We start from the raw sequence: 144,179 nt of genomic DNA on the forward strand, positions 1-144,179 counted from the left end.
AGCAGTTCTATTTGTTTTAATTGGTGTGCTGCTGAGTGAGGATTGCAGCCAGCTTTGTGTAGTAGCTATTGCTGCTTTCTTTCAGGGCAAGGATATCCAATTGTTTAGATTCCACTGCGTACAAGTATTCTCCACCTTGCACCACATGAGTCCAGACATATCCTGTCAGTGACAAAAGTCTTCCATTCATAATAAATCTGAAAAACTTCCTATTGTTTAAGACCTCCTCTTGTTGGCTACTCTTGTGTGCCCTGTCAGCTCTTGTCTCCTACTTCTCCTATAGTGGCAGAAGATTTTAAGATGATTGACTGATAATTTGGTACAGAAGCCGTGAGGAAATTGTGATGGTACTTTCCGTCCTTTGTTGTGGGCCATTTTCCCTTTAAGAAGTATAGAGAGTGAAGGCATTCTTCGTACTATTGTTTGTAATATAACACAGGCCCCAGAAGGCATTGTTTAATGGGGGTGAGAAGAGGTGTTGACAATGAAATGCCAATGATGTGAGTCTTTCACTGCTCCTTGTATGTATAGCAGTGAATAAAGAACACTTACAAAGGTCATACAGTCCTAACAGCAAAGAAGGAGGCAATTCAGCCCATCAAGTCCATGCCAGCTCTCACTAGAGGAATCCAATCAGTCCCATTCCCCTGCTCTATCCCGATAGCCCTTCAAGTTTATTTCCCTCAAGTGCCCATCTGCTTTCCTTTTCAAACCATTCATCGTCTCTGCTTCCACCGCCTTTGTAGGCAGCAAGTTCCAGGTCATCACCACTCACTGTATAAAAAAGTTCTTCCTCACATCCCTCCTGCAAAATCTTAAATTTGTGTCCCCTAGTCCCTGTACCATCAGCTTATGAGAACAGCATTTCTTTGTCTACCTTATCTAAACCTGTCATTATTGTGTACACCTCTATTAAATCTCCCCTCAATGTCCTTTGCTCCGAGGAGAATAAGCCCAGCTTCTCCAGCCTAACTCTGTGGCCAAAATCACTCATCTCTGGATCCATTCTGGCAAATCTCCTCTGCACCCTCTCAAGGACCCTCACATCCTTTCTAAAGTGTGGTGACAAGTACTGATGATAATACTCTAGTTGTGACCTAACCAGAGATTTATAAATGTTCAGCATAATTTCGCTGTTTTTGTACTCAATACCTCTATTTATGAAGCCCAAGATAACATATGTTTTGCTAATTACTCACTCAATAATGCAAAGCATTAAGGTAGATAAGTCCCCAGGGCCTGATGGGATCTACCCCAGAATACTGAGGGAAGCAAGGGAATAAATTGCTGGGGCCTTGACAGAAATCTTTGCATCCTCATTGGCTACAAGTGAGGTCCCAGAGGACTGGAGAATAGCCAATGTTGTTCCTTTGTTTAAGAAGGGTAGCAAGGATAATCCAGGAAATTATAGGCCGGTGAGCCTTACGTCAGTGGTAGGGAAATTATTAGAGAGGATTCTTCGGGACAGGATGTACTCCCATTTGGAAACAAATGGACTTATTAGCAAGAGGCAGCATGGTTTTGTGAAGGGGAGGTCATGTCTCACTAATTTGATTGTTTTTTGAGGAAGTGACGAAGATGATTGATGAAGGAAGGGCAGTGGATGTTATCTATATGGACTTCAGTAAAGCCTTTGACAAGGTCCCTCATGGCAGACTGGTGCAAAAGGTGAAGTCACATGGGATCAGAGGGGAGCTGGCAAGATGGATACAGAACTGGCTCGGTCATAGAAGACAGAGGGTAGCAGTGGAAGCGTGCTTTTCTGCATGGAGGGATGTGACTAGTGGTGTTCCGCAGGGATCAGTGCTGGGACATTTGCTCTTTGTAGTATAAATAAATGATTTGGAGGAAAATGTAGCTGGTCTGATTAGTAAGTTTGCGGATGACACAAAGGTTGGTGGAGTTGCGGACAGTGATGAGGATTGTCAGAGGATACAGCAGGATATAGATCGGTTGGAGACTTGAGCGGAGAAATGGCAGATGGAGTTTAATCCGGACAAATGTGAGGTAATGCATTTTGGAAGGTCTAATGCAGGTGGGAGGTATACAGTAAATGGCAGAACCCTTAGGAGTATTGACAGGCAGAGAGATCTGGGCGTACAGGTCCACAGGTCACTGAAAGTGGCAACGCAGGTGGATAAGGTAGTCAAGAAGGCATACGGCATGCTTGCCTTCATCAGTCGGGGCATAAAGTATAAAAATTGGCAAGTCATGCTGCAGCTGTACAGAACTTTAGTTAGGCCACACTTAGAATATTGTGTGCAATTCTGGTCGCCACACTACCAGAATGACGTGGAGGCTTTGGAGAGGGTACAGAAGAGGTTTACCAGGATGTTGCCTGGTCTGGAGGGCATTAGCTATGAGGAGAGGTTGGATAGACTTGGATTGTTTTCACTGGAACGATGGAGGTGGAGGGGCGACATGATAGAGGTTTACAAAGTTATAAGCGGCATGGACAGAGTGGATAGTCAGAAGCTTTTTCCCAGGGTGGAAGAATCAGTTACTAGGGGACATAGGTTTAAGGTGAGAGGGGCAAAGTTTAGAGGGGATGTGTGAGGCAAGTTCTTTACACAGAGGGTGGTGAGTGCCTGGAACTTGTTGCCGGGGGAGGTGGTGGAAGCAGGTACCATGGAGACGTTTAAGAGGCATCTTGACAAATACATGAATAGGATGAGAATAGAGGAATACAGACCCCGGAAGTGCAGAAGGTTTTAGTTTAGGCAGGCGTCAAGATCGGCGCAGGCTTGGAGGGCCGAATGGCCTGTTCTTGTGCTGTACTGTTCTTTGTTCTTTATATGTCCTACCACCTTCAAAGATCTATGCATGCAAACCCCTCTGTCCCTCTGTCCCTGCATACTCTTTTAAACTGTGCCATGAAGTTTATATTGCCTCACCCTATCCCTTCTGTCAAAATACATTACCTCATATTTTTCGCGTAAAGTTCCATCTGCTATTTGCTGGCTTATTTATGTCCTGTTGCAGTCAATTGGTATCATCCTCACTGTCTGCCATATCTCCAAGTTTGGTATAATTGGCAAATTTTGAAATTTTACTCTATATTCCAATATCTTAAATATATATTAAAAAAGCAGTGGTCCTAGCACTGAATCTTGGGGAACACCACTGTTACCACCCTTAAGTCTGAAAAACAACCATTTACCTTGACTCCGCGATACCCAGGTCCACTCCTCCATCACCCACAACACCTCGTCCCCTTCCCACGGCACCTTCCTATGCAATTGCAGGAGGTGTAATACCTGCCCTTTTACCTCCTCTCTCCTCACCATCCAAGGCCCCAAACATTCCTTCCAGGTGAATCAGCGATTTACTTCTACTTCTTTCAATTTAGTATACTGTATTCACTGCTTACAATGCGGTCTCCTCTACACCAGGGAGACCCAACGTAGATTGGGTGACCACTTTGTGGAACACCTCCGCTCAGTCCGAAAGCATGACCCCGAGCTTCAGGTCACTTGCCATTTCAACACTCCCCCCTGCTCTCATGCCAACATTTCTGTCTTTGGCCTGCTCCAGTGTTCCAATGAACATCAATGCAAGCTCAAGGAGCAGCACCTGATCTTTTCATTAGGCACTCTACAGCCTTGCGGATTGAACATTGAGTTCAATAACGTCAGAACACGACTGGCCTTTTTTTTATATTTTATTTTATTTTTTAACCATGTTCCTGTTGTTCATGTAGTCAGAGCTGCTCATTATTCTGCTAATAACACTGTCCCTGGGCTAATGCTTTGTCTTTTACCACAAGCATTTTCACATGCTTTGCCTTTGTCCCAGGATAGCTTTGTTATTTAATCTCTCCTGCCCTCTGCCCTATCAAACACCTCCCCTTTGTTCTCTTCCCCACCAACCACCACCCACCACCCCCCCCACCCTTCACTTGCTTAAAACCTAATTATTTTCTAACGTTTGCCAGTTCTGATGAAAGGTCACAGACTTGAAACGTTAACTCTGTTTCTCTCTCCACAAATGCTGCCTGACCTGCTGAGTATTTCCAGCACTTTCTGTTTTTATTTACTATGACTCGTTGTTTTCTGTCCTTAAGCCAATGTTTTATCCAAGCTGACACTGACCCTCCTATTGCATGAGCCTCAATTTTGTTAACTTGCCTTTTATGTGGTACTTAGTCAAATGTTTTCTTAAAGTCCCATATCAACAACATAAATTGCTTTCCCTTCATCAACCTTCTTCTGTTACTTCATCAAAAAAATCCATTAGATTAGTCAAGCACAATTTGCCTTTCACAAATATGTGCTGACTGTCCTGACTTAACTCAAACCTCTCCAAGTGCCTGTTGGTTTTTTCTCTGATTATTGTTTCTAAAACCTTACCCACCAATAATATTAAACTGACCAGTCTGTACTTACTAAGAATGTCTTACACCCTTTCTTGAATGAGGGTGTCACATTTGAAATCCTCTGGCACCTCCCCCGTATCTAGGGAAGATTTGAAGATTATGGCAAACCCTTCTGCTATCTCCACCCCCACTTCCTTTAGCAACCTTGGATGCAAACCCAGACCAGGTGACTTATCCACTCTAAGTATATCCTGCCTTTCCAGTACATCCTTCCGATCAGTTTTCACCCCATCCATTACCTGTAACATCTCCGCTTAAACGAATACTTTGTCAGTATCCTCTTCCTTAGTAGATACAAAGTACTCATTGGCCGGAATTTCATGAAGATGCAGTGGCCCCGCCCACTGGCTGGAAAGCCAGGGGCAAGCCCACCTCTATCAGCACTGGATGCCATGATTGCGTTTTGCGCGGCTCAGGCTTCCATCCTCATGAGGCAGGATGTCCTGCCTCCGAGCTGCCAGCCAACCAGAGGGCCAGCAGCTCTTCAGTCCCAGCAGCGCGACCGAGAGCAGTGGCCACTGCTGGGACTGCAGCAGGCCCTGGACCCAGCCAGCGTGGAGCCAGAGAAAAAGGTCATTGTAGTCGGGGCTCACTGGGGCCAATCAGCCAGGCCCCAGCTAGGGGTGTGGTGGGTCGGTTGAGAGGCGCCACTATCGGAGACCTTCCGTGGGGCACAGGGTGCCCAATCAGGAGGGCTACCCCCCCACCTCTCCCCCGCCCCCCAGCCTCAAGGAAGCTATCTAGTATTACTGGGTGGCTTCCCCGAGTGGTGACATGCCCATCTGTCACTGGTAAAATACCAGCAGCAGCGGAAAGAGGCCCTTAAGTGACCACTTAAGGGTCTCAATTGGCCTAAGGACGGGTGGGCCGCCTGCCACCTCCCCTGCCACTGGTAAGATACCAGCGAGGGTGCGGGGTCGATGGGCAAAGCAATCCCCCCGCCCACCGCCCACCTCCCCCCCCCACCATCCCAACCGATTTTACGCAACCCCCACCCCCCACCCCCACCACCCTCAACCCCAACCTCCCAGCCCACTCCCGGCCATTAAGTATTCTATCCTTGTCCTGCACTTCTAAGCCTATATCATCCTCTTTGTCCCTAATAGGACCCACCCTGGCTTTGACTGCCCACTTACTATTTACATGACAGTAGAAGATTTTTGGATTCCTTTTATGTTAACTGCCATTACATTCTCATATTCTGTCATTGCCAGTCTTATTTTCCTCTTACCTTCCTCTTTCAATTTATTGTAATTTCCCTCCTGAAAGATTTGACTCTAATTGTTAGGCTATGCGCCTTACTCCTGAACCCCTCCAATGAACAGAAATAATTTTTCCCAGTCTACCCTGTCTGTTCCCCTTAGCATCTTGAAAACTTCAATCAGACCAGCCCTTAACCTTCTAACTTCAAGGGAATACAACCCTAGTTTGTGTAATCTCACTGAATCACAGAATAATACAGTGCAGAAGAGGCCCTTCGGCCCATTGAGCCTGCACCGATGCATTAAAACACCTGACCTGTCTACCTAATCCCATTTGCCAGCACTTGGCCCATAGCCTTGAATGTTATGACGTGCCAAGTGCTCATCCAGGTACTTTTTAAAGGATGTGAGGCAACCTACCTCTACCATCCTCCCAGGCAGGGCATTCCAGACCGTCTTCTCTTCTCATAATTTAACCTTCTGGTAAATCTACACTGCACTCCCTCCAAGGCCAATATATCCTAAGGTGTGATGCCCAGAACTGCTCACAATACGCCAGCTATGATCTAACCAGGGCTTTGTATAGCAGTAGCATATCTACCACCCCCTTGGATTCTCGTCCTCCAGATGTAAAGGCCAGCATCCCATGAGCCTTTTCTGAATATTTCCTCTACCTGTTCATGGCATTTTAATGATCTATGTACCTGGACCCCCAAGTCTCTTTGGACCAGCAATGTTTCTAGCTTTTCATCTTTTAGAAAATGCCCTGTTCTATCCCTTTTAGGTTCAAAGTGGATGACCTCACATTTTCCTACAGTGAAATCCATTTACCATAGTGTTGCTCATTTACTTAATCTATCAATATCACTTTGTAAACAGGACAATCAGGCAACCAATACCATTAACTGTTAACGCCAGACAAAGGGAGTGAAAGGCCACGCCAATGTGTGTAAACAGTTGAGCATCACAGGTAGAAGGCACAAATGGATTCTTCATCCAAATACAGTGCTACTGACAGCATTTCTACAGTTAGTGGACTGGCTCCTTGTTTTTCATGGAAATGACATTTTGACGGTTTCTAAAATGGACGGCCAGTCCGCAACACTGGTTAAATGTCTGGCAGCCAGTTGAAAATCCACCCATATAAAGATGATGGCTGTCAGTAAAAGAAGGCTTTCGATTATTTCAGCGTCGCTGGCTTCCCAAAAGTGAAAGGCCTCAACAATGGAGCCCATGAGGCTGGACTGCCTCCTTGTACTAATGGCATTTATGGGCATGAAAGGGTTCCATCCCATTAATGTGCAGGTTGCAAGTGACTTCAGATGCTCTGGAAGCTACCATTTTAGTCTACACTGGGGCTGTTTTAGTCTGAGATCTGAGCAAGGGAGTAATGTGCGTCCCCATCAGGCCAAAGGAGTCAGGAGGTCCCTTGTGGGTCTGAAGAAGCCCAGGCATTTACGTTTCTTCATTGTTGTTTCAGGTTTCCTTGTGGGTCAGGAGTAGCAAGAGAGCTCCTCCTGGCCTCACAAGGAAGCCTTCGACCTCCCTTGCCCCATGCTCCCTTCCCCCACACTGGCTGCTCGATTGGGGACCGATCCCACAGGTTTCCAGCTGCAGCCCCTTGTGTATGACCCTCTGTTTCCACCTGTTAACCAGGTAGGTGGGTCTGACCAGGTTTGGGCAGGACTCCAATGAAATGTATGGTAATGAGGTTTGGCCGATATCATCAGCTGCTCTTCCACGTCACTGGAGCACCCAGTGGGGAGCTCCCTTCCAAGCTCATACCAACTGTACTCGCAAACACCCACCCCCACCCCCCACCACACACACTTTAAAATCAAGGCCAAGGATTCAATCTATGATTGTGAAATTGGCCATCTTTCAAAAACAAGAGCTTGAATAAAAGAAGCATTGGCAGAATCTAAATTGCCAAAAAAGCTGCGCATGCTGGAAATAGATTGCAGTTTACTTAAACAGCTCAATGAGTGTCCTCAGGAGGTTAATATGTGCAGCCTGGGTAAAGAGACGCTGGAGCACAAGCAGTTTATAACTGGGAACATTCAGAGACTGATCAATAAGCAATCTTTTGTCACAATCAGTCTGAATGATAACAGACACCATCTGATTGATAACGAATCTATTTATTTTGGTGATCTCAGGTTGTCATGTATTTTTACTAAAGCACGTTCATGTTTGTTTCTTTACGACTATTGCAAAAACACTCCTGGAATAGATACCGAACATAATGTTCTTGTTTTGAACTTGTTTTTTGGAGTGTTCTTTATAATGTAAATTTGATGGAAGGGAATAATTTTATTCAAGTGTTAGAGCAACTGCATGTGCAAAGGAAAGTCAACTGGTGGGGTTGAGGATGTTACACAGAAAGAAAATCAGGTGTTTTTTTTTACCAACATGCTTTCCTCCTTGCCAGATTTTTCTTTCTGCCCAGGTGATATTTAACAATAAAGGTGGAAGTCTACCCAACAGCTCCTTGAAGAAATGTCCCTGGCTTAATTCTCAAACTAGGCCTTCTGTGCCTATCAGAATTGCTGCTCTGCTTCTGTTTTAAAGCAACAGAATCTAAAAAACTTAACAATTTTTTTTTTTACTCATTCATAGGATGTGGGTGTCACTGGCCAGGCCAGCGTTTATTGCCCATCCCTGATTGCCGTTGAGAAGGTGGTGGTGAGCTGCCTTCTTGAACCGCTGCCATTTGGGGTAGGTACACCCACAATGCTGTTAGGAAGGGAGTTCCAGGATTTTGGGCCAGCGACAGTTAAGGAACGGCAATACAGTTCCAAGTCAGGATGGTGTGTGACTTGGAGGGGAACTTACAGGTGGTGGTGTTCCCATGCATTTGCTTCCCTTGACTTCTAGTTGGTAGAGGTCACGGGTTTGGAAGGTGCTGTCTAAGGAGACTTGGTGCATTGCTGCAGTGCATCTTGTAGATGGTACACACTGCTGCCACTGTGCGTCGGTGATGGAGGGAGTGAATGTCTGTAGGTGGGGTTCCAATCAAGCGGGCTGCTTTGTTCTGGATGGTGTCGAGCTTCTTGAGTGTTGTTGGAGCTGCACCCATCCAGGCAAGTGGAGAGTATTTCATCGAACTCCTGACTTGTGCCTTGTAGATGGTGGACAGGCTTTGGGGAGTCAGGAGGTGGGTTACTCGCTGCAGGATTCCTAGCCTCTGACCTGCTCTTGTAGCCACGGTATTTATATGGCTACTCCAGTTCAGTTTCTGGTCAATGTTGATAGTGGGGGTTTCAGCGATGGTAATGCCATTGAATGTCAAGGGGAGATGGTTAGATTCTCTCGTTGGAGATGGTCATTGCCTGGCACATGTGTGGCGCGAATGTTACTTGCCACCTGTCAGCCCAAGCCTGGATGTTGTCCAGGTCTTGCTGCATTTCTACACGGACTGCTTCAGTATCTGAGGAGTCATGAATGGTGCTGAACATTGTGCAATCATCAGCGAACATCCCCACTTCTGACCATATGATTGAAGGAAGGTCATTGATGAAGCAGCTGAAGATGCTTGGGCCTAGGACACTACCCTGAGGAACTCCTGCAGTGATGTCCTGGAACTCAGATGATTGACCCCCAACAACCACAGCCATCTTCCTTTGCGCTAGTTATGACTCCAGCCAGCAGAGGGTTTTCCCCCGATTCCTATCGACCTCATTTTTGCTCGGGTTCTGTGATGCCATACTCGGTCAAATGCTGCCTTGATGTCAAGGGCAGTCACTCTCACCTCACCTCTTGAGTTCAGCTCTTTTGTCCATGTTTGAACCAAGGCTGTAATGAGGTCAGGAGCTGAGTGGCCCTGGCGGAACCCAAACTGAGCGTCACTGAGCAGGTTATTGCTAAGCAAGTGCTGCTTGATGGCACTGTTGATGACACATTCCATCACTTTACTGATGATTGAGAGTAGGCTGATGGAGTGGCAATTGGCCGGGTTGGACTTGTCCCGCTTTTTGTGTACAGGACATACCTGGCCAATTTTCCACATTGCCGGGTAGATGCCAGTGTTGTAGCTGTACTGGAACAGCTTGGCTAGGGGCGCGGCAAGTTCTGGAGCACAGGTCTTCAGTACTATTGCCGGAATATTGTCAGGGTCCATAGCCTTTGCAGTATCCAATGCCTTCAGTCGCTTCTTGATATCACGCGGAGTGAATCTAATTGGCTGAAGTCTGGCATCTGTGATATATTCTGACCTCTGAAACAAAAAGTTATTTGTTGGGGTGTGAGGGAAAAGGGCATGCACAATCTTAGCAATCAGTAGTCTATTTTCTATGTTCAAAATTATGAAGCATTTTTACAGAGTATATAGGGAGAAACTGTTTCCATGGCAGGATGATCGATAACCAGAGAACAAAGATGGGGCGTATTTTACAGACCCCCTGACATTGGGGGTCATGGGGGTGGGGGGGGATGGAAAATGCCTCCAGGAGAGACCCGCCACGGGCCTCGACGCCAGGAAATCCCGGCCCGATATTGCCAGTGGCGGTGAGGCCTCGTGGCGGTCCCCCCCACACCCCTGCTGCTTGGAGACGGGAGCCCCATTTCAATATTTAAATTCATTTAAATAAACAAATTAATTAATTACCCACTCCTGCCGATATTGCTGCCGGTGGTCGGCACTCCTGCGCCTACGGATCCCCGTCCAGGGATTCAAGGCAGAACACTGGTGGGGAGAGGGGATCAGGTAGGTTTCTCTGCGCGGGGTGGGGGAGGTGGTGGTGGGAGTTAAACTAATCTGATTGGTGTAGGGGATGGTGGCAAGGGGTAAAGTTTAAAGTTTATGTACTTGGGGGTGGCGGGGGTTGGGGGGGTGGTCAGGAGGGCAGGGGAAGTGTTTTGGGGAGAAAGGTCCAGTAATTCATTTTATGGTTATTGGGGGGTGGGGGGACGGAGAGGGGCAATTTAAATGGACCTAAATTTTTTATTGCATTTACCTTTAAAAATTTAAATTAAATGAAAGGGCTCGAAGCCCTTTAAAAATGGCATCAGCGCCTGCGTGAAGGCTGGGGATGGACTGCCTGCCCCCACCACGTCATCAGGGGGGTGCTCCACCCCGGCCATTTAAATGAACCAGCGCATTTAATATCGTGGAGGCTCCGCCACATGCGATCCGTGCAGGAGGACCACCATAGTTTACATCCGTCACCGAAATCGGCATGTAAAATGCAGTCCAGTGAGTGAAAGAACCAGAGGGGAATCTTTTTTGATGCAACAATTTTTGATACGATCTGGTATTCACTGCCTGAAAGGGTGGTGGAAGCAGATTCAATAATATCTTTCAGAAAGGGATTCGGAACGATACTTGAAGAGGAAAGGTTTGCAGGGCTCTGGGGAAAGAGCAATGGTGTGAGACTAAATAGGTAGTTCTTTTAAAGAGCTGGCACAGGTACAATGGGTCAAATGGCCTCCTTCCATGATGTACAGTTCTATGATATTCTATGAAACATGGGGACACTCCTCTCCTCAGGGTGAAGTGCTGAATGAATGGAACTTCTACCACCTTTCCGCCCCAACCCCAACCCCAACACAACCTACTTCCCTCTGTCAAGGATCATCGCATAGGCACAGCAAGGAATCTGACCAAGTAGAGAGAGACCATCAATACCAGCTGGGCAAGTCCAGGGCTGTGGCTGCAGGACTGCCACCACAGCACAAGATGAGGCAGTGAAGCATTTAATTGGGGCAGCAACGCACCAAGGCCTTCAGCAAGGAAGTGTCTGAGGCTGACTGAAGGAAGAGGAGATCATTATAATGTCATCTCTCTCCACTGGGAGAGCCCTGCGGCTTTATTGCTGATTCCTGTAACAAATCTCCACATTCTGCAGTACTGTAACAGGAAGCGGTGGTAAGAGGAAGGGAAGGAATTCTGTCAGGGATTCAGGACCCACCTCCCTCTCCTAATTTGCATGCAGTGGATGGAGCAGCCATCCCAGTGGGAATGAGGAAGGGAAATACTGGCCAAGGCCATTAGTCCACCACCCAAACTTTCCAATATTCACTGCTGCAATCCTGCTTGAACTTGGGCAGGCTAGGGGTGGAGAATTCCCTTCCGTATGTAGTAACAGAACTCTATGAATATTCACTGCGTATTATTCAACATTCCTTCCACCATAAACAAACACTTGCATTTACTATTTTTCCATTTGCCTTGATTCCTCATCATGATAGAACATAATACTTATACCTTTTGATAACAATATTGAACTGTGTTTGCGATGCACCCAGCGACGAGCAGCACAAACAGGGAGTACTGGTCAGGAAATCACAAGTCTGCATCTCCTGGTTTTTGTTCAGCAGCATCAGCAAATTAAAATGGAGGGAAAAATCACCTGAAAATTGGTGGATCAATCTTCTTATTTCCTCTTTTAACATTCTTCCATCAGTTGCTTAGTACCTCAGCACCCTGGACTCGCAATTAAAAAGGCAGTAATCAGAAGTGGCGCATGCCTAGATTAAGGCTGATGAAATGGCATTGAAGGCATTATTGTATCACTTCTTCATCATTATCATATACTTTTCATGCTCTAGCTTGGATCTCCCTGTGCCAGCCCATTTTCCTGCTGGACATTAGCCTTCTTTGAGATTTTAATGACTACCTCATTAGTTCTTTGGCAAACTGACCTACTGTTGTTCACTTCAAGGCTTCTCATTGTCCAGCTGTCTGCCATACCATCTTTCCTAGGCCGAGAGTCTTGTGTAAGAATTGAAATCTCTGATTAACATTTGATATTGCTTATCCATTTTTGGAATCTTGATTTCTGAACAGTAAAAATAGTAATAATAACTAGAGCAACTTGCATGGTTATACCATCCATCAGAAGGGCGTTCTAAGCTCCCACATGCAGGCATAAGTCAAAATCGATGCCAAACAGAAGGAAACAGTCGAAGGATGAATCAAAAGCTTGGTCAGAGAGATGGGTTTTATCTTAAGGAAAAACCGGAATGTGAAGAAGGAAAGGGATGTAGGGAGCAAATTCCAGAGCAAGTGGTCTAGGCAGCTACTGGAATGAGACGATAAAGGTGGGATGTACAGGGGTCTCGAATCAATGTATTGGGAATTTTGAGGGGAAGATTTGTAGAGCGAGATTACAGGTGGGCAGGAGAAGGGGAGACCACAAGAATGGGAATTTTAAATTTGAAGTGTACAACAGCTCTAGTGGCTGTCTATGGTTTCCAATTGCAAACTGTTCTCTACACTCTGATTTCATCTGGACATCTGGTTGTATTACCGAAGGTCCATTCAGCCAACTCTCTCTCTTACAGTAGACACAAGAAATGACTTCCAAAATCACTGCAGTGTGACATGGTAATTTGCAACCTAAACCGGATCACAAATCAACTGAGCAATATTTCATCAACTCAGCAGAATTTTTAAACAATTGTTCACAAGGTGATATGGAGCCAGCACCTTTTTCACATTAAAGTGGGAGACTGATGGGACGTTGTCTTGCAGAAGTGACATCTCATAATAATCAAACCCATTCCACTAAATTCCTAAGAATAGCTTAATCACATCAATCAGTATGTCCTAGACCTGTAACAATGGAGCAACTCTGCCTACGTGGTGGGGTATAACATACACAGAGGCTCTTGGAACTCCAGCTGCCAAGGAGGGCGTCTCACTTAGTGGGGTTCCCTGTGGAAGTTGGCTGGCTGTGCTGAAAAACTAGGGTCTCCCTAATAGGGGCCTCGACATTAACTCTGTTTCTCTCTCCACAGATGCTGCCAGACCTGCTGAGTATTTCCAGCATTTTCTGTTTTTATTTCAGATTTCCAGCATCTGCTGTATTTTGCTTTTGTGTTAGTATTTAATTCACTGCCATTTCTCTTCCAAGGATGCCAACTTTGAAGAAGTTCTGCTCTTCTCTCTGACAGGATTTCTGTTTGTCTCTTTTACCCTGTTAACCTCCATTGTTTTCTATTTCCTTTTTCATGTTTGATCAGGTATCCACTAAAACTCACTTTCACAGCTGCATCTCCTACCAACTGTCTCCAGCTCCACGTGGATTCCAACTAAAATTCCATCTTTCATGTTTCAGATCCACCCAAGATTACAAATATCTCCAAAACATTCAATGTTCCTTGAACTGCTGTTCTCACTATCCTGAGATCCACACTCAGTGCCATGCGCCGCCACATGCTCACTCTCGATCTCTGTCTTCAATGGCACCAACTCAATCTCAAAGCTGTCCTGCTCCATGGTTTCATTTCATCTTTCCTCTCATCCGATGCCTTAACAAAAAACTTTTTCTCTTCTTTTCAGGTGTTAAGGATCACAAGCTCCAACAAATCATGGGTACGAAAGCCCCTCCAGATCTTTCTTCCCTTTTACCTTTCTCTGACCCCATACCTTCTTCTAATCTCACTTCTTGCCGAGTAGTCACAATACCCTCTGACCTTCCCCTATCTGACTCTGTACAATCTGTCCTTAGCAAAGCTTTACTACTTACACCCCACCGCAATGAATTTTGAGCTCGGCATGACATTGAGCTCTTCTTCCGTCGCCTTTGCCTCCGTGCCCACTAAAACGAAGAGTCATCAACCTGCGACGTTAACTCTGTTTCTTTCTCCTTAGATGCTGCTGGGCCTGCTGAGTATTTCCAGCATTTTCTGTTTTTATCTCCCTAATAGGGTACAGATAATTTTGAACTGTATGTTGCTGAGTTGCAGTGCAACCTAAGGTTTGAGCTCAATTATTTGACAAGAGACAGGCTGCAGATTTCACTCCACAATTTGGAGAATCTATTATTCACTGAAGGAAGACAACATGCAGGCAAAAGCTACAATAAATCTAAATGGAAATGATTATTTTCGTGTTGGAGACACAGTAGTGTCTGTGCAATGGACAATTAATTAACAAGTGAAGGCATGACAAACAAAGAGAGCTCTGACTCCAAGTAAAGAATGCTGCAAAAAATTAGGATTAATTTTTTATGAAGTTCCTTGCTGTTTAAAAGGTAAACAGACAATGCAAATCGCAGGTGTCAGTTCAGTGTGAGATTAGGGCTCAAATGATCTCAAACAAGTTCTTGTGGCTGAACATCTCAAACAAATCGTGCCGATTAATTACCATGTAAACAATCTGCTGGCTTTATTGTGGGATCCCGCCTGGTATTATAAGCATTTTGGGAAATAAAGTGTCTGGATTGACAGGGACGAAAACAGCCGCACTGGGACCAAACACATCATACATTATTCAAAAGACCTTCAGAAAGCATCTTCCAACAACCCCACACAACTTCAGAATAATGAGGAAACATGACAGGGCTAAGGAAAAGTTTCTAGAATAAGATTAGAAGCTCTCTGCCTGTCTCCTCTAGGAATGGGTATGAGGGAGAGTGACTGGACAGTAACAATGTGGGAAGTTGCTAAGCAGTAATGATAAGGAAGGGCAGGCACTAACCATGCAGAGGCACTGAGGCGATGGAGAAAGACCAGGCTGCAATGATTGAGAGAGGCCATTATTATGATGAGTGGAGCAAGTAGAAACAATTTAAGGAAGAAATGGAGAGGAACCGGGCTGCAACAGTGACAAGGAGGTGGGCATGAACAATAAAGGAAGCCAAGCAGTAACAACGGAGAGAGGTTGCACAGTTACAATGGAGAAATACCATTGCTATCATAGAGAGGGGCAGGCAGCAACAATGGAGAAAAGTAAGGTAATGGGGACAGGCAGCAATCCTACGAGAGGTTCAAAGTGATGAGGATAGCTGGATAGTAACAATGGATATTGGTCAGGCAGTAACAATGGAGAATGCCCAGGTAGTGAGGAAGGAGAGTAACCAGCCAGTAACAATACAGTGTGCTTGGGCAGTAATGATTGAGAGCAGCTGGGCAATGGCAATGGATATGAAGTGGGCAGTATCAATGGAGAGAGGCCACCAATAACAGTGAAGAGAGGAAGGGCATTAAGTATGTCAACTGGCTACCCTCATCACTTTGAGCCTCCCGTAGTATTGCTGCTTGTCCCTATCAACTTTATTTTCTCCATTGTTGCTGCCTGCCCCTCTCCATGATAGCAATGGTATGAGAAAATGCAATTATGGTATATAGACACAATTGGCTTTGTTGTATGTGCACATTAGTAGAGCCAGCACTTTCCTTGGCCAACACCATACCCTGTTATTACCAGAATGATAAGCAGATCCTGGACACAAAATAAACCATTGCCTATGTTCTCAAAAGCACTTTAAAATAATGCACCTTATCAGCAATTCATTTTTTCCATATTGCATTTGCCTCTCTCATTCTATAAAGTGGAAAAAGGCAGAAAAGTCAAAACGGAAGATATGTGTTGTGGTGGACTCAGCAGGTTACAGATTGGAGCTGGTCCTGAGACAAATGAAGCAAATTCTCTGGGGTAAACAGATGCCAGTAAATGTGAATCAGAATTGCAGCCAATTAAAATAACACTAGATGTTGGCAAGATGTCTGAGGAAGCCTTTGTGATTTTAGAAGTAATGGTGCTTTAAAGATGATGGTGCCCTAAAATCAATATCTGTAGGAAGAGAGCTCTAAAGCTTCCAGTAAATGTTATATTCAATAGCTGAACTCTTATCCCAAACAATCCATGATGCAGAATCATAGAGAGTGAGGATGCAGCTTGATCTCTCACTCTGGGAGTCATAGAAAGTCCACCAGGTACAGGGAAAGGAAAATCAAACGGAGATTGAATCGTCTGGCGTTTCTCCTGGCAGCCAGCCAAAAAGGGCAATGGCAAACAGAAACAGACACCAGGCCACCATCTTAAGAACAGATGAAGGATCCGCAGGTATCTAGAAATTAAGCAAAGAAAACCCAGGTTGCATGTCCTCCAGAAAGTCTCTTTCTGTAAGAGTCAGTAATTAGTTCTGTTACCACTCTGATTCATGTAGTGAAGTAGCAGGAAGCTCAGGTGTGTCTGGCTGGAAGTTTTAGATTAGCGCTGGCACCCAGGCTCTGTCAAAGTTTGAAAATGCTAGACCTGGTTGGAAGGCTTGCTTGTGAGAGAATTTTATAATTCTTCTTGAAGTAAATGCTACATTTTGAACAAAATGTATTTATTTTAAATTTTCATTGGTTACTAGATCAACCTATCCTGTGTTCTTCAAAAACTTACTCCTCTCTTTGAAAAATGTATTCTAATGTTAGATGGATTTTACCTATCAAGTGAATCTATTGAACAATAGATGAACAACCAAACCATAGGATTATTACTATATATATATAAAAATATATCTACAGTAAGAAAAATACATTCTCCTTGAATGAAAAATATTAAATGTTCACAATCTCTGTGTTAACCTATGATTCTGTAGCTAACTTTTTGTACACAGTTTCTTTGTACGGAAAAATACTGATTCAGTTTGGATATTTCATAGAATAAAGTTCAGACCAATAATTTGAACTGTCATTGCTTTTGGGTACTATACTAGAAGCCAAGAATTTGCACAAAGGTCCAAAAAGAATTGCCAGTCACAAGCATGACAGCCTTGTTAATGTTTGAATTAGGTTTTTCTCTAAAGCCTGTAGCTTTGGAGTCAACCACATTAACCGTAGCAACATAGGGTATATATGTAACATACACATACATTGATTTAGGCTGGAAATGTACTGTTTGAATGCATCTTTTTTATATATATAATGGTTAGGCAAGATTTTCTTGCTGCTTATCACTGCCTCCGAGGCATTAATGCAGCAAGTATGACAGGAAATTGGATGAGGATACTTAATACCAAATGCCACCCATTTGACAGTCCAAGGAATTTTTCAGTGCCTGTGATGCCAGTCCAGCTTGGCTCCTTCCAAATACAGAGAACTGAAATGGTAATGATATGGTCTTGTCATATGCCATACTTTCCATAATTATTGTTTGATTTATGACTATCATAATGAATGTCTGTACCAGCAGGTGTCCAGCATTGCCAATATTGTGAAAGCCAAAGTGAATGTAGAGCTGGGTCTCTACACTTCAGAGAAGAGTAGACTTACAGGTGAATTGACTGAAGTTCCCCAGAATAAAAAAACAAAATTCCAGCAACTGTACACTCCCATTGTTGCTGCAACAATCCTATTATTTGAACTCAGCAGTGGTCATTGCCAAGTTAGGCTGATGAACTCTGCTCTTGGGCGAATAATCAGTTTTAACTAAAAGTTGACGATGAAAGTCAGGCTTTTAAAAATGAAAAAGGGCAGACATTTCTTAAGGGAAAAGTTGTGAGAGCCTTTAGTGAGGTGAAGAGCATAGAAAATGTTGGAGGAATAGTTATAGGTTCGACAGTCAAGCAAGGCAACCAGATGATGTGTTGTATTGTAGCATGTATATTGTTTCAGATTGTTTTATGGAAATATGTTACATGAATTAAACCAAGTGAATCATCATAACAAAGGCTCTGTTCATTGAATTTATTGTGGAATAAAGCAATTTACAATTCAAACCAAACATCACCTCTAGTGTTAACTTGGTCTACCTTCGACAGATTGAAGCAACAGATGTGCAGAAGGTACTGATACCTGATTCAGATATGTCCTTGACGTGCGGTAACCTACAGGGCTACAGACTAAGAACTGGAAAGTGAAATTAGGCTGGATAGTAACAATGAAGGAACAGCAATATATTTCCAAGTCAGGATGGTGTGTGACTTGGAGGAGAACTTGAAAATGGTGGTGTTCCCATTCACCTGCTCCTTTTTCCTTTTAGGTGTAGAAGTCGCAGGTTTAGGAGGTGCTGTTCAAGGAGGCTTGGCGAGTTGTAGATTGTACACACTGCAGCCACATTGCATCAGTAGTGGAGGGAGTGACTGTTTGTGGTTGGGACGCTAATCAGGTGGGCTGCTTTGTCCTGGATGGTGTTGAGCTTCTTGTGTGTTGTTGGAGCTGCACCCATCCAGTCAAGCGGAGAGTATTCCATCGCACTCCTGACTTGCACCTTGTTGGTGGTGGACAGGCTTTGGGGAGTCAGGAGTCACTTGCCACAGAATTTCCTGCAACTTACACTCTGTCTCTCTGTCTCTCCAGGGTCTTATTTTGAACGTTCAAGATCTTGTTTCCTACTGGCAATTTCCCATGGCATTTGAGCAATGTTAGATTGCTCTGTCGGTTGATATGAGACAAAACAATCTTGCATTTAAATCCCCGCTGAATCAGCCTTTCATTCTTCTGAGGTGGATGAAATGACAATCATTGGGAATAAAGATAGAGCCAGATTTATCAAGTGCCTTTCGCAACCGCAGGGCATTGCAAATGTTTCACAGCCAATAAAGTACTTTGAAGTGTAATCACCATTGCAATGTAGGGAAATATGATAATTTAAGTGCAGCAAGGTCCCACAGATGACAGTGAGACAAATGGCCAGATAATATGTTTTAATTATGTTGGTTATGACATAAGTATTGACCAGGACACCAGGAGAGCTTACCTGCTCATCTTAGAATAGTGCCATGTGATATTGTATGTCCACCTGAAAGGCCGGACAGGACCCCAGTTTAATTTGAAAGACAGCAACTCCAACAATCTTGCACTCCCTCAGAACTCCAAGGGAAATGAGCCCTGTTTCTTTATCCTTTCCTCATACTTTAAGTTCCTAATACACAGATTTGTCCTGGTTGCTTGCCTCTTTACCTTCTATTCTTGTTCTGCTGTGCTGTGACTATAATGCTTAAAGATTATGAATATCTGTGGTATGGTGGACAGTGCTGGCATTCTTAAAAAGGAACATATGGTCGCCTGCAGGAGCTGGGCTGCACTTCAAACACATCTTTACCAGGATCTTGGAAGCCACCAGCACAAGTGAAAGGGCAGGCTGTTGTGAGAATGACTTACTCATGCTCTGAATGTTGGCCTTTATCTCAAGTGCGTTGGAATACAAAAGTGAGGAAGTAATGTAGAGAGTTATACAGAGCCTTAGTCAGACTGTATCTGGAGTGTTAGGTTCAGTTTTGGGCACTGCACCTCAGCAAAGATAATATTGGTCTTGGATCGGGTACAACAAAGATTCACCACAATGGTATCAGGTACAGGGGCTTAAAGTGTTAAATTATGAGGTTTGTATTCCCTTGAGTACAGAAGATTGAAGGCTGATCTAATCGAGGTGTTTGAAATTAATTTAGTCGGATAGATACAAAGAAATTGAATAGGTTAGACACAAAGAAACTATTTCATTCCTAGGGTGAATCCAAAACAAGGGAGCATAATCTTAAAATTGGAACTTGGACAGTTAGGAGTGAAATCAGGAAGCATTTTTCACAAAAAGGGTAGCAAAAATCTGGAACTCTTTCCCAAAAAGGCTATGAAGGCTGAGTCAATTGAAATTTTCAAACCTGGGATTGCAAGAGTTTTCTTAGGTACGGTTATCAAGTTATATTGGGAAAAGGCAGTGGAGTTGAGGTGCAGATCAGCCATGATCTAACAGAATGTTAGGGAATAGGCTCAAGGGACTGAATGGCTTTCTATGTTCCTATCTCACATTACTTACATATGACTATGAGAAGACCGAGTTGCATTGTGTTCTTTTTGCCCCAATGTAGCGAGTGGCCTGCCAGGCACATATAGAAGCTGGAATTTGTGTATCTGTGCTTTACCACAGGAAGGGAGGAAAGGAGGAATAGGAAAGAAAAATCACAGGACAAATCACATGAAGTTTTCTTTTATTCTTTCAAGGGATGTGGCCGTCACTGGTAGGACAGCATTTGTTGCCCATCCCTAATTGCCCTTGAACTGAGTGGCTTGCTAGGCCATTTCAGAGGACAGTCAAGAGTTAACCACGTTGCTTTGCATCTAAAGTCACATGTAGAGCAGAGCAGGTAAGGTCAGCAGCTTTCCTTCCCCAAAGGACATTAATGAACCAGATGGGATTTTACAACAATCGATGGAAGTTTCATGGCACCTTTTGGTGTCCAATCATGAAGTGACGTACAGAGGTCTAGAATTCAATCATGTTCCTGTTTTCTCAGTTGAAGAATGTGGAATATGACCAACAGGAGCAATAGTTATATATATATTAGCACTACCACTGCACTTCTCCAACTTTATTTACAGCATGTGGCTCAGTCGTCAGGAATTTCCTCAGAGCTGTTCCTGTTCTGCCCCAAAAACCCTATCTATGTATACAAATAGGATTCCACCGAACTTATTTGATCATAAGCAGGTCCTTTATGCTTGCATTTACAATTTAAATATAATAGCAAAGAGTATCATGCCACAGGTGGCTCAATTTGTAGCATCTTTGAGTCGAAATGTGTGTTCAATCCCTGGGACAGTTTATCTAGGATGACTCTTCAATGCAGCAGTGGGGACCTACAGTATTGGTCGGGGTGCTATCTTCAGATGAGATGTTAAACTGAGGCCTCATCTACCTGCTCAGGTCAACATAATAGATACAGAGACACTATTTGAAGAATGAAAGACTTGGACTTATGCAGTGCCTTTCACGATCTCAGGACATCTCAAAGCACTTTACAGCCAATGAAGTACTTTTTTAGTGTAGTCACTGTTGTAATGTAGGAAACACGGCAGCTAATTTGTGCACTGCAAGATCCAACAAACAACAATGTGTTAACGATCAGATAAACTTTCTTTTTTAGTGATGTCGATTGAGGAATAAATCTTGGCCAGGACACCAGGGATAACTCCCATGCTCTTCTTCAGTATAGTGCCATGGGATTTTTTACACCCACCTGAGAGGGCAGATAGGGACTTGCTTTAACCTCTCGTCTGAATGGCAGCATCACCAACAGTGCGGCACTCCTTCAGCACTGAACTGGAGTCTCAGTCTAGATTTTTGGAACATGACTGAATTCCAGAACTCCTGTGAAGGTCACTCCATGGGCTAGATTTTCCCTATGGGGGCAGGAAACAGATATTGGGACTGTTTCTGGGTCCCAAACCTGCTCCCAGGGGGTAACAGTCACTCATTGAGATTTTCATGGAGGCACCCCTTTAATTAGCATGGAGACAGGGTCCCTGTCCAACTAAGGGTGGCAGGCAGGCTCTAGACACTAGAGGGCCAACCTGAGGCCTTCCAGCTTGAGAACAGCAGCACGCTGTGCTGGCAGGTAAGTTACAGAGAGGGTGCTTCAACATGGAGGCACCCTCTCACCAACTGTTTTAAAACTTTAATTAAAAAATGGTTCTTGCAACAAGGTCACCACTATGGGAGGCCCCTCTATAGGGTGGCATGTGGCTGCTCTCACACCCGGACAGGTAGGGAGGGTCTCTTGGCCTGTCTTCAGTGCTGCACCCCCCCACCCTCAGCTACCATGCCAAAGACTTGCAGGTTGATAGGTTAATTGGCCATTATAAATTGCCCCTAGTATAGGTAGGTGGTAGGGAAATATAGGGACGGGTGGGGATGTGGTAGGAATATGGGATTAGTGTAGGATTGGCACAGACTCGGTGGACCGAAGGGCCTGTTTCAGTGCTGTATCTCTAAACTAAACTAAACTAAACTAAACTACCACCAGCCCCTATTTTCTGGAGTGTGACTTGAACCTACAACTTTCTGTCTCAGCTACCAACTGAGCCACAGCTGACACCTAACAGTATGGAGTTCTCCCAGCGTCCTAGCCAACATTCCTCCCTCAACTCATACTATTGGCTGCCACATTTGCCTAGATAACAGTGGCTACATTTCAAAAGTAATCCATTGGTTGTAAAACACTTTGACAAATCATGCGAATGTGATAAGCTGCTATTTAAATGCAAGTTTTTCTTTCCTTTTATTTCCATAGTGTTGTCACATTCAGGCTTTTATCTGCAAATTGCAAATTCAGTGAATTGAATAGAACTGTTTGAGATTGAACCAGAAAGAAGCTTCTCTTTTATATAAAAAGCAGCAACTTTCACTGGAAATACATGTAATTGGAAAATGTAGAAATAAAATTGTGGCTTTATTATAACTATACAGAATGGTTGGAATGCTTCTTGTGCTGGAGCCCCTATTCAGCATACAGCAGGCCCTTATCGGCATTAAATTAACTGATCCCTACAGGTACATGTCACATGCTTCAGTAAAAAACACAGATTCTTACTACACTGCAACTGGTGTGAAAAGATCTTTGGTTTCACATTGAGTTCATTAGTCACCAGCAGATGCATTATTGAACCTGAGACATGACTGGTAACCGAGTCATCCTTATGTACAGGACAATTATAGATGCTCCCGCACTTAATAATTGTTCCCTGCCTAACTTCGAGCAGAGGTTTTAATTGAAGAAAGATTGTAACCCTTGGTAATTGATTTCCTCTTCATACACTGACTATGTGTTAAACTGGATGGGTTTTTTTAGTGAACTTGCTGGAGTCCCACAAATTTAATCAGAGAATTTGCTCGGAGCTGGGATGTGTTAAAATTTAAACCGTCTGAGCAGCTACTCAGATAAACCTGCAACAGTGGTGCTGAATGATATTAACTTGCCCCCTCTTTAATAGCATATAAGTGTTGTAAAGGTAAATGCTGCAATCCTGTTGTGGAGGTACACAAATTGGAGGGCTAATAGGAACATAAGACCATTGGAACAGTATTGGGCCATTCACTGAGATGGTGGTTGATCTTAACTCCACCCACCTAGCTTGGCTCCATGTCTCTTAATACTGTTAGCTAGCAAAAATCCATCAAACTCAGATTTTAAATTATTAATTGAACTAGCATATACTGATTTTTGTGGAAGAGACATCACACTTCTTCCACCTTTTATGTGAAGGAGTGTTTCTAAATTGTCTCCTGAATTGCCTGGCTCTGTTTTTAAGGTTATGTCCCCCTGCCTTAAACTCCCCCATCAATGGAAAACCTTTTTCTCTATCTACCCTATCAATTCCTTTCAAAACCCTAAAAATCTCAATCAAGTCATTCCTTACTTAACCTTTTATATTGTAGGGAATTCAAGTCCAATTTATGTAATTTCTCCTCATAATCTAACACTTGGAACCCTGGTAATATTCTGGTGAATCTGCACTGCTCTCCTTCCAAAACCAATATATCCTTTCTAAAGTGCCCAGAAAAGAATTGCTGGCCCTGATGGCTACAAACTACTGATGACTTACACACTTAAGTAGTTTTAGAATGAAAGAACTTCCCACCTGATGATGAACCTTTCATTTTAATGTCACATCTGTTGCACCCTTGAGATGATCTCATGTCCCACCACACTTTTTGATTAATCTGGTATGGCAGTGGCTGCTCTCAGCTTTTATTGTAATCACTTGAAGGCTGCTCCCCATCCACCAGGGTGACAAGCAGACAGGTGGCTAATTTGTGGCAGAGTGAGTCTCAATTATTTGCAGTCCTTGACTGGAGCAGGGTGAGACATGAGAAACTTAACTCCTCTGGTAACTGACTTGAGTCTGTGTCAAATGGCTGCCAAGGCGATGACAGGCTGACTTGTTTGTAGTTAGCTGATGGATGTGTCAGTCTGTTGCTTCTGGGCTGATCTGACATTAGTATTCATGCTTGTTAGTTTCAGATACTGATCGAGTCTCTCGGGGAAAATCAATTACATGACACAGGTCCGGTGCTTTACTCTCAGCTAACGACCAGAACATTTCCCAAATCACTTGGACAATAATACTCATAGATAGCGATTAATTTCCTTTCATTTTTCACTAATTATTTAGCAACCTACTTAATGCAAAGTACGCATTTGCGGTCTGCTATATTGTGTGTGGCTCCATGGCACAATGTGCAATGGCTTAAATGGAAGCCTTGTGTTTTGTGTTATGCGTTTATTTCTAGCGGGATAGAATTGAAAAGTAAAGAAGTTATGCTAAACTTGTATCGAAGCTTGGTGAGACTACACCTGGACTACTGCTTACAATTCAGGTCACCATATTATAAAAAAGGTAGAGAGGCACTGGCAAAGGGGCAAAACAGATTTACAAGGATGATACGAGAAATGCAGAGGAATACCTAACAGGAGAGGATGAACAGACTGGGTCTCTTTTCTCTTGAAAAGAGAAGACTGAGTAGAGGTCTTTAAAATTATACAAGGTTTTGATACAGTAGACACAAACAGTGTTTCCAGTTTCCATAGGGCTTTAAACTAAATAGTGGGGGGGAGGGTTCAGTTGCATGGAAAATTAGGAAGTTAAAGGAGAAGGTAGGAGTGCAGGTTAGTGATGAGGCTGGTTGTTACCGAAAATAAAAGTTGGGACAGAACATGTGAATGTCATATTGCACCAAGGAATCGTACAAGAGTAGGGAAATTTGATAATAGAACAAACTTAAAGGCTTTGAATCTGAATGCACGAAGCATTCGGAATAAAATTAATTGGTTAACGGTGCAAATAGAGACGAATGGGTATGATTTAGTGGTGGTTACTGAGACATGGTTGCAGGGAAACCAGGTTTGGGAATTGAATATCCAAGGGTACTCAGTATTTCGGAAGGATAGGCAGGAAGGAAAAGGAGGTGGTGTAGCCTTGTTAGTAAAGGAAGAGATCAGTGCTGTAGTGAGAAATGATATAGGTGATGAAGATCAAGACGTAGAATCAGTCTGGGTAGAAATAAGAAATAACAAGGGAAAGAAGTCCCCGGTGGGAGCAATCTATAGGTCCCCAAACAGTAGTTCCGCAGTGGGGCACAGTATAAACCAGAAAATACTGGGGACTTGTAAGAAAGGTACAGCAATAATCATGGGTGATTTTAATATGCAAATAGACTGGATTAATCAAATTAGCATGGGTAGCCCTGAGGGAGAGTTCAATGAATGTATTAGAGATTATTTTTTGGAGTAATATGTTGTGGAACCAACCAGGGAGCAGGTTATTCTAGCTTTGGTATTATGTAATGAGGTGGGATTAATTAATGATCTCATAGTTAAGAATCCTCTTGGGAAGAGTGATCATAGCATGCTAGAATTTCAAATTCAGTTTGAGGGCATGAAACTGGAGACCCACAGTAGCTTTCTGGAGTTAAACAAAGGTAATTACATAGGCATGAGGACAGATTTGGCCCTAGTGGACTGGGCAGAAAGACTAAAAGGTAGGACAGTTGATGAGCAGTGGCAGATGTTTAAGTAGATATTCAATTCCTCCCAACTAAAATATATTCCAGAGAGGAAGAAAGATTGTAAGGGGGGAAAAAACATACATGGCTAAGCAAGAAAGTTAAGGATAACATAAAGACAAAAACTAAGGCACACCATATTGCAAAGGCCAGTGGCAGGCTGGAAGATTGGGAAACTTTTAAAGATTAACAAAGGGTTACTAAAAAAAAGTAATAAAAAGATCAAAGATAAATTATGAAAGAAAACTAGCGCAAAATATAAAAACGGATAGCAAAAGCTTCTATAAGTAAATAAAAGGGAAGAGAGTAGCTTAAGTGAATGTTGGTCCCTTGGAGGATGTGACTGGGGAGTTAATAGTGGGGAACACAGAAATGGCAGAGACTCTAAATCAGTATTTTGCCTCAGTTTTCACCGTGGAGGACACTAGTACCATCCCAATGGTAACAGGTAATGCAGAGGTTATAGAAAGGGAGGAACTTAGAACAATCATCATCACTAGGGAAAAAGTACTGAGCAAACTATTGGGATTGAAGGCAGGCAAGTCCCCAGGGCCTAAAGGCCTACATCCTAGGGTCTTAAAGGAAGTGGCAGCGGAGATAGTGGATCCATTGGTTATAATATTCCAAAATTCCCTGGATGCGGGGAAGGCTCCAGTGGATTGGAAAATGCTAATATAATGCCCTTATTCAAACAGGGAAGGAGGCAGAAAGTAGGAAACTATAGACCAGTTAGTTTAACATCTGTCATTGGGAAATGGTTGGAATCCATTATTAAGGAAGTAATAACAGGACATTTAGAAAGTCAAAACGCAATCCATCAGAGTCAGCATGGTTTTATGAAGGGTAAATCGTGTTTGACTAATTTGCGAGAGTTCTTTGAAGATGTAACAAGTAAAGTGGATAATGGGGATCCTGTAGATGTAGTATATCTGGACTTCCAGAAGGCATTTCATAAGGTGCTGCACAAAAGGTTAATACGCAAGGTAAGATCACATGGGGTGAGGGGCAATTTATTAGCTTGGATAGAGGATTGGCTAACCAACAGAAAACAGAGAGTTGGGATAAATGGGTCTTTTTCTGGTTAGCAAGATGCAACTAGTGGGGTGCCACAGGGTTCGATCCTCGGGCACCAACTATTTACAATCTATATTAATGACTGGGATGCAGGGATAGAAGGTACTATAGCTAAATTTGCAGATGACACTAAAATACGTGGGATAGTAAGTTGCAATAAAGAAATAAGAAATTTACAAATGGATATGGATAGGTTAGGTGAATGGGCCAAAATTTGGCAAATGGAGTTTAACGTGGATAGGTGTGAGGTTATCCATTTTGGTCAGAAGAATAAAAAGGCAAATTATTATCTAAATGGAGAGAAACTTCAGTGTGCTTCGGTGCAGAGGGATCTGGGTGTCCTCGTGCATGAATCACAGAAAACTAGTATGCAGGTGCAGCAGGTCATAAGGAAGGCAAATGGAATTTTGGCATGTGTTGCTAAAGGAATAGAGTATAAAAGTAGGGAAGTGTTTCTGCAACTATACAAAGCATTAGTGAGACCGCACCTGGAGTATTGAGTACAGTTTTGGTCCCCTTACTTGAGGAGGGATGTAGTTGCATTGGAGGCAGTTCAGAGGAGGTTCAGTAGATTGATTCCAGAGATCAGGGGTTTGTCTTATGAAGAGAGATTGAGCAGTTTAGGCCTTTACTCTCTAGAGTTTAGAAGAATGAGAAGAGATCTAATTGAGGTATATAAGATGATTAAGGGGATTGACAAAGTGGACGTAGAAAGGATGTTTCCTTTGATGGGGCAATCTAGAACGAGAGGTCATAGTTTTAGGATAAGGGGTAGCAGATTTAAAACACAGATGAGGAGGAATTACTTCTCTCAAAGAGTCGTGAGTCTGTGGAATTCACTACCCCAGAGTACAGTGGATGCCGGGACATTGAGTAAATTTAAGGAGGAGATAGACAGATTTTTAATTAGTAATGGGTTGAAAGGTTATGGAGAACAGGCAGGAAAGTGGAGTTGAGGCAGAGATGAGATCAGCCAGGATCGTATTGAATGGCAGAGCAGGCTTGAGGGGCTGAATTGCCTACTCCTGCTCCTAGTTCTTATGTTTTTTTGTTCTTATGTTGTGGGGAAGAACAAAACTAGAGAACATCAAAATAAGATAGTCACCAAAAATGCAAATAGGGAAGGAGTTAATTAAAAACTTTTTTACCCAGAGAGTGGTGAGAATGTGAAACTTGCTTCCTCAGGGAGTGAGGGAAGCAAGTAGTATAGAAACATTTAAGGGGAAGATAGATAAGCACATGAGGGAGAAGGAAATTGAGGTTGTGCTAATAACGTTTATGTGAGGAAAAGCCGATGGAGGTTTGAGTGGAGCATAAATGCCAGCATAGACTAGTTGGGCTGAATGGTCTAATTCTGTCTTGAATATGCTATGTAATCCTAGGTAATCCTATGAAGTTCAATGCAATAGGTCTTCTCTGTCTTGCTTTTATAAGCCATGTTTGGCCTGGGCAGTACATCACCCTTCTTTTTCTACATCTTGTCACCACACAAATTGCTGTAAAAAATGGGAGTATGTAATAAGGTCAAATGTAAGATAAGTGCTGATTCATGGAAAGGGATGAGATCTCATTGCTAAGAACTGGAGCCAAAAAGGTCACGGCACTTCTGCAAAATGATTAGCAGTGAAATTGTGAGGCAGTAACATCATCAAGAATACTGATAGTCTGGTGCAAAATTTCACCAATGCTTTTTTATGAATGACACCTCACAAATTTACTTTCAACCCCTACTGCCCTCCCATAAACCAGCCAATCTACCTATACCTGCTGTGCCATGATAAGGACCACAAAGCAGAGAGATTTTGTATAGACACATCACAGAGATCGTTCTGTTCAAGAGATAAAAAGGTGTAAGTCAGAACTGAAATGACTCAAATACTTCACTAGCCACCTCCACTTACAGAATATACAGCACAGCAGGAGGCCAATCAGCCCATTGTGCTTGTGCCAGTTCTTTGAAACTGCTATCTAATTAGTCCCACTCCCCTGCATTTTCCCCATAGCCCTGCAAATTTTCCATTTTCATATATTCACTTAAATCATAAGCACAATGATTTCCAGTGAGCATTTCTCGAAGTTTCTTTATCTCCACAACTGTCAGTGTTTTGTCTCAGTCTGACTCTGTACTTTAGAGATGGTGCTTTACATATCAATATTTTAGGATGTATTAATCATGCAACCAGTTTGAGGCATGCTGCTCCCACTCGAGCATTAAAAATGGAAGTCTATTAGCAGAAGTTGTGCTGCTGTTGTTTAGAATAATGGTTTTAAACTTTAATAACATTATTTGTTCCATTCAATATTGGATTACAAAAATTCAAATGAAGAACATTAGTAAAAGGACATAATTTTATCTTATTTTGTTCATTAGGTTCTGCATCTGCTACTCTATTGCTGGTATTCCACCCCAAGCTAAGTCCCACCCACTTACTCTTCTGCCTGTACCACTCTCATTCACTCTGCACCACCCATTGCATCAATTTCAAAACCCTTATCCTTGTTTAGAAGTACTGTCATAGCCTGGCTCCATTCAACATTTTACAGTAAAATAGAAAATGCTGGATACACTCAGCTGATCAAGCAGCATCTGTGGAGAAAGTAACAGAGTTAACATTTCAGATTGATGCATATTATTTTCATGGAGAGAGACTGCTGAATGCTACAGTACAGATGTATCTGGGCGTCTTTGTACATGAATCACAAAAAGTTAGCATGCAGGTACAAGAAGTAATTAGGAAGGCAAATGGAATGTTGGCATTTATTGCAAGGGGGATGACATATAAAAGTAGTGAAGTCTTGCGACAACTGTACAGGGTATTGATGAGATCACACCTAGAGTACTGTGTACAGTTTTGGTATATTTGCAATGGTATCAGTTCAGAGAAGGTTCACTAGGCAGATTCCTGGGACAAAGGGATTGTCTTATGAGGAAAGGTTGAGCAGGTTGAGCCTATATTCATTGCAGTTGAGAAGGTGATCTTATTGAAACATATAAGATTTTGAGAGGGTTTGACAGAGTAAATGCTGAGAGGATATTTCTCTTCGTGGGGTAATCTAGGGGGCACAGTTTAAAAATAAGAGGTCTCCCTTTTAAGATGGAGTTGAGGAGAAATTTCTTCTCTCAAAGGGTCATTAATCTTTGAAATTCTCTTCCCCAGAGAGCAGTGGAGGCTGGGTCATCGAATATATTTTCAAGGTTGAGTTAGACAGATTTTTGATCGACAAGGGAGTCAAGGGTTATTGGGGGACAGGCAGGAAAGAGTTAAGGCCACAATCTGATCAGCCATGATCTTATTGAATGGCAGAGCAGGCTCGAGGGGCCAGTATTTTACAGGCCTGTTTTGCAGCCTTTCAATTTTGCTTGGTCCAGTTAAGATAGGCTCAATTTTATGAATATATCCTCATAGATTGAATTCATTGTCCGAGAAACATCTTTATTACTCTCCCTGAACTGTCTCCAGTGCACCTTTTGAAGGTAATGCACCCAAAACACAGTAAGGGTAGGTACTTCAACTTTCTGTCCAGGTGTAAACTCAGGTGTTATGGGTTCGCCACCCATTGTTGAAGCTGCCTATTCCCATTGGTTCCTGTAATGGGTGGCCAATCTGCAATGCCACTGGTACACCTTGGTGACAATTTGAAAGCCCATCCCCATATTCCAAATGTGGCTTCATCAGTGATCTACACAAGGTTACAATCACTTCTGACTTAAAAAGTCAATGCTGTTGAGATGTATACAAGTATTTGATAACAGCCTCTCAATGACTGGATACTTTTGTTAAATGTTTTAACTATCACACCGTAATCTTTTTTTGTCCTTTCTACAGAACTCTCTCACAGGAAATTAAATGGGATTAAATTGTTTTACAATGTATTACATGGTATTTAGAGCACTTAAACAGGCCATTCAGCTCAACAGGTCCATACTGGTGCTTATGCTCCACATGAGCCTCCTCCCACCCTTCTCCATAACTCCATCAACATATCCTTCTATTCCTTTCTCCCTCATGTGTTCATCAAGCTCACCTTAAATTCATCTATGCTACTGTTCACCTCAACTGCTCCTTTTGATAGTGAGTTTCACATCCTAACCTTTCTCTGGATAAAGAGGTTTCTCCTGAATTTCCTATTGTATTTATTAACGCCTATATTATATTTATGGCCAATAGTTCAGGTCTCCTCAGCAAGTGGAAATATCTTGTCTATGTCGACCCTATCAAACCCTTTCATAATATTAAAGACCTTTATCTGGTCACCCCTCAGTCTTTTCATTTCAACTAACAACAAAAATGCTGTGACAATTAAACAGTCTCTGCCACTCTGATTAAGCTACTCAGGTGCCAAAAGTAATATTAACAAAAAAAAACAAGAATAAATTGTATTATTAAAATAAAATGGTAAATTCTTCAATTCTGGTTTAATTCTCTGACGTCCCCTTTTCTCCAATCTCTTTTCCTTCTATTTTTATTTAACTTCATTCTTACTTTTTTTTTAAACTTAATCTGCCTATTCTTTTCTCCTTTTGTTGACATTCTTGTCCAATCCCCCTCCGTTCTTCCCTCTGAAAAATGAGTGAACGTCAAATGGCTTTTTGATCATGAGGGCTGATACACCAGAGCTTGACATTTTCCCCTCTCGGACATTCACACACAGGCACAGCAGACTTCAATGAGAAATGAATAGATATAGTTCCTGGCTGAAATCAACTAACTCAGCACAAAACAGGGAAATATCTGTGCAATATAGTTGAGTTATTCATTGGATAAACTAGCCTCTTTGCAATATACATTTTTACCATTTTTTCTACCTTTTACTTATTTGCAGTTGACAGGAACTTCCAAAGTAATAGTTTTTTGGTAAGCTAAGAACAGCTCAAACTTTGCTCCAAAAATTGTTTTGAACCAGGAGCAATGGTGTCACTGAAGTGCAAATGCACCAGTTAAGATAACTCATCCATAGCCATTCAGAGATAATGAAGGATAACCCAGGACTGCACAGTAGTTAGGAAAACACTAAGCAAGAAGTAGACTTTAAAAAGGTGCAAATTAAATATATATGTTACAACCAGGTCCCGAAGGGGTCTCACGCTCCCCTCTCGCCCCTTTCTTGGTTTGGCCATAAAAGGGTTTAGCTTTTGAAATCACTGCGCTCTAATTACGATTGAAAATGAACCAATCAGACAGGTTTTCTTAGGTTTAAACAAGAAAGATGTAAGTTTATTAGCCTTATCACTATAACCCAGTTAAAATTACTAAAATACATGATGCAACCACACTCGCATGCATATGAGAGGCACACACACAAACAAATAGATACAGAGGGGAAGAAAGAATTAGGGGTGGGGGGGGAGGAGTTGAAGTAGAGTTTGTAATAAATGGAATACAGGTACGGTTCTTAGTGTCCTTGCAGTAGTGTCCTTGATTGAAGTGAAGGTCTTGGAGCCCGCACTGGGGCCAGGTGCACAATTTCAGGCTTGCTTCACTGATACCAGAAGGCCGAAGAGGGGTTTTTTTCTGTAGTCTTGAAGTTTAAGCTGCCACCGTGGGTTCCCTGGGTCTTTGCTGGAGCGAGAGACAGAGAGAGAGAGAAATTTTTCTTCTGCCAGTCCAGTTGCAGTCGGTTTCCTTTCTGTGAGACACAATTCAAAAAGCCCCAGTCTGGCCAGCAGGTATGTCATGTGACCATCTCTTTATTTGAAAACAGCAGCTTCTTGGAGAGTTGTTGAATTTCAAAGACTTTCAGTCATACTCAGTGGGGGGTGGAGTTTGACTCTTAAAAAGTTGAAGGCTGTCAATGTCTTTTGATCATCACTATTGGCAAAACTCATCTTGCTAATTAAATCAGTAAGCACTCCCATTATCACTCTATTCGACTGTCTCTCAACTAGTCCTTGTCTTCTCAGAATACAAATGGGCAACCATGTTTTCAGCTGGTCAGTTCTGTTTTTTTAAACAAGTTATTTGCAATGTCCAGTAAAAAGTTTCAAGCAGTATCCCATATGACGAAATTAATATGTTTCCATTTGGCAGGTGTGATTTCTGTCACATACAGCACACAGCACACATATGGCACAAAAGTCCGAGTGTATCAAGCCTGTGTCCTCAGTACCTTGCTCTACGGCAGCGAGGCCTGGACAACGTATGTCAGCCAAGAGCGACGTCTCAATTCATTCCATCTTCGCTGCCTCTGGAGAATACTTGGCATCAGGTGGCAGGACCGCATCTCCAACACAGTAGTCCTCGAGGCGGCCAACATCCCCAGCTTATACACACTACTGAGTCAGCGGCGCTTGAGATGGCTTGGCCATGTGAGCCGCATGGAAGATGGCAGGATCCCCAAGGACACATTGGACAGCGAGCTCGCCACTGGTATATGACCTACCGGCCGTCCATGTCTCCGCTTTAAAGACGTCTGCAAACGTGACATGAAGTCCTGTAACATTGATCACAAGTCGTGGGCGTCAGTTGCCAGCGATCGCTAGAGCTGGCAGGCAGCCATAAAGGCGGGGCTAAAGTGTGGCGAGTCGAAGAGACTTAGCAGTTGGCAGGAAAAAAGACAGAAGCGCAAGGGGAGAGCCAACTGTGTAACAGCCCCGACAACCAATTTTTTCTGCAGCACAGTGGCGCAGTGGTTAGCACCGCAGCCTCACAGCTCCAGCGACCCGGGTTCAATTCTGGGTACTGCCTGTGTGGAGTTTGCAAGTTCTCCCTGTGTCTGCGTAGGTTTCCTCCGGGTGCTCCGGTTTCCTCCCACATGCCAAAGACTTGCAGGTTGATAGGTTAATTGGCCATTATAAATTGTCCCTAGTATAGGTAGGTGGTAGGGACAGGTGGGGATGTGGTAGGAATATGGGATTAGTGTAGGATTAGTATAAATGGGTGGTTGATGGTCGGCACAGACTCGGTGGGCCGAAGGGCCTGTTTCAGTGCTGTATCTCTAAACTAAACTAAACACCTGTGAAAGAGTCTGTCACTCTAGTATTGGCCTTTATAGCCACTCCAGGCGCTGCTCCACAAACCACTGACCACCTCCAGGCGCTTACCCATTGTCTCCTGAGACAAGGAGGCCGAAGAAGAAGATAGCACACAGAAGCAGAGAGTTAAAATAAAAACCTGCACCTAAATTATTAAATAGAGAAGTCAGAAATAGCATAATGGAAAGCTAAATTTTAAAAGATTTAGGCAGACGGGGAAGAAATTAGGGTTGGCGAATGTACATAATTAAATTATTAACTGCTAAAATGATAAATCCGGATGGGAAAAGAAAATTGAAAAGGAAGTTACCACGAAAGCTGCAGTGGAGGCGGGAAAGGGATTTACAAGTAGGGTGCTTTGTTTTATTATGAGGTTTACAGGTACTGTGGAGAGGAAAACAGAGTTAACGTTTCAGTTCTGATGAAAGGTCATCGACCTGAAACTTTAACTCTGTTTTTCTCTCCACAGATGCTGCCAGACCTGCTGAGTATTTCCAGCATTTTCCATTTATATATCAGATTTCCAGCATTTGCAATATATTGCTTTTGTGTTGCAGGTACTATGCTTTGCTTAACTTTGGAGAGATTATGAGTACTGTGCTTTGTTTGATTTTGGGGTGGGTTACAAGTCTTGCACTTTGTTGTTTACATCAGAGACCCACCCGCTGCAACTTTTGAGCGCGCTTCAATTTCGGCAGCTAGTTCGCCTGCCCAAAACTGCTGGGACCCTATTATCCATATGCAAATCAGGGCACTGTGCTGGTTTCAGGACCCAAATGTACTCTCAGTTCCATCCACATTTTTATGGAAAGTTCTATACGCTACAAACCTTGGGTGGTGCAACAACAACAACAACTTATATTTGTATAGTGCCTTTAATGCAATAAAACGTCCCACGACCCTTCACAAGAGCATTTTAAAACAAAATGTGACACTGAGCCACCTAAGTAGATATTAGATCAGATGACCAAAAGCTTGGTCAAAAAGGTAGGTTTTAAGGAGTGTCTTAAGGGAGGAAAGTGAGATAGAGAGGCGGAGAGGTGTAGGGAGAGATTTCCAGAGCTTAGGGCTTAGGCAACTGAAAGCCACAAATGGTGGAGCGATTAAAATCGGGGATGCTCAAGAGACCAGGATTAGATGAACAGATATCTTGGAGGGTTGTGGGGCTGGAAGAGATAACAAAGACAGGAAGGGGCAAAGCCATGCAGGGATTTGAAACCAAGGATGAGAAATTTAAAATCAAGCCAATGCTTGACTGGAGACAACGTAGGTCAGCGAGCACAGGGGTCTTCGATGAACAGGACTTGGTGCAAGTTAAGACAGGGACAGCAGAGTTTTGGAGGAGGGTACAATGTGGGAGACTGGCCAGAAGTGCATTGGAATAGTCAAGTCTAGAGGTAACAAAGGCATGAATGAGGGTTTCAGAAGTAGATGAGTTGAGATGGGGGAAAGTCGGGCAAGGTTATGGAGGTGGAAATAGGCGCAAAGAAGTGATGGTGCAAATATGAGGTTGGAAGCTCATCTTGGGCTCAATATGACACCAAATTTTCGAACAGACTGGCATCACCTCGGACTGTTGCCAGGGAGAGGGATTGAGTTTGTAGCAAAGGAATGGAGTTTGGCGTGGGGACTGAGAACAATGGCTTCAGTCTTCCCAATATATATGGCAAAAGGCCATTTTCAACCTCCACAGTTGGTAAAGTGCCTTCCAGCAGCCGAATTTTGCCATTATGGGCATCCAGCTGGGAATTTCACCGTATCTGGAGCAGAGGAGGAGCGGAGATCGGGACAGAGATAGGGATTCAGGGGAGAGTCGGTGATTGGGGGATTCGGGTGTGATCGGAGGGGAATTGGAGATCAGGGCTGAGAAGGGGATCAGGGAGAGATTGGGGGGGGTATCGTGCTGGTTCTCTATCTCATAATCTTCTACACTGCACATCAAATCAGAGGCTGAGTGCTTGGAAACAAGGACTATCCCCTGCACACATGGCTCATAGCTCCACAGAGAATCCCACAATCACCAGAGGAAATGCGATACAATCAGATCCACACATCTGTGAGAACCCTAATTGAGGAGACTGTTGGACAGCTGAAGCAAAGAGTTACCTACTTCGACAGATCTAGTTGTTTGCTTCAGTAGTGCCAACAAAGAGTGTCCCGTATTGTACTGAAGCATCACTTTGTGCTGCAATGGAGACAACACCTGGAGCCACCAGTGGAGGAGAACCTTCAGCATGATGAGGGAGACAACACTGAGGACATCGAGGAATTGAGAGGGCTCCGAAATTCACCTATGGTCTGAGCTCTAATGGCACCAGATCACCCTGCTCCTCCGAACTATCGACTCCAAACCCACACCAATGTGGTTGTCTTTTAACTGCCCTCTGAAATGGTCCTAGCAAGCTACTCAGATGCAGATGACTAACTACCACCTCCTCAAGGGCAATTAAGGATGGGCAGTAAATGCTGGCCTTGCCAGCGACACTCGCATTCCAAGACCAAATAATAAAAAAAGGCACCTCTCAGTCCGTCCACCCTCCAAAATCAGAAACAGTTCAGGAACTGCCAGGCTAAAAGATACTTTAAAACTCATGAAGAAAATGGCAATTAAGCACAAAATATTCACTGTTCGAAACACCTCAATTGCCATCCTGCAAAATAAGTCCGAGAGGCATAATCCAGAATACTTACGAATCTTAGGGTGGATACGGGAGCCTTGGTGGAAAATGTCCCCAGTTCATTAAATACATGGGGCAGTACCAGACAACTAGCGAATTACTGAGAATGGTCAATTTTTTCAAGACTGGAAGCACAATCCTGGAAATTGCATGTCTGCTGTTCAACATTTCCTGTAGCAGAAGATTAGAGCTTGTTATTAAGAAAGCAATTTAATGAGAGTAAAATCAGTAGCTCTGACCCACAGGGCTTTGTGGGAAGCAGCTTTTGTCTAACACATGTAGTAGAATGCTTCAAGAGTATTGCAGAATTGGGAGCTGATAGTGTAGAGCTCGGTGGTATACATCTTAATTTTCAAAAATAATTTGATAAGGCCCTTCAAAAGAGACTTCTGGCTAAAGTGAAGCTTTTGGGATAAAGGAGGATCTTGTAAATTGGTTCAGTAATAGGTTAACAACAAACAGTGATCAATGATGGTGGTTCTAATTAGACAACTGTGGCTGCAGACTCCCACAATGGGCAAATAATGGCTGCTCTCTATAATGTTTATAAATATCTGGATTAAGCTACAAAAACTAGAATACCTAAATTTGCAGTTGATAAAAGATTGAAATTCAGAATCTTCGGAGGGAAGAGATAATATGTAAGAAGGGCTGGATTTTCCCGGCCCTGTTGGTGGCGTGGGGGCCTGGAAAATAGAGGGGAGCTGTGTTGAGATGGCTCGCTGATGCATTCCTGCCACTGGGGAACCTTCTCAAGGGCTGGCTGGGAATAGCATTGGCTGCCCATTCCACAGAGGTAGGCAGCCAATTAAGATGTTTAAGGCCCCAATTGGGGGTGATTTTGTGACTTTGCTGGCATTTTGTCACTGGTGTAGAGGCCCCCTTCCTGTATGCAGAAGCTGCCAGTTCAAAGGAGGCAGCTCCCCCGCAGCAGACTGGGTGGACATCGGAGCCAGAGCCCCATTGAGAGGGCTGTGGGCAGGAAAAGCTGCACCTGTGGCCCAAACAATTCATCCGGAACAGTACACAGTGCTCCAAGAGTGCTCTAACCTAGTCTGGATATAAAAATAATAGCATAATTTCTCTATTTTTCAATTCTGTCTCTCTAAAAATAAACCGCAGTGTTTGGTTTGCTTTTTTTATGGCCTTATTAACCTGTGTCGCTACTTTTAGTGATTTGTTTCTGTGTACTCCCAGATCCCTTTGCTATTCTACTCCATTTAGATTCTTACTTTCTAAGTAATATGGGACCTCTTTAATTTTTGTACCAAAATGTAATAACTCACCTTTTTCTATGCTGAACTTCATTTGCCAATTATATGCCCCTTCTGCAAGTTTGTTCATACCTTGTAATTTGTTGCAGTCTTCCTCAGTACTGACTATTTCTCCCTGCTCTAATTTGGTGTCGTCAGCAAATTTAGAAATTGTGTTTTTGATTCCAAAATTTAACTTGTTAATATAAATTGTGAATAGCAGTGGTCCCAGCACTGATCCTTGTGGGACCCCACTTCCCAACTTTTGCCACTCTGAATAGCTACCCTTTATCCCTTACTCTCTGCTGAAGGACATGAAACGGTTAACCTCGATGCACAGGAGGAATAAGTTAACTGAAACTCTGACTCATGATCAGTTTGGAGGACATTAACAACTGGACATTGCCATAAGTTAACTGAAATTATCAGTTTCTGGCAAGAATGGAAGACGCATTGACACCTGAACAATGCCATGAGCCAAGCGCCCATCACCGTGAGGGAAATCGCATTATCTTTAGGCTGTGTAGACAGCAGGGGAGGAGATAAGGAGTTGCCTCTGACCTTACAGTTCAACATAGCTCAGGAGATTGAAAGACAAAGATAAAGAGGTGTGAAAGACCAGGTGGCTCAGCAGGCTGATAACTGAAACTACAGCTGAGACATGGGATAGCGTGACTGGAACACTATAAGAAATGGCAACATCGAAACATGAGCAATGCAGTCAGGTGAAGTAGGCTGGGAACCGGTCATCTCCAAATCCAGGCCTACAATCGACATCGGTAAAGGCCGGCCATGTGGGTGATTGTAAGTTTCAGTCAAATCATAGCAGTGTTTGTACTGTGGTTTTGTTGGTCAAATAAACTAATGAATTTAGACTGAGCCAAAATGTGTTGGTCATGTATATTTTGTTCTTGTAATTCTGGGGTCCAAGAATCGTTGTGAGGAGGAAAGGAACTGAAACCGTACACCCCTACCCTGCAGTCAGCTAGTTATCCATTCTGCTACTTGTTCCCTGATTCCACATGTTCCGATCTTATCCATTATTCTATTATGTGGTACATTATCAAAGATCTTTTAGAAATCTAGATATATTACATCTACTACATAACTGTTGTCTAATCTCTCTGTTACCTATCCAAAGAATTCAAAGAGGTTGGTCAAGCAAGATTTGCCCTCTGGAAATCCATACTGACTCATCATTATTGTATTTTTGTTTTCTTGCTGTTTCTCTATTTACACTTTTAGTAGGGACTCCATTATCTTTCCTACCGCTGATGTGAAGCTGATTGGTCTATAGTTTCCTGAACATATGACATAGCTAGGAAAAGGGATGAGGACCTGAAAAGCGAATATAGGGAGTTAGGTAGGAAGCTGAAAGGCAGGACGAGCAGAGTAGTAATCTCAGGATTGTTACCAGTGCCACGTGCTAGTGAGGCTAGAAACAGGGAGCGAGTGCAGCTGAACACGTGGCTTCAGAACTGGTGTAGGAGGGAGGGATTCAGATATGTGGATCATTGGGATACCTTCTGGGGAAGGTGGGACCTGTACAAGAAGGACGGGTTGCATCTGAACTGGAGGGGCACCAATATCCTGGGCAGGAGGTTTGCTAGAGCTCTTCGGGAGTGTTTAAACTAGTTTGGCAGGGGGATGGGAACCGGAGCCATGGATCAGTGGATGGGGTAGCTGTTGAATAGGCAGATACTGAGTGCAGAGAGTCTGTGAGGAAGGTTAGACAGTTGACAGGGCAAAGTTGCAGCCAGTATGATGGGTTGAAGTGTGTCTATTTTAACACAAGAAGTGTCAGGAATAAGGGTGATGAACTTAGAGCATGCATCAGTACTTGGAGCTACGATGTTGTGGCCATTACGGAGACGTGGATATCACAGGGGCAGGAATGGATGTTGGATGTTCCGGGGTTTAGATGTTTCAAAAGGAATAGGGAGGGAGGTAAAAGAGGTGGGGGAGTGGCATTGTTAATCAGGGATAGTATCACAGCTGCAGAAAGGGAGGTCATCGAGGAGGGTTTGTCTACTCAGTCAGTATGGGTGGAAGTCAGAAACAGGAAAGGAGCAGTCACTTTGTTAGGAGTTTTCTATAGACCCCCCAATAGCAACAGAGACATGGAGGAACAGATTGGGAGGCAGATTTTGGAAAGGTGCAGAAGTAACAGGGTTGTTGTCATGGGTGACTTAAACTTCCCTAATATTGATTGGAACCTCCTTAGTGCAAATAGTTTGGATGGAGCAGTTTTTGTCAGGTGTGTCCAGGAAGGTTTCCTGACTCAATATGTAGATAGGCCAACTAGAGGAGAGACTATGTTGGACTTGGTGCTTGGCAACAAACCAGGCCAGGTGGCAGATCTCTCGATGGGAGAGCATTTCGGTGATAGTGATCACAACTCCCTGACCTTTACTATAGTCATGGAGAGGGACAGGAGCAGACAGGATGGGAAAATATTTAATTGGGGGAGGGGGAATTACAATGCTATTAGGCAGGAACTGGGGAGCATAAATTGGGAACAGATGTTCTCAGGGAAATGCACGACAGAAATGTGGAGGTTGTTTAGGGAGCACTTGCTGCGACTGCTGGATAGGTTTGTCCCGATGAGGCAGGGAAGGGATGGTAGGGTGAAGATAACCTTGGATGACAAGAGATGTGGAACAGCTAGTCAAGAGGAAGAAGGAAGCTTAATTAAGGTTGAGGAAGCAAGGATCAGACAGGGCTCTAGAGGGTTACAAGGTAGCCAGGAAGGAACTGAAGAATGGATTTAGGAGAGCTAGAAGGGGACATGAAAAAGTCTTGGCGGGTAGGATTAAGGAAAATCCCAAGGCGTTCTACACTTATGAGAGGAACAAGAGGATGGCCAGAGTGAGGGTAGGGCCGATCAGGGATAGTGGAGAGAACTTGTGCCTGGAGTCGGAGGAGGTAGGGGAGGTCCTAAATGAATACTTTGCTTCAGTATTCACTAGTGAGAGGGACCTGGTCGTTTGTGAGGACAGCGTGGAACAGGCTGATATGCTCGAACAGGTTGAGGTTAAGAGGGAGGATGTGCTGGAAATTTTGAATGATATGAGGACAGATAAGTCCCCGGGGCCAGACGGGATATACCCAAGGATATTATGGGAAGCGAGGGAAGAGATTGCTGCGCCTTTGGCGATGATCTTTGCGTCTTCACTGTCCACTGGAGTTGTACCGGATGATTGGAGGGTGGCAAATGTTGTTCCCTTGTTCAAGAAAGGGAATAGGGATAACCCTGGGAATTATAGACCAGTCAGTCTTACGTCGGTAGTGGGCAAATTATTGGAGAGGATTCTGAGAGACAGGATTTATGATTATTTGGAAAAGCATGGTTTGATTAGAGACAGTCAGCATGGCTTTGTGAGGGGCAGGTCATGCCTCACAAGCCTTATTGAATTCTTTGAAGATGTGACAAAACACATTGATGAAGGAAGAGCAGTGGATGTGGTGTATATGGATTTTAGCAAGGCGTTTGATAAGGTTCTCCATGGTAGGCTCATTCAGAAAGTAAGGAGGCATGGGATTCAGGGAAAGCTGGCTGTCTGGATACAAAATTGGCTGGCCCATAGAAGTCAGAGGGTGGTAGTAGATGGAAAGTATTCAGCATGGAGCTCGGTGACCAGTGGTGTTCCACAAGGATCTGTTCTGGGACCTCTGCTCTTTGTGATTTTTATAAATGACTTGGATGAGGAAGTGGAAGACTGGGTTAGCAAGTTTGCCAATGACACGAAGGTTGCTGGAGTTGTGGATAGTGTGGAAGGCTGTTGTAGGTTGCAACAGGACATTGACAGGATGCAGAGCTGGGCTGAGAAGTGGCAGATGGAGTTCAACCTGGAAAAGTGTGAAGTGATTCATTTTGGAAGGTCGAATTTGAATGCGGAATACAGGCTTAAAGACAGGATTCTTGGTAGTGTGGAGGAACAGAGGGATATTGGGGTCCATGTCCATAGATCGCTCAAAGTTGCCACCCAAGTTGATAGGGTTGTTAAGAAAGCGTATGGTGTGTTGGCTTTCATTAACAGGGGGATTGAGTTTAAGAGCCGCGAGGTTATGCTGCAGCTCTATAAGGCCCTTGTTCGACCACACTTGGAATATTGTGTTCGGTTCTGGTCGCCTCATTATAGGAAGGGTGTGGAAGCTTTAGAGAGGGTGCAGAGGAGATTTACCAGGATGCTGCCTGGACTGGAGGGCATGTCCTACGAAGAAAGATTGAGGGAGCTAGTGATTTTCTCATTGGAGCGAAGAAGGATGAGAGGTGACTTGATAGAGGGGTACAAGATGATGAGAGGCATAGCTAGAGTGGATAGTCAGAGACTTTTTCCCAGGGCGGAAAGGGCTATCACCAGGGGGTATAATTTTAAGGTGATTGGAGGAAGGTTTCGGGGAGATGTCAGAGGTAGGTTCTTTACACAGAGAGTGGTGGGTGCGTGGAATGCGCTGCCAGCGGTGGTAGTAGAAGCAGATACATTAGGGGCATTTAAGCGACTCTTGGATAGGTACATGGATGATAGTAGAATGAAGGGTAGGTAGTTAGTTTGATCTTAGAGTAGATTAAAGGTTCGGCACAACATCGTGGGCCGAAGGGCCTGTACTGTGCTGTACTGTTCTATGTTCTATGTTCTATATTCTATCTCCTTTCTTAAAAATAGAAGGTTCAGAGGGGGAGCAAAAAAAGAGAAACAAAAAGAGAGTATGAGAAGAGACTGGTAGCTAGCATAAAAGGGAATCTAAAAGTCTTCTATAGGCATATAAATAGTAAAATGGTGGTATAAGGACTGGGGCTGATTAGGGACCTATAAGGAGATTTACACATGGAAGCAAGAGGCATGGCTGAGGTTCTAAATGAATACTTTGCATCTGTCTTTACCAAGGAAGAAGGTGCTGCCCAAGTCATAGTGAAAGAGGAGATAGTTGAGACACTGGGTGGGCTAAAACTTGATAAAGGGAATGTATTAGATAGGCTGGTTGTACTTAAAATTGATAAGTCTCCAGGACGAGATGTGATGCATCCAAAGGTACTGAGGGAAGTAAGGGTGGAAATTATACAGGCACTGGCTATAATCTTCCAATACTCCTTAGATACAGGGATGGTGCCAGAGGACTAAAAAATTTGTTCAAAAAAGGGTGTAAGGATAACCCCAGCAACCACAGGTCAGTCAGTTTAACCTCAGTGGTGGGAAAGCTTTTAGAAATGATAATTCAGGACAAAATTGACAGTCATTTGGGCAAATATGGATTAATTAAGGAAAGCCAGCAAGGATTTGTTAAGGGTGAATCCTGTTTAACTAATTTGATTGAGTGTTTTGTTGAGGTAACAGAAAGGGTTGATGACTTCCGAAAGGTGTTTGATAAAGTGCCACGTAACAGGTTTGTCAGCAAAGTTAGAGCCCATGGAATAAAAGGGACAGTAGCAGCGTGGATATGAAATTGGCTGAGTGACATGAAACAGAGAATAGTGGTAAATAGTTGTTTTTCGGACTGGAGAAGGTACATAGTGGAGATCCCCAGTGGTCAGTGTTCGGACCCCTGCTTTTCTTGATATGTATTAGGACGGCACAGTGGTGCAGTGGTTAGCACCGTAGCCTCACAGCTCCAGGGACCCGGGTTCGATTCTGGGTACTGCCTGTGTGGAGTTTGCAAGTTCTCCCTATGTCTGCGTGGGTTTCCTCCGGGTGCTCCGGTTTCCTCCCACATGCCAAAGACTTGCAGGTTGATAGGCTAATTGGCCATTATAAATTTCCCCTAGTATAGGTAGGTGGTAGGGAAATATAGGGACAGGTGGGGATGTGGTAGGAATATGGAATTAGTGTAGGATTAGTATTAGTATATTGGTGGTTGATGGTCGGCACAGACTCGGTGGGCCGAAGGGCCTGTTTCAGTGCTGTATCTCTAAACTAAACTAAAACTAAATATTAATGACCTAGACCTGGGTATAAAGAGCAGAATTCAAAAATTTTCAGATGACACAAAACTTGGAAGTGTTGTGAACTGTGAGCAGGATAGTGTTAAACTGCAAGAGGACATAGACACGCTGGTGGAATGCGCAGACAAGCGACAGATGAAATTTAATGTAGAGAAGTGTGAGTGATTCATATTGGTAGGCAGAATGAGAAGAAGCAATATAAAATAAAGAGTACAATTCTAAAGTGGGCACAGGAACAGAGTGTCCTGGGGGTATATGTGCACAAATTATTGAAGGTTGCAGGGCAGATTGAGAAAGTGATTCATAAAGCATACGGGATCCTGGGCTTTATAAGTTGGGGCATAAAGTACAAAAGCAAGGAAGTTATGATAAACCTGTATAAAACTCTGATTCAGCCTCAACTGGAGTTTTGTGTCCAGTTATGGCACCATACATCAGGAAGAATGTGAAGGCATTAGAGAGGATGCAGAAAAGATTCATGAGAATAGTTTCAGGGATCAGGAACTTCAATTACATGGTGAGATTGGGGAAGCTGAGGCTATTCTCCTTAGAGAAGAGAAGATTAAGAGGAGATTTGATAGAGGTGTTCAAAATCATGAGGGGTCTAGACAGAGTAGATAGGGAGAAACTGTTCCTGTCGGCGGAAGGATTGATAACCAGAGGACTGGGAAAAAAATGTTATGGTGACATTTGGAAAAACCTTTTGATGCAGTGAGTGGTTAGGACCTGGATGGACTGCCTGAGAGTGTGGTGGAGGCAGATTTAATCGAGGCCTTCAAAAGAGAATTGGATAATTATCCAAAGTGAAAAATTTGCAGAACAAAGGGGGAAAGGTGTGGAAAACTGGCTAGGCCAGCATTTATTGCCCATCCCTAATTGCCCTTGAGAAGGTGGTGGTGAGCTCCCTTCTTGAACCGCTGCAGTTCTTGGGAAGTAGGTACACCGATAGTGCTGTTAGGAAGGGAGTTCCAAGATTTTGACCCAGCGATAGTGAAGGAACGGCAATATAGTTCCAAGTTAGGATGGTGTGTGGCTTGGAAGGGAACTTGCAGGTGGTGATGTTCCCATGCATCTGCTGCCCTTGTCCTTCCAGGTGGTAGAGATGGCAGGTTTGAAAGGTACTGTCTAAGGAGCTGTGCTGTTACCATTCCATGATTCTATATAGGTACAATGTTAGCTTTCTGCCAGTTCTCTGGCATGACGGTTTTTTCTAAAGAATTGTTAGATATGTGTAATATTGCCTCTGCTATTTCTGCCCTCGATGCATTTACAAATGCAATCCATCTGGAGCAGATCTTATCCTCTGAGTTTGATTAGTTTATTTACTATTTCTCTTTTTATTTTAAAAGTGGTTACAATTTCTAATCTCATCTTCCAATGTCAATGTCCACCTGATCCAGCTCCCTGGTAAATACTGAAAGAAAATAATTATGTAATATTTCTGCCATTTCTCGATCACTGCATGTGATTTTATCCTGTACATCCTTTAATAGCCCTATTCCCATCCTTACTGTCCTTTTTTATGTGTCAGTAGAATATTTTACTATTTTGTTTTATGTTCTATGATAATTTAATTTCATAGCTCCTCTTTGCCATTCTAATTTTTTTTTTACCTCTCTCCCAATCTCTTTATACTATCTCGTGCCATGCTTTCCCCTGCTGTTTATGTACTTACTGTTTGCCTCTTACCCTACCCTCAATTTTTCCTATGTCTTTATTCCTCCCTCCTCATTACAGTTCAGTTTGTTCTTGCTTTTTTAGCAGAATATATTTTTCTTGGATCTGTTGAACATCATTTTAAATGTTTCCCTTTGTTGTTCAACATCATTGTTTGCACATATTATTGTCCATTTTATTTTCCCAAATTCTATCATCAACATCAGCTGTTCTCCAATCTATGACCCTGGTCTTTGTCATGCTCATGTTCTGCTCAATTATTATCTTAAATTGCATTACATTATGGTCACTATTGCCTAGTTGTTCCCCTAATTTTACATATCTTGCCTGCTCTGTTTCATTCCCCATTACTAGATCTGGTAGCATATTTTCCCTTGTTGGGCTTCTTAGCTCTTGGGTTAGAAAAGAGTCTTGAACACATTGTAAGAATTCTATTCCCTTATCCCCTTTGCCCACCTCTTCTTGCAAATTAATTTCAGCGTAGTTGAAATCCACCATGATTGTCTTTTTTAAACACAACCCATTTGCCTAATTTGTTTGCATATTTCTTCCTCCACCTCCCTCCCATTTTTGAGTGGCCTGTAGACTAACCCTATTAGTGTGATTGATTCTTTATTATATTTTATCTCCAGCCACATGTTTCTATTTCTGTCTTACTGATGGCTGCATCAAATTTTACTACTACCATTATGTTATCTCTAATAAGCACAACTACTCCACTTCCCCTTTTCCCATCTTCATCTTTTCTAAGTATGTTATATCCTGGAATGTTTAATTACAGTCCTGATTTTACCATAGTCATGTCTCCAGAGATTATTACTCTTGAAGCTCTGCTTTTTAATTTAACTCCTAACTCCTGATACTCCCTCAGCAGGACCTCCTCTCTTTTCCTACCTATATTGTTTGTTCCAATATGAACCATTACAATAGGATTTTCCTCCTCCCTTCCAAATTTTTCTCCAACTGCCTCAAGATATCCCTTTCCCGAACACCAGATAGGCAAAACATCTTTCAGGACGCTCATTCGTGGCTGCCTGGTTATAGAATCCTCCATTACATTTACATTTTTGTTCTGATTTTGCCCCCTTTGTCAGCCCTCTGAGCCACTGTGCCTTGGTCTGCATTGCGGCTGTTCTCTCCACTGTCTTCCTCCTTGTCCTCATCGGTGGCAAGTACCTTGTACCTGTTGGACAGGATCAGTGTCTGCGGGACCTCCTTCTCAATCTCTCCTAAACCCCCACTACCTGGTTCCCTAACAGTTACATTCCCCTTCCTGAACCTGGGGTGTGATTGTGCTCTGGATAAAACTATCTAGAAAATGAAATTGAATGCGATGGGAAGAAATTCCTAGAGATTTATTAAATTCTGTAAATTCATTTTAATACCTTCATGAAAAACAAAGAAACCCAGGGGAAAAAGTGGAAAACATGATCTTCAGAGTGAGTCACCTATTTTAATCTATCTGCCACTAGTTCATAGAGTCATAGAGTCAGTTAGGGCACAGAACAAGGCCATTCAGCCCCATCAAGTCCATGCTGGCTCTCCACAGAGCTATGCAATCAATCTCACTCCCCAGCTTAATCTCCATAGCCCTGCAAGTCTATTTCGCTCAGGTGGCCATCCAACTTCCTTGTGGGCAGCAGGTTCCAGGTCATTACCATCTGCTACGTAAAGAAGTGCTTCCTCATATTCCCCCTGCACCTTTTGCCCAAAACTTTCAATCTGTGTCCCCTAGTCCTTGCACCATTTGTTAATGGGAACAGCTTTTCCTTGTCATAAAAAGGTTTTATAAAAAATTAATTCTGGGGATTTGGGCATCACTGGCAAGGCTGGCATATGTTGCCATATGTTGCCCATCTCTAGTTGCCTTGATTGACAACTAAGTGGCTTTCTGAGCTACTTCAGAGGACAGTTAAGAGTGAAACACATTTGAAAGGTCGAACGCTCCAGTGTTTTACCATTGTGTGCTGCCTGTAAACATGCTGTGCTGCTTGTAAATAGAGCGCCTGAAGGCAGAGTGTTCATTGTGCTGTCTACCTTCAGAGCAGCCAATTCACATTAGCCTACTTCAAGGCACCAAGCTGCACTGCCAGTGATACGTCTGCTTACTGAAATTTTCCACTGAGAGAGCAGGCATTATTTATGATCAGAGCCTGACAGAGAGGGTTGAAGTACTTGCTTCATTTTCAATTGGTAGTCTTTTACAGAACTCCAGTTAAAACTATAGGCGCACTAACACAAAGATGATTTAAATGTACATCAAGCTTCTTAAATGGGGCAGTCTGATAAATAAGGGCCCAATTATAAGGTCAACCTTTTCTAAGAATTATAAGACAGATTTTACTGTTGGTGATTTGGTCAAATGGATTCTACCTGTGTCATCTAAATTCATTTTTAAAAACAACTTAGAATTATAACTGCTGTGCTGGAATCAGCACATATGGGGTTAAATCTGACCCCCACCCCACCCCCCCCCCCCAAATTTTATTGGGGGAGAGTGTTTTAGTTGGACATGACGGTAATGGCATTGCGGTTTACTACAGCTTTGAAACAATGGGAAAATTTCGGGCATCAGTTAAATAAAACAATCACACCATTTAATAGATATCTCTGCCAGTAATCAACATAGTCTTCTTTGTGTTCATTCAATATTGGTGAAATATATTTGCATTCATTAAATTACAAAAGGTATAAGGGCCAATTTTAACCATACTCACCTGGTGGAAACCAAATAGTTGGCAGTTAAAATTGCCTGGGTTATTTACCCAGCTCTGGGAGCTGATTGTTTGAAATTTTAGACTGCTCAATTGAACAGGCAGCAAGGATATTCCTCCAAAGCTAATGGGGTCCTTTTTTACATATACATGTCAGGTCCCATGTTACCTTTGGGACCTGACTGCAATTTTAATTGAGTGGCAATTGCGGGAAATACCATTGACAAGATGAAAGGCAGTGAATAAGAAACTTAAATAAACGAATGTAGTACTGAGGAAGTGCTGCATTGTCAGAGGTGCCATCTTTCAAATAAGATGTTAACCTACTGACCACTCAGCTGTTGATGAAAATGTTGTTTGAAGAAAATCAGGGGAATTCTCCCCGATGTCTTGGATAACATTTATCCTTCAACCAACATGACTAAAAATAGAAGACCTGGTCATTATCTCATAGCCGTTTTAGGGTCTCTCTGTACACAAATTTTGGTATTGTGTTTTCCTACATTACAAGAGAGACATCATGTCAAAATATTTCATTGACTGTGTAGCACTCTAGGAGACCCTGCAGTCATGAAAGGTCTAAAGCCAAGCAGAAATATTATAAAGAAGTATCAATGGGATTCAGGAGCCAGTTGAGGACCAATTAAACAAGAATTAGACAAGATGATAACCTACATGTTATTCACCCCTCATTCTCTAAACCATTTTGCTCTCTGTCTCGCCACCTTCAACTATTTCTTGAAAACCTCTATTCCACAATGCTTTGCAATCATCTCCCCTTAACTTTATTACTGTTCGGTGTCTTTTTCTACCCTGTCAGTTGTTTTCTGACTTTTGGTACTGTAAAGGTGCTATATAAATGAAATTATTATTGTTGTAGATGACAATGTGATGCCGCCACAATGTTGCTTCTCCATTCTAAATCTGTGTTCAGTTTTAACATATTTAGATTTGCCTTTCTAACAGCAGCTACAGCACATGAAAAGTAATTCATTTCACACAAAGTGCTTTGACATGTGTTGACAACATGATAAGCTGCAACATAAATGCAAGTCATTCTCTTCAAATATTTTCATGCCTGCAGCCTGTTTGGTGGTTGATTTTCTTACAGGCAGCTCTTAAAATTTGGTATTTTTTTTCCCAAACGTGAAAGAAAGAACTTGCATTTATAAAGTGCTATAACATGTCCTCAGGATATTAGAAAGTGCTTCACATCTCAATCACATCATATTACAAAAAGTAATTACTTTTGCAAGTGCTATCACTGTTATTATGGAGGGAAATGTAGTGCTCTTCCGTGAGTCTTGCTCCCATTGATGTATTCCTGTAGAAGGTGGCTTAGCTTGTGCCAATTGACATATAGAAATTACTTCCCGCACAGAATGTAGTTGCAAATGCGTCCCTTATATGGTCAGAACCTTGCAGTAACAAGGTGTAAAGGCACAGATCAAACCAGGCAGCAATGTCAGAATAAATCCACCTGCATTGTTTTATCTGAATCCTAGTGTATCGGTAGCACTTGAAGACTTTTTATATCAGAAATTCTGCTGCATAATTAAAAGAATGCATTCAAAATTTTTGCATGAGACTGCATATCATAGCTTGGTTTGGGGGGCGGTGAGGTGGGGGGGAGGGGAGATTTGTTCCAGTTGTGCCTGTTATTTTGAGAGTGAAATGGATGTTGGAGGTCCAATTTTTGGGTGCAATCTTCTGCACCTGATCCCCATGGACATTTACTAGTTGCCAGAATGGGAGGTGTTGAGTTCTGAGTGCCCAATCTAAAACAGGCGTTAGGTCCCGTGCATTTGCTAATCAGGAGCCAAACACCTGTTTCAGGACTATAATGCCCAATTGGGGAAAAAACTGAGTAGAGCATGCTGAATTTTTCATGTCTACGGCAGCCTAACCAGCAGTCTTACATGGGCCCACTGAAGGCTGCTGAGAAACAGGTAGGTTTTGCAGTCTTTGTTTACCATAATGTGGAGCTAGGAGGTGCAGAAATGCTTGTACCCAACTCCCCCCACCCCAACATCCCAACCACCCTCACTCCCCCCAGGACTTAACCTGCAGGCTGGCTCAGAATCCAAGATGGCCAATTCTGTGCAGGTCTGGATCGGTGAGCAGCCTTGGGACACTCAATTAGGATCCACAGCTCACCGGTATTTTGGAAATTAGGCCTGAAGACTATTTGAAGTGAACTTCCGGAAAGCACTTTCAAAGTGTGGCTGATTTTGCACCAGTTGCTGACAATCACCCAATGTCTCCTTCAGTAAACCCAGATTAGCTGTAACTTGAGGCAGTGCCACTGTAAGGATTTATTAACTTAACTGAATTGGTAATATTACTTGTTTCTTTGGTATGTGAACTACTGTAAGATTCACAGGACTACAAATTATATTCAAAGAAGGTGTGGATTTTGTAATGAGTTCTTTATGTTGTCTGATGCAACATAAATGTGATGTGTGGAATCCAGTTGATTGAAGATCTTAACAGGTTTATTACAGCTTAACTATTATATACAGTACAGAGCAAACTATTTATAGAACCTTCCTCTAGGTGTTACAGTTGCAGCATGATTCTGGCTTTGAGTCATATGACTGCATCCTGGTACTTGGCTCATTAGCATGCTAAGATCTTACATCATTCTTAAAAGCACTCATACAACAGGTTTTATTATAACTGAACTAGAACATATATATACAAACAGTTACTGCACAAGCACGCCTACACACACCTCACTCTGTTGGGTTATACCACTACAACTGTCTGGTCATGTGTGATGTGACATCACTTCCTCTGGTGATGTTCACTTACAACTCTTAAGTCCGCTCTTAATGTCGTCCCACAACAGAATCCTCCCAGTTAAATTAATGTATTGATTCAATAGCAGTGTTTCATTGTTATGTTAATATGGCTTTGAAGCACGTATCATGCCAGCACCTTTACTGCCAACATTGGAACTTTTCTCTTGCAGTATGTGAGTGGTAAAATTACTGGTAGTTCAAAGAAAGCTCCCCATCATCAGAATATTGAAAAACAATGAGCTCCTGTTTTGAATCAGAATCAACTTTCTACAGTGGGCGAAATCAAGAGATATGGGGATTGGCCAGGAAATTGGAGTTGAGCTAGAAGGTTAGCCATGATGGACAAACGTGGATCAATTAAGGAAAGCCAGCACAGATTTGTTAAAGGCAAATCTTCTTCAACTAAGTTGTTCGAGATTTTTAATGAGGCAACAGAGAAGATTGATGAGGGTAATGTGGTTAATGTGGTGTGCATGGACTTCCAAAAGGTGTGTGATCAAGAGCCACATAATAGGCTTGTCAGCAAAGTTGAAACCCATGGAATGAAAGGGGCAGTGGCCACATGAAAATTGGCTGAGTGACAGGAACGGTTGTTCTTCAGACTGGAGGAAGGCACTGGCATGATACGTGGTATGCAATGGTCGATGCTAGGACCACTACTTTTCTTGACATATATTAATGACCTAGTCTTAGATGTGTAAGATCTCACATTGTAGATCTGCTATTTTAAATCTCTGGAAGAAACACACGACACTAGCTTCTGAATTGCTGCTGTAAACTGAACCTTTATTATCTACTCCCTCTAGTGGCACACTGTGCATCCTACACCAAACATGTATGGTGATCTCAAATGAAAAATACACTAGGTAGCAAATGAACAAGAAATGAAGAATACACTACAGGATGTACAGGCCACGACTGCAAAATTTGCAGATGACATAAAACTCGGAAGTATTGTGAACTGTGAGGAGGATGGTGATATACTTCAAGAGAACATAGACAGGCTGGTGGAATGGGCGAATGCATGGCAGGTGAAATGAAGTGCGAAGTGATACATTTTGGTAGGAAGAATGAGGAGAGGCAATATAATCTAAAGGTTACACTTCTTAAGGATGTGCAAGAACAGAGTCACCTGGGGGTATATGTGCACAAATAGTTGAAGATGGCAGGGGAAGTCAAGAAAATGATTGAAAAGTCAGCTGGGATCTTGCGTTTTATGAATAGAGACACAGAGTACTAAAATAAGGAAGTTATAATGAACCTTTTTAAAACACTAGTTCAGCCTCTGCTGGAGTATTGCGTCCAATTCTGGGCATCGCACTTTAAGATGGATTGAAGGCTTTAGAGAGGGTGTGAAAACATTTACAAGAATGATTCCACAAATGAGAGATTCAGTTACGAGGATGGATTGAAGAAGCTTGGGTTATTCTCCTTAGAGAAGAGAAGGTTGAGAGGAGATTTGATTGAGGTGTTCAAAATAATAAGGGGTCTAGACAGGGTAGATAAGGAGAAACTGTTCCCATTGGTGGAAGGATCAAAAACCAGAGGACATCAATTTAAGGTGATTGGTAAAAGAAACAACAGTGACATGAGGAAAAGCTTTTTTACACAGCGAGTGGTTCGGATCTGGAATGTGCTAAGAGTGTGGTGGAGGCAGATTCAATTGTGGCTTCCAAAAGGGAATTTGATAAGCAACTGAAGAGAAAACATTTTGCAGGTCTACAGGCAAAGGATGAGGGAATGGGACTAGCACAGTTCCATTTGCAGAGAGCCAGCACGAACATGATGGGCTAAATGCCCTCCTTCTGTGCTGTAACCATTCTATGATTCTGTGATTCTATGATCTTACTGAATGATAAAGCAGGCTAGAGGAGCCATCTGGCCTACTTCTGTTTCTATTTTTATGTTCTGATGAAATAAAGCTATTATATGAGATCACAAAGGATATCAAATCGACCAGATTGGGTGTAAGATCACATGTATAATTGAAATGCCAAGACACCATTTCATAATGTTACAACCGCGGTGGGAGCAACGCACTGTCAATTCAGTCCCATCACTCCACAGGTCGCAGCACATTATTAAACTTTCACACCCAACTGGAAGAACAGCCGAATTAAACACTCTCGTAACCCCAGAATGAAACAGACCAAACCAGGTATCTTTAGACAACAACAAATTAACTATTTATTAAAAAAACTAAATCTTAAACACTATTAAGATAAACCTATGTCTAAAGACCTTATAACTTTTTATTTTAATCTCATTCCCCATTCACACACATACATTCAAAAGTAACAGCAGTTAATCGGTTTTTAAAAAGTGGAGTTTTTAAAAATTAGTTGTCCCTTAAGAATAAATAAAATAAGTAAGTCTTTGTAGGTTACGTTCCTGATGGATGGGATTCTAATGTGGAATTGATGAAAATAGTCCTTCAGAAGATAGGTATTCAACTCTTTGGCTGCAGCAATCATTAAACAGTTCTTTGAACAATGAGCACAGCAATTCAAACGGTTTCCTGACAAAGGAGGCTTTTCTTCTTTACTCAGAGAATTAATTTGGCTTGTAGCTCCTTGTAAAAATTTTCTGAGAGAGAATAAAACAGCTCCTTTTCTTCAGTATGCCTCACTGGAAAGTCTCTCAGAATTAACTGGTTTCAGCTGGTTTCTGCCAGTTCCACACACAGCCAAGTGGAAATATTACCATGTGACCTCCCTTTCTCTCCTGCTGTTGCCCAGGGTAACAAAAATCAGCTACTGCACAGTGTCTCAGGAATTCCAGAACCTTCTCTCCCTTTAAGGCACACACACTGTTTTTAAATCCGAGGAGAAAAAATAATTACAGATCCATGACAATAAGAACATAAGAAATAGGAGCTGGAGTAAGCCATATGGCTCCTTCGAGCCTGCTCCGCCATTCATTTAAATCATGGCTAACCTTTTACCTCAACTCCACTTTGCTGCCCTATCCCCATATGCTTTGATTTCACCCACTCTAATAGCTTGATTTGAATTCAAATCAAAAACTCATTGCGTTGCAAATAGCACTTGGGGGAATCATATTCATGCTCTCTTTGAGTAAAGCAGAAGTGGACGCAATACTAAATCTACCCTCCAGCCAACTCTACTTCTCTACGTTCAGAGTTGCCATAAGTTTTGTTATTTAATGATAAAAATATAAAATAAAATAATTAGATAAAAATAAAGAAAAATTATGCCTGCTCCCTCTCGTCCAATTTACTCCAGTATTCTAATCCCACTTCAACTGACGACTATACTTGGCCTTGAATCCCCATGTTCAATGCCACAGGACATTGTCTAGTATAGCTAAATATATGTAAGGTTTATTCTATTAAGGGAATTTCATGAGGTTTTGCTCTTGCTGTCAAACCACACTCAAAGGTCAAGGGCATTGGATGCAGAGGTCAATGTCTATTATTTGTGACTCTGCTTATTTTTTGGTGAAAATTGAAACTGCTAGGATGAGGCACAGACCTGTATGCCTGATTCACTAATCTGGATTTCTGACGAGTGAGGCTCTGAGTCACAAGTGGAGCCTGGAAAAAAAACTACCCTATAATGCACTTTGCATATATTTAATTGTTTGTCACAAAATTTCCTTTTATATACTATAATATGCATTGCCGTGATTTTGTTGTAAATCAAGATGATATACAATGCAAGAAAATAGTAGGTAGTTTTTTTTAATTCATTCATTCATGGAATGTGAGGCCATCATTTATTGCCCATCCCTAGTTGCCCTTGAGAAGGTGATGAGCTACCTTCTTGAACTGCTGCAGTGCGTGTGGTCAAGATACTCTCATGGTGCTGATAGACAGGGAGATCCAGGATTTTGACCCAGTGGCTTTGAAGGAAAGGCAATATATTTCCAAGTCAAGGTGGTGTGTGTCTTGGAGGGGAACCTACAGGTGGTATTCTCATGCGCTGGCTGCCTTTGTCCTTCTAGGTGGTAGAGTTTGTTGGTTTTGCAAGGTGCTGTCAAAGGACCCTCATGCGTTGCTGCAGTGCATCTTGTAGATGATACATATTGTATTTTACAGTGTACCAGTGATGGAGGAGGTGAATGTTTAAGGTGGTGGATGATGTACCAGTCAAGAGGGTTGCTTTGTCCTGGATGGTGTCAAGCATCTTGAGTGTTATTGGAACTACACTCATCCACACAAGTGTTATCATAAGAAATATGTGCGCTGCTGGAAGAGTGCATATTTGAGTTTGTATCCCAGAATAAATTGCGCATTCCTTTGACTAAACTACGTAACTCTTAGTGTTACCAGTGTATCCCAGTATAAGTTGTGAACCTTCCATTGTAAGCTGGATAAATTGCACATTCTCTAATGTAATCTGATTATCTCTATTATAACCTTTGTATCCTATAACTTAAAACTGTATTCCCAAAGTAAACTATGTATTTCCCAACTTAAGTGAATTAACCACAATTTGAATATCTTTCAATACAACCTATTTATTTCTCAGTTGAAGCTATGTGCTGCTCAGTGTAATCTATATAACCACATGTAGACTTTATATCCTCCAGTGTGAACCGTATGTGCCCGGTGTAAGTTTTGTATTGATTAAATCTTTACAAAGGGTACAAGGGTGCATTCACACTACAACTGTTGCATTGGTGCAACACTGCAGTTATAGTGTAAATTCAACCTGAATCCAGAGTCAGAGGCCAACTTGGCACTGGAGCAAAGCAAAGTGAAGTTGCCCAACCTTACCCACCCCACTCCCCCATTGCCTCTCCACACTTCCCAGACTTACCTGGGGGCCTTGGCGCCAACTGAAATTGGTTAGGCCTCAACAGGTGAGCTGTGCTGAGGTTCCTGATTTCCGTCTGCTGAGGCCCAAGGATGATTTTAGTTCAGTCCTCAGGCCTCATGCTATCACTGCACACCACTGGAATAGCATCCAGTTTGGGGCAGGAACAAATATAGGCCTGATAAAATTGAACCTATTTCTACTGACTGTTGCTAAGGACTTCCATTATCTTATTCATCAGTCAAAACATTCCACTAACTTTTCTTCTTTTCCTTAACTTTTTTAACAGGTTCCCTGGTATTCAAATTCTTCATCATATAAAAATAATTTATCTGATTGACAGTCACACCCACACAATGTATGGACAGGGTTCGAAGCACAGCCGCTGTTTTAAATAAGCATCTAATCTATTTTCAGGAATGGAGACATTAAATAGGAAAAGCTGAGCAAACATGCCTTGTTAGTCAGGGTTTGAAGTAGAGATGACATGACACTAATTTCCTACAAAACAAAATATACACAGAATGTGAGTAATGTCAGTAGTATCAGTGACTAACCAACAATAGTTACAGAGCACGGTTAACTCAGAATCTACCATAACACAATAACATCACCTCAAAATGATAACAAAAAGTGTCTGAAAGCAGAGCCTCAGGTTAACAGATTGCAATTTCTTTGAACCATAAGCAGCTACACAGGCCATCATCAAGGACTTAAAGGGCATGCACACAAGACCTTGCAGAGAAAAATCCTGCAGAAACAGAAATATTTAACAGACAGTCTTACAGACAGTAGGGTTGACCTTCATCTTCAAATCTAAATCAGTTCTAAATGGGTCTAACACTGCCCAAACTGTCAAGTGCAAATATTAGCCAATTCTTTGGTATTAGTAGTCAAAATTCCAGGTGTAGATTCAGGTTGAGTTTAGGGAAGAAATTAGGGAATACATTTTCATCTTCACTGCTTGGCGGTAAACTGGTGAAGCAGCTTGGTGGTGCATAATAGAACCCATCCAATTATCATTCCATTGTAATCAATGGAGTGGAAATCAGACAGTTTCTATAATGGGGAAATGATTTACTCCACCAGATTACTGCCTATACACCGGAAATGAAAATTTACCCCTAGTTGTGGGTGTGGAAAACTGCACGTCTGGGAAAATTAAAGGAATGGTCACAATTAAAAGGGAGCATCACAATGAAGGAATAAAACTTCAGCATGCTTTTCCAGAGCCTTTATCCTTCAAAATCCTTAACCTTCACTGAAAGGAGCAAAGGATTAAAGAGTGGCAAGCACAAATGAAGAGCCTGCAGAGAAGTGACTGAGCAGTTCAATGCCCAACCATCCCCCCACCCCCCAGTGTCTGGCTATGTTAAAGATGCTATATATAAATGCAAGTTGTTGCTGTTGTTATTGATGGCTGCTGGTGTTGAGATGGGACTGCATATGGTGCTTATGAGGGCAGCTGCCCTCTGCCACTTCACAGCACTATCCCCATAGATTAATATTGTAGCATGTCTGCAAGGGGCTAAAGCCAATTTTCAGGCCACAACCACCATTACTGCCCCCTGCATACTCCAGCTCTTTGCTTTACGATAGTCTCAGATATCATTGAAACAGATGGGAATGCTCAGCATCTGCCCTTCTTTTGAGTCATATCCTGAGAAGACAGACCCCCATGGTCAGTGGAAAGTAGGTGTGTTTGGGCCGACAGAAACACCTCACGGTATCAACTCACCCAAAGCCTCGTGAAGATCAGGAGGAAATAAAGAAAAAGAATTAACAAGAAGGACCCAGACATGATCTAAAAACACATATTTGAACTGCAGTTCCCCTTTTAAAAGCGCTTCTACTGGAAATATCTGCCATGGGCCTTCTTCCCACTAGGTTTCCTAGACATGCGAGCAACATGGGGAGAAGGGCGAATTTCCATTCTGGTCTCCTGCTCATCTGCTATAGCTTCAGCAGAAGAGCTGCAGAAACCCATGGAGAAGGATGTGATGAATGGAAGAATCCTCATGGAAATAGATCTCCAGGCAAAAAGTGAAGCAACACCCTTCCCTGCCCCATTTTGTTTTACTGTATACTGCCTTGTGAGTGGCATTAATAAGGATTTACCATTTAGGTTTTGAAGTTACTCTCTCTATTGTCACTGTCCTCTACCTTCCTACAAGTCCCAATTTCCCTGGTGCATCTACATGTAGCTTGCACACACTCAGTCTAATGTGATCCCTTTATCCCTTGTGTTATTTCAAATGCCTGATATACATTCTTTATCCAATGCTGCTTGCCAACTCTGGTAAATTTTATACTGTTTTCAAATCTACCATCACATCTTGTTCTAAAAAATAAATGTGAATTCCCAGAAGCAATCTATGTGTAATGGAAAGCACTTGATCCAATAATTATATACAAACACCATTCACTGGCTTGATATTCTTCTCCTTCTTCTTAAGCAGTCCCTCAGGATCGAGGATCACTTGCTTCCACCCTGGTTCGATAGGTTCTGAGACGGCTGATCAGTCCAATGCATGATCTGCAGACTCTGCCACATGCGGGCAGGTGGTGCGGGAAGGGTCAGGTAGATGAGTTAGTTTGAAGGTTTGTGTGCTCCCTCCAATGCCTCGACTTCACCTCCACATGTTCCCGATGAAGTCCGTCGAGGTGTACAATGCCTTCCTGAATCAGCTTTCTTCATCTAGGATGGTCACAAGCCAGGGACTCCCACGAGTCAGCGGGGATCTTTTAAGGATGCTTGAAGGACATCACTAGGCCTTGAGGCACGCCACATAATATGCTACAAAGACAGAAAAAGCTGGCAACAGGGCTGGCAGCATCTATGCAGAGAGAAACAGAGATAACGTTTGAGGTCGATGACCTTTTGACCTCTTAATACTTCCTCGGCCTGCCAAACACACTTACTAATTTTTCTGCCTTCCATTTCCAACTTTTTTTTTCTCCCTTCTGAATCTACTCTTAAGTTCCCATGCCCCTACCAAGCTAGTTTAAACCCTCGCCAAAAGCACTAGCAAAACCTTCTGCGAGGCTATTGGTCCAGGTCCTGCTGAGGTGCAACCTATCCGGCTTACACAGGACCCATCTCCCCCGGAAGCAGCCCCAATGAGTCAGGAATCAAAAGCCCTCCCTCCTGCACCATCTCTCCAGCCACATATTCACCAGTTCTATCTTCCTATTTCTGTATTCACTAGCACATAGCACCAGCAGTAATCCAGAGGTTACTACCTTTGAGGTCCTGCTTTTCAATCTCTCTCCTAGCTCCCTAAACTCTGCCTGCAGGACCTCAACCATCTTTCTGCCTATGTCATGGGTGCCAATATGGACCACAACCTTTAGCTGTTCACCCTCCCTCCTCAGAATATCCTGTAGCCGCTCAGTGACATCCTTGGCCTTAGCAACATACAATCCTGGAGTCAAGTCTGTGGCCGCAGAAGCACCTGTCTGTTCTCCTTATGATCAAATCCCCTACCATTTCTGCTCTTCTACTCTTCTTCCTCCTCCACTGTGCAGCTGAGCCATCCAAGGTGCCATGGATTTGGCTCTGCCTGCTTTTCCCAGAGAAACTGTAATGAGTTCTTTGTGTTGTCTGATGCAACATAAATGAGATGCTGAAGTCCAGTTCATTGAAGATCTCAAACAGGTTTATTACTTCTAAACTATTAGACACAGTACATAACAAACTATTTACAGAACCTTCCTCTAGGTGTTACAGTTGCAGAGTCACATGACTGCATCCTGGTACTTAGCTTATTAGCATACTAAAATCTTAAAGGGATATCACTCTTAAAGACAATTATACAACATCCCCTTTTTTTCCAAAGATAAGTCTCATATGCTGCAAGTAAAAGCACATAAGATTAGATAACATCAAAATTAGTTGTACAGGATAGAGATTATAAAATTTACATGTATAGAACCTTAAGAGTCCATATATCATTTTGGTGGTTTGATAACTCTTGCTCGAAGAATTTGCATCTCAGCTGCTGCTGTTTTTTGTGAGGTTTCTCCCTTTCTGCATTCAGTTTCTGTTGCTCTGCCTTCAGCCTGCTAACATACTCTGTTACTTTTCTCAAGATGACCACTTTTGAGGCATTGTCATTCTTGGAAAGTTCTGGCATCTCATCTCGAAGAGGCAATAGATAATGTTTCAACTCATTCCTCCCCTGCCTCTTCAGGACATTGCATGTTCTTCGCCTCTCCTCATCCTTCACGTCTGAAGGTCTTGGGCTCAAGATTGAGGGTTTTTTGGGGAAGGAGTACTTGGCTTCATGGAGGTACCTGTCCATTCTGGCTCCTTGTGGTGATGGTGGTTCTGTAGAGGGCAGAAGTGAAAGTGCAGCATAGTTGTGCTGTTGCTGGATTTCCGGACTGTACCATTTGATGCTGGCCAGAGTCTGCGAGCTGGTTCCAGTCCTTGGAGATTTCCCCTTGTCAATGCTCCCCACTGCCAGCCTTTGTTTCTCAGTAGTGACAATGTCAATCTCTTCTTCTGAGTCACTGAAGCACGAGGAAACATTGCCTGTTGACAAAGAACTTTCACCATCTGAGTTTGAATCATCATTCTCTTGGTGTGGCATCTCTGAGAAGGGGCTGATACTTTCCAAACCAGAACCACTGAGATCCTGGAGGAACTGTGACTCAATGCGGGTACCCTTGGTCTCGTCTACTGTAATTGGTACCTTGGTGACCTCGTGGATAGTTATGATGTTGAGGTCCTTACATGCTGGTAGTCCTGCACCGCTGGTCTAGTTGTGTCTACCAGGTAGAATATTTGTGGTTTCCATGCCAACTTTCCATAGCATTGTTAGTGTGCTACTGCAAGGGATGGGTGACCCGTTGTATGCAGATGACTTTGCATTTGTCAGTTGTATCATTGATTCTGATTCTGATACATATCCTTCAGGATTCAGATTGGTAGGATATCTGCACTAGCTCCCGTGCCAATCTTAACCCAGAGTATATGTCTGCCAATTTTCTTTGGCCACGTGATGTTAATGGTAGCAAAAGCTTCCAGTTGTTTGACTTCATCAACATGATGTGTCAGGTTCACAATGTGGAATGCCTGCTCGTCTTCTGGATGAGAATTATTTCTCTCTGAGTCTTGTCTCAGGTCTGTTTCACTGTGGACTATGTGTATCGTCTTGCATTTACACCGGTCTCTGGTGCTTTCCTTGCTGCTGTTGCTGCGCCTGTCTTCTGTTTGCATGTGTCCTTTTGTGACTTCTGGCAACATCTTTGGAGCCAGATTTCTTGCATAGGTGGGCCCAGTGTCCTTTTGCACCATACGCCTGACACAGCTCTTGAAACAAAGGACAATTTTGCGGTGAGTGGAATAAATCACACTTACCACACAGCTTGCTTGTTCTTTTTGACCTGGTGATCATGCCGATACTGTTGGCTGCACCTAGTGCTTGCAAATGCTGTTGTCCAGCTATAATGGCTTGGTATTTCCTTCCATATTATAACAGTGCATCAATGCTGTGACCTTTCTTTTTCCTCAATGCTTAAATGGGTTTTGAGACAATTATTATTCCATTATTTGGTCGGACAGCTCAGTTTCTGAGCAATTGCGTTCGTTGCCCTTACTACAGCATCTACTGATGAATGGCTCAAGTGATTCCTGTGGCTCTTGTGTGTAGGACATCAGTTCCAGGTGGTGAATTTTAAAATTCACAGGTTGGAGAGCGACATGCACTCCAGGGGCTCATGCACCGCCTGCCTGATCTTTCTTGATTGCCTGGCAGTCATTCATTCCCTCTCTGCCTCCACTGTCTTACGCTGCAGGTGACCACATTCAAAAACGTGCTATCCATGAAATTCGCAGATGCATCATAGTGACTCCAACCGCTGCTCTAGCTGGCGACACTTCTTGCACTTGTGGTCTTCCAGGCCTCAAGAAGCGTCCATGATTTCCAACATGGCACCGGATATGCATTCCAAGTAGTTGAGGTTCCCTGCCATGCCTTTACTTTCCAGGCTATGAACTCGAAACACTTACCAGCTACTCACCAATTGGCTCCTTCCCTGGCTATAACATCACTGTAGCTGGTTTGCAGATTTTTGCTTTTGTTGTTGCTAATTTTACTGGAGTCTCTCTCCCCTGCTTTAAGTTTTTGGTCACTGCACTCAGTCTCCAACCAAGTATGCCACTGCCTCTGCTTCTGGTGAGTCAAAAAATAAAGCAGGTTTATAATATGTATCCAGCTTTGTCTCAGTAGGGTGCTAATCAACTCACATTTTATAAGATTGCAGAAGTGCATCAGGACCAACTAGTCCATGCCAGTTCAAGCCTCCTCTCATCTTTCCTCATCTAACCTCATCAGCACAATCCTCAATTCCCTTCTCCCTCATATGTTTATCTTGCTTCCCCTTAAATGCATCTATACTACTCCCCTCAACCACTCTCTGTGGTAGCAAGTCCAACATCCTCACCACTATTTGGGTAAAGATGTTTCTTCTGAATTCCCTGTTGTATTTCTTGGTGACTATCTTATATTGATGGCCTCTAGTTTTGCTCTTCCCACAAGTGGAAATATTCTCTGTGTCTACTCTATCAGACCTTACATAATTTTGAGACTCCAGGTGTGCAGGAAAGATCTGACCAGGAGGGCCCTTCTCACCACCAGCCAGGCTATGTCTTCGTGCTTGTTTGAACGTTCTGGCGATGAGGCATTCTGCCAAATGAGTTTGACAGGCTGCTCTGGGAACCATCCGACAGGATCCACCATTTCCTTTTCCTGCGGGGCCTCGAGGATGTTATGTGCGGACCACTACCTGATGGACTTGTGGTCAAAGGTGTTTTTCTGTACAAACTTTTCCACGAGGGATAGGTGGTATGGCACGGTGCAAATGAATGGAGCATTGTGCGGCAACGTGGCCAGACCCATCCTTTGCAACACCCCGGACAGATAGAACTTCAGCACGTAGTGACACTTGTTGTTTGCGTACTGGGGCTCTACGCACAGCTTGATGCAGCTGCGCACAAAGGTGGCCGACAAGATGAGGGCGAGGTTGGTACTCCAACCCCCCACCCCTCCACTTTATCTAGAACATTGAACATTGTGTCCCTTTAGACACAGTCAATTTTCAATCTCCAGATAAAGCAGAAGATGGCTCAGGTGACCACCACAGCACAGGAGTGGGCTATGAGCCAGACCTGCGCCACATACAGCAACACCGAGAGAACCTCGCACCTGATAACCAGGTTCTTACCCGCAATGGAGAGGAGGTTCACTCCCACATGCCCAGTTTCTGTTTCACTGTGCCTGCTCATTCCTTCCAGTTTTTGGCACACACCCCGGCCCCTCCAAACCATATCCCAAGCAGCTTCAGGTAGTCTGAACTGACGGTGAAGGGGACTAAGGATCGGTCAACCCAGTTCCCAAAGAACTCTTGCCGTGATTTATTTTGGCTCTCTAAGGCAGTTGGAGCTGGTCGCAGATGCTCATCAGTCTATGAACCAATAGCAGATCCGAGCAAAAGACTGTACATCGTCCATGTACAGGGTAGCTTTGACCTGAGTTCCTCCACTGCCTGGATTGTCATCCCTTTTATCCCTTCCTGATGGACTCGGCAAAAGGTTTGACACAGCACATGAACAAGACAGGGAGAGTGTCTGCCTGACTCCAAATTTGATCAGAAAGCTTTACGATTCCCACCCATTGATTGAAACTGCACTACTGATGTTAGTGTAGAGCAGCTGGATCCAATTGCAGATTCTCTCCTCAAAACTCATTTTGGAGAGCATGCCCATCATGTAGGTGTGTGATAGTCTGTCAAAGGCCTTCTCCTGGTCCAATTTGATGAGGCAGGTGTCCACCCCCCTGTCCCGTACATAGGTGATTGTGTCCCTGAGTAGAGTGAGGCTATCAGAGATCATCCTGCCGGATACAGTACAGGTCTGATCGGGGGCAATCACCATCTCCAGAGAAAATTTGACTCAATTGGCGATGACCTTGGACAGAATTTCGTAGTCCAAATTAAGCTCTGAAATGGGCTGTCAATTTCTGATTTACTCTCTCTCCCTATTACCCTTGTAGATGAGGGTGATGATACCTTTCCTAATGGAATCTGACATGCTGCCAGTCAGGAGCATACTCTCTTAGACTTCCAGCAGGTCTGGACCAATTCAATCCCATCGAGTCGAATACAACTCAACCAGTAAACCATCGCTTCTGGAGTTTAACTCATCTCAAAAGACCTGACGGCCTTTGTCAGCTTGTCCAGAGTTAGCAGTTTGTCCAGACTCTCCTGCATACTGTCATTTAAGACCTCCGTGATAGAGGACAGGAAGAACTGGGAGGCCGTGCTGTCTGTGGGCTTCACGTCATGCAGCCTGGCGTAAAATTTGCTGATCCTTAGTACATCAGACTGTGATGACGTTATCAAACCATCTTCTTCCTTCAGACTGCTGATCACAGAGGTACCTTTTGTCAGAAGAAGCGCGAGTATGTCTCATCCTGCTCAATGGAGCGCACTCTGGACTGTAAGATGACCTTTTAGGCCTCCGCAAAAAGAGACAGACCTACTGACTCTTCAGCTCTTGGAGATCCTCTTTGACATCGATCCCCATCGACTGCAGCCGGAACAGATTCTGCATACTATTCGGAATCAGGACATTTCCCTCTGTCTCTCTCTCTCACTTTCGAACACCCTTGAGGATGAAGAACCTCTTGATGTTCACCTTGATCGCTTCCCACCAGTGCATCAGGGACTCAAAGAGGGGTTTTCATGGTCTTCCAACCTTTGTAATCCTTTATGAGTTCCTCAATGTTTTCTGGGTTCAACAGTTTCACATTCAGCTTCCATGTCCCCCTGCCAACCTTCTGGTCTTCCTGTAGGTGACAGTCGGCCAGTAGAAGGCAGTGGTCAGAGACGAACACCGGCTTGATGTCGATGGATCTGATTGTGAATGCTCGGGAGCCAGACAGGAAGTCTATCCTGGAACATTTGCTGAAGAGGTCATGCGGCTTGGCATCTTTTACCATTTCCATCAGGAAGCTGAACATGTTGTTGTCAGCCCTGCCAGATCACCCAGCCGCATTGATGATGCAGTTGAAGTCACCACCCAGAATGACCGGCCTGTTCTTTTTTTTTTCCAAAGATATACTTTATTCATAAAAATCTGTAAAAAAAAAAATGCATTACAGAACAGTTCAAAACAGCACCAAGTTGATATTCCAAAAAGTGCAAAGGAAATCAGTTTTCTTCAATGCAGGAGTGAGTTGCCTCACAACCCTTCCATTCCATTTTACTGCCATGTACATTTTCCAGCAAACCCATATTTGGTGCATACAGCCCGAGGGGTTACCCATGGGTCCAGCCCCTCAAGCATGTTCATTCTTTCCTGATAGGCATGACTTTGCATTGCTGGCATCATCCTTGTAAATCTCTTTTGCACCCTCTCCAGTGTCTCCTTTTTATAATATGGTGACCAGAACTATACATAGTACTCCACATGCAGTCTAACCAAAGTTCAATAAGGTTCAGTGTACCTTCTCGACTTTTCAATTCTATCCATCCAGAAGTAAACCCTCATGCTTTGTTTGCTTTTGTTACGGTCTTATTGACCAGTGTTGCTACCTTCAGTAAATCATGTAGATCCCTTTGCTCCTCTACCCTGTTTGAATTCCTATTTTCCAAGTAATATGTAACCACATAATTTTTCTTACCTCACATTCATCTTTACTGAAATTCATTTGCCAATTATATGTCCTTTCCATAAGTTTATTAAAGTATTTTTGAAATTTATTGCCGTTCTCCTCCGTGTTGACTAAGCTCCACCCCACCCCTGCCAATTTGTTGTCATCTGCAAATTTAGAAGTTGTGTTTTTGATTCCGAAATATAAATTGCTAATATAAATTGTGAAAAACAGTGGGCTCAGCACTGATTACTGTGGGATCTCACTTCCCACCTTCTGGCACTCTGAATAGCTGCCCTTTACCCCAACTCTCTGTTTTTTGGTTTGCAGCCAGCTAGGTATCCATCCTGTGTCCCCTGACACTGTATGCTCTGGCCTAATTCATTATTCCATTATGTGGTACATTATCACAGGCCTCTTGGGAATCTGGATAAATGACACCTACTGCATTGCCCTTACCTACTCTCTCTGCTACCTCTTCAACGATTTCAATGATAGGATTAGATTTTTCCCACTAATTCTGCTCAGGCAGCTGACCAGCAGAAGGCAGTAATCGGCCACCCGATGACCCCGACAGGACATCTGGAGCTGGATTCTCGTACCGGCGTCTGACACCCGCAGTATTTCAGGATCCCAGCATTGCTCTCGCAACATGATCTTGGAATGCAAATACCCTAATTGGGCAGGAGATGAGCTTGGCATCCAATTAGAGTCACCGAGCGCCTCCAGGAGGTGGGAGCTGCCAGCCTGGGGCCAGCGTCAAAGGCAGGTGGCAGAAATGTTGGGGGCTGCCTTGCCATGGAGTGCAGGCAGCTCACGAAAGGGCCAGGACGGTATCAAGGATGCAAAGTGGCTGTGGAAGCCAAGTGGAGATACAGCACTCAATCCAGTGCTATCTGGCCCCTCAAATTTATTTCCATCACGCTTTCTAATAAAGTTTATTTGGCAGTGTGGTGACTCTGACAGTTGTGCACTAACATGCACCAGACTGGTTGGGATCATCGAAATCAGAACTGAAAACTGCCTTCCCAAATGCCCCGGCCCCTTAACAAGCTCCTAAAGGAGCTAAATGGGCCCTTGATTGGAGGCAAGGGGCTTCCCTGCTCCCTCCACCTCCCTCAACCCCCTGCCGCCCTCGGATTAAAAATCATCCCGGAGCCATCAGGTTCTGTAGCTGACCTGAGTGAGGAGAGAGAGAATACAATATACTAAACTGAGAGAAGTACATGTAAATTGCTATTTCACCTGGAAGGAGTGTTTGGGGCCTTAGTATTTAGTATAGTATTTAGTATACTATGTTTACTGCTCACAGTGTGGTCTGCTGTACACTGGGGATCCCAAACACTGCTTCCAGTTTAGTATATTGTATTCCCTGCTCAGAATGCAGTCTGCTCTACATTGGGTGGATCAAATGCAGATTGGGTGACCGCTTTGTGTAACACCTCCATTCAGTCTGCAAGCATGACTCTAAGCTTCCCATGGCCTGCCATTTTAATTCTTTACCTTGCACTCACACTGGCATTTCTGTCCTCGGTCTACTGCAGTGTTCCAAAGAAGCTCAATGCAAGCTTGAGGAATAGCACCTCATCTTTCCAATAGGCGCTTTACTGCCTTCTGGGCTCAACACACAGTTCAACAATTTCAGACCAAATTCTCTGCCCCATTGAGATTCCAATAAGGCCTGGCTCACAATCTGGACCAGGCTTTCCCCGCCAGGACAATCAACAGCTGACACAGTCTCTGTTCAGTGTCCGCCAGCTCTCAGCCCAAAGTCCACACTGGTGTGGGAGTGGGGAGCAAGATGATATCTACCCCCATTCAGGATCTAATGTGGTATAATAAAGGCAAACATCGGGCATCAGCCCAATGTCTCAAATCAACACACAGAAGCTGTTTGTTCCCTCAGAAGCCCTAGGAATGTTAGTTTTATCCTGTAATATAGACTGTGCTTTTGGCTTTTACTACCACACATTTTCTTCTCCAAATAGAAAAATAAATAAGAAAATCACACACTGAAAGAGTTACATCCAATCACGAATTGAGAGTCATGGCAGCCTTGTGTTGAAAATGTTACGTAAATTATATTTACATCTATATAGAGAGAGCACCACTATTTGGCAAGCATTTACTTGCAATTGTTGTCTAGATAGCCAGGCATTAATGAAAAGCTGTGCGGGGGGTGGGGGGGTGAGGAGGGTGGGGGCTGAAATTCTACTCCTGTCGACTGGGTGAAACAAGTAAACATTGGGCATTGAGGGGGCAGAAAACGGGGGGCAGAGACTTTGCACTGGATTTTCCACTCGCTCCATGACTCAAACCTCATTGCAGCCTTTAAATTTATTTGTATGGAAGTGTATCCTTGTGGCTTCTCAACTGCCAGCACCTCTCATCAATAGGGAGACATTGGCCCTGATGTTTATGGGAAGGCAGAAGAATGCTGGGGGGGCCAAAGAACCCGGCAAAGCTGGTGATATGGAGGTCTTGCTGAACCTAACGGCAGGATCTCATTATCATTTTTTGGATCCATTTCTCACCCACCAACTGGCCAAATTAACAGCCTGGTCAGTGACCAATAGAGGACACCAGCAGCAGGAGATCTGAGCCGGGGACCCTTTGGGATGCTCCACAGCAATTAGAAGAAAGAGGCTGCGATTGGGAGAGCGTGGGAGAGGGCCTGCGATCGGGAACGGGGGGGAGGAAGGCCAATAGCGGGAGCAGGGAAGAGAGACTGTGATCGGAAATGAGGAGCAAGGCCATGATTGGAAAAGAGAAAAGGCCACGACCGGAGTGGGGGGATCATAGAGGGGTGTGGACAGAAGAGAATGATTAGAACAATAACAACTTGTATTTATATAGCGCCTTTAACATAATAAAACATCCCCAAGGTACTGCACAGGAGCGTTATAAAGTGAAACTTGACACCAAGCCACATAGGAATATCAGGGCAATGACCAAAAGTTCAGTAAGAGAGGAAGGTTTTAAAGAACATCTGAAAGGAGGAACGAGATATAGAGAGGCAAAGAGCTTTGTTGGGGTAGTGAGGGGGAGTTCCAGAGATTAGGGCCTAAGCAACTGAAGGCATGGCCACCAATGGTGGAGTGATTAAAGTTGGGGAAAGGAGGAGAGAGCCCACGATAGGGAGGGGGGAGAGAACCTGCTATTGGGAAGGGGCAAGAAAGCCTATGTTTGAGGAGGTGAGGGAGGTCGAAAGCTTCCTTGTGCGGCCTAGGAGAAGCACTACTTCTCTTCTGGCCCACAAGGAGTGCTAAAAAATGTGAAGCCAGCAGCACCTGCTTCCTTTTCACTGCCAGTTTCCCAACACCTGAGAAACCCATACGGTAACAGTCAATTTTAAATCAGGCTCCCATTTGCACTGTGTGAGCCCTATTTAAATATGCTAATTAAGTGCCCTGCCTCTCCATGGCAGGACATTTGGACACCCCAATATCAGCCGCCATAAAAATGCAGCAGGTGAATGCGCAGTGTGTTGGAGATGCGTTTCCCCCATCCCCATACAAAGTAAATTAAAGGCTGCAATGAGCATGAAGTCACCTATAGATCACCCTCTTCAGCTCATAATACTGAGGTACATGGAGGGACCAAGGGAACAGAGGCAACTATTCTGACTTACTTACAAGATAAATAATTCCAAACACACACAAAACCTCAATCTGATGTAATAATGAATATGATTTTCAGAAAAATTCCAAATTTATCCTGAACTAGCCCACATTCACACTGCCCAAAATTCAAATTCTGTCTTTTCTGTTCCCTAGTTCTCTTCCCTCTATTCCTGCCTGTCTTAACTATGATACAGTTTCCATGGTCCTTCAATACCTCAAGAAACTGGCCACATTTCATGCATGAGTCAAGGCATCAGCAGGCTGTTCAACCATAAGGACATTACAGTTGAGCCCACTCATGCTCTTATACAACGTCCAGACACAAACACTTTTCAACAGGAGTTAGTGGATAATGATCAGGTGTGCAAACCTGACTGATCCACTCCTTTCCAATCCAAGAGCACTGAGACCAATTATAACGTCTAAACTGGGTCGTTGGAGAATACAGGGCAGCACTTTCAGTCATATGTTTGCAGTTGCAGTGAAACGCTGAACAGAGAACGTCAGGCACTGCAGAAACAAAGATTAGAAAACCATAAATAGTGAGAGCCATACAAGGAGAATTATAACAAGAAACACAGCGTCAATCTGTCAAAATCCAAACTTGTTCTTTGTGACTGCTCACTTGTTTTTTTCTCAGTCATGCAGATATCCCTTAAATATAAATTCCTTGTTATTAATTCATTAATCCAGGTATCAAGTCCCTGGCAATAATTCATTAACTCAGGAACCCCTTCCAATGACCTGTGCCCTGGATTCATTCATTAAATCAGAGACTGCTACATTATCATGAGCCTGGCAAGAACCCATTGTAATTAATCTATCTACTTTGTAAAAACTAGTCTGAAAATTGATGCTGTCCATTAATCAGGAGCAGCTAAGTGCTATGAGTGATTGCTATCTCCCTCTGAGGTCACAGCGCCTATTGGATCATTGAGTAATAATGTCATATTTGCAGTTACACAAAACAGATAGAGATGAACAGGATCATTCAGCCCATTTTGGCTCATTCATCTGGAAAGATCACACCGTCCACCCATCACAGCTATTTCCTAAATTATTTCAGTGTTTTCTTCTTCATTGTTCTACCCAAAAGTCTATTGTATTTGTTGGTCACTCGCTCCCTGACTGCAATCCTAAATTTACTAGTTTGAACATATGTCTGGATTCTATTCTAAACGTGGTCTTGTACAAGGACAAAATGGTGTTTTGTTTTGTCGAGAATTCTCCTGTGAATACAACCTGTTTGCTTTAACAATACCTTCACATCACTAGTCATGAACTTTAGAAAGTGATGCCCGATAACACACAGATCTTTTTCTTTTAGCTCTGGCCTTAATTCTGTTGCCTGGAGGCTTTGTGTTTATTTAGCATTTGTCCAACATAAGTGCTTAACACTACCCTTTTCTAAGTGAAACGTTATTTGTCAAGCATGAGCCCATTCGCCCAACAGTTCGAGATTTGCTTGCAGTAGTTGAGAATCCTTTATACTTCTAACACTTGGACGTGGTTTGGTATCATCTTCAAACTTGTAGATCCTTCCCCCAATACCTCCATCCAGATCATTAATGAAGATAATAAAGTAAAAAGGTTCTGCCACTGATCACTGTTGAACATCATTGGAAACCATTGGAAAAACATACTTAAATTCGTCCTCACCAATCTGCCTGTCGCAGATGCATCTGTCCAAGACAGTATTGGTAGCAGTTACCACTGCACAGTCTTTGTGGAGACGAAGTCACGTCTTCACATTGAGCAAACCATCCATCGTGTTGTGTGGCACTATCACCGTGCGAAATGGAATAGATTTCGAACAGATCTAGCAATGCAAAAGTGGGCATCCATGAGGCGCTGTGGGCCATCAGCAGCAGCAGAACTGTACAATACCACAATCTGTAACCTCATGGCCCGGCATATCCCCCACTCTACCATTACCATCAAGCCAGGGGATCAACCCTGGTTCAATGAAGAGTGCAGGAGGGCATGCCAGGAGCAGCACCAGGCATACCTCAAAAGAGATGTCAACTTGGTGAAGCTACAATCCAGACAGAGCGATAGACAGAGCTAAGTGATCCCACAACCAATGGATCAGATCTAAGCTCTGCAGTCCTGCTGCATCCAGTCATGAATGGTAGTGGACAATTAAACAACTAACTGGAGGAGGTGGCTTCACAAATATCCCCATCCTTAATGATGGGGGAGCCCAGCACATCAGTGTAAAAGGTAAGGCTGAAGCATTTGCAACAATCTTCAGCCAGAAGTGCCGAGTTGATGATCCATCTCAGGTTCTTCCAGAAGTCCCCAGCATCACAGATGCCAGTCTTCAGCCAATTCGATTCACTCCACGTAATATCCAGAAATGACCGAAGGCAATGAATACTGCAAAGGCTATGGGCCCTGGCACCATTCTGGCAATAGCACTGAAGACCTGTGCTCCAGAACTTGCCGCAAACTTAGCCTAGCTGTTCCAGTACAGCTACAACACAGGCATCTACCCTGCAATGTGGAAAATTTCCCAGGTATGTCCTGTACACAAAAAGCAGGACAAATCCAACCCGGCCAATTACCGCCCCATCAGTCTACTCTCTATCATCAGTAAAGTGATGGAAGGTGTCGTTGATAGTGCCATCAAGTGACACTTGCTTAGCAATAATCTGCTCAGTGACGCTCAGTTTGGGTTCCGCCAGGGCCACTCAGCTCCTGACCTCATGACAGCCTTGGTTCAAACATAGACAAAAGAGTTGAACTCAAGAGGTGAAGTGAGAGTTACTGCCCTTGACATCGAGGCAGCATTTGACCGAGTATGGCATCAAGGAGCCCTAGCAAAACTGGAGTCAATGGAAATCGGGGGGAAAACCCTCCGCTGGTTGGAGTCATACCTAGTGGAAAGGAAGATGGTTGTGGTTGTTGGAGGTCAATCATCTCAGCTCCAGGACATCAAGGCAGGAGTAGTGCCCTAGGCCCAACCATCTTCAGCTGCTTCATCAATGATCTCCCTTCAATCATAAGGTCAGAAGTGAGGATGTTCGCTGATGATTGCACAACGTTCAGCACCATTCACAACTCCTCAGATACTGAAGCAGTCCGTGTAGAAATGCAGCAAGACCTGGACAATATTCAGGCTCGGTGATAAGTGGCAAGTAATATTCACACCACACAAGTGCCAGGCGATGACTATCTCAAACAAGAGAGAATCTAACCATCTCCCATTGACATTCAATGGCATTATGATCGCTGAATCCCCACTATCAACATTCTGGGGGTTACCATTGACCAGAAACTGAACTGGAGTAACCATATAAATACCGTGGCTACAAGAGCAGGTCAGAAGCTCGGAATCCTGCAGTGAGTAACTCACCTCCTGGCTCCCCAAAGCCTGTCCACCACCTACAAGGCACAACTCAGGAGTGTGATGGAATACCCTTCACTTGCCTGGATGGGTGCAGCTCCAACAACACTCAGGAAGCTCGACACCATCCAGGACAAAGCAGCCCGCTTGATTGGCATCCCATCCACAAACATTCACTCCCTCCACCACCGACGCACAGTGGCAGCAGTGTGTACCATCTACACTGCACTACAGCAACACACCAAGTCTCCTTAGACAGCACCTTCCAAACCTGCGACCTCTACCACCTAGAAAGACAAAGGCAACAGATGCATGGGAACACCAGCACCTGCAAGTTCCCCTCCAAGTCACACACCATCCTGACTTGGAACTATATCGCTGTTCCTTCATTGTCGCAGGGTCAAAATCCTGGAACTCCCTTCCTAACAACACTGTGGGTGCACCTACCCCACATGGACTGCAGTGGTTCAATAAGGCAGCTCACCACCACCCTACTCAAGAGCAATTAGGGATGGACAATAAATGCTGCCTTGTCAGCGATGCCCACATGCCATGAAAGAATAAAAAAATCTCCAATCAGATTCTGATCTATTGACAAAAAATTTCTGCCTGAGCATTCAGCCACTTCTCAATCCACTGCAGCAGATTACCATTAATTCTACGAGAATCAATCCTGTAGGGTAGCCTCTTAAATAAAGGTAAGATGTTGTGGAATATTTTTGTAAGATAGCTTGCAGCATATTTTTCACTGTTAATTGTGTCCTCTGGTTTTAACAAAATTCCACTCCAGCTGTATTATCGACTTGCTTCATTAATTTGAAATTTTGAATCCAATGTTCCATGATCTTTGTTCTTCTAAAGACATTAGATTTAGTGTTCTCAGCCTCTCTTCAACGATCAATGACTAAAACCTGGATTCATCATTGGTGCTCTTTGATTCTTTTCTGTTGCATCTATTTTCAGCCCACATCATTGTGTCTGTACACATTCTGTCCAACAACAACAACCAATTATTCTACTCAGTTTCACATTATCATTGGTAAGTGCTGCATCATTCCAGACAACACTCATTTTACTTTTCCATTTTGAAACCTCTGAAATATTTGCATTTGTAGCACCTCAGGCTAGCTGTCAACAGTTCCATTCATCCCAAAACAGAAGTCATCGCACAGGATGTTCCCTTCAACAAATGGTCTTTCTTCTCTACTGTTGGACTCACTTTAGCCTCTGGGGAGGACAAAACCACACAATTTATCTCATCTGCTCTATTTAGCTCTCTGTCCACACATCTAATTATTGAATGCCCTACAGTCACCAGTCTCTCAATAACTTCTGTCAATCCCCACTCACTCAAAATACTTTGCTCTATGCTACCATCTCTTTTTTTTATCATTCCCGCGCATCTTTTCTCAGATATCCCAACACTTTCCAAAACCTTGGATCTATTTTCATTTCCATTTCCCCACAAATGTCACAAAGACTGAAACTACTTCCTCAACTTATTTTTAATCAGTAATAAATGACCAAATAAAAAATTGTGCACTGTGTGGCTTTGAAAAGTGTGGACTCTGAAAATACGATTTCATAAATAGAAGAATAGCTGATCCCACCACTGCTAGGGTTTTAGTTGATCATCCATCAGCAATACAGTGGCGGTAGGAGCCTCTTAAGAATGAGATTGTCATCGTTTCTCATCTTCTAGGATGGACCAGTAGCAGCATCCATCACTTCCACAATTGTAGTCTGATTCTGTGCATTTTCTTTACATTTGCAGCCAACAGAGTGAGTTTTTTTTATTCATTCATGGGATGTAGGCATCACTGGCCAGGCCAGCATTTATTGCCCATCCCTAATTGAGGAGGTGGTGATGAGCTGTCTTATTGAACCGCTGCAGTCCATTTGGGGTAGGTATACCCACAGTGCTGTTAGGAAGGGAGTTCCAGGATTTTGACCCAGCGACAATGAAGGAACGGCGATATAGTTCCAAGTCAGAATGGTGTGTGACTTGGAGGGGAACTTGCAGGTGGTGGTGTTCCCATGCATTTGCTGCCCTTGTCCTTCTAGTTGATAGAGGTTGCGGGTTTGGAAGGTGCTGTCTAAGGAGCCTTTGTGCATTGCTGCAGTGCATCTTGTAGATTGTACACAGTGCTGCCACTGTGCGTCGGTGGTGGAGGGAGTGAATATTTGTAGATGGGGCGCCAATCAAGCGGGCTGCTTTGTCCTGGATGGTGTCGAGCTTCTTGAGTGTTTTGGAGCTGCACCCATCCAGGCAAGTGGAGAGTATTCCATCACACTCCTGACTTGTGCCTTGTAGATTGTGGACAGGCTTTGGGGAGTCAGGAGGTGAGTTACTCGCCTCAGGATTCCTAGCCTCTGACCTGCTCTTGTAGCCACGGTATTTATATGGCTACTCCAGTTCAGTTTCTGGTCAATGGTAACCCCTAGGATGTTGATAGTGGGGGATTCAGCAATGGTAATGCCATTGAATGTCAATGGAGATGGTTAGATTCTCTCTTGTTGGAGATGGTCATTGCCTGGCACATGTGTGGCGCGAACGTTACTTGCCACTTATCAGCCCAAGTCTGGATATTGCCCAGGTCTTGCTGCATTTCTACACGGACTGCTTCAGTATCTGAGGAGTCACGAATGGTGCTGAACATTGTGCAATCATCAGCGAACATCCCCACTTCTGACCTTCTGATTGAAGGAAGGTCATTGATGAAGCAGCTGAAGATGGTTGGGCCTAGGACACTACCCTGAGGAACTCCTGCAGTGATGTCCTGGAGCTCAGATGATTGACCTCCAACAACCACAACCATCTTCCTTTGCGCTAGGTATGACTCCAGCCAGCGGAGGGTTTTCCCCCTGATTCCCATTGACCTCAGTTTTGCTAGGGCTCCTTGATGCCATACTCGGTCAAATGCTGGCTTGATGTCAAGGGCAGTCACTGTCATCTCACCTCTTTTGTCCATGTTTGAACCAAGGCTGTAATGAGGTCAGGAGCTGAGTGGCCCTGGCAGAACCCAAACTGAGCATCACTGAGCAGGTTATTGCTAAGCAAGTGCCGCTTGATGGCATTATCAACCACACCTTCCATCACTTTACTGATGATTGAGAGTAAGCTGATGGGGCGGTAATTGGACTTGTCCTGCTTTTTGTGTGCAGGACATACCTGGGCAATTTTCCACATTGCAGGGTAGATGCCACTATTGTAGCTGTACTGGAACAGATTGGCTAGGGACACGGCAAGTTCTGGAGCACAGGTCTTCAGTACTATTGCCCGAATATTGTCAGGGCCCATAGCTTTTGCAATATCCAGTGCCTTCAGTCGTTTCTTGATATCACGCAGAGTGAATCGAATTGGCTGAAATCTGGTATCTGTGATGCTGGGGAATTCAGGAGGAGGCCGAGATAGATCATCAACTCGGCACCTCTGGCTGAAGATTGTTGCAAATGCTTCAGCCTTATCTTTCGCACTGATGTGCTGGGCTCCCCCATCATTGAGGATGGGGATATTTGTGGAGCTACCTCCTCCAGTTAGTTGTTTAATTGTCCACCACCATTCACGGCTGGATGTGGCAGGACTGCAGAGCTTAGATCTGATCTGTTGGTTATGGGATCGCTTAGCTCTGTCTATCACATGCTGCTTACGCAGTTTGGCATGCAAGTAGTCCTGGGTTGTAGCTTCACCAGGTTGACACATCATTTTGAGGTATGCCTGGTGCTGCTCCTGGCATGCCCTCCTGCACTCTTCATTGAACTAGGGTTGGTCTCCTGGCTTGATGGTAATGGTAGAGTGGGGGATATGCCGGGCCATGAGGTTACAGATTGTGGTTGAGTACAATTCTATTGCTGCTGATGGCCCACAGCGCCTCATGGATGCCCAGTTTTGCATTGCTAGATCTGTTCAAAATCTATCCCATTTAGCATGGTGATAGTGCCACACAACACGATGGACGGTACCTCAATGTGAAGGCGGGATTTCGTCTCTGCAAGGACTGTGCGGTGGTCACTCCTACCAATACTGTCATGGACAGAAGCATCTGCGGCAGGCAGATTGGTAAGGACGAGGTCAAGTATGTTTTTCCCTTGTATTGGTTCCCCCACCACCTGCCGCAGAACCAGTCTAGCAACTATGTCCTTTAGGACTCAGCCAACTCGGTCAGTCGTGGTGCTACCGAGTCACTCTTGGTGATGGACATTGAAGTCCCCCACCCAGAGTACATTTTGTGCCCTTGCCACCCTCAGTGCTTACTCCAAGTGATGTTCAACAAGGAGGAGTACTGAGTCATCAGCTGAGGGAGGGCGGTAGGTGGTAATCAGTAGGAGGTTTCCTTGCCCATGTTTGACCTGATGCCATGAGACTTCATGGGGTCCGGAGTCAGTGTTGAGGACTCCCAGAGCAACTCCCTCCCTACTGTATACCACTGTGCCACCCCCTCTGGTGGGTCTGTCCTGCAGGTGGGACAGGACATACCCAGGGATGGTGATGGCAGTGTCTGGGACATTGTCTGTAAGGTATGATTCGTGAGTATGACTATGCCAGACTGTTGCTTGACTAGTCTCTGGGACAGCTCTCCCAACTTTGGCACAAGCCCCCAGATGTTAGTAAGGAGGACTTTGCAGAGTCGACAGGGCTGGGTTTGCCGTTGTCGTTTCCATTGCCTAGGTCGATGCCGGGTGGTCCGTCCGGTTACCAGGCAAGTAAGTCTTGAGAGGTAGCACCAGCATCTGTACCCACTCGAGCCATGCTCTGCTGCTGGGCACTGCGTCACCATGGCCACTGATCAGTATTACGGCAGGTCTGATGGCACCAATGGACTCGAGGAAAGATTTCTGCATGGTTCTTTCCACTGAGGGAATGCTGCACTGTCAGAGGTGCTCTCTTTTGGATGAGATGAGAAACCAAAGCCCCATCTGCCCTCTTAGGTGGACCTCGACCTTGCCATCTCATATGGTCTTGCTAGTCCATTGTATCAATTACAGGTAAGGCCATCTCTGATCACTTCCTTGTATCACTTTCCACGCACATGCCCCTTCCATGGCCCAATCCTACCTCATTCTGTATCTGTCCCTGGGAAAAAACTATCCCCCAATTCACTTATAACTGCCCTTTCAAAATCCTGACTGTGTAGCCTTTGGCCCTCCATTCGTCACAACATTTCTGCAGCTACTGATTTGCTTAACCCTCCACCTTTGATGCCCTAATCCCCAATAAAAGCAAACCCTCTCTCTCACCCTGGCTGTTGCTCCTGGTACGGCCCTCACCTCCACTCCCTTAAGTCCAAGGGATGCAGACTTGAAAGGATATGATGGGCAACTGGTTTAGCCATCCACTGCCAGATCTGGCTGGACCACTTAAACCACTATCCTGTCCTGCTGTCGTCTCCTAAAACTACTCACCATTCCAGGATCATTTTGGACTGTAAAGATACCCCCAGTTTCTTTTCTGTACTACAAACCATCTTCTTAAACCCCTCTCTCCTGCCTCCTCCACCCTCACCTCCAACAATTAGTGTGAGGAGCTCATGTACTTCTTTGTCACTAAGTCTGATCAGCCGCTCCCTTCCACTAGCCCACCTGGCCAAACTTCCTCTAGTGTTCCCCCATACCCTAGCTCTGAACTTGCATATTTCGCTGGTTTCTCTCCTGTCTCCCCTCATATCCTCTCGGAGCTCATCTTATCCATGAGACCCACCTCCTGCTCCCTCAACCATATTCCCACTAAACTGATGACCACCCAAATTTTCCTCCTGGTCCCCATGTTAGGCATTATAGTTGATGGTTCTCTCTCTTCAGGTATTGTCCCTCTCTCCTTTAAATCTGCCGTCATCACCCCTCTCCTCAAAAAAACTACCCTTTGCCACCATTATCCATGCAAACTACCATCCCATCTCAACCTCCCTTTCCTCTCCAAAGTCCTTAAATGTGTTGCTACCTCCCAAATCTGTCCCAATCTTTCCCTGAACTCCATGTTTGAATCCCTCCAATCAAATTTCTGCCCTTTCCACAGAACTGAAATGGCTCTAATCAAAGTCACAAATAACATCCTATGTGACTATGACAAAGGTAAGTTGTCTGTCCTCATCCTTCTCGACCTAAGCTTCCGACCACATATCCATGCCATCACCAAGATTACCTATTTCCACCTCCGTAACATCGCCCGATTTCGCTCCTGTCTCAGCTCATCTGCTGCTGGAACCCTCATTCATGCCTTTGCGACCTCTGGACTTGACTATTCCAATGCACTCCTGGCTAGTCTCCCACATTCTACCCTTTGTAAACTTGAGGTCATCCAAAGCTCTGCTGCCGTGTCCTAACTTGCAGCAAGTCCAATTCATCCATCACCCCAGGGCTTGCTGACCTACATTGATTTACAGTCAAGCAATGTCTTGATTTTAAAATTCTCATCCTTGTTTTCAAATCTCTCCATGGCATCACCCCTCCCTATCTCCATTATCTCCTCCAGTCCCACAACCTGCATTTATCTAATTCTGGCCTCTTGAGCATTCCCAATTTTAATCACTCCACCATTGGTGGCCGTTCCTTCAGCTGCCTCCCTACACCTCTCTGCTGCTCTACTTCGCTTTTCTCCTTTAAGATACTCCTCAAAACTTATCTTTGACCAAGCTGTTTATTATCTGACCTAATATTTCCTTAAGTAGCTTGGCAGCATATTTTGGTTCATATTGCTCCTGTGAAGTGCCTTGAGATGCTTTATTACATTTAAAGGTGCTTTATAAATATAAGTTGTCGTTGGGGTTGTTGTTGACATAAAAGATCCCATGACACTATTTTGACGAAGAGCAGGGGAGTTCTCCCTGGTGTCCTGGCCAATATTTATCTGTCAATCAACATCACAGATGCTGGTTATCTGGTCATTATTACATTGCTGTTTGTAGGAACTTGCTGTGCACAAATTGGCTGCTGCATGTTCTACATTACAACAGTGACGACACTTCAAAAGTACATCATTGTCTGTAAAGCACTTTGGGACATTCTGAGGTTGTGAAAGGCTCTATATAAATGTAAGTCTTTCTTTTCTTTCTCTCCAGCTCATCCCCAAGTCAGTCAAAATTGGAAGCAGTCTGAGCATTTGGGGAGATACAACAACTAACCTTAGAGTATCTATCGATGGAAACTCACCAGTTACTCCTTGAGTTGCTAAAATATCCATGGGACACTACATTATTGCAAAGCCATTGTGCAAGGCTTTGCAAATGCAACTAATGGACTCCTGCACACAGACCATTATTCCTTTCACACTACTTGGCATGGCACTCAATGATTTCATTAATATATGCTGCTTAGAAAGCAGCCTTCTTATGAAAAGAAGTTTCCGTGATATGCAGTTCCCTGGGCTCCTAAACTGAAGCAGGATACAGACTGATCTTCCAGATAATAAGTTCTTGCTCCTCCTCTGCTACCACTAGCTGCTCCTATTTACTCAAACTCTGTACCTCACGCAGTGTATACTCCTCTAGGTCAACCTCACTCTGTAAATCTCTAACTGTGAATATATCTGAGCTGATGCTTCAGAGTGAAATGCTATTGTGCTTCATGGCACTCTCTCAACTTCTTCATCCAAATCTACAAAAGGAAGAGAAAAGCAGGTTACAAATGGGTTCTTATGAGCAGCCTTCACATATGAATTTTAACAGGAATAACATGGTACAGTGCTTCATAAATTCAGTAAGAAACTGGATGAAAGAGTAGAATGAAAAGAAAGAGCTTTGAGCTGGCAGCTGTCCTTATCTTTCCTGTCCTCCTTGATGGCATTTCTTTCTTGTATTTGTAGGGTTTCTTATATTCATCACAACAGTGACTGCACTTCAGAAGTAATTCATTAATTATGAAATGCTTTGGGATGTCCTGAGGTCATGAAAGGTGCTATATATTAATTGTAAGTTCTTTCTTACAGGGTAGCAGCATGAATGTGAGTCAGTTTTCATATTGGGCTGAATTTTACAAAGGATAACAATGGCGGCCTGCCCATGCAGACAATCCTAGGTGTGGCGACTCATTTAAATAGCCAGGGCGGACCTCCCCCAGATCACGTGGAGGAGGCGGGCTGTCTGTCTCCGGCAATGGCTTTAGCTGCCCGTGCGCAGGCGCTGACGCCATTTTTAAAGGGTTTTCAACACTACCGTTAAATTTAAATATTTAAAGATACAGTGAAAAAGAAATAACTAAATACATTTATTTTGCCCCTCTCCCACCCCCATAACCATATAATTAATTACTTTCTCTCTCCGCCCCAAAACACTTACCTCGTCCATCTGACCTCCCCCCCATCCCAAAGTGCATAAACTTTAAACTATAACCCTTACCACCATCCCCTACACCAATGATGTTATTTTGACCCCGTTCCCCACACCCCCCACCACCTCACCATACTGAGAACCTTACCTCCTCCCCCCCCCCCTCCCCACAAGTGTTCCACCTCGTTTCCCTGGACGGGGATCCAAAACCACGGGAGTGCCAGCCAGCGGCAGGAAGATCACAGCTGGATGGAAGCCGGTGGCGTAAGTATGATTAATTCATTCATTTTAATTTATTTAAATATGCAAATGGTGATCCCGCCGCTGAGCAGCAGGGTTATTAAACATTTCCAATGTTGCTTTGGATGCAACATATGGTTGAGCTGGTATCCACTGTAGCAGCCATAGTGACCCTTTCTCCCTGTACTGTTCTTCTTGGGATTATACAGTGGTCATTGTTGCAGAAAGCCCTCTCTTCTACCTAATTTCCTTCAAAAGAAATTCAAAAGTCCTCATCAGAGGTTGATAAGTTATTTCTAGACATTCCTTCATTAAAGAAGTTTGCTATTTTGCACATTGACTCGGAGTTTGCACTTTTACGTTGCTGCAGGTCTTTTCTGAACAGATTTCCTGCTCACCACTGGCAGTGAGTACGGTATTACAGGGAGGTTGAATGCTGGAAGCTCACTTAAATTATTTTGAAAGAGCTGACCCCAAGAATACATGCAGGATCAGCACTTTAATGATTGGGTGATCTTCCTGACCAGTTAGTTTCCAGTTGAGTGTAAATCCAATTGTAAAATCTATGCAGTGTTCAGGAAGCCTCTGGATAGAAAAGAAGCTATTAAGTAGGCTGTGAATTGGAGACATCATTACATGGTGCCTGCAGTGCTTCAAATAGCTAATTGAAGCTGATGAAAAGAAACAAGCGCACGTCAAAGTGAATACACAAGAAATACTTGAGTAATCACTATTGCTAATTGTTGTAGAACTGGAAGAAGTTTAAGAAAAGGTAGGTGAATTATGAAGCTGTTGATCTGTCTAAAATGTTTACATGGGATACTGTGGGGGACCAGAAGAAAATTATGGAGAAGCTTGATGCTAAGAAAGAGGTGTGTTTATTTTAAGCCCTAAGCAGAGTGGAGGAGCTGATTGATCACTATTTATTGAAGAACCTTGTGGACTTGATGTGGGTTAACTGAAGAAGTCACTGATTCATGATAGAATTGTGGTTTGAGTCAAATGAGCATAGACACCTTAGAGAGCCACACCTCAATCTGAAGAAAGCTTCAGAAATATAAGCAGCAACTGAAGTTACGGGTCTCAAATGAAATATCTCGGTAATGATAAAAATACCTAGATGGTTTGGCAAAATGGGAGTACCAGAGCAGAAAAAAAACCTGCAACTCAGACACAGATAAACAGGATTACGAGTGCAAATAAACAATTGGAGAAGTGGAAAAGTTGTTTATGGTAGTAAGGATCAATAATAATGCAAGTGTTGCATTTCAATTAATCAGTGGAGCTACAATCAACTCTCTCTTAAAGTGAACACAAATACTGTGGAAAATCCAAACAATCTCCATTTCTGGAAGACTGAAACTAATCAGAAATTGGATATTGCATTTGTGATATGTCCAAAAGGCAAACATAAACTGAGCTGCACCAAAAATGGCCTTCTACAAGATCTTGAAATCCAAATTTTTGAGAAATGGGCTGCAATTTAAGAGTCCCACCGCCAAAGTAGGCAGCAGACGTAAAAATATGGGGCCCGCACAAATGCCCGCCATGTCAGGAAGCAGCTGTGATTTCAAACACAGCGACTCATTTGCATGGCCATGTCACCCGCTCCACCCCCGCCGCGATGACATGGAGGAGGCGGACGAGCTGTCACAGATAGCAGTGTCCGGCGCCAATGCACAGGCGCCGGCGCCATTTTTAAAGGGCCTACGGCCCTCAATGCACATTTAAAATTTAAAGGGCCAGGTAAGTTTAAGTTTCCTAAAACTAAAGTAAAATAAACTTACCATGCACTCTCCCACCCCCTACTGGCAAATCTCAACATTCCTGCCCTTTTCCCTCCCAGAATATAGATATTTAAAATTTGACTTTCCCCCAACCACCCCCCTCAGCCCCAAAGTTCGGCACCTTTGCCCTTTACCCCTTCCCATCAACCCCCTCCCCCGACCAATCTACAGCATTTTAACCCCGCTTACCCCCTCCCGCACAGCGAGAAAATTCTCCTCCCCAGCCCATATGGTGTATCATTGTTGAATGCAAAACCATGTCTGAAGTTTTGAATGTGCATGTAGCTGATACACGATATAATTCTATAAATACTGCTAACAGCAAGTCAACTACATCTACACAAAACCCTGGTTAGATCACATCTGCAATACTGTGTACAGTTCTGGGCATCGCACCTTAGAAATGATATATTGCCTTGGAAAAAGTGTGGAACACATCAGCCAGAATGTTACCAGGACTCCAAGGTTGATTGTGAGGAGAGATTGCATAAACTAGGTTTGCATTCCCTGGAATATAGAAAATTATGTGGTGATTTGATTGAAGGTTTTAGGATTTAGAAAGGAATTGATAAAGTAGATAGGGAAAAACTGTTTCTGCTGGTGGGCGAGTCTTGGACAAGGACACCTAACTTTAAAATCAGAGCCCGGCCATTCAGGAGAAAAGTTAGGAAACACTTCTACATACAAAGGATGATAAAATATGAAACTCGTTCCCACAAAAAGCAGTAAATGGTAGCTCAATTAATAATTCTGAATCTGATATTGATGGACTTTTGCTAGCGAAGAGTATTAAAGGATATGGAGCCAAGCAGCTGGATAAAGTTAGGGTACAGATCAGTTATGATCTCATTGAATGGTGGAACAGGTTCAAGGGGTAGAATGATCTATTCCTGTTCCTATATTCTTAATTGACCAAACACTAATTTATAAGAAAATTCAGAGGGTGTCTGAAAGCTACAAGGAATTTATCACAGCAAAATACATCAAAGTGTGAAACTGGTAGTGTATACTAAGTTCACACTTAATTGCTGTTGCACTTAAAGAACCTCTGAAGAATACAGCTGACAAACTCGCTTAACAGATACTCTTTCTCTTGTGAATGAAGTCACAAAGTATTGCAGACAATGTGAAGCTGAATAAGATGATAATCTGCATTGATCCTAAACATTTAAACTGAGCATTAAGAGAGCTCACTATGATCAAGTTGAAAAGATTGCTATAAAACCAGCAAAATTAGGCTTTTCTGCATACAATGGTGGATTCTGGCAAATTAAATTAGATAAAGAATGAAGTTTAATGATGATAAGCAGAATATCAGTTTTCACATGTATGCTGACAACACCCAGCTCTACCTCCCCACCACCACTCTCGATTCCTTTATTAGCTCAAAGTTATTAGATTGCTTGTCCAAAATCCAGTAGTGGATGAGTATAAATTTTCTCCAACTAAATATTAGGAAGACATTGTGTTCAGTCCTTGCCACTAACTCTATTCCCTACTCCATCCCTCTCTTTGATAATTGGTGTCATATTTGATTCCAAGGTGAGTCTCTGACTACATATCCCCGCCATCACTAAGGCTGCCTACTTCCACCACCCTACTCCGCCCTGCCTCATCTCCTGATAAAATCCTCATCCATGATATTGTTATCATAGAATTATAGAATGCTTACAATACAGAAGGGGGTCATTCAGTCCACCGAGTCCATGCCAGCTCTCTGCAAGAGCAATTTAGCCAGTCCCACTCCCCTGTCCTTTCCCTGTAGCCCTGAATTTCTTTTCTTTTCAGGTGCTTATCCAATTCCCTTTTGAAAGCCACAACTGAATTTGCCTCCACCACCCTCTCAGGCAGTGCAGATACTAACCACTCGCTGAGTAGAAAAGTTTTCCCTCATGTCGCCTTTGGTTCTTTTGCCAATCACCTTAAATCTGTTCCCTTGGGTTGTCGACCTTCTGCCAATGGGAACAGCTGCTCTCTATCTACTCTGTCTAAACCTCTCATGATTTTGAACACCTCTATCAAATTTCTTCTCAACCTTCTCTTCTCTAAGGAGAACAACTCCAGCTTTATCTTTAGACTTGACAATTCCAACATACTCCAGACCGGCATCACCCATTCTATCCTCTGTAAATTGAGGTCATGCAAAACTCTGCTGCCCGTGTCCTTACCTGCACCTAGCCCCATTCACCTGTCATCCCTGTGCTTGCTGACCTACGTTGGCTTCCAGTTAAACAATGCCTCGATTTTAAAATTCTCATCCTTGTTTTCAAATAGCTCCATGGCCTTACCCCTCCCTATCTCTGTAATCTGCTCCAGCTCCACAACCAAGCAATTAGGAAGGCTAATGGTATGTTAGCCTTTATCACAAGAGGATTTGAGTAAAGGATTAGTGAAGTCTTGCTTCAATTGTGTAGAACCTTGGTTAGACTGCACCTGGAGTATTGTGTGCAGTTGTGGTCCCTTTATCTTAGGAAGGATATTATTGCCATAGAGGGAGTGCAATGAAGGTTCACCAGACTTGTTCCTGGGATGGTGGAACTGTCCTATGAAGAGCGATTGAGAAACTGGGCCTGTATTCTCTAGGGTTTTGAAGAATGAAAGGTGATCTCATTGAAACCTACAAAATACATAAAGGGATAGACAGGGTAGATGCAGCTAAGATGCTTCCCCTGGTTGGGGAGTCTAGAACCAGGGGACACCATTTCAAAATAAGGGGGAAGCCACTTAGGACAGAGATGAGGAGAAATTTCTTTACTCAGAGGGTTGTGAATCTTTGGAATTCTCTACCCCAGAGGGCTGTGGAAGCTCAATCACTGAGTATGTTTAAAGTAGAGCTTGACAGATTTCTAAATACAAATGACATAAGGGGATATGAGGATAGTGTGGGAAAAAGGCATTGTAGTGAAAGATCAGCCATGATCATATTGAATGGCGAGGCAGCCTAGATGGGCTGAATGGCCTACTCCTGCTCCTATGTTCCTATAGCCCTCCAAGATATCTGCATTCCTCTAATTCTGACTTCTTGAGCATCACTCGATTTTAATTGCTCCACCATTAGTGATCATGCCTTCAGCTTCCAAGGCCCTAAACTCTGCATTCCCTCACTAAATCTCTCCACTTTTCTACTTCTCTTTCCTCCTTTAAGACCCTCCTTAAAACCTATCTCTTTGACCATGCTTTTGGTCATCAGTCCTAATACCTCTTTATGTGGCTTGGTGTCAAACTTTGCTTTATTAACGCTCCTGTAAAGCGCCTTGAGACATTTTATCATATTGAACACATTATATAAATACAAGCTGTTGATGACCTTCAGATATTTTTTTAGAGCATGTGACATTTGACATTCCTTAGGTCCAGTGGAATTTCAAAGGTTAATGCATAAATCTCTTGTGGGGGTAAAAATAATTTGTTGCTGTTGTAGAAGTTATTGTAGATGACATTTTAACTTATGAAAAAGAGCGCATTTTAAAAGTACCACAGAAAAATATGATAAGAAACCCAAAACCTGTCATGCATAGGTCAGTTGTTGAGTGCTGATAAGTTGAAATCAGATCCAGAGAAAGCTAAAGCTATCCAACAGATGACTAACTTGTTAGGCATGGTAAACTATTTGCTTTTCACAAATTCTGCTCCATATATAAATTGTAACTGTATCACTGAGGTACCTGGAAAATAAAGTTGTAAATTAGCACATGACCAAGTTATAAGTGAAGTTAAAAAGCTAGTGTGGCATTACCTTCTTGGATACTGCAATGTGAAAAATGAGTGATGCCTCAGAATCAGAACCTGTTGTAGCTTTGATACAAGAAGGAATGCTACAGACATAAGAATCAAGATTACTCACTGCAATAGAAAGAAACTGTGCACAAATTGAGAAAAAGATGCTTACCATTGTGTAGGGGTATGAGCAGATTGAGCAAGCGGCATATGAAAGAGAAGTTATGATTGAACCTATCTAAGTCCTCTCAGGGTATCATTAAGAAACCTCTCTTATCTGTTTCCAAATAATTACAAATGCAACAACTTGCATTTATATAGAGTTTTTAATGTAGGAAATGCCCTCAAGGCACTTTGCACAGGGTGAGAAGAGGAAGAATATATAAAAGGAATGGATGCCAATCCACAGTGGTGGCAGTGGGTGTGGGGGAGTGGGGGGCGGTGAAGGGATGTAGAAAGATCAGGTGGAGTGACTGACAGCATGATAGAAAAGATGGGTTTTCAAAGGTGAGGAGAGACATATAGAGGCAATGGGGATTGGTAGAAATTAGGGACGAAAGACCACAGAGATGGGCCAAGGTAGCTGAAGACTGAATTTGATGCAAATTGGAGTTTGTGGAGGGTGGGAAGCCTGCAAGGACTTGGAGAAATCAGGCGGTGAAATCAGTCTTCGCAAGTGCTCTTCGAAAGGTGCTCATAGTGAATTGGCAATCATTTTACACAGCATACACTTATTTTCCATTGAAATCAATGAGAAAAATTGAGCACAATATAAAATGACCGACTGATTCGCTATCAGCCCCATTGGTGGAAATCAATTTAGCTTCCTTCAACTCTAGAAGTGACGAAAGCAGGGGTGAGGACTACAAGAACAGAAGGGTTGGGACAGGTGAAGAGATAAGCGGTGGAGGTAAGCAGTAGGTTAAGCAAGATGTCATGGTTTTACCCTGCCTGATTCAGCCTGAAAGGCTGGGAGAGAATGGAGTCATGAAAGGAGTGGAGTCAATGGCAGGGATGAAAAAACAATGGCTTTGACTTTCCCAATGTTCAACTGGAGGAAATTTTGACATCCATGTCAATGTCAGACAGAGCAGTCTCATTGCTGTGAGAGAGGGAAATTTGACTGATGGAATTTGAAAGGAAACTTTGGGAGAGATGGCCTGGGAAATGTTTGAGGACTTTGGAGAGGGAGTTAAGAGATGGGGTGATAGTTGAAGGGGAAAGATGGGGCAATGACAGCAGTTTTTAAAGGGAGGGGGATTGTGCTTGAGGAAAGGCAGTCATTTACAATGTTGGCTAGCATGGAAGATCAAGAGATAAAGAGCTGAATTTTACAGACCCCCCAACGTTGGGGTTTGTGGCGGGGGGGGGGGGGCCACAAAATGCCTCCAGGAGAGGGCCGCCATGCATCCCGACACTGGGAAGGCCCAGCCTGATATTTCTGGCAGTGGTGAGGCCTTGTGGCACCACCCCCACCCCGACTGCTCGGTGACGGGAGCCCCATTTAAACACTTAAATCAATTTAAATAAATGAATTAATTACCGTAATGCTTCCACTGTATGTCCCGCACCTTCAGATTCCCGTCCAGGGATGTAAGGCAGAACACAGGTGGGACGAGGGGTGCAGGTAAGGTTCTCAGTGCAGGAGGGGGTGAGTGGGGTCAAAGTCATATCATTGGTGTAGGGGATGATGGGAAGGGTTATAGTTTAAAGTTTATGCATATTGTGGGGGGTAGGTCAGGTGGTCAAGGCATGTGTTTTGTGGGGAGAGGATAAGTAATTAATTCTATGGTCATTGGGGGAGAGGTGGGAGAGGGGCAGGATAAATTTATAAATTTTTTTTAAAGCAATGTATCTTTAAATATTTAAATTGAACGGCAGGGCTCGAAGCCCTTTAAAATGGCATCAGTGCCTGCGCATAGGCTGCTGGTGTCAATGCCGGGGATGGACAGCACCACCCCCCCACCCCCACACACCCTCCATGTCATCGGTTGGAGGGGGGGGGTGGCGATCCACCCCAGCTATTTCAATGAGCCATCGCTCTTAATATCGCAGCAGTTCTGTGACGGCAGCCTCCATGGGCAGGCCGCCATTGTTTTCCTGGCGGCGGGAGTATAAATTTCAGCACAAAGAGATGGGTCTAATGGGGGGAGAATGGAGAAAAAACTCCAAAGTACTGGCACATCAGAACTAGAGTTGTTGGGAAGCTGGCTAGGAACAAGGAAAGAAGGCAAAGTACTGGCAGGGCAGCTGCACAGATGGCGTCTGTCTTAGATGATGAAATCCCTGACCTCTTCCCACTTTGCATTGCGATCATCATAAAAACACACAAAGTGAAGTGTAATTTAATGAAAAGATACATACATTGCTTACAATGTTAGTACATCCTTCTTGTCTTGAAATGATGATATATGTTTAGAAGAGTCATCAGCGAATGTTTATTGTTATTTTCCTTGTCATATTGCATTCACTTCGGAGCAAATCAAATTGAAGTTAAGAAAACAATGAAGCCTTCCACATGTGAATATGTGTTACATACCAGAGGAATCATTGATTTAAAATGTTTGACGTTTGAATGCAGAGTGTTATTTTACGGTTGGCAACATGATAGATTACAATTTATCATGACATTATTTATGAAGCTATCAGGCAGTGATCGCAAATTACTTGCTCATGATTTTGTTCTGTGGAGCAGATTATCATCATTCTCTTCTCATTTGTTACAATTATTATGTATATCACCTATTTTCCTGGGCATTTCTTTAACTTGTGTCCATTCATGTGCACATTTTGATTGCTGCTCAGCCCATGCCCAATACTTCTAGCTCTGTTTTTATCTTGCTTGGCCTCCCTTCAGTCCTTCTCTTCTGCCTCTCCCCCTTTCTAGCACCCAGTCATGCCACTTTTTGTTTCTCCCCTCAGGTATTTTGCCTATCCCAGTTTCTAGACCGATCAATAAAGGGCGGCACAGTGGCGCAGTGGTTAGCACCGCAGCCTCACAGCTCCAGGGACCTGGGTTCGATTCTGGGTACTGCCTGTGTGGAGTTTGCAAGTTCTCCCTGTGTCTGCGTGGGTTTTCTCCGGGTGCTCCGGTTTCCTCCCACAAGCCAAAAGACTTGCAGGTTGGTAGGTAAATTGGCCATTATAAATTGTCACTAGTATAGGTAGGTGGTAGGGAAATATAGGGACAGGTGGGGATGTTTGGTAGGAATGTGGGATTAGTGTAGGATTAGTATAAATGGGTGGTTGATGGTCGGCACAGACTCGGTGGGCCGAAGGGCCTGTTTCAGTGCTGTATCTCTAATCTCATAATCTAATCTACTTCTCTGCCTACTCTCCTGCCTGAGCCATGAACTCCCCTTGCACAGCTACCCTCTGTGCCTCTTGGATCATCCTCTGAAAGGCTTATCAAGGCACCCAATATTGCCTCTTTACAAGCAGCAGCCCCAACTCTACCATCTTCCTCCCTAGCTAGCATTCCCAGCCAGGGTGCCCGCTGAAGGCTAACTTGCCAACCTCTTTCCCATCCAGCTCACCCCACCCAGCACTGCCATCTTGGATTCTTTCAGCAGACCAACAATCATCACCCTTCTCTGAATTCCCCTCCAGAAGGTACATTCACATACAAACAGGGACCTTACCTTCCATTGACTTAGCATGGATGATGGCATTGACATCCTGGTTTTAACCAAAAACCCGGATTATAAGTAGAAACATGTTGCCCTTTACTGAGGTCTACCGTCCTGGCTGTACTCTTCCGATAATTTCTCCTGCTTCAGGAAGCTCACCTTGTTCCACACTTGTAACCTCTATTAAGATTGTCTCTTTAATGTCCCTCAAAGCCCCACCCAAAATTTCTAATCAGATATCATCCCTCCTTTCTGCTCTCAGACTCTGCACTGAGCAATTCCACATTATCAGTGATTTCAATGTAATTTCAGCTGTCCTTGCAGTCACTGACCTGTTCACCCTTACTTCACTATAGAAACTCACCTACCCATACTCACAACCTCGACTTCACTGTCTCCCCGGCCTTTCTACTCTTGTGGTCTCCATCACAAACAAGGCCATTTCCCATCACCTCCTACAATAAGTTGGGAGGGGATGTGAAGAGGAAAAGCAGACTGGCAAAGAGAGAATATGAGAATAGAATGGCAGGTAACATAAAAGGGAACCCAAATATTCTCTACCGGCATGTAGATAACCAGTGGGTAGTAAAAGGTGAGGTGAGGACTATTAGGGACACAGAGTGTGATATATGCTTAGATGCCCAGAGCAAGGCTAGAATACTTAATGCGTACTTTGTATCGATGTTTACTAAGGAAAAGGATGCTGACAAAATGGCATTACAAACTGAGATGGTAGAGGTAATGGATGGGGTGAAAATTGATGGGCAGGATGTACTGGAAAGGCTGGATATGCTTAGAGTGGATAATTCGCCTGTTCCGGATGGCTTGCATATCAGGTTGCTAATGGAAGTGGGGGTGGAGATAGCGAAAGGGATTGCCATAATCTTCCAATCTTCCCTAGATACAGCAGAGGTGCCAGAGGATTGTAGCGTGGCAAGTATGATATTCTTATTCAAGAAAAGGTGCAAGGACAGTCCTAGTAATACAGGCGGTCAGTTTAACTTCCGTGGTGGGTAAGGGTTTAGAAACAATAATCAGCGAAAAAATTAACAGACACTTGAAGAGATCTGAGTTAATTCAGGAGAACTAGCACAGCTTTGTGAAAAGCTGATTATGTTTGACTAATCTAATTGAATTTTTTGATGAAGTAACAGAGAAGGTTGATGAAGGGAATGTGGTGGATGTTGTCTAGATGGATTTTAAGAAAGTGTTTGACAAAGTACCGCATAAAAATCTGTTCAACAAAATTGAGGCTCATGGAATAGGAGGGTCAGTGTCCAATTGGATAAAAAATTGACTTAAGGACAGAAAACGAGTTGCGGTAAATGGATGTTTTTTAGACTGGAGGATGGTAGACAGTGGTGTTCCCCAAGGGTTAGTGCCAGAACCACTGCTTTTTTGATACATATAAATGACTTGGATATTGGCATACTGAGTAAAATTTCCAAATTTGCCAATGATTCCAAACTTTGAAGTAAGGCAAATAATTAGGATTATAACAATCGACTGCAACAGGACAGAGATAGAATAGCAGAATGGTGGCAAATTGAATTTAATACAGAGAAGTGTAAGGTGATGCATTTTGGCAGAAGTGATAGGGAGAAGCAATATAGACTTGATGGCACATTTCTAATTGGTGTATAGCAACAGAGAGACCTGGAGGTTCATGTTCATTGATCTTTGAAGGTGGCAGGACACATTGAGAGAGTAGTTAGCAAAGCATATAGGATCTTGGGCTTCATAAATAGAGGTATTGAGTACAAAAGCAAGGAAGTTATGTTGCATCTTTGTAAAGCTCTGGCTAGGCCCCAACTAGAATTTTTCTTCCAGTTCTGGTCACCATACTTTAGGAAGGATGTGAGGGTCCTTGAGAGGTCAGAGGAGATTTACCAGAATGGTTCCAGGGATGAGGGATTTTAACTAAAAGGTTAGGTTGGGAAGCTGGGGTTCTCCTCTTTGGAGCAAAGGAGTTTTAGAAGAGATTTGATAAATGTGTACAAGATTCTGACAGGTTTAAATAGGGTAGACAAGGAAAAGCTGTTCCCATTAGCTGGTGGTACAAGGATAAGAGGGCACAGATTTAAGGTTTTAGGCAAGAGAAAAGGGGTGTGACGTGGCTGTGAGGAAGAACTTCATACACAGCGAGTGGTGATGATCTGGAATCCATTGTGGAAGTGGAGAGGATCAATGATTTCAAAAGGAAATTGAATGAATGCTTGAGTTAAATAAACTTGCAGGCCTACAGGGATACAGCGGGGGAATGGGACTGACTGGATTTCTCTACAGAGAGCCAGCATGGACTCGACTGATCGAATGGCCTCCTTCTATGCCACAATGACTCTACGGGTGGAATTTTGTGCTGGCAGCAGGGGTCTCGACATCAAGGGAAACCGACGCCAAGATCCCCATGTCGGCTCTTGTTTGGAAGGTCTGCTGAATTTAGTGGCCGGCCTTCCATACAATCTAGGACCAGTTGCCAGAGGTCCCGGCCTTGCAGAGCTTCCGGCCAATCAGAGGCCAGCAGCTCCTGAGCCACTGCAATGGCAGTAATAAGACCAATCATTTAGGACTAAGATGAGGAGAAATTTCTTCACTTAAAAGAGCTGTGAAACTTTGGAATTCTCTACCCCAGGGGGGGTTCACAATCATCACCAGGGGGTTGTGGATGCTCCACTGTTGAATATATTTAAGGCTGATAATAGACAGATTATTGGTTTCTCAGGGAACCAAGGGATATGAGGAGGATGCGCAAAAATGGAGTTGAGGCAGAAGAGCAGCCACGATCGTATTGAATGGTGGAGCAGGTTCAAATTCTCATTTGGTCTACTCCTGCTCCTATTTCTTATTTTCTTATGTTCTTATCAAGAGACACTGCAGCAACTTGCCAAGCCTCCTTCGACAGCATCTTCTGAAGCTACAACCTCTACCCCTTGGATGGAAACACCACCAGCTCCAAGTTCTTTTTCAAGTCACACACAATTCTAATTCAGAAATAAATTGCCATTCCTTCACTGTCACTTGGTCGAAATCCTAGAACTCTCTACCCAACACACTATGGACTGCAGTAGTTCAAGAAGACAGCTCACCACTACTTTCTCAAGGACGAATAAGGATGGGCAATAAATGCTGGCCTTATCAGTGACCCCACATCCCATGAATTAATTTTTTAAAAAGGCACTGAATACTGATTTGGGGCATTGTTAAGCTGAGTAATATTAAATAATTTCAAACTTTGATTGAAGACTTTGTGGGAAAGAAAGAGTTGAGTACTTCAGCATGGATTTGTAGGTCTGGCAAATCGAGTTGCATTTTTTGAGGAGGTCAATAGCAGGGTAGATTGAGGAGTTTCTATGGATGTTGTCTGTATGAATACCAGAAGGCATTTGATAAGGTTCCACACAGACATTATTAACAAAAATGAGAGCATGTGGAAATGGAGGTAACCTTGCGACATGGTTCACTACTTGGTTGGGAGGTAGAAAACAGAGATTAGGGATAAAGGGAACAATCTCTAACAGGCAGTGTGTGACAAATGGTGTTCCCCCAGGATCTGTACTGGGGCCTTTGCTTTTCACCATATATATTCATGACATTGGATGAAGGAATAACAAAGTTTTTTTGCACAAGTTTGCAGATGGGACCAAGTTAGGAGGTACAGTAAGTTATGTGGATGGCACCAGGAAGTCACAAACGGACATAGACCGAGTGGGCAGGATAAACCATGGCAGATGGAGTTTGATGTGAAGAAATCTGAGGTCATCCACATTAAAGATGAATCAGAATAACTCCTTAACTTTGAGAAACTAGGAACTACGGAGGAGCAGAGAGTTTTGGTGTACACAAATCACTAAAAAGTTGTGCAAAGGTATAAAAAGTTATCAACAAGTCTAATGGAATGTTGGCGTTTATCTCAAGTGGGTTGAAATTCAAAGGTGAGCAAGCAATGCTTTAGCTTAGCCTTGGCCAGACCCCATATGGAACATTGTGTTTTGTTTTGAGAACCAAATCTAGGAAAGATACATTGACCTTGGAAGGTGTACAGCGTAGATACCCCAGAATGATAACGAACTTAAAGGTTAAATTATGAGGACATATTGAATAAACATGGCTTGTATTCCCTTGAGTATAGAAGGTTGAGAGGTGACCGATCTATTTCCTCTGGTGGGAGATATCCAGAAGAGGGCGCAGCCTTAAAATTAGAGTTAGTCTATTTAGTTGAAATCACAGAAAGATTGATAGAAATCTGAAACATCTTCCCTCCGCCTCCCCCTACTCCCTCAAAAGGTGGTAGATTCTGGGACAATTTAAATTTTCAAGACTGAGATAGTTAGAGTTTTCTTTGTTAAGGGTATCAAGGGATATGGAACAAAGGCAGATAAATAGAATCGAGGTACAGATCAGCCATGATCTCATTAAATGGCAGAAAAGGTTGGAGGGGCTGAAATGCCTACATTCTTATATCTTATATTCCCATGATTTTAGGTATGATCTGTTAGCTCAGGTAAGCTTGAATGAGGATCCCCTGGGATCCCTGAGCCAGAAACTCCACAATGTAGAGGTATTAAATATTTAGACCTTTGATCTAACATTCAAGTCCATAATGAGCATCAGGGAAAAGGGAAAGCTCAGAAGTTTATTTTTTGTATGCTGTACATCGCAATTCATAGTTTCATCAGCAGTGCCTCCAACACATTGAAACTCAAATTTTGAGACCTACTTTTAAAAATTGAAATGTGATAACCATTCAGTCAAACATCTCATTTCAGGAGAGTCTGTCAAAGCAAAGTCGTTTTGTTTCTGCCATCCCTATGGAGCCGCATCCCTCTAAACTTGGAGAACATAACTTCTTTCGGATCTAGGACTTGAAGACCAAGCCTTGTGGGTTAATCAGCATTCTCTACATTTTCACAAAGCCACAACACTCCCCAGCTGACATCCAGAGATTTTCAACAGCTTTCCTGATTAAGTGCTAATTTGGGTGCTGTGAAGCTGCATTATTGCAGGTGGGTACCAATCATTTTCCTTTCATTCTAAGGATAGTGGGAAGCAAAGTTGGGTGCATCCAGCATTTTGATTTGTGTTGGTTGTTAAAGAGAAGAGAAAAATATGTCCTTGTACAAGCCAAGTAATATTCCTAATGCCCTTAATTTTTTTTAAAAAAAGATGCTCATTAATTTAGTAAAGGAGAAGAAAGACTCAGAGCACAGTCCACATCTCAGCAGGGGGAGAGTTTGCGAATAGATTAAATCAAAAATTATAACATGCTGATGGAGTTAATTAGAAATTGAATTTTGCCCTGAAAGTTTTAAAAGCCATATACTTTGACAATAGTAATTTTACCAGGACACTTCAGCTAACAGAAAAGCACCGTGAGTTTGATAATGGAAGGCTCAGTACATTTACGCTGATAGTAGTAGAGTACACCGGGTCTAGTAAACTGCAACGAATTTACACACGTAATGACCAGAGAAATTCTTCCTTTCCCAGGATATTAAATTCTTGGCTGGCGTTACCAGATTTGACAATTTTGCTGAATTTGCAGTGCTAGGGCTCAGCAGCTCAAAGCTGAACCCTGGGGAATCTCAAAGAATTTCCTTTGTAGTATCCAGATAACAATCCTGACAGCTGGCTGCTGACTGTGCTCTGAGACCCAAAGTGAAACACTTTGAAGCCAATTTTAGTAAGATATAATTCAACAATAAAGGTGTGCTAGTAACCCTTAATGGCGCTGCCTGTTAGGCCGCAACCAACAAAGTAAGTGTTGAAAATATACTTACCTGAAAGTGGAGCAGGGAGGACCAGCAGCATTCAATGAATGCGAGCTGCTGCTGGCCACCAGTCGCCCAGCAATTGTCACTGCTACCTCCCCCCGACGTTCCTGTCCAAAAACCTGCTGGCTTGATGGTAAATGAGGCTTGAGCCCAATATCAAGGGTGCCTTAAGCCTCACCATTCAGGCTAAGGGACTGATCCTTGCATCCTCCCCCCTGCTACCAGTATAAGCCACTGTGTCTGCCCTGTGAGGTTGATGTGTAACCAACTGTAGCACTACTGGGACTGTATCCACAGGGTACTTCTCCACTTCCTCTGCCTCTCGCTGGAAGGTGCAATGACTTCTGTTGCTCCAAGTGACATAGCTGCCACTGACCCCACATGGGAAGCATTCTGACCCACAACCTAACAAATGGATTACAAATGTAACTGTGCAGCATTTTGCAGAGCTGCCAGTCGCAAGGTGATGCAATGAATTTGTCTTCCTCTTTGAAACAGATCTCACTGTAGGTTATCTCTAACTTCAGCAGAGCCAACACTAAGAGCTGAATGTATTCTAAATAAAGCCTAGATACAGAGTAGACCAAGATTTATCAACATGACTCCTGAAATCAACAGTGACAGTAGATCTCACAGCAAGACCCATTTCAGCAACACTAAACTGCACTGCTGACTGTAACACTCCAGTATTACCAACAGGAGCAACCTTTACTGTAGCCTGAATTGCTGCCAAGCAAGAATTCAGCACACAGCACTGTTCTCTTCAGGTGTTTTTTCTTCTGATAGTACCAAATCTTCAGGAGTTGCTGGAACTCCTGTTGTACTCCTTATGTGTTTAATTGCTCTTATGCTGAAACAAAGTTGCCAATGTTGCTTCTAGTGCTTTGGTTTATGTAGCTACTGGTGATGATGCTGCAATGGGTGCCAGTAATGAGTGCGACAACAGTCCTGATGCTGTGTTGGGTGCTAACTTTGGATGATCGATTAGTGCTTTGATAGGTACTTGGGTGTTATAATCATGCTATGGGGATGCTATGCTGTTGCTAGCTCTGTGATCCTCTGCAGTAGTCTGAAGCTGATGGTTCCGTTTCGTGTAGAAATGTAAATGCAATCGCCGCTTAATATCAACACAACACACTACCAATTTGTCAGAGCCTTACAAATGACATAAAATTGGTAGTTTTATTTACATTAGTTCCAGCAATAAGATTGCAACAGAAATTCCATTAAAATGCATCAAGCACAATGAGGGTGAAATTTGTCTTGGGCAGAAGCACAAAACAGCAATAGCATGTCGGCAGCTTATTGAACACACTGACTAATTATCTTTTTTCATTGATGTCAATTTAAAAGAAAATCAGACAGAGTGTAAAATGGTCTGCCTATTCATTATTGCCTATAATGCAGTACTCCCAAGACAAATTTTATCACCAATGAATTTGTTGCTATGCTGCTCGTGCAATAATTCCTCTCATTCCTCTTCACTTTTCTATCTGTTCCTTTCTCTTCCTCTTCCCACAGTTGTGAAGTGATATAGATATAAAGGAACAAATTTGCAATGTAATTACAGAGAGGGCGGCACAGTGGCGCAGTGGTTAGCACCGCAGCCACATAGCTCCAGGGACCCACGTTCAATTCTGGGTACTGCCTGTGCGGAGTTTGCAAGTTCTCCCTGTGACCGCGTGGGTTTTCGCCGGGTGCTCTGGTTTCCTCCCACCGCCAAAGACTTGCAGGTGATAGGTAAATTGGCCATTGTAAATTGCCCCTAGTGTAGGTAGGTGGTAGGGAATATGGGATTACTGTAGGGTTAGTATAAATGGGTGGTTCTTGGTCGGCACAGACTCGGTGGGCCGAAGGGCCTGTTTCAGTGCTGTATCTCTAAACTAAATTAAAGATACAAAAACCACAGTTATAATAGGGGACTTTAATTATCCTAATATAGATTGGGTCAGTAATAGTGTAAAGGGCAGAGAGGAGGAAGAGTTTCTGAAGTGCATTCAGGGTAATTTTCTACATCAGTATTTTTCCAGTCCAATGAGGAAGAAGGCATTGCTGGATCTGGTTTTGGAGAATGAGGTGGGTCTAGTGAATCAAGCGTCAGTAGGGGAATATTTAGGGGACATGGATCACAAGATTTAGCGTAGCTATGGAAAAGGACAAGGAGCAATCCAGAGTAAAAATAATTAATTGGGGGAAGGCCAACTTCAGTGGGGTGTGAACTGATCTAGCCCAACGAAATTGGAATCAAAGACTGGCAGTCAAAACTGTCATAGAATAATGGGCTGCCTTTAAAGAGGAGATAGGTTGGGTACAGTCGAGTTACATTCCCACGAGGAGGATAGGTAAGACAAACAAAGCCAGAGCTCCCTGGCTGATGAGAGTATGATGAAGCAGAAAAACAATGCATATGACAGATGTCAGGTTGATAATACAGATGAGAACCAAGCTGAATATAGAAAGTTCAGAGGAAAAGTGATAAAAGAAATAAAAGAAGTAAAGAGAGAATATGAGAAGAGACTGGCAGCTAACATAAAAGGGAATCTAAAAGGCATATAAATAGAATCCAAAAGACGTATAAAGAGTAAAAGGGTGGTAAACGGAGGAGTGGGGCTGATTAGGAACTGTTACAATCTGGTGAGGAGGGGTCACAAGGTTCCCCTCTTGTCCTTCCTCTTATTTGACTGCAACAGGGTTTACACCTTTTTAAACAGTGGATGTGCTTACCACTTCAGTGAGTGTTTTACCTTTTACCTTTGTTGTGATCTTAAAAGAACCAATCGAACATGTTTTCTTGAGTTTAAACAAGAAAAGGGTGAGTTTATTATACTTGACGATCTAAACCCGATCTAAATAAAATAATATAATTATGCTACACATTCAAGCATGAGAATCATACACACGCAAATAGATTACAGAGTGATGAGGAGTAGATTTGTGGTTGGATTAGAGTCCAGAACAAATAGAAATTTATACACAGTCTGTGAGGTTGGGCGATTCCGTTGTCTTCCGGCTGAAGTCGTGTTCTTGAAGTCTTTGGCTGGTAAATTTGCAGTTTGTGGCTGGTTCAGGGTTTTCTTGTAGGCAGAATTGTAGGTGGCTTTCTTCCCCTGGTGTCTTTGTCTTGGATCCAGCAACCAGTGGCTAGGCTTCATAGGCCACACCAGGCCTTTTGGAGAGAAAGAGACAGCCCTTCTGGCTTCTGCCCAGTCTGGGTCACTGGTTTGTCTGCTTTTTCCAAGGAAAACTCCCAGCTTTCACAGAGATAATCAGATGGTCACATGACAGTCTCAATGTTTTCTCTGGAACCTTCTAATGAGATTCAAGTTTAGGAATTTCAGTCTCTCGGGTCTCAGGATATTAATGTTTACACCTGGAAGGGCCAGCCCTTTCAATGTTAATGGCCCAGGATGGCTTTGAATGTCTTGCTAATGAAGGCAATCTCTGGTAGTTCAATCAATAGAGCAAGCCATTGTTTTGGGTATAGGCTCATCAGACATGTGTCTCCTCTTTGATGTTTTGGAATGTACAAAGTGTTCAATTGCAAATTGCGATGGCCATCTTGGCTGCAAGCTCTTTTTAAAGTTAACTGTAGGATTCCAGCTCTTTTTGTTTCATTAAAAGTTTAATGTACTTTCCAATCGATAACTTAAAAAATCCTCCTCTAACATAGCATGTTTTCTTGACAGGGGTCAATAAAGGAATTTACACATTGAGACAGCAAGCATAGCTGACACATTAAATGAGTACCTTACATTTGCCTTTATCAAGGAGGGAGATGCTGACAAAGTCGTGGTGAAAGAGGAGGTGTTGAGACACCGGATGGGCTAAAAATTGATAAAAAGATGGTATTAGAAAGGCTGGCTGTACTTAAAATTTATAAGTCACTAGGACCAGATCAGATTATCCAAGGATACTGAGGGAAGTAAGGGTGGAAATTGGGGGAGGCACAGGCCAATCCTCCTTACATAGAGGGGTGGTGCCAGAGAACTGGAAAATTGCAAATGTTACACCTTTATTCAAGAAAAGGTGTAAGGATAAGTCCAGCATTTACAAGCCAGTCAGTTTGACCTCGATGGTGGGAAAGATTTTAGAAAAGATAATCCAGGACAAAATTAAGTCACTTGGACAAATGTGGACTAATTAAGGAAATCCAGCACGAGCTGTGAAGGGCAAATCATATTTAACTAATTTTATTGAGTTTTTTGATGAGGTAATAGAGGGGTTTCATAAAGATCGGCTCCAGGATCATCCTCCAACAAGAAGCTTTCTGGAATTTAACATGGAGAAAGTATCTAGTGGGGTTTCCCAGGGGTTGGTATTGGGACCATTGGTTTTCTTGATCTATATTCATGGCCTAGACTTGGGTGTACAGGGCACAATTAAAAAATTATCAGATGATACGTAACTTGGAAATATTGTGAACTGTGAGGAAGATAGTGATAGACTTCAAGAGAACATGGGCAGGCTGGTGGAATGGGCAAACGTGTGGCAGGTGAAATTTAATGCAGATAAGTAATACATTTTGGTCGGAAGAATGAGGAGAGGCAATATAATATAAAGGGTACAATTCTAAAGGGGGTGCAGGAACAGAGGGAGCTGGGGGGTGTCTACGTGCAAAAATCTTTGAAGGTTGCAGGGCAGGTTGAGAAAGCAATTAATAAGGCATATGGGATCCTGGGCTTTATAGAGGTATAGAGTACAAAAACAAGGAGGTTATGGTGAACCTTTATAAAACAGTGGTTCATGCTCGACTGGAGCATTGTGTCCAATTCTGTGATCCAAACTTTAGGAAGGATGTGAAAGCATTTGAGTGGGTGCAGAAAAGATTTACGAGAATGTTTCCAGGGATGAGGAACTTCAGTTATGTGGATTGATTGGAGAAGTTGGGGCTGTTCTCCATGAAGAAGAGAAGGTTGCTACAGGTTTTTAAAATTATGAGGTGTCTGGACAGTGTAGATAGTGAGAAACTGTTCCCATTGGTGGAAGGGTTGAGAACCAGAGGATACCAATTTAAGGTGAATGGCAAAAGAACCAAAAGCAACATGAGGAAAAACCTTTTTTTATACAGCATGTGGTTAGGATATGGAATGTACTGCCTGAGACTATGGTGGACACAGATTCAGTTGTGGCTTTGAAAGGGAATTGGATATTTGCCTAAAGAGAGAAAGATTTGCATGTCTATGGAGAAAAGGTAGGTGAGTGGAACTAGCTGAGTTGCTCTTAGACAGTCATGAACATGATGGGCTGAATGGCCTCCTTCTGTGCTGAAACTGGTCTATATTTCGATATTTTCAGTTCCATGCTTCTGTCTGTTTGACTTTTATTTTCTGATTGATTATTTACTCTATTGCCCTTTACGAAGCTTTCTGCTCAACTTCTGGTTTTGGCTGAGTTTGCATTCTCGTTGTACTCCTGCTTGCATTTTTTCTCTTGTATAGCAAAGTCTTCGTCCTCTCCTTTCTGCACATTGTATTTATGGGGGTATTTTTGCTATTAATTTTCCTCCCTGTCAACTTCTGGAGATGTGGGGGTAGAAATGGGTATACACTGTGCCTGTTTTTTGGACGTATAATGGAAACAAAGCATACCAATTTAGCAGTGAAACAGCCTGTGCAAAATTGGTGCAGGCATTGATTCCCCTGTTAAGTTTATGAGGGCCGTTTTTAGGCGTCCCTTAAAGCAGGCATTAAGGCGATTGAAAATTAATTAGGGGCCGAATGCCTGTTGAAGAACACCATTACAAAATTAGTCACTGATGAACAGAGCAGGTGTCGGGCGCATGATTCTTCAGCTGCAAATACCAACTGAAGGTGAGGTTATAATTTTAAAAAGCACCATTCTGTAGCACCAGAAGGAGAAGAAGTGCTTCCCTCTGACTCCATCGCGTTCCCCCATTACCTGCTCCAAACCCCTCCTAGAACTTACAAGTGAGCTACTGCGGACAAGGCAGCCAGCCCATATTTTAATCCTGGAAATATGCAAGCTGCCTGTGAAGGTGCGACAGGTGGCGACAATTTATCTGGAATATTTAGATGAGGCCCACAGTTTAATTTTGGGTCTTTCTCGGATCTCTGTTTGGGCTTGAGCTGCTTGCAGAGTTGGATCTGAGCCCGATGGGTCTATGCTAATTTCTATCCCATTGTTTATAATGGGGAGCTTTACACAAATAGCCAGTGTGTGAACCCAGGCATTGACCTTCGTAAATCTCTCTTATTGTGGAGGCATGATGAGTGAGCTTAATCCTGTTTTCACCCATTTCACAACATGTTTTACAGGAAAAGTCACTGGATAATATTTCCCTAACAGACATCAACTCGCTCAGGCTGGAGTTCAAGCCTTAGTCTTTCCTGGGCTGTATGGTTCAGTGAATAAAATTGATAAGCCCCTCAGAGAGCCAACTCTTTAATTCTGAAATAAAGGCAAAATACTGCGGATGCTGGAAATCTGAAACAAAAACAAGAAATGCTGGATTCACTCAGCAGGTCTGGCAGCATCTGTGGAAAGAGAAGCAGAGTTAACGTTTTGGGTCAGTTCCGAAGAAGGGTCACTGACCCGAAACGTTAACTCTGCTTCTCTTTCCACAGATGCTGCCAGACCTGCTGAGTGAATCCAGCATTTCTTGTTTTTGTGTCTTTAATTCTGATGCAGCCTCTCTTTTTCCAGGATACTGTTGTACAGTGCTTCTTCAAACAGCATTTTATGGGTTGCTATTCCAAAAATACCTGCCACCCCCAAACAGCATGGTCGCTGTATTGTCACGTTTAGCAGCCTGCAAGCAAAATGTATTAAATTGTGTATTTCCAACATTGCTCTGGCTATTCACTGAAGGCGTTAAAGGATTTCTGTCTGTAACTGAGCAGATTTGCACTTGCGTCTCATTACAAATTGAGTTTGTCTCAGCTTGATGTCAAAGAGGAGCAACATTTGAGAATCATTGATCTCAGCATCCGGATTACCAGGCTGCACTGATAAGAGCACTTTATATCATTCTTATGTTGTCAATTGAAACAGACAAAAAGGCTTTAGGGGTAATTCAGACTTTGAGTATGGACGACTGGCTTTTGGTTCTGTGGTCATCGTGCATGTGTGAAGTGCTGGCATCATAAGATAGCCAGGGTCTTGTAATGGGCAGAAAGTCATGGGCAAAACATGTTTCAATTTCTAATTAGTGCTCTGGTGGGGTAAGCCCTATCATGTCTTGAGACACTGAAGACAAAAATCTAAGCTCATGCAACTACAGCACGCCCTAGATTTCAAACCTGCAAACCACAAGAAAGACAGAATGTTCCACATGGATTTTGTCAAATAGAAAAACAAAGATCTTAGCGCACTTCACCTGCAAGGAGCATTCAGTTTTTTGGGGGAGACAATTTTAACTTTATTTAATAGTGTAAAACAGATGACAGCGAATCGGTAACCTGTTTTACAATTCTCCTGATTTTTATCAAAATCTTCTTGAAAGAATCAGTCATAATCATTAGATTGCACTCCACTAAAAATGTCAGAAAATTTACAATTTACACTAGTTCTAGTTAAAATGTAACCTCTTTATGTGCATTACACTCAAGAGGAAAAGTTTAAGGGCCAGATTTAAGTTATGCAAAAGCCACTCACTTGCACAGAGTTAAAATCAGGCCTTAAATGTCAAATTTCAGTCACAGCGACAGTAAATCCATTGGGCCAAATCTTCTAATGACCGCGGAAGCAGACCGGCCCACAATTTCCCATCACCAGCCAGCATGCCGGTCTTCCACCATGGTCCCGCCTCTGGGCCATTTTCATTCCGGAGCATTGGGGTGGTGACAGTTATCTGCCTGCATACAAATTAGGAGCAGAATAGGCCAAGCAACGGTTAAGCCCTTTAGGCCAATTAAAGGATCTATTACGGCCACTGGGAAAATGACCTGGTGGCGGGGACTGCGTTGGGGAGCCCTCCCAATGCAACTGCCGGCATCTTATTGGCACTCCCCCCATCACCACCCCCCTCCCGCCTCTTAGTCTGCGACTAGGGGCCAGTAAAGTCCCAATCATTGTTACCAACACACTAACACACGCTTCACATCAGTTCACTGAGCATTAACCATGATGCAAGAAGATAGGATGCCATTTTTTGAACAAATGATTTCCTTTACCTTCAGGGTAATTTTAAATTAATTATAAAATAAGTTTCTAATGAAATAAGGTAAAGATATTTTCAAGGAGTAGCAACAACGATGCGCAATATGTCAAGCCAGGAAGCTAAGTTTAAGCAGTGTGTTATTTTACCTGCTGTCAATCAATCTCTCACACTTATGTATACAGATTAGGGCATCTCTGTTCAGGGCTTGCTGTATATCATGATAATATATATTTGCATATCTTATTATTTTCACTATAAGCTTCTCTGAAGGTCCTCTCCACCTTGACTCATTCTGTCTAAGTGCAGAAACAATGTGAGGCACCAGCATTTGCAAGCATATTAAAATTGTACTGTAGGGACTGAGGGTATATTAAAAGTACAGGAAATTTGAACAGGAGCAGCTCTATTGAGTTTCAAGTACAAATACAGATGAAGCAAGCACAGAGGCCCTTGCTGACTGCCCCCATAAAACATATGTAAATAGGGTTGGCAGTTTCATCACATGAGAAAGAAAGACTTGCATTTATATAGTGCCTTTCATGACCATGGGATGTCCCAAAGCACTTTACAGCAAATTAAGTACTTTTGAAGCATAGTCACTGTTGTAATTTAGGATACACAGCAGCCAATTTGTGCACAGCAAGCTCCCACAAACAGCAATGTGATAATGATCGAATAATTTGCCTTTGTGATGTTGATTGAGGGATATTGACCACAAATAACTCCACTGCTCTTCTTTGAAATAGTGCCATGGGATCTTTTATATCCACCTAAGAGGGCAGGCCAGGCTGTCGGTTTAATATCTCATCTGAGAGATGGCACTTCCAACAGTGCAGCACTCCATCAGTATTGCACTGGACTGTCAGCCTATATTTTTGTGCTTAAGTCCTGGAGTGAGACTCGAATCCACAAGCTTGTGAATTAGAGGTAACAGTGCTCTCAACTGAGCCACAGCTGAGCTCCTACCTGCAGCTACCTCACCCACTGCTCTCACCATTGATCGCCCGTCATGTCCACCCTCAGGGTGCACTGCCTTCCCATATCAATTGGACAATGATCGTAACATCATTGGATGATTCTTGACTGTCAGTCAAACAGCCTTTTTCTCCCCATCTCCAATATTTCAACATAATAAGTGAAGGTGTCCAAGGGAAAATCAAAGGAAAAACACAATTTTTAAATCCCTCCGGGTTGCTTACAGAGATTAATCTTTAATGTCTAGAAACTCCAGGACAGTCCAAAGGGATGGCAACCCTACAACCCAACCCAGCAGGTCTTTAAGGGCTCAGCAAAAAAAAAATGTTACTACATGCAAAATCTACAACTTTAATATGGCAAATTTGTTTTACAGAGGGAGAAAGGAACAACATGTGACCAGACTAGGTACAATTGTTGAACATGTGAAGCTTACACACAGTAAGGAGCCCATGGATAAGACAAGTGATTAGTTGCAGCAAAGACTATAAGAAATCACTGTGGTGCTTCTCATGTTGGGCCTTTTGTGTCAGTGGCTGGGATTTCACATTGGGCAGATGGGAGCCAGCCACCGACTGGAAAGTTGGTGGTGAACTCACTTCCGCCTCACCTGGGGATCCGACCCCCATTTTATGGGTCCCCAGGCTTCAATTGTTCTGAGGCGGGACTTCCACCTGCTTGAGGGAGGACGTCCTGCATCATTGAGCTGCCGGCCAATCAGCGAGCCGGCAGCACCACCGGGAGCGGTGGCCACTGCTGGGACTGCAGCCCAGCCGACCGCAGAGGAAGATATGGAGCCGGGAGTCCAGGTAAGTTTTCGTTGCCTCGCCGGGGGCAATTGGTCGGGCCCCAGCGAGGCAAGGGTGGTCATCTGGGGGGAAAGGGGGCGTGTTGAGTCTTAGGGGTGGTTGGGGTAGCAGAGGCGGCCATCCATCGGGCACCCTGTGCCCGATAAGCAGGGCCCTCCCCCAAGACAATCGGAAGCCGCTTTTCCCAGGCAGCTTTTCCCAGTTCCAGGACGCCCGCTTGCCACGTGTAAAATCCACACGGAGGTGGGCGAATGCCCTTTAGTGGCCATGGGGGTGGAGGCGGGAGCGGGTCAGGAAAGCCTCCCGCTCCATTTTACACTACCCCCTGCCACCACCATCCGGCTCGTTGGTGTGGCATAAAATTCCGGCCTGTGTGTCTCTACCACTTGCACTTTCTGTTTTCTCTGTGACAGCGCCCTTTTCTTGTTCAGTCTTACCTGGTTAACTATCTGCGCTGAGTGCATTAGCATTCCCTATATGTTGGGTTGGGAACAGAATTCAGTGACTAGCTTCTGCATCTGAGACGTTTTAAGCAAACTGCTGACATTGCAGCAAATCACATAGAATGTGATAAATAGAGTAATTAGTGGAATGCCACATCATCAGAAACCACTTGTCCTATTCATGGATATTCATATTTACAACATATTCTAGGAATACATATTATGAGACTAGCAAAGTAAATGAAAATTTACTTTGGTATACAGAAGCAGCGGATTTCATTTAAATGTAGAGGTTTGTTTTTCCTGTAGCGTGTGATGCATTTTAAGAACTAAAAAATGAGTGAACAATGTTGCACATTATCGAGTATGTTTTCAATGGAGTTGTGTGCAGTGGTTTTAAATGACTCTTTCTGCATTTTCAGATGAAGATGACATAATTCTGTATTTAACAGATGTCAGCTTTTTTGAAGCTGTTGGTCGACTCTGGCTAGTTTTCTAAGTTAGCACATATGCAGACATGAACTTTAGTTCACCAATAAGCTCAGCCTACCTCAGTGCTCCAAACAGGGGTCGGCAATGTGTCCGTATACGGATACCAGTGTCCGTGATAAAAATTTTAAGGTCCATGGTAATTTTAAATGAAGACATTTATAGTTATCAGAAGCTAAAGTAATTACAAAGGACCGGGATCCTTGGGGCACGGGCTAGTTCCTACAGCCCGCCAAAGTTCTGTATGAGGCCCGCCAATCAAAAGTCTGAATGGTTTGCCTGCACGCGGACCTCCATCCAATAGGAGCACAGGGAGGCAGGACTCAGTGGGAAGAATGGAGCCATCAATCAGCTGCTCCCCAGCTGTGCCTGAACAGATAGGATAGTGCACAGCAACAAATGATAGAACCGAAAAGAGAAGACTGCTTTGAGCCAGAGCCAAGATTTTTTTTTTAGGCAGACAGTCCACTTTCCCAGCTCTCCAAACACCCTGGTTTCTCTCAGAATTTGGGGCCAGCGCCAGGAGCAATGTGTTTCCATTCATGGTGCATGTGGGGAGGGGGGAGAGAGGGAAAGAGTGGGGGATACAGAGAGAGTGGGGGAGAGAGAGGAAAAGAGGGGAAAAAGGGGGAGAAAGAGAGAAGGAGAGAAGGAGAGGGGGACAAAGTGGGGAGAGGAAGGGGGCAGGGGGAGAGGGGGCAGGGAGCGGGGGAGAGGGAGGGGGTCACAGAGGTGGGCAATAGAAGGGGACACATAGAGGAAAGGGATGGACACAGAGAGGAGAGAAGGAGAGGGGATAGGGATGGAGAAAGAGATCAAGATTACTCCTGACAGATGGACATCTATTCAAGTTCTCTGCTTCGTTCATCAAGTGTGTGGGCAGTCATTGACTACTTGTGCAAGCAAAAACAATGCCAGGATTCTCACTAAATAGGGAGAAATGTGTTTTAAATCGGACTGTGTTTTGATGGCATTAGGTTGGCTATACATTTTATATACAGATTAATTGCACCCATTTCTGTGGCTGAGTCAATAATTCTGTCAAATGTCAGTGATGCAACATGTTAGTGCCTATCCCTGGCTCCAAACCATCTCTGGCTGTTTATTTGAAGTACCCCTTCACTGTGACTCTTTCTGCCCACAGGTACAAGAACTGCTCGAGGCATCAGCGTGTGATGGAATATAGGTATAATAGGCTTGATTAAGTAGAATTTGGAAATAGTTAGTGTATTATGCCTTTAGAGTTAACGATTGAATAAATGGTTCGTTTTCAGAACTCACTGAAGTTTCCCTTTAAGATGGTAGAGTTGAACATTTCAAGGTCTCTGTTAGAATAGAATCGCTGTTGTCAGGGACTTGAAAGATAAACACACATTGAAATTTTTATTTTTAGATATCCTCTGTGACCTCAGTAAGAGGTAACAATAAAACTTAATTGGTTTATGGGGTTGTTGTTCAGAAAGGTCGGCTCCGGAGTTTGCTGTGGGTACCATGGAAAGGGTAATTAACAATAAATGGAATGTACTCACAGGAACAAGAGAGGTCAAGTAAACACAATTATAAACATTTTGATCAGATAAAAGCTCACAACTTCAAATTCCAGTAAAACATTAAATTAAAGATATGGATTTTAAAAGGAACACAGGAAGGTCACATCTAATGCAAAAGTCATATGACACCGTAGAAATAGTATACAAATACAAGGTTCTGAAGCAAACACTTAGGGGTGTTGAATCCTCAACAACACATCCCATGTCTTATTCGGGGATTTAAGGTACAAGTTTACTTAAATTTTGATGGATATTCTAAGATAATCTTGCTGTAACATTAGCAAGGTTAAACCTTTGGATTCTATGTTAAAAATAAGAATATGTATCTCTCAGTAATATTTTATATTGTGATATACTTATCCACTTAAGAAGTTTATTGCATGTTAAATTTTTCAATAAATATATAAAAGTTAATAAATCATCTCATGTAGTATTCTGTATACAACTACAAGAACCCCTTCTCTGTGTCTCTTTAAGTGGAGAGATATGTACTGAAGAGAGTTTCCCAGACCCTTATAATATCTGGGATATTTATGACTTAACCATAAAAAATATGAAAAATAGGCTGTCCAAAAGATGGTAAAATTCTTTGTTGGTTTTCTTTCTTTGAGGGAAAGCTAGTGCAATTCTTTCGACCCAAATAAGTGTCTAAGATATTGTCTGGTTTGAACTTGATTAAAGGAGATTCGTGGGGATGTGCTCCTGATTTGGTTTAGTCCCTACAAGGGGTTAAAGTCATAAATCACTTCAAGTGCACGTGTGCGTTAAAACAAAGCCAAGGGAACTAATGAGAAAGCCGTATGGCACTAGAAGTTTTGATGTGCTGTGAGTGACGTGAGAGACATCCAATCACAAATCCAGGCGCACTGGACACTGAAGCCAAAAACTGAGTATCGTGTAAAATTGGCATACGTGGTATTGAATTCAACAATAACTCTGCAATGCTCTGGGATGAAAATGGCTGTGGTGATGCACCGAGATAAATGATTTCCCCCCTTCTGACTTTACAATTCCATGTCTCTGCCCTTAGAGTGATTTTAGACTAATACAAAAAGTGGACCGTGGCTGAAGTTAATTGGATCAGGAGTCCCAGTATTTAGCCATTGTTAGACTTTACTTCCTCCACAATTAAGGCAACCGTAGTTCATTAAAAGATCTTTTTCTCCCAATATTCTTCCTTTGCCCAACAATTTTCTTCCCTTTCCTGAAAACATTCATTTATAACGGCTGCAGTTCCGCAGGCAATGATCACCTTCCACCTAAGTGGTCATTACTTACATAATTAAAGCAAAATACTGCAGATGCCGGAAATCTGAAATAAAAACCGAAAGTACTGGAAATACACAGCAGGTCTGGCAGCATCTGTGGAGAGAGAAATAGAGTTAATGTTTCAGGTCTGTGACCTTTCACCATTATTGGTCATTATTTACATGCGAACTAGGACAACGAATCGGCGGATTACTTTACCACAGAGAGCCTCACAGCCGAGCCCAATGCTGATCTGACCTACATGTGCATCTTCCAACTAAGGCCACTGCATAGTGATCAGGAGTGAGAACCCAGGGTGATTTTACTCTCAATAGCTAAAGGTACCGTTCTGACCACCATCCAAGCTCCACTTGCTTCAACATAGATTGGAAATTGAACCTGGAACCTTTCTTGTATTTTACAATACAGCATGAGAATATATTGGCCAGGGCAGCCAGATGACATCTGCCTGGGGTCTCACATCATCAAGAGGCTAAGTTCCTATTGCTAAAGCATGAAATTATGAATACTGTCAATGCACACTAATTAGATTCATGGACTGTCTCTCCCATGCCTATAACTTGTTCTCCTTGACTATAAGCATAAATACATCCATGGCCATGGGACAAGGTGTTGCATCTCCATCCCTGATCACACTAAATAACACATCTCTGGAAGTGGTTAGTACATTCTTCTACCTTGGGTCCATGGTGACAGACATTCGGCTCAACAGGTCTATGCTGGTGTTTATGCTCCACGTGGGCCTCCTCCCTCCCTTCTCCATCTAAGTCCATCAACATATCCTCTATTCCATTCTGTCTCATGTGTTGGTAAAGCTTACCTTAAATTCACCTAGGCACCTCAACTGCTCCATATGATAGCGAGTTTCACATACTAACCTTTCTCTGGATAAAGAGGTTTCTCCTGAATTCCCTTTGGTTTTATTAATGATTATATTATATTTATGGCCCCTAGTTCTGGTCTGATCCACTAAATAACATCCCACTGGAAGTGGTTAGCAAATTCTGCTACCTTGGGTCCACAGTGACAGACAATCTGTACCTTGATGCAGTGCTCGTTACATGCATAGGGAAAGCACCTACCACCTTTGGCCGACTTGCGAAACGCACATGGAATTGCACCAAGCTGACCCTTAGGGCAAAGCTGATGGTTTATAAGGCCTGTGCTCTCAGCACCTTGCTGTATGGCTGTGAAACATAGACAACTTACAGCTACCAGGAAAAGAAGGTCAATAATTTCCATCTTCGCAGTCTGCGGTGCATCTTGGGTATATCCTGGCAGGACAAAATCACAAATATGGCAGTCCTCTCAAAGGCAGATTTCCCAAGTGTTTTGGCACTCATCAAAAAGAGGTGGCTTCGGTGGATCAGACACGACTGCAGGATGGAAGACGGTCGCATACTGAAGGTCCTTCTGGGGCCAGACGACTAGTGGGGTGCCCAAAGCTCCTCTTCAAGGATGCTTGCAAGCATGACATGAAGGCCCTAAATGTTGACTATCGCACTTAGAAGTCACTAGCTGGTGAAAGAGGGAAATGGTGACATATCCTGTGGACTGTTGTGCACGATCACAATGACCAATTGCTACAGCAGCTTGGCAACAGGCGCCAACGTCATAAGCAACAACTCACAGCTTCACTTGGCAGTTTCACGTGCAGCAGTTGTGACAGAACCTGTTTCTCAAGGATTGGCCTTCACAGCCACCAACAAAGGTGCACCAAGAGAAGACATCCCACTTAAATGGATTGTTTGCTGCGTGTCCATCATCTTTCATAGATGGAAGGATGCCAACCCAGATCTCTTAACTCACCTGGTTGATGCAGGCAGCTCCATCCTGCTTTGGCCTGTTTCATATTGCCCTACCCTGCCTCGTGCTGGCTGCCACACCCCAATCTTTACTGATTTTGATTAAATTGTCTCGCTGGTATTGGTTACCTTGAATTGTCTTCAAAGACAATTTAAATCAGACACAGGCAGTCACGCCAACACAAAGTAGAAGATGATTCCCACCTGTCACTATCATTTTTTGGATTTGATCTGAGTTTCTGAAATAGAGGTGCCAGCTTTTGGACAAGGTGACCCTTTTGTGCTCCAATGTTCACATTGTCAGTTCCCAGTCCTGTAGCATTCAGCCTGTGTTTTATGTGGTTATTCTTGAGAAACTGACATACTCTGGAGAATGGTTCTTCTGTTCCTTACATGCAAAGCAGGTGTTTGAGGTTTGGTTCGGTTTGCAAATCAAAGAAAGCTGATTCATCTCTGATTGACTGCTATCCCTTTGCTCCTGTTTACTTTGAGAATTTATGGACACGCAGATGGAGAAAATAAACATCTGTGTGATGCTTTAAGGAATAATCCTTCATATTGTCTCGTTTGAAATTCTGCCAGTCATTTCCAGGTTAAGAGGCCAACATATTCATTTTAATCATCCATTCTCCTTCCAGCCTGCTCTGTAAATTAGAATGGAAATTTTAATTTCTTTGACACCTTTCAATGTTTCTGTGACTCATTTGGATGATGCTAATTCGTTCTGATAATTTCACTTTGTTAAAGACACAGAGCCAGTGTCTACCTCCAGATGCAAAACAGCTAAACAAAGGCTGAGCTGAGTTTTTTTTAAATTATCGCTATTTCTTAGAAGAAATAATCATGTAATACGAAGAACTGCTTTGTCATTCTCAGGTTTCAGTAAAGTCTTTTTTTGCATTTGCGTCCAGAACCAGTGAGCTGACAGTGACACCACTGGGAGCTACATTTTTTTATCTGCTTTGTAGATGCCTTTAGCTGCTTTGACAGCTGTCCTGTTGGTTAGGCAGGGTTCCTCCAGTATCAAGTGCCTCTACATCCCTTGAGCTACATTTTCCTCTGAGGGTAAAAAATGCAAGAAATGTCCACGCTTCTTTTGTCATTGATGACCTGCTAACAAAGTTGTATGACAAAAAAAAATTAAAATACTGCAGGTGCTGAAAATCTGAAACAAAAACAGAAAATGCTGGAAACACTCCACAGGTCAGTCAGCATCTATGAAGAAAAGAAACACGATAACGTTTCCTGAATAACCCTTTGTCTGAACCAAAACTGTGCAATTGTGCTGTTATGGAACATGTAATTTCTGAAAATAGCAAGCATTCACCATATACCTGTAATAATCCTTTTACTGCTACTTAAACAGCTAACGAACCACTTCATATATAAATATATATATTATATATATATGTAAATTGCCAAGTTCATTAATCCAATGTTGCTTGTCCATGAGTAATGGCTCAGAGTCAAGTTCAGAAAGCCCAACTTTTGGACTAGGCTGGGAACCATGGTAATGCAGAAATGTGAGTGAAGTTTAGATGGGGAGGGCACCTCCCCCAAAATGAAATGGAGATAACAAATGTGGTAACTATTCACAGCATACAGTGCCAACAACTTCAGGACCTGTCAAGAGATCTGAAAGAAGTTCAAAAAGAGCAAACAAGGGGAGGGCATAAATATTGGTACAGGATATATGTGTATCTGAAAGGATGATGTAATTATTAAATATAAATGTTGAAAATGTGAGAAGGAAATTGAGCAAATAAGAGAATTGAAGGCAGTAGAATTATACTAATTAAATTACACATTCCATAATGAGAGAGAGAATGTGCTTCAGGGCAGAATTTACACAGGCTGAATCACCCTGTGTCAATCGTCACTGTTGTTATGTTTAAAGGCAAAATTACCACATAACCACAGGGTGTAGCACAAAGCCTTTTTTGGGTCAGCCAAGTGTTTGACAAGCACAAATCAAACCCCACTCAAGAGTCTCAAAACCAAACCATTAAGGTCCTCAAGAAGAAGAATTTAGCTGGAGTTACACACAGTCCGCCATGGAATACACCTCATTTTTTTGAATTCCAGAAGACTTAATTTTGGGTTACATATGAAAAAATGGTAAAAGACCATCCAGGGTGGCACAGTGGCGCAGTGGTTAGCACCGCAGCCTCACAGCTCCAATGACCCGGGTTCAATTCTGGGTACTGCCTGTGTGGAGTTTGCAAGTTCTCCCTGTGTCTGCGTGGGTTTCCTCCGGGTGCTCCGGTTTCCTCCCACATGCCAAAGACTTGCAGGTTGATAGGTAAATTGGCCATTATAAATTGCCCCTAGCATAGGTAGGTGGTAGGGAAATATAGGGACAGGTGGGGATGTGGTAGGAATATGGCATTAGTGCAGGATTAGTATAAATGGGTGGTTAATAGCCGGCACAGACTCGGTGGGCCGAAGGGCCTGTTTCAGTGCTGTATCTCTAAATCTAAATCTAGAAATCAGTCCATAATGTCTGCCCAGGCATGCTGCAGCTATGTATACCATTGCCCTCTGCCAATCTCACAATTTCAATTGGTAGTAATCTTGTCCATGTATCAGAAGGTTGTGGTTTCAAGCCCTGTTTGAGAAATTTAGCATATAATCTAGGCTGATCAGTACGGGAAAGGGGAGTCTTGCATTGTCAAACATGCCATCTTTCAAATAGACATAAAAGATCGCTGGAGCAATTGGAAGAGCAGATAAGTTGTTTTGATGTCCTGGACTTCATCCAGCATTCAATTAATAATACCAAGACTTATTGCATAGAATTTCCATGGGAGTTCTCCTTATCATCCACCACAAGTGAAACACCCTCCCGAACAGTGGATGTACCTACACCACATGGACTGCAGCGGCTCAAGAAGGTGGCTCACTACCAACTTCTCAAGGGCAATAGGGATGAGCAATAAATGCTGGCCTTGCCGGTGATGCACACATCCCATGAATGAATAAAAAAGAAATGTGGTGGAATATTGTCAGAAATGCCAGAAAAACAGCCTAAATTATCATTTGCACCATTTCTCTCAGGTTTCCACCAATCTTCTTCTGGATAATTGTAAAAAAAAAACCCACAGACATTTTAGACAATTATATGGTCATTTACGTCATTTGCTATTTGAGGTATACAATTTTCACATTTTTCTACAAAACTAGCTACACTCCAAAAGTATTTGATTGGCTGTGAAGTCCTTTCAGACATCTTAAGGACATGAAAAGCATAATAGAAATAAATGTTTTTTTTTCTTCATTCCTGGGAGAGACAAAAAAATGATCCATAATTTAGGGTCTCCCTGTATACACAAGGATACTGTTGGAGGTTGACCAACTGTTCTGGAAACTATCTAACCACGCTTGAGTCCATGGGATTAAAGCAAATAAAGACTTTATTTCAAGCATATGCAAGGGAGAAAACTTCAGTTGCCCCCGAGAGCCTTCTCAATGATACAGAGTTTACAGTGCACATTTATAGGATACAATAGTCATTCCTCATTGATCGCACTACCCGCAACACATACCAGGTTTACGACTTGACCAATGAATTGTATTGTGTGGCCCTAACAAATGTTTCCTGTTATCTCAGCCTCCAACCTTGACGCCGCTAGTTACCATGATTTATTGTTGCCTGTCTAGTCTCTAATTTCCCCTTATCTCTTTTAGTGAAGCAAGGGCAGCATGTTTACACAGACTGTCTGAGGCAATTAAGTACTGAGTTGTACAATCCCAGAATAGTGGTCAAGTATCTTATCAGGCCAAAGGGTCCCTCACACCTAGAGTGTTTCTTCTAAGATTATTAATGCATTTTCATGCTAAACCTATTAATGTTGACCCTTTGGTCCCACTTCACTAACTAAGCACACAGAGTTTACAGATACAGAACACTGGTAAACCTCCGCTATATGTCCAATTAGAACTATTCTATTAGGACATTGGCTTATAGCTAAGCAGAAGGAATCTCAGTCCCCAGTGTCACATCTAGCCATTGGGATTCCCTCAATCCAGTCAGGACAGCCCACCATCAGCAGCACCTTTCCCAGAGCAATGGACCTCCCTTACTTTAGTATCAGATTCCAGCCTTTGCTGTAGAAGATCGATTTAGTTGCAGTCTCCCATCACCAGTTGTGTCATCCTGGAGTTAAATTAATCTCAAAGAGATCCTGATTAGCTCCCTCTTTCCACATGTAAGGCGGATAGTCACCAGTTGATCATTACACATTAACGAATTGACAAGCATAAGTTGAAACTGGGTTAGATGCTAATATTATGGACAGGTGGTATGGGTGTATACCTTCCAACTGACTGCAATCGTGTTTTGTTAAAATGATGCTTTAGCCTCTAAGTGTCCTTAGGCTCAAATAAACAGAAAAATGACAGGTTTACTCATAGGAAAAAAAAAACTATTTATTTTAAAGCAAATCCCGATATGATCGCTACCTCAATCACACATCCATTCACCCACATATACAGACACAAAAATAGAGTGAAATTGGGAAGAAGTAGTTTAAAGTCCCAAGTGAGGTAAGTGTTTGTGGTTTACTGAAGATTATTTAGTCTTCTCAGAAGGAAAAGTCTTTTTTTTTGAAGTTGTAGGCTTGATTATTCACAGTCTTGAACTTGTGGAAGTATTGTAGATCTCTAGTGGTCATAATACAGCCCACAACTGGTGGTGTGCAGTTTGTTACCATCACAGATGGTTAATCTCAAAGTCACTTTGTGATATCTTTGTTGTGGTTGCTGTAATTAGTCAGCAGGGTTCTTCTCTTGCCTGCTGGATCCTTCTCACAGGCTTTCTGTGATGTTTCATTAAGGTAGATAAGTCCGCACGGCCTGATGGGATCTACCCCAGAATACTGAGGGAGGCAAGAAAAGAAATTGCTGGGGCCTTGACAGAAATCTTTGCATCCTCATTGGCTACAGGTGAGGTCCCAGAGGACTGGAGAATAGCCAATGTTGTTCCTTTGTTTAAGAAGGGTAGCAAGAATAATCCAGGAAATTATAGGCCGGTCAGCCTTACGTCAGTGGTAGGGAAATTATTAGAGAGGATTCTTCGGGACAGGATTTACTCCCATTTGGAAACAAATGGACTTATTCGCAAGAGGCAGCATGGTTTTGTGAAGGGGAGGTCGTGTCTCACTAATTTGATTGAGTTTTTTGAGGAAGTGATGAAGATGATTGATGAAGGAAGGGCAGTGGATGTTATCTATATGGACTTCAGTAAAGCCTTTGACAAGGTCCCTCATGGCAGACTGGTACAAAAGGTGAAGTCACACGGGATCGGAGGGGAGCTGGCAAGATGGATATAGAACTGGCTTGGTCATAGAAGACAGAGGGTAGCAGTGGAAGGGTGCTTTTCTGAATGGACGGATGTGACTAGTGGTGTTCCGCAGGGATCAGTGCTGGGACATTTGCTCTTTGTAGTATATATAAATGATTTGGAGGAAAATGTAGCTGGTCTGATTAGTAGGTTTGTGGACGACACAAAGGTTGGTGGAGTTGCGGACAGTGATGAGGATTGTCAGAGGATACAGCAGGATAGAGATCAGTTGGAGACTTGGGCGGAGAAATGGCAGATGGAGTTTAATCCGGACAAATGTGAGGTAATGCATTTTGGAAGGTCTAATGCAGGTGGGAGGTATACAGTAAATGGCAGAACTCTTAGGAGCATTGACAGGCAGAGAGATCTGGGCGTACAGGTCCACAGGTCACTGAAAGTGGCAACGCAGGTGGATAAGGAGGTCAAGAAGGCATACGGCATGCTTGCCTTCATCGGTCGGGGCACAGAGTATAAAAATTGGCAAGTCATGCTGCAGCTGTACAGAACTTTAGTTAGGCCACATTTAGAATATTGCGTGCAATTCTGGTCGCCACACTGCCAGAATGACGTGGAGGCTTTGGAAAGGGTATAGAAGAGGTTTACCAGGATGTTGCCTGGTCTGGAGGGCATTAGCTATGAGGAGAGGTTGGATAAACTCGGATTGTTTTCCCTGGAACAATGGAGGTGGAGGGGCGACATGATGGAGGTTTACAAAGTTATAAGCGGCATGGAAAGAGTGGATAGTCAGAAGCTTTTTCCCAGGGTGGAAGAGTCAGTTAATAGGGGACATAGGTTTAAGGTGAGAGGGGCAAAGTTTAGAGGGGATGTGCGAGGCAAGTTCTTTACACAGAGGGTGGTGAGTGCCTGGAACTTGTTGCCGGGGGAGGTGGTGGAAGCAGGTACCATCACTATGTTTAAGAGGCATCTTGACAAATACATGAATAGGATGGGAATAGAGGGATACGGACCCCGGAAGTGCAGAAGGTTTTAGTTTAGGCAGGCATCAAGATCGGCGCAGACTTGGAGGGCCGAATGGCCTGTTCCTGTGCTGTACTGTTCTTTGTTCTTTGGCTTGATCTCCTCTCTCCCCCTTTCCAGAGAGTGACCTTTTAAGGTCAAAATTTATCACATTGGAGTTTCTATTAGGAGATGCATGACCCTGTTCCCTGTTGTGACCACACAATGGACCAGGATGATAACCATGGCTATCATTTGATGTTTGAATGGGAATCATTCTGTTATGATGTTGGTGCTTCAAACCTTATTCATCCTGGTTTGGCTATGAACCAAACTGTCTCCAGCATCCTCTGTTAGTTCATTCATGCCGATCAGAGTCATTAATATGCAATAGCTCCTTTCAATTTCCAAGGGAAATTCAAACAGCTATTTCAGACGAGGTTAACGTGCCTCATCTTTGCAGACGAGTTTGTGGATTTCCAGTACAGGAGGGGTCACGACTCCATTTTGGCTGTGGTTCACGTGTCCAAGTTCTTGTGATTTAGTTTTAACAGTTGACTTTTTAATGTTATAATTCCTCCATTTCATTGTTTATTTCAACACAGCTCCTTCTGTGCATGACACTAGGAACTCATTAAGAGCATCAGCATAACATTACACAGTATGTAAGTCTATTTCCACTGGCCACATACACACCTTACCCCACACAACATTTTGAGGTGCAGCAACTGCAGCTAAATCAAAGTAGGTACTAAAACCTGGACGTATATGTATTCTCACACCCAGCCTCCAGAGAATATCCTGTCATCACAATCTATCATCAGATGCCTAGAGTTTCCTCACAATCTCCATAACTGACAACTGCCTTCAGTCTTCTGGATAGATCCACAGTGGACAGCTTCAGTATGCCAGCTATCTTGATGATCTAGACATTCATGAGCAATGCAATGTATCAGGCGTACTCATCAGCTAATTAATCTTGAAACAGTGTCCTGGCAAGGAGATGTGACTACTATGGAGCTAATTCCCACTCGAAGGTGCAGAGAAGCAGGTTGGTGTAGGGGAGAGCTCTGCCTTCCTATGATCAATTTTCCGATTGCCACAAATTCACCTCACAGCCTGGTCCTGCATCTTATGCATGGGCCAAAGGATGCTCTTCCATTGCATACTTAGGAACTGTGAAGTGTGATGGAGAACTGTTTGCCAGAATGTGCATTAGGTCTTTACTGTTATTGCAGAAAGACAAGACAGACCAGAACACTTTGTACTCCTTTTCAGCAATGTCCTGTAGAACTGTGACCAAGATAAAGTTGGCATCAGGTACTAATATGAATGAGCGAATAGGGCAAATGTCATTTGTATCTTTTTTGAGCTATGCAGAGCTATTATAAAGCACTCCATACACCTACCACCAGTTCCACTAGTTAGCCCATCATTCAAGATGAATGAAATATAATAGATTACTAGATAAATCCACCAATGACACATCTGCAAAAAGAAGCACAATTATTCTTTCAGAAATGCCTCAATCATCAATGTCAAGACCATTCTTTACAATGCATCCAACACATCATTGACAATGACATCAAATTAGATGGGTTACAATGGACAACATTGTTTCACTCTCCTTTCAAGTCAGATTTAGGCACAGTCAGTCTCATATCTGATAGTGCACAGATCTTTGGAACCAGGGTGCACATCCTGGATAAGATCCAAGATTTGGCTATGCACTTTGGTAGCTTCCTATTTCTTCACGTGGAACATTTGATGCGCTAGGACAAAAATGTTTTTAAAAAACTAAATTAAACTTATGTAAATGGGTTTCCCTTGAGCATTACAATGTTCTACAGTCTCGTATAAAGTCATAACCTGTCCCATACATTCCTCGCATGAACAAAGTCCAGATGATCAACCATATAACATGAAAGTGCTCGTAATATTTTTGTGTTGAACTTTTGAACTATTAACAGGGCAGAATTTGAAGGCTGTCGTATGGTCCATTTTATTCACATATTCTTTGATCACTCATGGTACATTTAGGTGCCTGCACCCAATTATTATGACAGGCACATAATAGTGCATGTAATGACAATGCAATACCTAAATGGATAAGCATGCTCATTTACACACAAGAAAGCACCATCTCTCTTCACAAAGCAAGAGGGATCCAAGCATCCTCCAGAACAACTTGAATGGTATTACCCATCAGCACCAGTGCTCACCCACTTGCATGAGACAGTAGCACAGATACACATACTATGGGAGACATTCAAGAGCAATCAAATGATAAGTCAATAAGTAATGATGAAGAAAGGATAGTATTGGTGCAGGATGATGGGGGGGGGGGGGGGGTAGCTGGTGTCATGTGAGGCCCCCACCTGCCAAGAATGAGGCACATTAATGTTGTCATGAACATTGATTTTGAATTGTTACTGGAGTGAAGAAAGGACTTGTTAAACAGATCAGCTGTGGCTGGAAAATATATTTGCATATTAACAGACAGTGTTTGGAAGGACAAAGCAGCCATTCCCTGACACATTCAATCCACAATAGATTTTTGATCACCAGACGTTGAAGGTGGGGGAGCTCGCATTCCAGGTTGACTGCTAAGATGGCCAAATACATAAACAGACATGATCAAACCAGCTGGTCACATGACTAACCTGCTGGGCAACCTCGGTTTTTTGAATTTGTTTGGGCAGAAAGTCTGTTTGCTCCTGGACTGAGAAGATCTCTCTTCTGTCTTCTCCCATCTCTTTCTCACAAGCCTCCTAATCCACTGAAGACACATGAACCCCAAGAGAGAAAACTCTCCTGCAACAAACAAGGTTTAAGAAGGATACCAGGCCCCAACAAAAAGCAAGATCTGCCTACAATCAAGGACTCTACAGTGAGCTCGAAGAACCGGAACAACAACTCTTCAGATATTGCCTCAAACTTTTCCACTTTATTTTTCATTTGCTCTTTTCTGTATCTATTTGCATGTGTGTATTGTGTATGCACGCTAGCGTGGGAGCGTCGTGTATCCGTAGGCATTAACCGAATTAGAGTTTAACTTTAAGTTTAATAAATTTCAAGTTTTCTTCTTTAAACCTAAGAAAGCCTGTTTGTGCTGGTTTCTTTACCTTATAATTGGAAAGCGGTGAACAAGGATTCACTAAGGGGGAGCTAAAAACACGGTGTGTTTAAAATTAAATAGATGAATTGACGGCACAAATAGAAATAAATGAATATGACTTGATAGCTAATACAGAGACGTGGTTGCAGGGTGACCATGACTGGCAACTCAATATTCAAGGGTATTCAACGTTCCGGAAAAATAGGCAAATGAAAAGGAGATGGGTTAGCAGTGCGATGATGAGTAGTGATATAGGTGCAATAGATCGTGATGTGGAATCAGTTTGGGTGGAAATAAGGAATAGCAAGGGGAAGAATTCATGGGTGGGAGTCATCTATAGGCCCCCGAAGAATTGCCTCACTGTAGGACAAAGTATAAATCGGGAAATAATGGAGGTGTGTATGAAGGGCGCTACAATTGTCATGAGTTATGCTTTTAATCTGTATATTGACGAGACAAATCAGATTGGCAGAGGTAACATGGAAGATGAATTTGTAGAGTGCATCAGGGATTGTTACTTAGAGCAATATGTTGCAGAACCTACCAGGGAACAGGCTCTTTTAGATCTAGTAATGTGTCTTCCCAGCTTCCCACCTTCCCAGCTGCCCCCTCGCACTATCTTCCCCCCGCACCCCCTTCCCCTGCACCCCCTCCCCTACCCCCTTGCAGCCCCCTTCCCAGCTCCCCCTCAAACCCCCTTCCCTCCACCCCTTCCCCCCGCACCCCTCCCCCTCGCAACCCCTCTCCCCCCACACCCCCTTCCCCTCACCTCCTCCCACCAGCATCCACCTATCCCTGAGCATGGGCCCTAACAACCCCACTGCCTTGTTGGCGTCTCGGGAGAGTCCAAGGCTAAGGGAGTAAACCGTAACAGAAAATCCAGAAAGTACCTTTGGCATGTTTCCAGCAGTTCCTGCAGCCATACCGGTGCCAAACATTGTGCTCTGCACTCCTTTGGACCCCACCAGGAAGGCCGAGAGGGGGGGTTTTGATGCTTGGGCAACTCACAACCTCCATACATCCACCCAGGCATGCACCATGGAGAGGTCACTCCATAGTCGCCTCACAGCGACCAAAACAACACGGAAGGCAGCAGTTAGGGGTTATAAGTCCAGCTTAATTGGCATAGAGATTGGGCGCCACGGGTTGCCTTTGTTGGTGGGAGAGGTCATTGCATCTCACTGGACAGCTACCGCCCGCCTCAAACCGGGCAGCCCCCGTTGGTAAGGTTATGTCCCGCCACAGTCCACTTGCTTCAATGGCTGCTTGGAGCTCAGGGTCATGACCCGACAAGCGGACTGCAACACTGCACCAAACGGCACAACAAAAAAAGGAAAGAAGGTACCAGCCCTTCGTTTTGCAAGCTGGAACGTCACAATTATGTGTCCTAGCCTGTCGGAAGACCTTACACAAGTCAATGATTCTCGGAAGACCGGAAGACTGCCATCATTAACAACGAGCTCAGTAGACTCAATGTGGACATTGCAGCACTTCAGGAGACAAGCCTCCCTGCGAGCGGATCTCTAAGAGAGCAAGACTACACCTTCTTCTGGCAGGGTAGGGATCCTGAAGAACCAAGACAGCATGGAGTGGGCTTCGCCATCAGAAACTCTTTGCTCAGCATGATAGAGCCACCTTCAAATGGTTCGGAATGCATACTGTCCATCCGACTGCTCACCGCCTCTGGTCCAGTACACCTACTCAGCATCTATGCTCCAACACTCTGCTCCCCACCTGAAGTTAAAAGACCAGTCCTTCGAGGAACTCCATAATATCATTAGTAGCAGCCTCAATACCGAACATCTGTTCCTGCTGGGGGACTTTAATGCCAGGGTTGGGGCCGACCATGACTCATGGCCCTCCTGCCTTGGACGCTATGGCATTGGAAGGATGAATGAGAATAGACAGAGACTACCTGAGTTGTGTACCTATCACAACCTCTGCATCACCAACTCGTTCTTTCATACTAAACCCTATCACCAGGTTTCTTGGAGACACCCAAGATCATGTCGTTGGCACCAGCTGGACCTCATCGTCACAAGGCAAGCCTCTTTAAACAGCGTTCAAGTCACATGCAGCTTCCACAGTGCGGACTGCGAAACCGATCACTACCTGGTGTGCAGCAAGGTTAGACTCAAACCAAAGAAGCTGCATTACTCCAAGCAGAAGGGCCGCCCGCGCATCAACACTAGCAGAATTTCTTATCTACATAATGTTACATAAGTTTCTCAATTCACTTGAAAAAGCCCTTCAAAACACTCCCACAGGGGATGCAGAGACCAAGTGGGCCCACATCAGAGATGCCATCTATGACTCAGCAATGACCACCTATGGCAAACGTGAGAAGCAGAATGCAGACTGGTTTCAATCTCACTTTGAAGAACTGGAACCTGTCATAGCCGCTAAGCACGTTGCACTGTTGAACTACAAGAAAGCCCCCAGCGAGTTAACATCTGTAACACTTAAAGCAGCCAGAAGCGCTGCGCAAAGAACAGTCAGGCGCTGCGCAAATGACTACTGGCAACACCTATGCAATCATATTCAGCTGGCCTCCGACACCGGAAACATCAGAGGAATATATGATGGCATTAAGAGAGCTTTTGGGCCAACCATCAGGAAGATCACCCCCCCTCAAATCTAAATCAGGGGACACGATCACTGACCAACGCAAGCAAATGGACTGCTGGGTGGAGCACTACCTAGAACTGTACTCCAGGGAAAATGTTGTCACTGAGACTGCCCTCAATGCAGCCCAGTCTCTGCCAACCATGGATGAGCTGGAAGTACAGCCAACAAAATCGGAACTCAGTGATGCCATTGATTCTCTAGCCAGTGGAAAAGCCCCTGGAAAGGACGGCATTACCCATGAAATAATCAAAAGTGCCAAGCCTGCTATGCTTTCAGCACTCTACGAACTGCTTTGCCTGTGCTGGGACGAGGGAGCAGTACCACAGGACATGCGCGATGCCAATATCATCACCCTCTATAAGAACAAGGGTGACCACAGTGACTGCAACAACTACTGTGGAATCTCCCTGCTCAGCATAGTGGGGAAAGTCTTCGCTCGAGTCGCTCTAAACAGGCTCCAGATGTTGGCTGAGTGTGTCTAACCTGAGGCACAGTGTGGCTTTCGAGCAGAGAGATCCACCATTGACATGCTGTTCTCCTTTCGCCAGCTACAGGAGAAATGCTGCGAACAACAGATGCCCCTCTACGTTGCTTTCATTGATCTCACCAAAGCCTTTGACCTTGTCAGCAGACGTAGTCTCTTCAGACTACTAGCAAAGATCGGATGTCCACCAAAGCTACTAAGTATCATCACCTCATTCGCACCTACACTGTTTGGGATCTTCTTCTCCTTGTTGCTCTCACATTCATTCAAGTCTTCAGAAGATGGAATTTTCCTCCACACAAGATCAGGTGGCAGGTTGTTCAACTTTGCCCGTCTAAGAGCGAAGACCAAAGTACGGAAAGTCATCAGGGAACTCCTCTTTGCTGACGATGCTGCTTTAACATCCCACACAGAAGAGTGTCTGTAGAGACTCATCGACAGGATTGCGGCTGCCTGCAACGAATTTGGCCTAACCATCAGCCTCAAGAAAACGAAAATCATGGGACAGGACATCAGAAATGCTCCATCCATCAATATCGGCGACCATGCTCTGGAAGTGGTTCAAGAGTTCACCTACCGAGGCTCAACGATCACCAGTAACCTGTCTCTCGGTGTAGAAATCAACAAGCGCATGGGAAAGGCATCCGCTGCTATGTCCAGACTGGCCAAGAGAGTGTGGGAAAATGGCGCACTGACACGGAACACAAAAGTCCAAGTCTATCAAGCCTGTGTCCTCAGTACCTTGCTCTATGGCAGCGAGGCCTGGATAAGATAAGTTAGCCAAGAGCGACGTCTGAATTCATTCCATCTTCGCTGCCTCCGGTGAATCCTTGGCATCAGGTGGCAGGACCGTATCTCCAACACAGAAGTCCTCGAGGCGGCCAACATCCCCAGCATACACACCCTATTGAGCCAGCGGCGCTTGAGATGGCTTGGCCATGTGAGCCGCATGGAAGATGGCAGGATCCCCAAGGACACATTGTACAGCGAGCTCGGCACTGGTATCAGACCCACCGGCCGTCCATGTCTCCACTTTAAAGACGTCTGCTAACGCGACATGAAGTCCTGTGACATTGATCACAAGTCGTGGGAGTCAGTTGCCAGTGATTGCCAGAGCTGGCAGGCAGCCATAAAGGCGGGACTAAAGTGTGGCGAGTCGAAAAGAGACTTCGCCGTTGGCAGGAAAAAATACAGAAGCACAAGAAGAGAGCCAATTGTGTAACAGCCCCGACAACCAATTTTATCTGCAGCACCTGTGGAAGAGTCTGTCACTCTAGAATTGGCCTTTATAGCCACTCCAGGCGCTGCTTCACAAACCATTGACCTCCTCCAGGCGCTTACCCATTGTCTCTCGAGACAAGGAGGCCAAAGAAAGAAGAGAAGAATGTGTAATGAGGTAGCATTAATAAGAGATATCGTAGTTAATGATCGTCTAGCGGGTCGCGATCACAACATGGTATGGAGATGGATTTCCTGTCCACTTACAGCCAGTGAGGCCAGGAATGGAGATGAGTCAGATCAAGTGTGAGACTCATGTCGACTCCCATGGCAGCCATCACTGAGGCTGCTGGTTGTTCTGAGGGAGAGATCTGTGGTTTGTGCCAAAGTCTTCCACTGCACCAGAGGGAAGTGAGATGTCACAGGGGAGCTGGAGACCTGGCACTAAGGGAAGGGCAAACCCTCACATCATCGATGCTGACCTGGATCTACTTTTTTTTAAATTCATTCATGGGGTGTGGGTGTCACTGGCCAGGCCAGCATTGATTGCAGAAGGTCGTGGTGCCTTCTTGAACTGCTGCAGTCCATTTGGGGTAGGTATACCCACAGTGTTGTTAGGAAGGGAGTTCCAGGATTTTGACCCAGGAATGGCGATATAGTTCCAAGTCAGAATGGTGTGTGACTTGGAGGGGTACTTGCAGGTGGTGGTGTTCCCATGTATTTGCTGCCCTTGACTTCTAGTTGGTAGAGGTCGCGGGTTTGGAAGGTGCTGTCTAAGGAGCCTTGGTGCATTGCTGCAGTGCATCTTGTAGATGGTACACACTGCTGCCACTGTGCGTCGGTGGTGGAAGCAGTGAATGTTTGTAGACGGGGTGCCAATCAAGCGGGCTGCTTTGTCCTGGATGGTGTCGAGCTTCTTGAGTGTTGTTGGATCTGCACCCATCCAGGCAAGTGGAGAGTATTCCATCACATTCCTGACTTGTGCCTTGTCGATGGAGGACAGGCTTTGGGGAGTCCATACTGCTGGAGGCCATGAGGGAGAGGAGGGAGGTCCTCTTCTCAGAGGGTGGCAGGAGGAGGCCATTTAATTGTACAGCAGGGGAACCTCTCTGTCCAGTTATCCCACACCACCCCCCTCTTCCTCCTCCTTTATCTCCTGCTCTTCCCCTGATGAACTGTCTCCTTTCAGGGCCTCACTGTCTTCAAGGTCCACATCTCTCTGGAGGGCCATGTTATGGAGAGCGCAGCAGACAACCACAACGACACTCTTGCAGGAGCGTATTGGAGGGCACCACCTGACTGGTCCAGGCATCTTCAGAAGCTCAAATGCCTGCTCAATGGTTGACCTGCTGAGCAGGTGGCATTGGTTGTATTGCCTCTGTGCCTCTGCCTGGGACTCCCATACAGGAATCAGTAGCCGTCTCTTCAAGGGATTTCCCTTGTTGCCTTGGATCCATACATGCATTTTGGCGATGGACGAAAGATCCAAGGCATCCTGGAGTGGCAGAGGATAAAGGAGCCATGGCAGCTGCCAGGAAAGTGAGCGCACACATGAAGGAAGCTCTTGTTGTGGTAACAGACGAGATGGATGTTGAGGGAGTGGAAGCCATTCCTGTTGATGGCTCTCACTAGCCAGTCGCTGGGTGCCATGATGGCCACATGGATGCAATTGATGATGCCCTGCACCTGGGGGATCCAACGATGGAGGAAAAACCCACTACCCTCTGTGCCTGCGCTGGCCCATCTGTGTAAAAGTGGATGTAGTCCCCCACCTTCCAGGATATGCCATCTGTGACCTGCCTGACGGCCTGATGAGCTGTCGATTGCGAGATGTCACCTCGACCTGCAGATGATCCCTTGAATGATCTGGTTGCATAGAAATTCAGAGTGATGGTGACCTTGAAGGCTGCAGGTAAGGGACTGCCATGGGGGCCGCGAGGCCTTCGATTACTGTGGTTCAGAACACAAATGTCTGTGACCACCTAGATAGGCATAGCTTCCTATGACACAGGTGCTTTGTCATTTCCAGGTGGCTGACTCTTGAAGTAGACCCAATATGTTGGTTAGCACCTTCTTCCCCTTGCAGCCCCCCGCTGTGCTCCTCTGGCCTACTCCTGTCCAGGAGGTTGCATCTGCTGAAGCTCATCCTGCCAGCTCTGTCCAATGTCAGAGGAGCCTGTTCCCATCTGAATTCACTCAGCTGGGGTTCGTTCGTTCACCAGACCTTCCCTTGCCAACCCCAGCTGCCCAAGTGATGCCAGCAGCCTCATGTCCCTCTCCAGATTCCCAATACTTACCACTGAAAAAAGCAAGCTTTACAGCTCCAGCAATGGCTACTTTGTGGCATTTTTGAAGCAGCTATGCTTTATTTTGTGCCTCAGCATTATTTTAATCAGCCTTTCCCCATAGCTGTCAGGGTACCCAACAGGGTTCAACATCTTGTACAACCTTTCGTGTTCCGCACATGGTGTTCTACCCATTCCCTACCTTTAAAATCCCAAAGCTGCTGCTGACAAGCCTGTTAATGAGCTCCACAATGAGCTCAAAAGGCACTTAATTGGATACTTGTGGGTTTGCCGTTCCCTCCCTCATGGCATCCCTTTAAAAATGGCTTTGTGTTCCAAAGGCAGTGGAGCCCCATGCCAACCTCTAAGAATGCATTCGTCAAATCATGTTCACACCCTCCCCCACAGCTAGTGAGCTTTAAAAATCCAGCCCGATGACTCTATGCTCAAACCTTATGAAACATATTGAGAAAACGCAGAAGCAAAAAATATACTACCACCACAGCACAGTTCAATAAAATGAATTCCCCATTACTGTATCTTGCAGTCTGTGATTCTGTCATTGTGCAAAGAATAACGTGTTGGTTTGCCAAAAGAAAAGAAAGCAGTTGGTCTGAAGTGCTGTCACTGGGTGGCTGGAAGATCCCTATGGCACAAAAGATTTGAGGCCAGCAGTGCCCTTCACTGCCAAAGATAACGCATGGCAGACTATCTGAAGATCTTTATGGGCAAAGTGCCACCCCACTTAGCTCAGTCACTGCTCTCCTGTCATGCTCAGGAAGCTGACTTGCAGCAGACTCACTGCCTGGGATATCATCCAACTTCAATTGTGCAACCCCTTCTGAACTTCTGAGTTGTGCTCTCCACCTCTTTTGTGGCAGACCCACCAATGATTGGTATTCCCGTGTTGTCTAGCAGAAAACGCATCAGTGCAGGTACTGACCACTTCTGCGGTGATGATTCAAAATCTTCTAAGTTAAGGTCTCAAACACCAGGCCTGACTTGGAGTAAAACACTCAGTTTGGGATTTACCTGTACATTTGCAAAATACTGCATAGGTTCCTCATTAACGGCTTTGGGAAGGTCTTAAAAGGCACAGATCAGATTTTTTCTCATACTGTTCACTTATTTTGGTTAGTCCAGTTCTGGATGCTCAAAGTGCATTCGACATGTTTCAGATGTTATCTCTTTCCACTGGCACTACATTGCATTTTACTCATGTTTTCATGTTCGGTACAATTTGTCAGAGGAAGAAAAATATAAACCATCAAGGAATGTAATCTCAAACAACTGGAACTCCAGGCGCCTCTGGGGGCAATTACTTAGTGGGTAGGTGAAGCAATTGTTCACATTATTAATAATAAATAAAAACAGAAAACGCTGGAAACACTTAGCAGATACCATCTGTCGAGAGAAATGTTTCAGGTCAATGATCTTACATCAGAACTGGAAGAAGTTAGAGATTTAAGAGTTTATAAGCAAAAGCAGAGTCAGGGAAAGCGAGTTATGGGATGATGAGGGAAAAACAAAGGGGAAGATCAGTGATAGGTTGCCGGGCAGAAATAATTAATTGGTATGAAGAATGATGGTGCAAGGCAAGTCAACACTATCTGAAATGCACTGCCTGAAAGGGTGGCAGAAGCAGATTCAATAGTAACATTCAAAAGAGAATTGGATAAATATTTGAAGGGAAAACATTTCTAGGGCTATGGGGAAAGAGCTCCATGGGGATTAATTGGATAGCGCTACCAAAGAGCCAGCACAGACACAATGGGCTGAATGGCTTCCTTCTGTGCTTCTATGATTCTATGAAGGCAATTGGGGGTGATAAGTAAAGAAACAAAAAGTTGGTCCAGAGGAGGTGTAAATGGTTACAGCACATCCATTACCAGAAGCTGCTGCCTGAGGTGAAAATGGTCTAAAGTTGTTTAACTCAGGGAGTCTGGAAGGCTGTAACGAAACTAATTGAAAGACGAGGTGCTGTTCCTCGAGCTTGCAGTGAGCCCTAATTGAAAGATGAGATGCTCCCATTATTAATATTGGAGGATGAATTAACACCTGTCCCAGCCAGCAGTCTGTTTAGTTTCTAAACGGGAGGTACCTTCAGGTTAATCTTTATTTCAAATTTAGATAAATCATGATTCTCAAGAATCATTTGGTATTTTGCTTGTTTGTACATTTTTATTCTGTGTCATTGCACCTCAGATAAGATTAAGAAATTATTATTTAATTTTCTCCAAAGTATTTTTCTATTCTCAGTATGAACAGAGATATTTTCAGGGCCTCAAGCCAACAATGTCGACTTCTAATTAAAGGCGATGTGGAGTCATTTTTGTTTAAAATGTTTGGATCGTGACAGACTTTGACATAAATTTCCATTAATTTTTCTGGAGTTAGCTCAATTATTACCAATTGTCGAAATCCACCTTTCTTCAAAATATATCGTGAATAGTGAAGATGTAGATTTGAAGTGAATGACTAACACAAACAAACTATAAGTAACTTTATTGTATTTTCACTGCAGAAAAAAAAAGTAATACAGCCATCAGTGAGACGGAAATAGATTATGGGCTGGATTTTATGCAGCTGGCAGGGAGTCCTGACGCTGGGTCCAAAAGGCAAGGGGAACCCCGTCTCAGCCCTTTGGAGGACCCCTGCCCCCCAACCCCTGGCTGAATTTCACAATGCTCGGGCAATTAACTGCTCCAGGATTCCTGTCCCTTTAAGGACGGGGATCCCACCAAAAGCTGTCGGCCAATCAGAGGGCTGGCAACTCAGCAGTCCCAGCAGCTCAATGGGGAGCAGTAGCCCCTGCTGGAACTGCAAGAGTCAATTGATGAAAGCAGCCATAGAGCCTGGGCTGCAGGTAAGTGGGAGCGGGATCACTGGGCAGGCCCCAGCAAGGAAGGGGGCGGGGGGGGGGGGGAGCAGTGGGTTACTGGGTGGCCTCCTTAGCAGCCACTGGTAAAATAGCCACTTGGCCACTTAAGGTTCTCAATTGGTATCTAGATGGGAAGGCTGTCCTTGGCCTTCCCCACCCCGGACTAAATTCGAAAGTGTCGGGAAGGCAACAGGCACTCCACCCCTCGCCTTCCCATGCAATTTTATGGAACCTCCTGCCTCCATTCCGTCCCTAGGGGGCCCATATAATTCAGCCCCATATATGGATAGAGATGAGATAAGAAAGGATCAATCACACTAATCGGGTTAGCTTACAGACCACCTCATAGTGGAAGGGAAGTGGTGGAAGAAATATGCAAACAAATTAGGGAAATGAGTAACAAGCATAGAACAATAACCATCGGGAATTTCAACTACCCCAAAGTTAATTGTCCCAAAGAGGTAGGTAAAGGAGATAAGGAAATGGAGTTTCTACAAAGTGTGTAGACTCCTTTCTAACCTAGTATGTAAGAAGCCCAACAAGGGAGAATGAAACAGAACAAATAAGAGAATTAAAAGTAGGGAAACATCTAGGCAATAGTGAACATAATATCATACATCTTAGGATATAATTGAACAGGACACTGTCATGAGTTTCTTTGTGTTATTTTAAGCAACACAATGAGGTACGTGGATTCCAGGTCCTTGAAGATCTCTAGAAGGTTTATTAACAGCTAAACTAATACACACAATACAGAGCAAACTGTATACAGAACCTTTATCCATGGTGTTACAGTGCAGAGTGACTATGGCTTCTACTCACATGACAACATCCTGGTATTTAGCTCACTAGCATACTGAGTTCTTAAAGGGACATCACTTTTAAAGTGATCATATAATAGATATAAGCATGATAAAGACTAGGGTAATAGATAGGAGAAAAGCTGATGTTGAGGGCTGAGAATAGCACTTGGGAAAATAAAATGGACAACACCGGCAAACAATTTTGTAGAATAGCAATGGGAAACATTTAAAACAATGTTCAACAGAGTGCAGGAAAAATATATTCCAGTAAAAAGTAAGAATAACCTAAACACTAATGAGACACCAATGACGCATAAAGACATAAGGGAAAAATGGAGAGTAAGGAAAGAGAGATACACTAAGAATGTGGACAACAGAGGAGAGCAAGACAACAGAGAAGAGATTCGGAGAAAAGGCAAAAGAAAAACAATTAGGAGGGCAAAGACGAACTATGAAATTAAATTACCAAGGAATATAAAACAAAATAGTAAAATATTCTACAGGCACATAAATAAAAATAAGGACAGTCAGGATGGGAATAGGGCTAATAAGGATGGTCAGAACCCTTCCATTTCTCATGGGCTGCTGAGCATTTAGCAGTACCCTTGCTCCCTCAAAGAGGGTGATAGGAAGGACCACACCATGTGTGGTCAACGCAGTCCCCATGCCACTGTCTTAATGTATTAATGGGTACAGGTAAATGGTAATGGCAATAAAGGAAACAGCAACAGGGGTGCATAAGGCTGTAGCTTTATTGGATTGAATGCATTTGGCAATAAGCATAATCTGAACCATGCCTGAATTAGTGCATCCCAAGCCTCCCTCATGTGTATCTCATTGCACCTTGCCTGCAGCCTCTGGAGTTCTTCATCATTCAGCATCTGATCAACATCTTCTTCTGTATCCTCATCGTCAGAGGAGGCATCACGCTTCACCATGTCCTCATTGTTCAAAGCCTCTCATCCCTGTAGCGCCAGGTTGTGCTCAGCACAGCACAGCACACCAATATAATACGCAAGACCCTTGCTGGGGCATACCGAAGAGCTCCACCAGATCCATCTCGCATCTGAACTGCATTTTCAGAAAGTTTATGGCCTGCTCGATGGTCGCTCAAGTTGTCTTTGTTAGGTGCTGTACCTCTCCTCTGCATTTGTCCTTGGGTGCCGTCCAGGTGTCAGTAGCCATGTCTTCACTGGGTAGGCCTTGTCACCCAGTATCCATCTCTGAAGTCATGCTGGAACCTGAAAAGATCAGGCATCTGGGACTGACTGAGTATGTAGATGTCATGGCTGCTTCCGAGGAAACGTGCGCACACCTGAAGGAACCATTTGCAGTAGTTGCAGACCAGTTGTACATTGAGCGAGTGAAAGCCCTTCTTGTTGATTAAGGCTGCTGCCTGGTCTGTGGGAGCCTTTATGGTCACATGCTTGCAGTCGATGACACTCTGCACCTGGGAGAGTCCAGCCATAGCCCCAAATCCAATGGCCCTTTCAGCTTGGTCAGTACAAAAGTGCACATACTGGCTGGCCCGCTTGAAGATGACATTGGTGACTATCTTGATGCAGCGATGATCCGCAGACTGATAGGTTCCCCACATATCTCCAGAAGATCCCTGGAATGACCCTGAGGCCTAGAAATTCACTGCCACGGTGTCTTTCAGCACCACAGGCATTGGGTGGTCACCAGTTCCCATAGGGCTCAGTTCATCCTCCATAATGCGCACAGTTTAGTGACTGTCTCCTAGAGAGGCACAGTCTTCAGCAGCACTGCTGTTCCAACATTTGCAAGAAGCTGAGTCTCTGACGGTAGCCCATCTCTGTTGGATAACCTCTTCTGTGCACAACAGGCTCTGATTGTACGCCCCTCTGCGTCCTCCTCCTCCATGCCCCCTCTGAGGCTGAAGTTCCTGTTGGCCCTCAGGTTGCTACTGCCCCGATACCTGTGGTTGCAGCGCTCTCCCTTTCTGATGCTCCTCCTCACTGGAGCTCTCAAAGCCTGAGTGAATGAGGCCCATGGCAGGTAGCTGCACTCAGTTTCCAGCACCTGTCACCATCCTCCCCAACCCCGCTCTATTCACACATGTGCCACTTCTGAGAGGGCACTCAGCAGCATGCCCCTGCTGTGCTGGCAAGTTTGTCCCTACTCCCTATTGCCACTGCCACTGCCCCCACGCTGTTCCACCCTCTCTGCCAAGCCACCTTACTGTTCACAGTGGCTGTTGGTACTGACCTCCCACTAAGCCACCACCTCCTTATACCCGGCAAGGCTCTGAAGCCCCATAGTTCGTGTGCACGCGTCGTAAAATTAGTAATTCCCAGTAAATTATCAGTTTATTACTTGTTAAACAGGCTTACCTTCCCACCACACTTCAGCGCAGGGGTCCTCCTGCCAGCCCAGTCGTCCTTTGGGATATCCGGATGCGACGTAATGAAGTCGGGCTTCCCTCCAGACGCCTTTCATCATGATATTATGACTCCTCCCAACTCCTATTCGTCACCATAGGTCTGGTAAAATCCAGCCTTCTGTTTCTGTCTCCACAGATGCTGCCTGACCTGCTGAGAATTTCCAGCATTTTCTGTTTATATCCTAGCCTATTGCTTGTTGCCTGTTCTTTCCACTCTTTCTGATTGCTTCATTACTCTTCTCAATAACTGCTTGTGGTCACAAGCAGTTGTTCTGACATTGTTTGGAGATGATTTTAATGGATCATTACCTTGTGTGTTCTCATATCATGTTCATTATTTAAAAAAATGAAAATTTTAGCGACTTTGAATAATATATTTTCAGCAAGGCCTTGAACTTATTACAATGAGGAGTTCCCATTGGTATCTGGCTCCTGACAATACACAGACACTGGGATGATAACAATGTAGGCGTTGAAGGTGTCACCCTGGCAGCTTCCACAAGCTAAGCATCTGTCAGATCAGGGTCAGCAATTGTCACACTTTATTCCTTCAGAAACATCATGCCTAGCAACTTTGTAACCTTGGTATATCAATCTCTCTTATTGAATCCACTTGGGCTCCTCCAGCCTTTTCAAGTAAAATTCTTCTTTGGCTCCGTGAAAAATGCAGCAAACCTCTGTCAATAGCAGAGGCCATGTGCAATTACCAGGCTGTGTGACAAAATCGAAATACGGACATGTACTCATGTCACGACAGTATTAAATAGCTATGGAATATCTGTGATTCAAATGCTCTGACTCCAGGGAATATATGTGCCGGCTGCGGAATTCTGTGTCACAGCGACAATAATGATGGATAAATGAAAGCGTCTGTATTTAATTCACTTTGCTTTCCACTGACCGAGGATAGTTTAAGAACACATTTGTGAGGTGGGCTAACCTTCGAGAGACAAAGCAGGGCTGGCACCACAACGGTCTGCGCCTCAGGCAAAAACAGTTGCATTTTACACAGATGCCCAGGCAATTTCTTGAAATATCTATTTTTCTGTGTTTACATATCCTGAGTTCCTTTTTTAATTCATTCATGGGATGTGAGCGTAGCTGGCAAGGCCAGAATTTATTGCCCATCCCTAATTATCCTTGAGAAGGTGATGAAGGTGACAGTGAGCTGCTGCAGTGCTTATGGTGCAGATACACCCACAGGCGATACCAGGGAGGGAATTCCAGGATTGTGGCCCAGTGACAGAGAAAGAACAGCAATATAGTTCCAAATCAGGATGGTGTGTGACTTGGAGTAGTTGATGAACTGATATGAGAATTAAAAGGTGGCTGAAATTGTTCCTTGAAAGTGGGCTTAATACTAAAAAGACCAGGAAGTAACAATTGATTTCAGAGATTGATCAATTAACCAGCTATGTATTTCCAACATTTCCAATTTTTCTTTTTATGTTCTCCCAATTAGCTGTAAGTAGGACCCAGGACATTACTAGAGAAGAACCAAACTGAATAGCCAAAAGAGATATGAAGGCGATAAATGAAATCATGCAGGATCAGAAAAGGGAAATTGAATTAAAAAAAACATTTGCCGGAGGTGTTTTAAGCTGCAATTGATTTAGAGCATGATGGTATTTTAAATCCTAGCCATTGCAAGGCATCTGACAAGGTCCTCCCAAGAAGCTTCAAGACGAATGGAATTAATGATTGGGAAATTGGATAGAAAATTGAATTGATACAGCATGGTGAATAGTTATAGATGGAAACCATTCACAGGTAAAACTAGTGATGTCAACAGACAGGGGCATTCCTCGGAGCACGTGCTGTGCGTAACCTTAATCAAGCTGCAAAATGCAAATAAAAGCAAAACACCCAAAGCAAGTGTTTTGCCTTTTGAGTACTGAATGTCTTTTGCAACTTGTACGTTTGTGAGCTGCCAAAAACGGTCCTTCTATATTATCATGCTGATGATACCTAAATGCAAAGGTACTTACAGAAACTCGACACCAGGCAAATAATGATATTCATTCCTGCTAATACATGGTAACTATCAGCAGCCAGTGAGGGATCTGACCATGTGGATCAAGGAGCGGCAGAAAAACTTATCCATCACTGAAAACATTTCCGAAACGTCTAGTTGTGACTGCATAAAAATGTTGGGTTATAAATCCAGGTCCACAAAGTGTAAATCAACACAAACTTCATTGACTTAAATTAACCATGGTTCATTACTCCTCTCTATTAGGGCACCTTTACAGCAATGCCCGACTGAATTTCTCGGTGACGCCCGAGGTCCCGCCTCTGGGACCAGAAGCAGAAGCCACTGCCGCTTTGGCCGCTGGAAGTGCTGGTGCCTTATTTAAAGGGCTGCCAGCACTCTTTCAAATCGATCCAGCCATAAAGAAGCCTGAGTGGAAACCTGCTGAAGAAGCCTATGGCAGAGGCAAGATCCCGGGTGGCCCCAGGGTTAGTGATGCCTCTCTGCATGTTCTCCTCCAGGCTGCTCGTGCAAGGCAGGAGGTCCTCTTCCCTGTGGATGGGAGGAGGATACCTGCCCACCAGACCAAGCAAGCCTGGACGGAGATCACAGAGGAGGTCAGCAGCCGTGGGGTTGCCCCTAGAACATGGCTGCAGTGCCACAAGCGAGTGAATGACCTCATGTGATCCACTAAGGCGAGTGCACCAAACCCTGCTTTCCTTAGGGGCATACACGTGGCTATGCATGAAGATGAGCTTGTTAGAAAAGGAATGTCAACCCAGTCACTGGCAATGGGGCCTGGCAGCAGCACTGCCTGTCGCCGGCATGGCAGCCTCTTGGGCAATGGCCCTGTTGACTCCTGCACTGCCACTTCTAAGTGACCACATACAAGGGGCATTCGAGTGGCACCATTACAAACAGTCAGGTGGCCACCAGAATAGGTGTTGCGCATGTCTTTGTCGGGCAACTTACAATGCTCCTCTATGTCCTTGCAGGAAAAGACAGCTACAATGTGAAGGAGGGGGTGAAGATTGCTGGTGGTGTCCCGTTTCTCGCAATCCTGACTAAAGCCTGGCTCGAGTATAAAATTAAAACCCAACCCGGGCCCGACCTGACCACAGCCAACCCGAATCCGACCCGGGCCCGAGTCCCTTAATTTTTTTTCGCGCCCAACCCGACTCGACCCGACCCGAATATCCTTCATCCGTTTCGGCAGCAGGCTATTCCTGCAGAAGGAGTTGTGGGGAATAATGGGTAAGCCTGATCCTGTGACTTCCCAGAAGCAGCACTGTCCTGCCCAACCCGAGCCAAGCCCGAATGCTGGACTTGGAATATAGACTCGACCCGAACCCGAACCTGACACATGTAGTCGGGTTTAGTCGGGTTCAGGTTGGGTAGCCAGGCTTTAAGCCTGACCCCCATGGGGAAGGAGACACTGGAACTTCCTGGGGGTTACCATTGACCAGAAGCTGAACTGGACCAGCCACATATATACTGTGGCTACAAGAGCACGTCAGAGGCTGGGAATTCTGTGGCAGGTAACTCATCTCCTGACTCTCCAGTGCATGTCCACCATCTACAAGGCACAGGTCAGGAGTGTGATGGAATACTGTCCACTTGCCTGGATGGGTGCAGATCCAACAACACTCAAGAAGCACAACACCATCCAGGACAAAGCAGCCCACTTGATTGGCACCCCATCCACAAACATTCATTCCTTCCACCACCGACGCACAGTGGCAGCAGTGTGTACCATCTACAAGATGCACTGCAGCAACGCACCAAGGCTCCTTAGACAGCACCTACCAAACCTGCGACCTCTACCAACTGGAAGGACAAGGGCAGCAGATGCATGGGAACACCACCACCTGTAAGTTACCCTCCAAGCCACACACCATCCTGACTTGGAAATATATTGCCATTCCTTCACTGTTGCTGGGTCAAAATTCTGGAACTCCCTTCCTAATGGTACTGTGGGTGTACCTACACCCCAAGGACTGCAGCAGTTCCAGAAGGCAGCTCACCATCACCTTCTCAAGGAAAATTAGGGATGTGCCAGCAGCGTCCACATCCCATGAACGAATAAAAAAAAGCTTGGAGGATACCCTGGGGGGCCGTTCCATTTCTCATGGTGAGAAGGAAGTGGAGACACGAGACAGTGAGTGGCGCATGGATGGGCACAAGAGAGCCTCTGATGACTAGGAGGCATAAATGCTCATGTGTCCACTACAGGTCACGGAGTTCCATACTAGGAGTAGTCTGAATGGAGTGATGGAATGGGCATTACCCTCCAATTAATCTTTTCTCTCATTCAAGTCAAAGACAAGAGCAGACAGCTCCAGAGATCGGGGCACAGCAATCCACCTCTGAGGAGGAGGAGGGGACCTCAGAGGATGCACCATCACATTGTTCACCCACACCCTCCACTAGTGCAGATACTCACACGTTGGTGGGTATCCACTTGCGAGTAGATCTGACATCACAGTCTGGTGAGCACACCACAGATACAATGGAGCAGCTGACGGAGGGTGTGGCAGCCGCATCTACTGACACTCAGAGTACTGTGGGAGGCCAGGCTGGTGCTGAGCTTCAAGCGGATGAAATGCTTCTGGAGTCATCAGCAAACTGACAGATGCTGGAGCTACAGTGTGTGGTGCATCTAGCGGAGCATCCAGAGACTATGCACACCCTGGTATGGATGATGGAGGTGGCCATCCAGGCCATGCAATGTCTCAGGCACGTGCGCGCTTAGCATTCTCCATTGACAGATTGGCGACACTCATGGAGAGTCATATCCAGCAAACCACACAGTGGATGCCATAGATGTGTGCAGACCTGCATGCTATTGCCAACTCATTGCTTTGTGCAGCAATGCTGGGCAAGGCACCTGGACTCACCACCAGGGTCAGTGCCGGCTCCTGGACTTGTGCAGAAGGTCCTCAGTATGCGGGGGCCCTCCAGGCCTCAGACAGCTGGAAGACAGTGGCCAAGGGCATCCCAAGCCATAGGGCAGCAAGGTCAGTAGCTTTCCTCCACCTTAGCTGACAAGACAGGGGGAGAACTACATAGAGATTTAAGAAGACGACCTAGCTGCACTCGGAGTTTATGTGTTATTATTGTTTGGAAGCATGCAGACTTGCAATTTTTTTGGTCACCAATAAATGGGTGATTTGACAAGGTATGAGGTTTCCTTCCATTTCTTGTGGGCCTCTTCGATTACAGGAGCACCCTGCATCCGTCAAAGGGTGTGATGGGTGGGATCACACCACATGATGTCGATGCATTCTCCATGCCACAGTCGAATGTCTTACTCAGTGCAAGTAAATGGTAAGGTCAATGAAGGAGGCAGCAACAGGGCTGCAGAGTGCTGAAGCTTGAATGAATTGCATGGATCTGTCATTAGGGATCATGTGAAACGGACCTGTACTAACTGGTCCCAAGACTCCCTCGCGCGTATCTCATGACGCTTTGCCTGTGGCCCCTGAAGCTCTTCAGCATCCGGCGCCTGGTCATCATCTTCCTCCATCTCCTCATTGTCGGAGGAGGCACCATGGTCCACAATATCTTCAGTGTTCAATTGCTGATCCCTCTGTCACACCACGTTGTGCAGAGCACAGCACACTACCACGATACATAAGACCCTTACTAGGGCATTCTGAAGGGATCCACCAGATCTATCTAGGCATCTGAACCATGTCTTCAAAAGCACTATGGCCTGTTCAATGTCGCTCAAGTTGTGTCATGGCAGGTGCTGTACCTCTCCTCTGCAGCTATGCTAGGGTTCCTCGTAGGTGTCAGTAGCCACATCTTCAATGTGAAGCCCTTGTCACCCAGTATCCATCCTTGAAGGCATGCAGGGGGTCTGAAAAGGTCTGGCACCTGGAACTGCCTTAGTATGTAGGCACATGGCTGCTTCCAGGGAACCATGCACACACCTGCAGGAAGCATTTGCGGTGGTCACAGACCAGTTGTACATTGTTAATGAAGGCCACTGCCTGGTCCATGGGAGCCTTAGTGGCCGTATGAATGCAGAAATCACACCCTAAAGCTGGGGATGGCCCGCTTAGCTTGACTGTCCAAATCAGTGTGAAAGCATTTGTACATGCTAGCCCTGGTAAATACGGCATTGGTGACCATCTTGATGCAGCGATAAACCACAGACTGGGAGATCCCACACATATCTCCAGTAGATCTCTGTAATGATCCTGAGACATAGAAATTTAGCCCTTCAGTGCCATTGGCATGGGATGCCCACCACTTCCCCTGGGATTCAGCTTGTCCTCCATCATGGCACACAGCTCGGTGACTGCCGTCCTGGAGAGGAGCAGTCTTCAGTGACACTGCTGCTCCAACATTTGAAGATAGCTGAACCTCGGCCTGTAGAACCTCTGTGGTGGGTAACCTCTTCTTCGCACAGGAGGGTGGTTACGTGGCCCTCTGCACCCTTCACCTCCACTTTTCAACCCCCTCTCCTCCCCGACCCCGGTTGCTGCTGGTTGCTGGTCCTCTGGTTGCTGCTGCCATGCTGTCTGTGGCTGCAGCTTTCTCTCTGTCTGATGCTCCTCCTCACTGGAGGACTGCTGACTTTGAGTGAATGAGGCCCATGGCATGTAGATTCACTCAGTCTCCAGGGTCTCTTTCCAACCCCTATTTTATCTACACAAGTACCAGCTCCAAGATTGCACTCTGGCAGTATGCCCCCGCCATTCTGGCAGCTTTTCCCTTTCTTCCGATTGACAGTGCCAATGCCCACGCTGTGCCACCCTCCCTGCAAGCCACACTAGACTTTCGCGATGGTTGCCATCTGGATTCAAAACAGGAGCCTCTCATCATGATGGCCTCTCAAAGAGAACTATATAAAGACTCACCTCACTGTCTCCTCTTTCCTATCGCACTCCAGTGCCTAGCACCTAGGTTCACCACGCACTCTGACACATCTCAGAAGCTAACCAAACACTGGCAGCCCATTGAGGAAGCAAGGTGAAGGTTGCATCTGACAAGGCAGCAATGATTTTGACCTCCATTTATTCATACAATTGGAGTAACCAATGACAAGGCCAAAGTTAATGCACCCATGAAACCCCAAGTGCGTTTAGATGCTCTTCCTAATGCTCTTTTGTGTGCTTCTGCGCGGTGCGGCCCCTGCGCTGGCAGCTGCTGATCGGGCTGTCCCTTGGCCTGGGATGACTTTGGCAGGTGTCCTCTGGTTGCCTGAAGCCTGGAGGGCCTCGGCTGGCTGAGGAGTTCCTGCACAAGTGCAGGACCATCCTTATCATGGCTACTGAAGCTAGGGTCACTGGCGGATGGGCTGAGGAGCTGCTGTCCACACTCAGAGCGCCCTGAGGGGAGCCCCCAGCTGTGGAGGGCAGCCTTTCCTCCTCCCTTTCAAGGCTCACTTGAACCTTCCTGATAACCTGAGAAGGACGAGGACCTGGATAAGCCTCCAGGTACCTCATCCCTCTCCTGCCTTGCCACTGCTGACTTTGAGCTCATGGCCAAGGTGATGGTGTACAGGTCCTGGCGCATCTGTGGAATCGGCTCTCCATGAGGGTCATCAACCTCTCACTGGAGAAAGCCATGTGCTCACACGCCTGAGACTTGGCAACACTCCTGACATGATGGACTCCTCCGTCGTCCGTTCATGGCTGTGCATGGCATCTGGCAGCTCTGTCAGTGTTCCCTGACCTCTCTCTGCAACTCCAGCATGCCCTGTGCTGCTGACACCAGAGGCTCATCATCAGTCTGGTGCTCAGCATGCACCTGGCCACCCATAGTCCTCCGATTGTCAGTGGCCTCACCGGTCACAGCTTCCGTTAGCTGTTTGGGTGTGTGTGTGGTGCTCTCACCAGCTTGTGACCCTAAATCTAAGCCTAAGCACATATCCACCAATGTATGGTGGTGGAGGGTGCAGGCGAATGATGTGACGGTCCATCTTTAACTGTTCCTCCTCCTCAGAGGTCAACTGCAGAATCCCTGTCCCAGTGGCTGAGCTTGCCTCCAATGTGCCATAACTTGCATGAGAGAACACAAACATTTGTGGTTTAGATAGTTCTGATCTCCTCATGCCAATCATGCACGAAGTGGATCCCCAAAGTGATGGAGGACACATAAACACAATGTCTCCTCACTCTTTTGTGTGGTCACTCTCGTCTCATCGTCACTGATTGCACGGCCACCCTGGTCCCCTGCTAGCTCCAGAGCCACCTCCTCTGTGGCATCCAAACACACACATCAGGAATCCCACCGCCTGTCCTCGCACACTCCCTGGTGTTATGGGCCCATTTCTCCTGCAAGTAGAAAGAGGGGCACAGTTAGACCTTGCATGAACAGCGGGACACTTATGCTAGTGGAAGCATTTTGGCCGCATAAGGGATCCCAAATGGCTCCCCCTCACGTCTGCAGTCAGGGAATTTAATGGGGGTGAGCTATGAAAGAAGGTGAACTGTCACCAAGATGCAGCCATGCATCTGACAGGATGTGCTGATTCCTCACCCCCTTACCACTGCCTTTGTGGTCACTCCCTCCCCATGTAGTGCTCCCTCCTGCATTTCCATATGCAAGTCCCAAGGATAAGAGAGCTATGGAAGACTCACCTTGACAGAGCAAAGGAAGTCATTGACTCTCTTGCGGCACGGGACCAAATTCCGGTGTGGGGGGGTGATCCCACGGCTGCTGACCTCCTCTGCTATCTCCATCCAGGCTCACCTAGTCAGGCGTGAGGGTCTCTTCTTGCCATCCCTTGGAAAGAGGACCTCCAGCTTTTCCTTTGTAGCCTGAAGGAGAATCTGCAGGGAGGCATCACTAAACCGTGGGGCCACCCTGTGCCTTCTCTCAGACATGGTCCCAATTGGCTCCCGGTCTGTCTGTTGGGTTTTTAATCCTGGTGCAGGAGAGCAAGGGGTTCCAGCATCATTGGGGGTGGGGGGGGGGGGGGGTGCGGGGGGCACAGAGGGAAGGTTCAGCAGCAACAGCAGCAGTGGGGTGTTGGGGAGCTTCCAGCAGCAAAGGCAGTAGTTGGGGGTGGGATGGGGGGGGGGTCAGCAACAACAGCAGCAATGGGGGGGGAGTTGGGGGGCAGTGGCAGCAGCAGTAGGAAGTTGGGGGGCAGCCAGCAGCAACAACAGCTGTTGGGGGTTTTGGCGCGGTGGGGGTTCAACAGCAATGGCAGCAATGGAGGGGGGGGTGTCATTGGGGCAGTGGCAGCAGCAGTGAGGGGTTGGGGGTCATCCAGCAGCAACAGGAGCAGTGAGGGGGTGGGGTGGGGGGGGAGGGCTGGTCGGGGGTTCCGGTGGCAGAAACAAAAGCAGAAGTGGCGTGGGGTGGGGGGGGCATCCAGCAACAACAACAGCAGTGGGAGGTTGGGGGCAATCCAGCAGCAACAACAGCAGTGAGGGGGGATTGAGTCGTGGGAGGGAACAGCACTCCAGAATCACCGTATCAGTGAAAGGCAGCAGTATGAGCAGGGCTGGCAGCATTTTAATGATAGTGCCAGCACCTGACTTTTCGTCATCTGACACCACTATCAGCACCTCACAGGCCGCCCTACCCTGCAATAGCATGGGCCCCATATCTCAGTTATGGTATTTGGCTGGCTGCCACATGATTGTGGTTGGCCAACCGTACATGTGACATGCAGCGATGGCACCACCGCATCCCACGCCAGGGTGACAAAATTCAGCCCTTGGTAGCTTTCTTCCCTCTGAGTAAAAAGAAGGGTAGATGTGAGTTGTCATAGATCCCAGTCAGCATTCCTCATTGAATCAACACCACCAAAAACAGATTGTCCAGTCATTCATTCATTCATTTGCTGTTTGTGGGTCTTTGCTATATATAAATTGACTATTGTATTCGACTACATAACCACAGTGATTACAATGTATTTTGAGACTCACTGAGGACTTAAAAGGCACTACAAAGTTTTTCTGTTTATTTATTCCTTCATGGTTGTGGGTGTTTATTGCCAATCCCTAATTGCTCTTGAGAAGGTGGTGGTGTGTTATCTTCTTGAACTTATGCAGTCCATTTAGTGCACAGTACTGTTCAGGAGGGAGTTCCAGGATTTTGACCCAGCAATGATGAAGGAATAGTGATATATTTCCAAGTCGGGACAGTGTGTGACTTGGAGGAGAACTTGGAGGTGGTAGTCTTCCCATACGCATGTTGCTGGTCCTTGTCCTTCCAGGTGGTAGAGTTTTCCAGTTCGGAAGGTGCTGTTGAAGAAGCCTTTGCCAAGTTGCTGCAGTGCATCTGGTAGATGGTACCCACACACAGGGAGTGAAGGTTTAAGGTGGTGGATGGGGTGCCCATCAAGCGCGCTGTTTTATTCTAGATAGTGTCCAGCTTCTTGAATGTTGTTGGAGCTGTACCCATCCAGGCAAGTGGAAAGTATTCTATCACACTCCTGACTTGTACCTTGTAGATGGTGAAAAGGCATTGGGGGAGTCAAGAGATGAGTTACTATTTGACAGGATAAGGATTACATGCTGTATAACTGTGCAAAAATACTATTTTTCAGCATGGCAAAGGTTACTAACTATGTAACTACACTTACTGCTTATTCATCAATGCAAGGCTTAGTCACTGCTGGGATCAGATTCCTCTGGGTTTGCAGTGTTTATTATAAATGGATTAATGACTGTTAGACAACGCACAATGTTTTGTGCAGACACGTAAACCAATGTGTTATAAAAGAAACGTAATCCTGTCTTTGAGCTAGCAGATAGTGAACATTAACTAACTTGGAGGGGACGTTGAAGGTGGTGGTGTTTCACTTAGCCAATATATGTCCTGACTGACTAGTTTTTTGCTGTTTTAACAGATAACCCAACTGGGTTGAGGAAAACTTGCCCTCTGGGGAGCACCTGATAGACTCTATTCACCCAACTTTTGGGGTGGTTGAAATGGGATGCTCCATGCACAATGGAGGTTTTAATACAGCTGGAGGCTTCTCCCAGTGTCCTGGCCAGCATTTATCCCCCAACCATCATGTCATATGTCATTGCTGTATGTGGGACCTTGCTGTGCACAAGTTGACTGCCATGTTTCCTGTATTACAACAGAGACTACTGGCTGGATTTTGTTTGCCCGCCTCTGGGAGAGGCGGCGGCTGAAAAAATGGCAGC

At 44.1% G+C, this 144,179-nt stretch overlaps 1 long non-coding RNA gene across 1 annotated transcript; it reads left to right on the forward strand.

Annotated features, from left to right (window-relative positions):
* The first annotated feature begins 49,758 nt into the window (after nt 1–49,758).
* LOC137382980 (uncharacterized) lies at nt 49,759–108,134 on the forward strand. Its single transcript, XR_010977317.1, has 3 exons — nt 49,759–49,835; nt 94,503–94,739; nt 107,487–108,134. It is a non-coding gene; the product is annotated as an uncharacterized lncRNA (long non-coding RNA).
* The last annotated feature ends 36,045 nt before the right edge of the window (nt 108,135–144,179 follow it).

This window comes from Heterodontus francisci, chromosome 23, assembly GCF_036365525.1.
Source record: "Heterodontus francisci isolate sHetFra1 chromosome 23, sHetFra1.hap1, whole genome shotgun sequence".
NCBI lineage: Eukaryota > Metazoa > Chordata > Chondrichthyes > Heterodontiformes > Heterodontidae > Heterodontus > Heterodontus francisci.